The sequence below is a fragment of the Ipomoea nil genome, unplaced genomic scaffold (assembly GCF_001879475.1).
Source record: "Ipomoea nil cultivar Tokyo-kokei standard unplaced genomic scaffold, Asagao_1.1 scaffold1834, whole genome shotgun sequence".
Taxonomy (NCBI): domain Eukaryota; kingdom Viridiplantae; phylum Streptophyta; class Magnoliopsida; order Solanales; family Convolvulaceae; genus Ipomoea; species Ipomoea nil.
Genome location: NW_017618262.1, coordinates 858,629 through 994,663, shown reverse-complemented (window position 1 = coordinate 994,663; position 136,035 = coordinate 858,629). Strand labels below are relative to the sequence as shown.

The following is a 136,035-nucleotide window of genomic DNA, read 5'->3' as shown; positions in this document are numbered from 1 at the left end:
GTCTGCCGACCTGTCACCGGCGGTCCGCTCCGATCCACTTGATCCCTATACGGCGAGTTCACTACTCTCTAGTGAACTCAGATCCGACACTAGGGTCGCCAGCTCGCGCCCCCACGGCCTAGGCAACCTGCTCCTCCCCACCGCTCATTTTCATGGATTCTAATCCATACCGCACTGCCAAAGGCGCCCTTAGCCCATTTCCTAAGTTTTACGCTATGAGTTTTTTCATTTAACCCTACCACACTTCCTAAGTCTTTGCGTTCTGACCTCTTTTATTTTATGCATTACCATACTTTAGGCCTCCAACTTTATTTCTCGACCCAATTTATGCTTGGATTTTCTCTCTCTAGCCCAATTGATATTGGACCCAGGTCACCATCTATCAATAGTAATATAGCATCTTTTATGATAAAAATTTTTTGTATTGTTTATAAAATTAATCTCACACGTGAAATTGGGAAAACTTATAGTCGAACCATACCATTTATGGCCAAACAGGATTTCGTCATCACCAAGAATACATGATCAACATAAATTCATCATGTGACATTGGACCGGAGAAGGCCGGCCGTGGCAATATTAGACCTTTCCACCATGGAAAATTTGTATAGGAAAAGTGGATAATAATTCACATAAAGTCCAAATAAATTGAAATCTAAAATTTGAACCAACCAAATGGATAGTCCAATACAGGGATGGATATATATCGGCATCATATCATTTGGTTGGCTCAGATCTGTTCATTCACGCAAGCATTTTGGATAGCTACGTTTGTCATTTTGTCAAGATTTTTTTGTTTCATGCAGCGTTTGCAAAAATAGCGGCTTAGAGTAAAACGTTGTTTCAAATCGCAATATTACCAAATATTTCTTTGGGAAAATTGTAAAAAATGCCCCTCTATAATATGTCAATTATCAATGTCACCCCTGAATTATGACTGGTGTAAATGTTGCCCTTCAATTATTAAAACGGTGCACATATAGCCCCTCCCGTAACGGACATATGGTTCCCCGTTAGTGTACGACACCGTTAAGTAGGAGTAAATATGTAATTTAGTTGTTTTCCCCTCCCTCGATTCGAAGTACCAGCAATGGACAGCGGTGGGAAACCACAGATCCGTTACGGGAGGGGCTATATGTGCACGATTTTGATAAATGAGGGCAACATTTACACCACTCATAATTCAGGGGTGACATTGATAATTAGCATATTATATAAGGACATTTTTTACAATTTTCCCTATTTTCTTTGGCGTTTTGACAAATGGCGGATCCATCATTTATAAAAGAAGGCCTCAATTAAATTTGGGATAGTATGTTTTGACCATTAACATGGCGTTTGGTTGGAGATGGGGAATTACATGGGAAAGGAATTGCAATTCCATGGGAGATGAGTTACTGGGAATAAAGTAGGAATTTAAATTCCAGTGTTTGGTTTACAGGAATAGAATTACTGAGAATTTCAATTCCAATGTTTGGTATACATGAGAATTGAAAGGGAATAAGTAGTATAAAGTCAAAAATGTCCATTGTTGTTATTAGACATAAATTTTAGGTTAAAAAAGGAATGGGTAATTTTGACTCATCACTATCTTTTTTTCTTCTTAAAATTCCAAGAATTAAAATCACAGAGGGACATGGAATTTTAATTCCATGAAAATGGAGGAATTACAATTCCATGGAATTGCAATTCCTTTCAACCAAACAAGGGAATATTGTGACTTTTGGAATTAGGTGGGAATTAAGTGGGAATGAAATTTAAATTCCCTTCAACCAAACGCCCTGTAATATGTGAATATCTTGAGGTGTTGGAATCAATAGATGGACTTAACTAAAAAAGTATAATAGATTTGGAGATAATGAATTATTGGATTAGATTTATCAAGTGAAGTAGGTTTTATGGGTGCGATGAGCCATGGCACAAGAGCCTATTAGGCGGAGAAAGTTGGTTCAGGCATTTCAAGATCTGTTCAAAAAATATAGTTATATTTTCACTGTTTAAAATGTCAAACTCATAAACTTGCTTTAAACCATATATTAAAAAAAAAAAAAAATTCCAATTGAATATTGAACTTGACAACTTTGTATTATATAAATTCCCAAATTAACTTAGACGCTACTCAACCCCAATGACATTAACATTCATAAATAAATAATATGCACTTTTAAGTTATTACTTAAAATAACAAAATCATGTCCTTTTTTAAATTATTTTGTATAAAAAAATTATTAATTTATCATCAAATACTTGCAATTTGATTAGCTAGCTTTTCAGTTATAATTTTTAACTAACTTCTAACAACTAACTACTGCAGATCTAGTCAATTATTAGATTCGTTGAATCAAACAAAATATTAGAGAGCGTTTGATACTTAATACTTTCCAATCAATTAAATTTCTGGTAAAATGTTTCCAAGTAATATGTTTGATAGAAATAACTTTACAAAGAAAATTAATTAACATGTTTGGTGTTACCTGGGAAACATAACAACTAAATTATTTAAAAAATTAATTAATATGTTTGGTTCGTCTAATTTCTCTAAAAAAAAAAAAAAAAAAAAAAAAGAGAAGTGTCAAATACGCCCATGTACTATTGTCATGTGCTCAATTCCCACCATGAACTAAATTAAAGGCTAATTAACCACACTTACCTACTAAATTTGTTCAATTAGCTTTTTTTTTTTTTTTTTTTTTTTTGCAGGTAATTGACTTTTTTTTACAGGTTACCAATTCAATTATTAAAAAAATAATTTAAAAATTATTATAAAAAAAAAAAAAAAAGAATACAACCACCGGTTGTCCTCGCTGTGTAACGTATATTTAATTTTTTAAATAGGGCCAGGCCCGATAGGCCCGCTATTTCGCGGGCCAGCAATTATACTGTGGACCGCAGTCCATAAAGCTTTTTGGACCATGGTCCAAAACGACATGGACTATAGTGTATCTAAGCTGACACTTTCTCACGTATTATTTTTATTATATTATCAAATGAAACTGCAATTGGATTAAAATGAAACTGTAGTTGTGTTGAAATGAAACTGAATAACAATTTCACATATTTGAGTGGATATTGTCCAGCGAAACTATTGTTATATCAAAATGATATTGTAGTTGTGTTGAAATGAAACTGCAGTGCATATTTGATGCATGGACCACAATGCATTGTGGACCGCTGTCCACAGTATAATTTGCCTTCGCGGGCCATCTTTTTTGTGGCTCTAACCTGTCCCACCGCTGGGCGGGGGTGGGCTAGTCCGCGGGCTTCGGCCCACTTTGCCAGCCCTACGTGTGTGTGTGTGTGTGTGTGTGTGTGTGTGTGTGTGTTTGTGTGTGTACACACACACACGTACGGCGTCGTTATGTAATGAATCATATTGCAAATTAGATTACGAAAAACTTTAACTACGTACTTGGATGAATTTTTTTTTTTTTGATGAATAATGTGTAATGGTGGGAGAGACATTTTTTATATTTATAAGAGACTTTTAATCAGACGTCCAAAAACATAAATACGTAATTGAATAAATTCGAGAAAAAGAATCATATCTCCCTTAGGTGGGATTTACTTTCTTTGATATCATATAATGTAATTCCCATTGACCAGAACTTTCCTAAGTCAAATATTACACCAAACATGAGAATAATTTTTTCACATTTTAAATTCCTAGAAAGTTAGAACTTTCCTGACTACCAAATACCTTCTTAATCTACCCATCTTTAATAAACCAATACTGCGTGCAGTGTTTAAACATCGGTATCATATATTGTTAATTTGGAATTCAAATGATAGAATAATCACAGTCAAATTGGTCGGACAATTAGTTTGGTAATTACAAGATTTTAAGTTCAACTCTTAGGGGGGTGTATTTAATCATGACTTTTGTAGAGTTTTAAAGACTTTTAAAATGATAGATTTTAATAAACTTTGATTGACTTTCACAGAGTCGTTCAAAACTTTTTAAAACTTTATAAGGCTTCATGAAAGTCTATATAAAAAACATTCATAGACTTTTATTAACTTTTTATTTTAAAAAGTCTACAAAAGTCATTGAAATTCTAAATTAAATACATCCTTACAAACTTTCAATGATTTTGATTCTTAACATTTACAATTTTGTTACAAAACGTTTATAATACATTATAAAATTCGTCTTATTACGTAGTTTTTCACCCACATCATCATTTTCAACATTATTATTTTTATCCATGGTATGCTGAGACTTATATGCTAATTAATCATATAATATATATTATTAATAAACATCAACAAAAAAAAAAAAAACTATTTCATTAGAAATTCATAACAATATTGATGAACAATAAAATTTATAATAAAAGACTTTCTCAAATAAAATATTTAAAAATATAATTACAAGTTGCATCAAATAAAATAAAAATAAAAATCTAATATTAATAATATATATTATTTGTAATAGCAATTTGAGACTGCAAAAAATAATAAGGTGCTACTATTTGCAACCCCAAATTGTTGTTGCGAACAGTAATTTGTTAATCGTAATAACCTGTTGTTAAAAAAAAAAAGGAATAATATATATTATGAATATAAACATAAAAAGAATAAAAATTAAAATATATAAGTATTTATATGAATATTATGAAATATATATACTCAAATTTGACGATGAAAATTTTGCTTTGTTCATGTATTTAGGGAGAATTAGAGGAAGTTAGGGATAAAAAATTTATAGAAAAGTTTAGGAGAGAGTGAAAAATTGGTAGAGTTTAGGTATGAGGAAAATATAGGATAATGAAGAAAAAAATATTTTTATTGAATTTAGATAGGTCTATAGAGTTTAAATAGGGAGAAAAAATGTTTTGTGGAGTTGATCTCTCAAGGACTAAATTCACCATCAATACGCGTTTCTTGGAATGAGAATATGAGTATTCCGACCGGAACCAGCCCTGAGTTGGCCTCACCGGCGGCGACCAATCGGTCGCTGGAGGACCAGGACCTACTGGAAAGAAGTACGAAGAAGACAAAAAGAAGGCGAGAACTACCAGTCAGCATCGCATCGCAACCAGGCACAGAGACGGTGGCGGAGACTCCAATGGGGGACGAGCTAATGTCGCCGGACAAGTGGACAATGCCGGCTGTGACTCCGAGCAATGCATGGCATAGGAAAGAGGTAACTCCTCAAACTGATCTTGAAATTGTCTCTGATGACGACGAGATGGACGAGGATGGCTTCGTCTCGGAACACCCAATTATCCGGGTAACCAAGGAAGAAAAAGAGAGGTTGCGCCGGCCATGGCGCCGGTCACTCATAATCAAAATCTTGGGTAGAACTGTTAGCTACCCGTATCTTCTTCAACGTTTAAGGAAAATGTGGAGATCGGAGGCCCACTTCGACTTGATTGCTCTCAGCCATGATTATTACATAGCGAAATTTGAATCGCTCAGAGACTATGAATATGCGAAATATGAGGGACCATGGATGATTATGGACCACTATGTGGTAGTTCAGGAATGGCAACCTAACTTCAGTCCACGGAAGAATAAGACCAGAAAAGTTCTGGTGTGGGTGCGATTTCCAGACATACCTATTGAGTACTTCGATGATGAATTCCTCAAGAAAATTGGAAAAACAGTGGGACGACCGGTTAAAATTGATACTGCTACGAGCCTTGCATCTAAGGGGAAGTTCGCAAGGATTTGTCTAGAGATCGATATATCCAAGCCTTTAGAATCGAAATTTGTCCTAAACTTTGAGGAATGGCCTATAGAATATGAAGGAATACACTCAATATGCTTTTCTTGTGGACGGTATGGCCATCGAACGGAGCAGTGCAGCCCGGAGATACAGGCAGAAAATGAACCGGGTGAAGGAAATGCTTTACCTGAGAAAAGGCAAATCAACAACCAAGTACCAAAAGAGAAATATGGTACTTGGATGTTAGTTACCCGAAAAGCGAGAAGATACCCAAAAAGGGACAACACATCAGGAGCAGGAGTACAAAGGGGAAGATATCAGTCTTCGCCCAAGCCTAACCAAGCTGCAGATAATAGTATAGGAGTGCAATCTAGTTTTGCCTCTTTGGATGGACTGGAGGATACTGGAATGGAGCATGATCAAAGAGAGCAAGGAAGGAGCCCGACAGCACAACAGACTGGACCTACACTGCCCAGAATTAGAACCAGACGAAACAAGACACCAGACCAAAATGAACAGAGAGGGGTGGCGAATGAGATGCCAAACAATGGGACACAAAGGGACATACCAAGGCAACCTGTAGCAGCCACTCGTGGAGGATTCAGAGGCCAATCGAGCCAAAGACCGATGCCTAACCGAGCCGCTGCTGAGGACAGCCACACAGTAGTAAGAGGATCAAACAAAGGAAAGAACATAACTACTACCCAGGTCCACCATACTGAGGACCACCCAGAATCTTCATACATGGCTGGACTAGAGAAGGCATACATGGATGATCCACCAGATACTGCCCACACCAACCGAAATGTTGATCTTGACGAACCACCGGATGTGGCCTTGCAGGAGCAAGAGGATTTTATGAATCAGGATGGTGATGTGGCACTAAGCCACATGCGCTCTTGAGCGCTCTTTTGTCCTCTGTTTTTATGATATTTATTGTTTGGAATTGTCAGGGTGCAGCTTCTAGTTCTTTTAAGCGCACCCTTCGTCAGTTTTGTAGGGATTCTAATCCCTCGTTGATATGTCTACTCGAGCCTAAGGTTTCAGGCAATCAAGCCAATAAGCTATGCAATAGCTTTGGCTTTGATGAGTGGATTAGGGTAGAAGCAGTGGGCTTTTCGGGAGGCATTTGGATCCTCTGGAAAAACTATATCAGCATTGAAATAATTAGGACTAATCCTCAATATATTTCTGTTCAGGTGAACGATTGCGAGATGGGTCCTTGGGTGTTATCCTTAGTATATGGAAGCCCTTGCCAAAGTCTTAAAAGGAAGATGTTTGCTGAGCTTTCACATCAGAATCTTGATCCACAACCTTCCTGGTTAGCTGTTGGAGATTTTAACGCAGTGACAGGACATGAGGAAGTGAGCAATCCAGCAAGCTTTTCATCTACCAGATGCAGCGATTTTAATGATTGGATATTTAGGCAAGGCTTAATCGATTTAGGATATGAAGGATCGAAGTACACTTGGAAGAGGGGGACCAATACAGAAACGTTCAAAGGAGCTCGGCTTGATAGAGCTCTAGGAAATTTGGACTGGAAAATTAAATTCCCGGACGCAGCAGTAGTTCATTTACCAATGCTTTGCTCAGATCACTGCCTGTTGCTTGTCAATACCAGGAAAACCCGGACAATACCCGCAAGCAGAAGTTTTAGATTTAATATGGCATGGACTACTCATGCTACCTTTCATGCTTTGGTATATGGAACTTGGAGCACCAATGATGAGTTGAAGCCAAATTTGAAGAGGATGGCAGAAGCACTCAAAGATTGGAATATTAGCACATTCGGCAACATTTTTCATAGGAAAAAGAGACTGCTAGCAAGGCTAAACGGGATTCAGCAATGCATGACAGTCCAACCAAGAAGAGATCTCCTAAAATTAGAAACAAAATTAAGGCATGAATTTGAAGAAACTCTTTACCAAGAAGAGTTGCTATGGTTCCAACGCTCTAAAGAAGAATGGATTGTGTCAGGAGACCGCAATACAAGATTCTATCACGCGGCAACATCAGCAAAAAACAAACACGATAGGATTAAAGTTCTGAAGGATGAAAACGGGCACATACTTACTGATGAAAGTGAAATAAGAGAACACGTTCAAAGATACTTCATGGCCTTATTCTCAAAGGAACCAAATGCCTGCTCACAGCCACTATTGCAAGGGGCTTTCCCGAGACTATCTACCACTGATTGGGCAGAGATTAACAAACCTTTTGGCGCCAACGAAGTTAAGGAAGCATTATTTGAAATGGCCCCATGCAAATCACCAGGGCCAGATGGGTATACAGCAGGATTCTATCAAAAAGCTTGGAGCTTAGTAGGAGATAGCTTGATTAAGTTCACAGAAGAATTTTTTAGAGACGGCAAGCTGTTTCAAGGATGTAATGATACCTTCATATCCCTGATCCCCAAAGTGGGCAACCCGGAATCAATAAAACAGTTTCGACCAATCGGGCTTTGTAACGTCGCATATAAGCTCATAACAAAAATGATGGCAGTAAGGTTAAGAACCATCCTCAGCAAGTTGATCGGCCCATTTCAAGCTAGCTTTGTGCCGGGCAAACAAATCACAGACAATATCCTAGTTTATCAAGAGGCCTTGAACTCAATGAAGACTAAAAAAGGAAAGGTAGGATGGATGGTGATGAAAATAGACCTTGAAAAAGCTTATGATAGACTCTCTTGGAGTACAATCGAAGACACATTGGTAGAGATTGGCTTCAACCAAACATGGACAAGGAATATCATGCATTGCATCTCCTCACCTAGGATGGCAATACTTTGGAACGGGCAGCAAACAGATTGGTTTCACTCGGGAAGGGGAATTAGACAGGGAGACCCTCTATCCCCTCTACTTTTCGTTTTATGCATTGAAAGATTCAGTCACATTATTCTTAACTCCGTTAGACAAGGTAGATGGAAAGGGATAAAAATATCTAGACTTGGCCCTTATGTTTCTCACCTTTTGTTTGCAGACGACATGACCTTATTTGGGGAAGCAACAGTAGAACAAGCAGTTGAAATGAAGAGGTGTATTGATCTATTTTGCATGAGTTCGGGGCAGAGAGTAAACTACCATAAATCGTCAGTGTTTTTCTCCAAAAATACTAATGAAGAGGTGCAAAAAAGAATCGTTGACACCCTCGGCATCCCTAAAGTTACCAACTTAGGAAAGTACCTGGGAGTCCAGTCCATTCATGGGAGGCTCAAACAAGATTCATTTGAAGGTATCATCGATAGAATCCGGTCCAAATTGACTGGTTGGAAAGCAAAATCACTTTCACTTGCAGGAAGACATGTGTTGGCACAGTCAGTCCTATCTACGGTCCCATTTTATGCCATGCAGACCACCCTCTTACCGAATGGAGTGATATCAGCCATAGAAAAATTAATCCGGAGCTTTATATGGGGAGGTGACAGTGATGGCAGAAAAGCTCACCTGGTTAATTGGGATACGGTAACCAAAAGTAAAGCTCATGGTGGGCTGGGAATCAAGAGGTTAGAAAAGATGAATCATTCTTTCATGGCTAAGTTGGGATGGAGAATCCTACAAGGGGAAGATAGCCTATGGATCAGAATTTTTAAGGCAAAATACCATCTTTCTGATGTTGATTGTCGATTGTGGCAAGCTAGGAGTAACATGTCCAATGCGATGAAAGAAATCCTAAAAGCCATCCCAATTCTGGAGAAAGGAATCAAAAGGCATGTGAGAAATGGACGCAACACTCTATTCTGGACACAGGAATGGCTAGAAGAAGCCCCACTACTAGAGCATGCAACCAGAACAATACCATCTTCTGATCAGGATCGACTGGTGGCCAGCTACTGGAAGGCAGATCTAGGTTGGCAGTGGGATGAGCTTACTCAGTTCTTACCGGCGGAAACACTAAACAAACTGGCTCTGTATCTCATTCATGAGGAAGAGGAAAGTAATGACAATGTATGCTGGAAAATGGAAGACTCCGGAGGATTCTCGGTTGCTTCGGCATACGACATTGCCACAGGAATGTTGGAACCAGTGGAAGCTGCAAAATGGAAGTTGAAGGTACCCAACCGTATTCGAACATTTCTTTGGCTTGTTAAGCATGGCAGGATAATGTGCAACAGTAACAGAGCTAGGCGAAGACTAACTGATTGCGACAAGTGTGATTTATGCAACACCAAGACCGAAGACATTGAGCATGTCCTTAGGCGGTGCCCGGCAGCAGAGGAAGTATGGAAATCAATATCCCGACTTGATTATGAAAGAATGAAGGAGGCCCCCTTTCAAGAATGGTTGGAAGATGGCCTATCTGATAAAAGGAAAGGAAGAGAACCAGCAAGTAAAAGCACGCTGTTTTCCACAACCCTCTGGTGGATTTGGAAATGGAGGAACGAAAGAGTATTCAATGGATCATCGAGACCCTTACAGTATAAGATATCATGGATCAAGATGCAAGCCAAGGAGACAACAACAGCCTTTGATAGAGCCTTGGGTCGAGTTACGGCAGATGAGTCCAGCATTTGGAAGATGCTCTCATGGTCAAAACCGAAAGAGGACTTCGTTAAAATAAACATTGATGGCTCGGTGGATCTATTGACAAACAGGGCTTCTTGTGGAGGAATCATCAGAGACAATAGTGGAAGCTGGAAAAAAGGATTCATGTTTAATATGGGAAACTGCACCCCATTTGAAGCGGAATCTTGGGCACTTTTAAAGGGCATTCAGCTTGCCATTCAAATGGGAGTTAAAAAAGCTATGTTTGAATCAGATTCCTCTCTGTTGGTGAACTATATGACGGATTCAAGACAACCAACGACGGCCGCCCACAACATACTGGAAGGGTGCAAGAAGGAATTGCAAAGGTTAGAAGCCTGGGAGGTGACTAATATATCCCGTGAGCAAAACCAAGCAGCAGACAAACTGGCCAAGCTTGCGAGGAATTTTCCCAAAGGTGTCCATATACTAGATGATCCTCCTGTAGCAATAATGGGCATAGTAGAAGATGACATTATGGGATTGCCCTCTTGGCGCCATGTGTGTAATACAGTGTAAACTCTAATTGTTTGTTATGGGGTCTCCCCCCACCAAGATTTAAAAAAAAAAATAAAAAAAAAATAGGGAGAAAAAATAGAGTTTAAATAGACCGAGAAAACATTCAAAGTTGTTAGAAAGAAAATTTGAAATCTTGGGGTTGATGGTTGGATTTCAACTATTTATATTTGAGAAGGAAAAGTCTACAAAAGTCTTAAAATTAAAAAGTCTACAAAAGTTCATAACTTTTTGAATACCACATTACTTTTAAAAACTCTTTAAAAGTCTTAATCGAATACCACACGACTTTTAAAGACTCTTTAAAAATCATGATTGAATACCGCCTGACTTTTAAAGACTCTCTAAAAGTTTGAATTGAATACATCCAAACTTTTAAAGTTCATAAAAGTCTTTAAAACTCTATGAAAGTCGTGATTGAATACACCCCCCTTAGTTATTTGTTGACTTTTTTAATTTGAATTGGTCAATTATAAACAATCTAGGTTAATTTATCCGACCCATTTGATTATTTGCCTGTTAAATTTATAATGTGAATTTCATCTAATGTACATATTTCTGTAATAATTGCGGACTATTTTGTAACAATATCTGTAAAATAATTTTAAAAATGTGGGCAAAATAATTAAAAATTTCTCCTCTTTCAACCCCTTTATATCTCACCTTCCCCAACTAGCACAGCCAAACCTTAACTTACACTCCACCGACGCTTGTAATTTAATTTTGTCAGATTTTGTTTCGTTTTTTTTTTTTTTTTTTTTTTTTTTTTTTTTTTTTTTTCTAATTGTAGTTTGATCTTTTACCCACCAAGTTTTAAGGTTCACAATCTTGTATTCTCCCACTATGTTGGTTACGTTCAATAGAGAAATGTTATATTTTCATGTACGAAAAAGTATTGTAATTTAGATAACTAATAATATAATTATAAGGTTGAGTGTTTAAATCTTATAAAGATCAGATGACATGATTTAAAGAGTTTTTCACTACTGGAAATTATGAAATTTCCGACCACCTGAAAGTGATCTTAAATCAAGTCAAAAGTCTTATTTCGATCACTTTTGGTATCTGGAAAAATCTTTATTGCTATTTCCGATTACTTTTTGCTTTCAACTTGATTTAAGATCACTTTCAGGTGGTCGGAAATTCTATAATTTCCAGCAGTGTTTTGTCAGATTTGTTCTCAAGAGTCAGACCATTATGAGCGCGATTCGATTTGAATTTGCATTAGTCTTACATTGGTGAAGATATCGGGAGTGTTTGGTAAATAGTTGTTAGTTGATTGAGTTAGTGAGTTTGACATTTTGACTAGTTGATAACATTAGCGGATTGTAGAAAAGTGTTTGGTAAATTAACTATTAGCTGATTACATGCAAAATAACTATGACTTTCTCAAAAAACTGATCAAAAAAATTGCTTTGAGCAGCTTTTTTAATTTTGGAATTTTGTAGTAATAAGTTGTTACAATGAACTAATTAATCAAACATTCATATTAAGCAACGTGATTGGCGTGGTGGTTCAGCACCTTGTCCCTTATGCATGAGGTTGGGGGTTTGATCCCACCCAGGTGAATGAAGCAAATCATTTGGCCAGTCTCTTACCACTTAGTGTTAGTGTGTTGATTATTTAACCAAGCCAAATAAGTCAAAATTGACTGAAAAGCTAACTATGTAACCAAACAAGGCCATTATATGCTAAAATAATATATCTTTTTAAACATTAATGATTTTTTACAAAGTAGTATTTATTCAATCTATACTTTCTCAATCTTTTTCAGCCCAAAGAATTAATGCCTCACCACCGAAGTTCGAACTAGTGACCACCCATTTGGAATAGTAACAAAGGTGCCATCAGAGTATAATTCAAAAATAAAAGGTAGTGTATGCATGTATAACTATTTGCACCATTTTTTTTATAAAAAAAAAATGTAAATCTATCTAGCTTGCCACATTTTATTTTTTAAGAATATAATATTTTTACATATGGTATTGTACAATATTTTAAATTAAATATTGGATAAACATCATGTTCCTACAGTTCGGATATGATATTATTTAAAAGAAAAGACCATCCTAGCTTACAGTATGTGGATGTGGATGAATTAAATATAATTTTAATACCAAATTAATGTAATATTTCATTTTAATACTCAATTATAAGATGGACTGATTAGAAGTGACTAGGGAAGATTCTCTAGTTGACTACAAAACATTGCACTTCCTAATAATTGAGCAACATTATTGTACTAAAAGAAAAAAGATTTCTCAAGTATTGTAAATGCAACAAAACAACAATCATATATTCATTTTCCATTCATGAAATATATTGGATTAATTAATTATATTTCGCTCTATCAATTTCAAAATTGATTATACTTGATAGTATAATTTAAAATTTTATCATTTTTAGTCATAGTGGTGAACAAAAAGTGGCGAGCTTTCAAAACTCAAGTACCAATTAAATTCGATTGATTTTAAAATAGATAACTAAAAGTAGAAAAGCGCAATAATTCGAGGCTAGAACTAGACATATTCTAATTTCTTCGATGAGTAGGAATGACAATGAGTCAATGAGACAACGGTTGTAGAGGTATATTCTTTGTCTCCGCCTCCTAAACTGGGCCACTGTACTCCATTTCTCGTTTCTACCAGGAGAAATAATTCTTTTCCATCTCTATTCCACGTGAAAATCAACTGCTAATATATGTAGTATATTTTACACAATGCAAGTACTAATTAATATGGTGTTATATATATATATATATCCACATGTACTAACATCTTAGTTACAAGTACATACTATTGGTCGGAAAACATATCTCTCAGCTACACAAACTTCACAGTTATTAGCTAGCAAATTAAATTGGATTTACAGAGGTTGCTTCATGGCTTTACAAATGATATATAGAAAATAATATATAAATAGCGAGATCAGATCGAGACAGTGTAAGGAAGTTCCAATGAGAAATAAAAAGTTTTTGTTCTTATCTCTGTTAAGAATGAAAATTATTTTGTCGAGTTAGAATTGAGTGTAATTATCATTCTTATTGATAAACTTTAATTTGTTTCTTTAAAAGCATATATATATTTAACGAATTCCAATAACAACTTGTTGGAGAAGCAGTCACAAATCACAACCCTCGTACCCTCGCAGTGTTTTGTCTGATTGTGTAAGAAGGACAAAATAGCTCCAACCACTCTTACTGATCATTTTCAGACTTAATTGGGAACTCAAATAACATTATTATTCTGTACTATATTGGAGTTATAAAAACTGAAATCAATTCATCTTGAAATTAAATTAAATTAAAAAAAAAAAAAAAAAAAACAAGAAGAAATATGAGAGCTTATAGAGCTGAGTGCTAGTACTTTTGCTCCCTCCTCAATCCTCAATCGAGAACGGTTTAAACTATGTTTCATTTGCACGGCATGTGTAGTACATGTTAGTTAATATATAGACAAAACTATTATTTACAATTTTAAACCACTAAAATCTACTTGAACATATTGATGAATTAAAACCATGAAATTAAAACAGTCATATGCTAAAAACAAATTAAATCTCAAAAGACCAACTACCCATAATAAAGCCCCACCAATACATATAACTCAAGTAGTAAACCAATCAACATTTAGTCTTGCTTTCAGCGTCAAAGTAAGATTCGAATGTCACTAGGAACCTAAGGATTCATTGTGAGCTTTGACCAATCAATAGTGGTGAAAACCTCTTGTAAAACAAAAGTGTATAGTGACAGAAACTGAAATCATTTGGGCAACCTGAAATTTACCTCCTTCACATAATGCAAATTCATAATTCGGTGAATGTAACCGAGAAACCTGAGTTATCAAAAATATAAAAAAAAAAATATACACATATTTACAAAAATAAAAAATAAAAAATCTACACATAGTGAAGCCCCGTTGGTGTAGTTAGAGTGGTCAACAATCAACATTCAATCTTATTTTCCATGATATGATAGAGTTCGAAGTAATTGAGAGATTTTGACCGGTAAGTGATAGTAAAAAGTAAAAACAATACAAAAATGTATAGATGGGTAGCGAGGAACCTAAAATCATTTGGATAACTAATAATTTACCATCATGAGCTTTGGAATGGATTCATTAGGATCTAGGTTATACATAGTCTGACTAAATCAGAAAATTTTGATTAAAAAAAAATAATATTCATAGTGGAGATGAGAGTGGAGAGTGAGCAGAGCAAAGCAGTAGCAAGTACTGTAAGGGATTAATTACTTATTTTACCGTTTTGATCATAGGAGTTAGGGGACAGAATTACTTTAGTCTACTGAGATCACAGTTAACACCTTGACTGTCAGTTTGACTGATAATAGAGCAGAGCAGGTCCCACACCTCAGCTAAATGGTCATACACTGTGATGATGATGAACTCTGAAGCCATGCTTAAAGAACAAATTTGTCCATCCTACGCTGACCACACCCCATGTGTGCTTCTGCTCACTCGCACGCAACAATACACCCTTTTTGATGCCTCCAATTTTGTCACTGCTCCCTTCTACTTTACCCACAAACATAATTTATGATGAGTCCCCCACCATTCCTTTCAAGCTCCACTCTTTCAATCTTAGGCATAATTACCATAATTAATGTTCAATTTTCTTTCTTCTTAAAGGTTGAAACTCAATCCCAAGGGCCCCACCACCCCAGTCTGAGAGAACATTTGGAAAGATGTAAATCACGGTAACTTAATAAGACATAGTCAAATGCGGTGTGTACAACGAATCTGTTCATTTTAGACATAATGACATAATCACTACACTACTACTGTCGCCGAGGTTCGAACTTTGGTCTCTTCTCTCAAATATTGTCTATGAACCATTGAGCTAAGCTCGTGGGGACTTGATGTTCAATTTTCTACATGCTATGTGATGGATTCATAGTAGGCGAATCCAATCGGTGTGACCATGCAGGTAGTCGAACGGGGGAAGTCAGACGTACAACTAGGCAATCAAGGACATATTTCGGGAATGCCAAGCACGAAAGATATTTGAAAGATACCCCGGCCCAAGATTCATTATTAGATTCTCTCCGACTTTCCTTTTCTGTTTTAGAAAGGAGATCTTGTATTTTAGGAGAGAAATCTGCACCTGATTAGCAAGAGTTAATGAGAGATTCCTAATCTAAATTTGTAAACAATTTCTTTTCCTTTCTCGGAGCCAACCGCCTATTTATAAATACCTTTTAAATGGCACATTATAAGGGGTTCAATTATTACTTTTTGACAATAAAATACTTATATTCTTTAAAGGGAAAATGGTCAAATAGGCCTTCGAACTTTAGCTTAAAAGTCAATTAGGTCCCTAAACTTTTTAAATGTGCAATTACACCCTTCAACAATTAATTTAAGTGCAATGAAGCTCAAAAACAAATTAATGACCTGCTATCACGGGTCATTAGGGTTCAGGCCACATTCCGGCGAATTTTCCGGCAAAAAAAAAAAAAAAAAAGTAACCGGCGAAATTTCCGACAAAAAAGTGACCGGCGAAATTTCCGGCAAATCTGGGTCGGTTGCTGGCCATTTTTTTTTTTGCCGGAAAAATTCACCGGAAGGTGGCATGAATCCTAATTACATGTGATAGCAGGTCATTAACTTGTTTTTGGGCTTCATTGCACCTAAATGAATTATTGATGGGTGTAATTGCACATTTAAAAAGTTTAAGGACCTAATTAACTTTTAATTTAAAGTTGAAGGGCCTATTTGACCATTTTCCCTTTTTTAAATATTGTTGTGTTGGCCACCGACTAGCTACCTCGTAGTCATAAAACAACAGTATGACTTAGATATATGTAATTTGTTCTTCCATCCTTTCCATTAAAAAGTGAAATAAAAAAAACTTGATAGTGTAAAAATCATAAATGTATCTTTAAAAAGAGACTACTAATGGGGATCCATAATATAAAGATATCAACAACCGAAATTAAATATTGCAGGAGGAAAGTGGTCTAAGTGTATCCTACCTAGCTACCTAGTTGTCTAGCTAGGATCTACAAGGAATCTTGTGGTTTAGAAAGGGAAATTAATTAATTAGTGCTCCATAGTCCATACTATTTTTACAGGATAATGCATGCATGTTACATACAAATTTAGTGTAAAGTTTATATTAATAATTTGTAATTTTAAATTTGATTCCCTTTCAACTAGATCTAATTTTTGAATTTTATGAGTAAAATAATAATCTTTAAAAAGCATATAATTCAATGGTGATTAGTTTATGATAACTTGATCAGATTAAATAGAGTTTATTATGATTATTATTTAATACTAGAAAGTTATGTTGTTGGAGGCTGAAAAAGACTGCACACATATATTTTGAAATGAAAGAATTCACACTTATATGAACGTCACAATTCAAAACTTTATAATCTAGTGACATTGACATATGTCTTTAGATTAGACTATCATTAGTATGTAGGATCAATTTTAAATTTTCAAATAAAAATGTAACAAATAATTGTTTTTTAAAATGATGAGAAATTAGATTATTCGTCTCTAAGTTATAATGAAATTGTAAAATTCGGTCTTATTTATTGGTTGTGCTCACTTTTCGTCTCTAAACTATAATTAACGTTGTAAATTTCATCATTTCAATAACAGGTTGTGCTCACTTTTCATCTCTAAACTATATTAACATTCAAAATTCGTGCATAATGTTTTGTTAATAAAAAAACCGAAATTTACAACATCAATTATATCTTAGAGATGAAAAATGCACACGATCAATAATAAAGGACGAATTTTACTATTATTCTATAATTTAAAAACGAAAAGTGTAATTTTTTCCTTAAAAGTGAAAATATCATTAAAGGAAAACCTTACAAAAAGCAAACACACCAAGCCAGTTACTATGCATATCAAGAAAATCTAAAATAATACATTGTTTTCAGTAATACTAATCATATAGGCTATATAGCTTGCAGTTTCTAAATTCTGTATGATAACTGCTAATTACAGACCAAAAAGCTGAAAATTTAAAACCAAAAAAAATAAAATAAAATAAAATTGACAGTATAGTAAAAAAAGAAAAAAGAAAAAGAAGAAAAGCAGTGATCTTTTTCTCTCCGATTCAATCTTTCCATGCATGCACGAACCGGGGTTGTGTTTTTAGCCGGCGTGGCTGGCATTGTTGAAGAGAGAGCACTGGGAAGGAGGCCTGGAAAGCTGCTCGCCGGCGCTGGCCGGACACGTCATGGACCCCGCCGGCAACTGCGGCACCGCGCAGTTGTACGACAGGCACAACGTGACGGAATCCGGCAGCGGAATCGGGCTGCCCCGCTCCTCCACCGCCGGGAACCCGGTGATGAAGTTGTGCTGCAAGTACAGGGTCTTGGTGACGCCGCCGTAGACGCTCCGGAAGTACTCCGGCGGCACGGTCCCGACGAAGCGGTTGTTGTTGAGGAAGACGCTCTCCGCCCCGGCCAGCGCGGCGGGGATTTCGCCGGTGAGGGAGTTGTGGCTGAGGTCCAGTACGGATCCGGCGGCGTAGGGGAGGGGGGACTGGGGTTGGGTGTGGACCCCACCGGAGAAATTGTTCCGTTGGAGGAACACGGACGCGAGAGAAGTGCGGAAGAGGTTAGGAGGGATGGGCCCACCGAAACGGTTCATGCTGAGGTCGAGGTACACTAATTCTGAGAGCGACGAGGATTCGAGTCCGTTGAGTGGGCCCCACATCTGGTTCACGGAAACCGACAGGTAACGGAGCGACGGCGGCAAGTGATACGGCAGCTCCCCCGACAACTCGTTCTCGCTCAAATCCAAATGGAGCAATCCCCCCGGCAGCTCCGCCGGGAACTCGCCGGAAAGCTGGTTCCCGGCCAGAATCATAACCCTCAGCTCCGTCAACCGGGTTACTCCGGGCACCGGCCCCGTCAGCTCGTTACGGCTCAGATCGAGGGTGTGAAGATTCGGGAGACCGAAAATCGCCGCCGGAATCGACCCCGTCAAGCGGTTATTAGTCAGGCTGAGAACCCGGAGGTTCGTTAACGACCCGAGTTGCTCCGGGATGGGGCCGGTGACAATGCCGGAGAACAAAACCAGCTGGGTCAACTCAGAGAGATTCCCAATCGACGGAGAAAGAGTTCCAGCCAGCCGCGGCGACTCCGACAGCCCGGACCCAAGCATCAGAGTAACAACTCTCCGCGGACTCCCGGAGCAAGTAACTCCGGCGAAGGAGACACAAGGGTCGACAGCCGGCGAAGCAAAATCCCAGGTGGTGAAAAACTCGGCGGCAGGAATTTCAGTCAAGCAGTTCTTGATATCACGCAAAGCCGCCAAATCAATGGAGCTGAGCCTCTGCGCTGATACTGGGCTGAGGAAGAAGAAGAAGAAGAAGAAGAAAAAGGGGAAAGAAAGGGAAAATTTGGAGGTCATTTGTGGTCGGAACTGAAAGGGAAAGGGAAAAGAATTTTCAGAAAAATGGAAGACAGTGACAAAAGAGTAGAAGAGTGAAGACTGGTATAGTATCTACAGAGTACTGAGAGAGCTGGGCGACTGCCTCTCGTTAGTTAGTAACAACCCTATCTCATCTGTAAACCTTTGAAACCCCGACATTTATTTAAGTTCGATTCATTTTGTACACTACACTAAAACTAGTCCGTAAAATTAGTTATTCCGTAGCTTAATTTAATTTTAAAAATACAATTTTGGTTGTGTCCGCTTCTCGTCTTTTAAACTATAACTGATGTTCTACTAAATTTCATTACTTTTAGTACTACTGACTCTGTTACAATATAATAATATATTGGAGCACAAAGAGTCAATATTATCCTCAGTAACGTATGACCTCCTGTTTGAGAGGGTCAGTTTGTGCCACTAAACCACAATGTTATTAGCTGGTAATATTTGTTATATTTATCATTATAATGAAAGTTAGTAGTTTATATATATAGAAAATAGAAAATAGAAAATAACATTTAGAAGAAATGCATAAACACAACAGAGTTGTGATCATATGAGATTTCAGAGTGCAATACAATCATTTTACCTTGGATCATGATTCACATTGCAAGGTAGACCATTGACGCACATGTTCATCTTTAATATACTAAAAATTTTAATTTTAATGTATTAAATGATAATTTTAAATAAATATATTAATATTTAGTAAATTAAAAATGGATATTAATACCGACTATGGACCACAATATAATTTGTAGGTGGGCCAATGACATGAGTGACATTTGGGGGGACCCCCTACAAGCATTTGCCTCGAACAATTTCGTGAGTGTTAACTGTTAAGGCCCACCTGCTTAAACCCAAAACTTTTAGTACCTTCTATAAATCAATTTCACTTGACTTTTTTTAGGGAAGTTGAGCCCAACAGGACGTTTTAAAAAAAAAAAAAAAAAAAAAAAAGCGGCAAATTATGCTGCGGAACCGTAAAGGCGGACACAGTTCTAAAACTGTTATAATTATGAACAGAGTTCAAAAATTATAAATATAAAGTTCTATAATTATAAACATAGAGTTATGAACATAGAATTCTGTAATTGTGAATATAAAGTTTAAAAATTGTGAATATAAAGTTCAAAAATTATGAATATAAAGTTCAAAAATTATGGACATAGAGTTTTATAATTATGAATGCAGAGTTCTATGATTGTGAATATAGAGTTCAATAATTGTAAATATGAAGTTCAAAATTTATGAACATAGGGTTCAGTAATTATGAACATAGAACTGTGTCCACTTTGTAAGGTGGACACGGTTCCACGGCATAACAATTGATAAAAAAGTGCCCGACACTGTAGGGTTTCAACACCAAATTATGTTAGAGGATATTTATATGTTCATGCTCGCATGAGTTTAGCTCAATGGTTCAATAGGCAATATCTAGGAGAAGAGACTAAGGTTCAAATCCCAACAATGACAGTGTGGGAATTATGTCTAAATAAATGCTCTAAGGTTGTAACTTTGTAATACCTAAAAATTAACCTATAGCACATTGTATCTATGTCAATCTTACAAGATGGGTCCCGAGATCCATGATAATAGACACTAATACAAGTAAACCCTAATTTTAGAGGGGACAATTGATAAAGAAATCGAGAAAAGTTCACAGTGATAAATCAAACTTCAATACCTTGAAAAAAAAAAAAAAAAAAAAAAAAAACTTTGGACATTTTTTTTGAACACATTTTCTTACTATGATTCCCGACATAATCAGAGCTCCACGACCCCATTTCTAACACTACATTCTTGTACTAAGAGCTATCATTAAACGTATTTAATCCCATTTCTCTATACATTATTCTCAAAAACTAACGTATTTTCTCAAAAAAAAAAAAAAACCCTAAGTAACGTATAGCTCTTAGGCTATTAACATTATCAAGATAATACTATTTCGTTGATAATTTTAACCATACATTATACATAGAACCTATTATATATAAAATTATTTTCTTAAATAAAATCTTAACAATCGTAATTTTTTCTATTAATTTAACAATTTAATTAATTTCCCACTAATTATGAAACACAATAAATTTTATGATTAGTTTAATATACCATTAAGGAAACATCATGGACCAACACGTTTATTATACATTAAAAAGAGTTATGAATATGTCGGCAGCATGCATACTACGAAATTGTCGGTATAAACCAATTTATACTTATCACAAGTCAAAAAGAAAAGTCCTAAGAGAGATTTATAAAAGTAGAGCTATTTTAAAAAAAAAATTAAAAATTTATAGGATCAGAAACTTTTACAGTCTAATATAACAATAAAATTATTGGAATAAAAAAACACAATCTTCCATATTGACAAATTAATAAGTTTTAGTCTCAAATCAATTCAGTGTACCGATCATTACAGTGCACATAGCTGTATGGACCACGTTTCAAAAACAATGTCATCCCCTCATTGGAGGAGACTGGGCCATTAGGCCGCACACTTTTTTTTCTCACTCGACCTATATTTTCACTCCACTGCTGCAACATACATTTTTATAACACATAAATTACAATATCCTATATTATTCTAACTCATAAAACACATTATCTTACCCCAAAAGGTTCATTATTCACATAAAGTACATTATTCTGACTCAAAATACATTATTCTAACTCATAAAATACATTATCTTACCCTATAAGGTTTATTATTCTAACACATGAAGTACATTATTCTAAAGCATAAAGTATATTATTCTAACTCATAAATTACATATCTTATCCAGAAGGTTCATTATTCTAACACATAAACGGCTGAGCAGATCACAGCGTTATTGAGTAACGAAATTTTGTTTACGTCAAAACGACTTCATTTTGGATCGTGGTCAGCCGTGTGGACCAATTTGCCGAGTACTACAGTACATGTGTGCAGTCTGTTTGTGTCATGAACAATTATATTAAAAGCAATCAGATTAACTTACCACATGACTTATTATTCATATACCTACATTTCGTTTATTTAAGGAAGACCAAACTCTTGTTTACGAGTTATAACTAATCATGAAGAGCAACCAAACATATAGATAAAAATGCATAAAGAAAATAGAGACACTAAGATTTTAACGTGGTCGAATACATGAGGCCCTAGCCCAGAAAGAAGCTCAATTCACATGCATTTTTAATTACATAAGATACAAAAACTTATACAAGCAAATACGAAACTTGAACACTTGTCCCTAATCTTTATGTAATGCCCTTAGAATTGAGAACACGATTCTCTTGTGCTGCCAGATCCCTCTTGCCTTCAGATGCAACTCCCGTTGCAGAGGTGAACTCCCGATTGCAAATGATAGTAACCAATTTCCTCAAGGTCAGACAGTAGTCTCCGTTGTAGTACGTAAAACAATCTCTTGAGTGACCTACGGTTTAATCCTCAGTCAAAATGATAGAATTGATCCCCCATCATTCTCAAGCACCTCTAGGAATATATAGTATTCATTTAAACACCAATGAACTATTTTCTTGTATAAGAAACTTCGCAAGTGTAAAAGAAAACATAGATGGAAACTTGGTAGATTCTCTAGTCTGACTTCAACAGAATTTTCAAGCACTATACCATTCAAATCTGAGAATGGTTTCTTCTAGAAAGATGTAGTCATGTGAGTTACCTTAGCTTTCCAATGAAATCTTAACCAACTCAATCAGATCTATATAGAGAGAGACATATATGCCTAAAATATCACACAATATTTAAACTTGCGTGAAAGAAAAACTTTACAGGTTTTCTTTCCTTTCCAATATAATGAAGGTCATAATAAGAGACATATTAAGATATTCTCCTTCAAGAGTGAATAGGAAACCTTCATGATCTTCTTGGATTTAAATCACCAATCTTCTTTGTTTTCCATACTTGTTGAATCTCCTTGATTTTGGCAATACTCTTTACCTTCCAAGATTAGGAAACTAACAAAATAACATACCAACAACATTTCCTAATCTAAGTTAGTTTTGAATAAAAATACGTCAATGCAAATATTATACCAATTTTTATTTATTAGATACTGTGAATTGGCCGACTTCACCTCATGTTTAAAAAAGAAATCTTCTTATTAATCAAATATAAATCATATATATTTTAAGTCGAGTTAATTCCATTTTTGGTCCTAGATTTATAAGTGGCAGTCCACTTTTAGTCATTTTTTATTAGAACATCCTCTTTGGGTCCTACTATTATTGTGTCATGACCAATTTTGGTCCTCTATCAAAAAAATCACTGAAATTTTATTAAATACAAGGACATTTTACTCTTCAATTACGAATCTTTTTTAAAAAATATAACGGGTCAACGAGCTTTTTATAAAAAAAGATCAAATGGCTTTCTATTTAACGAAATTTCAAGGATTTTGTTGATAGATGATCAAAATTGGTCATGTCACAATAATACTAGGACCAAAATGGGATGTTCTGATAAAAAAGGACTAAAAGTGGACTGCCACCTATAAATCTATGACCAAAAATGAAATTAACTCTTTTAAGTCAAATAGTAAAAAATTCTGGTCTTTGTAGTTTGATACTTAAAAAAAATTGGGTTTGTTAGCTAAATATGTCATTTTTTCCTTCTTGTTTTTGTGATAGGAGATCTTGAAAATGGTCCAAGAATGAGGACTAGGAGCCTGAGAGCCAAAGCTTGGGGCGCAAGAAGGCCTGGTAGCCTAAGACAAGGGACCCGGATGAGACTCGCAAATTATGCCGTGCAACCGAATGCACCTAGCAAGGTGCATACGGTTGCAAAACGGCGCCGTTTTACTAAAAAAACGACACGGCGCGCACAAAATCAAAAAAAAAAAAAAATTGGATGGCCGTTAGCGGCGTTATTCATATCATATTTGGTAGTTTTGCGATTTTTTGGTAGTTTGGCGTTTTGATTGCAGTATACGTAAAATCGCAATCGCAATAGCGATCGCAGTCGTTTTCCTGATTTATTGTATGGATCTCATGATGGATGATGCAGTAGACCAGAGAGACGAGGCATTAGATCAGAGAGATGAAGCAGGCGATGAATTGCATACGGTTCCAGGTTATTTTGCAGTTTGATTTTTATGGATTTGTGGTCGTTTGCGATTTTTGCAGTGTGATATATTGTGTAGGTGTTTATATTTAGTGTGATGTTTATTGTGTATGTGATTCTAGTCTGAGATCATTCGTAACTCTTGGTGTTTATGTGTTTATGGTTTTCTGAATGAACGAAATATATATCCATAATCTTTGAACTATAAAACCAGAAGTTGTGAGCTATATATCCAGAATTATAGTAGTTTATATCAAGGATTTTGTGAATGGATACTCTGTTCTGGATTGTATATCCATAATTATTGAACTTTTATGTCCAGAAACTGTGAGCTTTATATCCAGAATTCTATCACTATACATCCAGAATTATAATACCATACATCCACAAATTTCTAAACTGATACTCTGTTCTGGCTTTTAACACTATGCAGTCAGTGATGATGTTGTTGTTGATTCACCAAGTTCAGATCCAATAGAGTTAGACATTGATGGTTCTTCTTCTAATCCAGGTCTATATGTAGTTTTATATGATCATAATTCACAGTGTTCAGCATTGTTATATGTTCATTCTTTTTCCATGGAAAATGTTATTCCTTTTGTAGAGCATGGCTGGATTTATTCGGCATTCCCCGCACCCCCTCTACATAGGAATTATATTTTCAATGGAACGTGTATTATTTAGTATACTTGAGGTTATATATTGCATTTGCAGTTGATGAAGATTTGGTTGGTGTTGTTGTAAGTAACGGGGTTGAAGCGTATGAGTTGTATAACAATTATGCATATAGAGTTGGTTTTAGTGTGAGGAAGGGTAATCAACGGTGCAAGGTATATAGCAAAACAGTCCAAATGAAGATGTTTATGTGTTCTAAAGCTGGTTTTAAGGTTAAGGCAAATGCTGGTGTTAGGGCATATTCAAAAATTGACACAAGGTCAGGGTGTGATGCATGTGTTCAGTTTGACGTCGGTGAGGATGGGTTGTGGACGGTTACAAAACATGTAAAAGTGCACAATCACGAGTTATGTGCTGTAGACAAGAGTCATCTTCTGCGTTCACATAGAAATGTGGGTGATAATCAACTGTTATATTTAAAAGATTTGAAGAAGAGTGGTGTTGCAATGGCAGATGGTATTAGGTTCTTGAAACATCAAGCAGGGGGGTCTCCATTAGTTGGCTTCACTAATCGAGATGCTTATAATTCAATTGCTTCTGATACATCAAAGTGTTTGGATGGAACCGATTCGAACTCATTAATTGAAATATTTAGGAAGAGGCAGTCAACTGAGTCTGATTTTTTCTTTGATTTTGAAGTTGATTGTGATTCAAGACTATGCAGTTTTTTTTGGAGGGATGGTCGGATGAGACAAGACTATGAGTTGTTTGGGGATTTATTAGTGCACGATACAACTTATCGCACTAATAAATATGATATGATTTGTGGCCCTTTTGTAGGGATGAACCACCATTGCATGAATGTAATGTTTGGATGTGGTTTTCTGATGAATGAGAGGATAGAATCATTTGTGTGGCTGTTTAGAGCATTTTTAAGGTCTATGAATCGGAAATGTCTACAGACTATCATGACAGATCAATGTGCATCCATGGCTGCTGCTATTTGTCAGGTGTTTCCAACATCACGTCACCGTCTTTGCATATGGCATATTGGCGAGAATTCGAAGAAGCATATCAAGGCGTTAAGGAATAACAAGGATTTCTTAGATATGTTTAACTGTGTGTTGAAATACACAGAGACTGAAGCTGAGTTTGAATTTTATTGGACAAGGTATGTCCACTACTTTTTTTTTTTTTCCTTTTTTCGATTCCAGTAATTGAATTATGGATGTTTAGTATTAGAATTATGGTCATATAGTATTAGAATTATGAATATATAGTATTAGAATTATGTGAACATGTTGTAGTATAGAATGGAACTTCTTGATTGTTCCTGAGTTACATGCATTTAATTTATGGATTTATAGTTTTGGGATTGTGAATATACAGTGTTAGAATTATGGACATATAGTATTAGTTGTCTGAACATGTATTAGTGAAGCAGTGAGCTTCCTGTTTGTCTCTAAATTATATGCATGCAATTTATGGATTTATAGTATTGGAATTGTGGATATATAATATTACAATTATGGATATATAGTATTAGTTGTCTGAACATGTAGTAGTGAAGCAGTGAGCTTTCTGTTTGTATTATATGCATTCAATTTGTGGTTTTATTATATTGGAACTGTGGATATATAGCATTAGAGTTCTGAACATATGTCTTATCATTTCAGGTTGGTGACTGACTACAAGTGCCACAAGAATAGTTGGATACAAAAGTTGTATGACTGTAGGGAGAAGTGGTGTCCAGCATTCAATAAGGACTATTTTTCAGGGGGCATTTTATCATCGCAAAGGAGTGAAACTACTAACCATTCGATTTCAAGAAGGCTGTCCAAGACTGCAGGTCTATGTGATTTTTATTCATCGTTTGTTAGTGTAACTTCTGAATGGAGGAGCAAAGAGAATGGTGAAGACTTTCGTTGTACTCAAGGGGTACCCAACATGATGATGGAGCACGTGAAACTTCTGTTACACGCTAGAGAGGTATATACGATTGAGATATATTTTTTGTTTGAGGAACAATTCATGAAAGGCAATGCCTGTCATCAAGAAATGGTGTTGAATGAAGGTTGTCAGTTCAAGTATCACGTATGGCGTCCAGATATAGATATTATAAGGCATGAAGTCAGTTTTAAGTTGTCAACCTTAGACATTTCGTGTAGTTGCAAGTTGATTTCGGAGTTAGGAATTTTATGCTGCCATTGTTTACGCATTCTTCATATACACTGTGTTTCAAGTATTCCTAACAAATATATCATGAAAAGGTGGACTAAAAAGGTTGCTGATGGTAGGGATGTGAATACTGGTTCAATGTTTTGTAGAGCTGGTGTCCCTCCTTCAATTTGGGTTGTGGAGATTTGCAGAAAGTTTCAAAGACTGATTTCATCTAGTCAAGATAACAGTGTAACTAGGCAGTTCTGTGATGAAGCAGTTGAGGAAGCAAAGAAAAAGGTTGAAGCTGAGATTGGCTATGTGCATATTGAAGAGTGCGGTGTTTCATCTTCAAGTGGTGTTATTCAAAATCCTTCAAACCGGAGATCAAAAGGTGAGCGTAACGTAAGGAGGAGTAGTGTTATTGAAAAGAAGTACAGTGCTGCAAGGGGGAGGAGGAGTGCTGCAAATAAAGTTGCTTCGAGTACAAAGGGTGCTGTTCAGTCGTTGGTTTTGGAAAGTCTATCTGAGATTGCCGGGGATGGGTACCTTGTACATCCAAGTTCTGGGAGTTCGGAGTTTTGTCAGTATAGTAATGATGTAGATGATAATGCAGTTGTAGATTGAGAGTGGGGTTAATACCAGTTGGTAGCTAGCTGTTTTGAGGATATCAATTTACAAGTTGTTTGATCTGTGTATTCAAAATTTTAGTACTTGTTGATTTGCAGGTTTGAAGCTATATATCCATAATATTAAAGCTACATATCCATAATACTAAAGCTATATATCCATAATATTAGAGCTATACATACATATTCTGAGAACTATATGACCACAAAATATTGGAATTGTGTGTCAAATTAGTAAAAGTGTTCATAATGTTATATCATTATATCCACAATATTAAAGCTATATATCAATATGTAAACTGGTGAACTTGATGTTTACACTTATGTAAAATGTAAGTTCACAGTTGAACGAATATTCATAACTTTATATCAATATGTCCACAATCTTAAACCTATATGTCCATAATTCTGAGAACTATATGACCACAAAATATTGGAATTGTGTGTCAAATTAGTAAAAGTGTTCATAATGTTATATCATTATATCCACAATATTAAAGCTATATATCAATATGTAAACTGGTGAACTTGATGTTTACACTTATGTAAAATGTAAGTTCACAGTTGAACGAATATTCATAACTTTATATCAATATGTCCACAATCTTAAACCTATATGTCCATAATTCTGAGAACTATATGACCACAAAATATTGGAATTGTGTGTCAAATTAGTAAAAGTGTTCATAATGTTATATCATTATATCCACAATATTAAAGCTATATATCAATATGTAAACTGGTGAACTTGATGTTTACACTTATGTAAAATGTAAGTTCACAGTTGAACGAATATTCATAACTTTATATCAATATGTCCACAATCTTAAACCTATATGTCCATAATTCTGAGAACTATATGACCACAAAATATTGGAATTGTGTGTCAAATTAGTAAAAGTGTTCATAATGTTATATCATTATATCCACAATATTAAAGCTATATATCAATATGTAAACTGGTGAACTTGATGTTTACATTTATGTAAAATGTAAGTTCACAGTTGAACGAATATTCATAACTTTATATCAATATGTCCACAATCTTAAACCTATATGTCCATAATTCTTGAAATATGAATATATGAATATTTGAACGGTATGTTTATACTTATTTAAGATGTTCATAATTTTATATCCATACATCCACAATCTTAAACCTACATGTCCATAATATGAGAACTATATATTCAGTGAATTTCATAGATCGAATTTCAAAAATTGTGATAGAGTTGTTACAAAACGACCATAAGAACAGAAAATATTAAAATATTCATCCACAAAAACATTCATTGATCTTTCCAGTTTTACTTCTTCTTGTCTTCAATCTTTGCAGCTTTCATGACCTCGCCTTTGACGCTGTTCAGCTTTGACGTGATGATACAAGCAGCATACTTTGCCCTCAACTCAAAAATGAAGCTAGCCTGTAAAATAAGAAAAATAAATAACTAGTTCATTGTAATTTTTTCATCACTTTCTGATGTAGTTGGAATGTAATATATTTATGTTACTCTTACATTCGTGCGCATATGTTTCTTGAACCCAGGATCCCAGTTCTCGAAAGCTCCACCCATGTAAGTCTCCATATGCCGCATTACATATATGCCACAGTCGGTGACATTCTCTGCATTTTTCCAGTGCATGGCAAGGAACTCTACTGGCATGCTGTTCAGTTTGAGAGTCAAGGTGGATTGTCCTGCTGCCAGGTACGCCTTGAATGCTTCAATCTGGTAAAAAATTAGCTCAATGTTCATAATGTTTTAAATTCAATATATAGGTGACAATAAGGAGATTTTTTAATATAATATAAGCTACCAGTTTGTATGGACAGTCCCCATATTTATCAAGCTCTGAAACACCAGCAGGCAATTCCTTGTTGTCTATCACCTGAACCTTGGATTCCTTGACATTTATGCACACAACAAAGTAGTGTGCATGGCGATGCACTGGGAAAAATATCTAATTCCAAAACAAAAGGTTATTATTTGAAACAACTGCATACCCAGGTACTGTTAACTGCATGGGTATACATTCATATTTGACAGAGTACTATATATCCATAATTATAAAACTATATATCCACAATCTTAAAACTATATATCCACAAAATTCAGAAATTTATAAAGATCCTAATAAGCCGAGTATATTCCAAGCTTCAAGCATATAAATCCACAAATTAATAACTATACATCCAAAAACTACATTACCATATATCCAGAATTCTTAACAGTCTGTCCACAGAGTAATACATTCATATATTAACAGAGTACTACATATCCATAATCACATAACTATATATCCACAATTTTAAGACTATATATCCACAAATTCAGAACTTTATAAAGGATCTTATTAAACTTTGTATATTCCAAGCTTCATGCATATATATCAATAATAAAATCTTAAATTATTAAATTAAGTGTGTGTAATAGATCTTACAAGGTCTGCATCACTGATTTCCAGGTTTCCAAAACTTGATATTTCATAATTCAATCTATCATTGAAATTTTCCATCCTTTTCTCAGCTGGGAGACTTTTCATCCAATCATCAGATGGATCAAGCTGGAGCTGTTTTTGAATACACAGAAATGCAAAAAATGAGTATTCAAAAGGCTTAGAGTACTAGATTTTTAAAAATGCGCATCTGCATGTCAAAAATAACTCTTACATGTGGCAGTGTGGTGAAGAATACGCGTTTTGGTATCCCAACAGCACGTTCTGTGTTCTTCAAAGTTAGGCGCAAAGACCAAATATTCAAGAAGTCTATATCCAACTCGCCATTGCTCAAAGTTGAGAAGTGACGCCTTGTTAGGTAGTAGTCACCATAGCTGAACAGCAACTCACTACAGCACCAAAATAACAATAATAATAATAACACCAATAGTTATAATAATATGAACTATCTAAGTAATTTAAAGGTTATTATAAATATATGTGTTCAAACATACTCTTCTGGGTGTTCGGTAGACACACTCAAGAATGCATAGTTTGAAATGATTTTTTCCCGTGGAGTTGCAGTTCGTATAAAACCTGCATTCTGTGTCCAGTATGGTGACCTCAAACAAAGAGGCTTGTTCCTGAATCGTCGCTGGGGTCTCATCCTAACAGTCACGTCCTCAACATCAGACTCACTTTCTTGCATGGCACTGTTGTTTATATATCCACAGTATTAGAACTTTATATCCATAATATTAAACATATATGTACATAATCATAGAACTATATATTCACAGATTTAAAATGTTCATAATTTTATATCTATATATCCACAATTTTAAAGCTATATGTCCACAGTTGTAAAAATGTTCATAAGTTTATATTCATAATTTTAGCACTATAAATTCATAACGTTAAAGCCAAATGCAAATAACAAACTGTAAATTTACCAATCAAAGTCATCAACATCAGCATCAGTAGCAGCGGCATGACGAACATATCTCTGAAATGGGACCCTAACAAGTGGAGGAGTTACTTGTGCTCCCAAGGTCGTTGACAGTCCTGCATCCTCTCCAATTTGTTGAACCAAAGCATCCAATGGTAGGTCCTCTTCAACTACTTGCTCTGTGTGTTGCTCACATGGCTGCGGTTGCGATTCATTGCAGTGTATTCCCAAATCAAATGATGGAGCTTCAAATTCCATGGTTCTTGTTGTCTTCTGAAATGCTTCCACCAATGAATCCACTGCAGCGGTGAAGGTTTCACTCCCAAAGAATATGTCATCCAACTGAGATTCAGTTGGAATGGAAGTTGATTCAATTGCGCTTGCAGCACCTAGCATGTTTGATATCCCTGAGAACGCTTTCTTCATGACTTCAATAGGTGCGCCCTGCTTTCCAATTTCAGACATAGCTTCACCAAACTCCAGGACATCTGATGCTAGCTTTTGGAGCACACGGGTCACCCGATCAACACTTGAGAGTGGCTCACTTGTAGTTGGTGTCGGTGTTGCAGTAGCAGGAGTAGAAGAAGTAGTAGCAGCAGCAGTAAATGCAGGTTGTGGTAGTGAGGTTGTAGCAGCAGCAGTGCTTGCAGGTTGTTGCAGTGAGGTGGTAGCATCAGTCCTTGGCTTCTTAACTCTAGGGATAACCCTTCCTTTTCCAAACCCACCAGCCCTTTTTTCAGCCTTGACTCTCTTTCTTACAAGCGTGGTTGTCCAAGCAAGTATGCTAGGGTATGTTCTGTTGATCTTCATTCCTTTGAATTCTACTCGATCAAAGTAGAACAGCTACAAATTACAGAAGATTATGTTAAAGATGAATTTAGAACAATTTATCCATGTATTCTTAATTGCATGGTCACAGTGTAATGCATAACTATATGTCCATAATCACATAACTATATATCCATAACTTTAAAACTATATATCCACAAAATTCAGAAATAAAAAATGATATTAATAAAATGAGTATATTCCAAGTTTGATGCATATATGTCCATAAACCCATAAATATACATCTAAAAACACATTAATATATATCCAGAATTATTACCAGTATGTCCACAGAGTAATACATACATATATTCACAGAGTACTACACATCCATAATCACATAACTATATATCCACAATTTTAAAATTATATATCCACAAATTAAACTGCATAAAGGACCTCATTAAACTGAGTGTATTCCAAGTGTCATGCATATATATCCATAAACCCATAACTATACATCCAAAAACACATTAGTATATATCCAGAATTATTAACAGTATGTCCACAGAGTAATACATTCATATATTCACAGAGTACTATATATCCATAATCACATAACTATATATCCACAATTTTAAAACTATATATCCACAAATTAAACTACATAAAGGATCTTATTAAACTGAGTATATTCCAAGTTTCATGCATATATATCCATAATAAATTGTTAGTTATACACCTACAACTACATAAAATTCATGCAACTACATTAAAGACAATAAGAACTGACCAATATCAATGTCATTGGCCCCCAAAAGCTTCTCTTTCTATCTTCATTGTAACTATCTATCGAGTCAATGAGAGATTGGTATGTGTAGGCGCACCAATTGTACTCTTTAATCATATCAACATCAATCAATGAGTTTAAGATCCTGTACTTGGAGTAGCGTGTTGTGTTTCCTCGAAGCATGGAGGAAACGGCAAAGACTACGAAATCCCTCTTGAACTCATCACCATGATCAGCTCTCCTAACAATCTCATCTGGCATCTGTGTAGTTATTGGCGAGCCTGCTGTAATACCCCACCTCCTTCTCCATGAAGTCAGCAGCAGTTTGTATTCACGGGTTGAGGTGTCTTCCATCTTTGTCCCCTCATTGACCTTTAGAGGCCCTCGCGGGATTCCCAACGTGTATTCGACATCTTCCTCTTCAATGTGGAGACTATCATCCTCTAATACAAAATCACACCTGCAAACATTAAAGTTGTCCAGCAGGTATTGCACCAACTTTGATTCATTGGTGCAGAGTTGGAGATGAAGAAGTCCACCAAATCCAGTTTCTACGACAGCTTGTTTCTGTCGTGGTGAGAGCCTCTGGACAAGATCAAACATCAGCTTTGGCCCCATCCTCGTATTGAAGTAATCTCTCCTGTGTTCTCTAGTTCGTCGGCGCCGTCTCGTTGAAGTCTCTGCAACAGTTGTTTCCTTAGCAGGGCGTGAGCGCTGAGCTGCTTGTGAATTTAGGGCTGCTGCTGGTTGTTCACTAGTTGGATTAGAGCTCTGAGCTGCTTGTGAATCTAGAATTGCTGCTGTCCGGTACTCTCTTCTTCTTCTTTTTGTTTCTCTAAGATCCTCAGCCAGTGTAGGTTCACGAGCCATTTCTGTAAATAAGAATTATTAAACTATACATCCATAATATCACAACTATTTGTCCACAAACATTTCAGAAACACACTAATTGAAGACAGGAATGATATTTTCATACATGCATAAGTATTAAACTATAAAACCACAATTATAAAGATATATATCCACAATATCACAACTATTTGTCCACAAACATTTCAGAAAACACACTAATTGAAGACAGGAATGATATTTTCATACATGCATAAGTATTAAACTATAAAACCACAATTATAAAGCTATATATCCACAATATCACAACTATTTGTCCACAAACATTTCAGAAAACACACTAATTGAAGACAGGAATGATATTTTCATACATGCATAAGTATTAAACTATAAAACCACAATTATAAAGCTATATATCCACAATATCACAACTATTTGTCCACAAACATTTCAGAAAACACACTAATTAAAGACAGGAATGATATTTTCATACATGCATAAGTATTAAACTATAAAACCACAATTATAAAGTTATATATCCACAATATCACAACTATTTGTCCACAAACATTTCAGAAAACACACTAATTGAAGACAGGAATGATATTTTCATACATGCATAAGTATTAAACTATAAAACCACAATTATAAAGATATATATCCACAATATCACAACTATTTGTCCACAAACATTTCAGAAAACACACTAATTGAAGACGGGAATGATATTTTCATACATGCATAAGTATTAAACTATAAAACCACAAGTATAAAGCTATATATCCACAATATCACAACTATTTGTCCACAAACATTTCAGAAACACAATAATTGAAGAGAGGAATGATATTTTCAGACATGCATAAGTATTAAACTATAAAACCACAAGTATAAAGCTATATATCCACAATATCACAACTATTTGTCCAAAAACATTTCAGAAAACACCAAAAAACAATCAAAGAAACAGAAAAAGAACAGAGTATTGATCTGTTTGAGAAAAATGCAAAATCGTGTTGCAAAACCCTAGTAAAAAATAACAAGAATATATAGCGAATATGAATGTTAACAGTCAAAAAACACAACGTTAACAGTAAAAAATCACAAAAATACATTATACCTGATGGAGAATGCGATGATAACGGGCGACAATGCTAGAATGAAAATGGCGAAAATGGCGACAATGGTGAACAAAACACGCTCCGGCGACAATGAGATGAAGACGGCGAAAATCGCGACTCCGAGTAGACAGAGAGAGAGATGAAGACTGCTACAGTCCGAAGGAAGTGTGTAGCTTGTTGGAGACGAAATGTTGGAAATGGCGGAAAAAGGAGTGTAGTGGCGTTTTATGGCAATAATAATAATATTTTTTTTAAATATCGGGATGAGTGAAACGGTGCCACTAACGGCACCGTTACTTCCCTGGCACTTTACGGTGCCGTTTTCAACCGTGTGTACCAAGAACGGTACACACGGTTGCACGGCATAACAATTGGATGAGACTACCCGAACCAGTGGTTGGACCTGGGGCGAGAGTCTTAGATCTAGGGCTTGGTCTTTGTGACCGGCCCCGGGCGATCACTGTTCCGCCTCGGAGCCCGTCTCCGAGGCCAAGGAAGCCGGATTTGGCCCAGCCCCGCAGCCCACTATACGGGCTTTGACTCAATCTTGCGGCCCACCATGGAATTAGCTAAGTTAAGTGAAACCTCCTTGTATATATTAATCTTGTTTAGTTATTACAACATCATATCTCATTCTTACACAACATACTTTGTAATGCTCTTGCATCAATCCACTTATTATTACTACAATTCTTCCCGTTTACCCTCTTACCCTTTATATTTTACGCGAGCTTATAGATCCATGCATATCACAGGTTAATTAGTTCCATCATTGGTGCTTTTATTGAGAGCTCGATGTCCAAACTCAAGCGTACTTTCCACTTTCGGTCCATGACTACCTGATCAACAATGGAGGGGTCCACCTCTAGCAATTCTCACAACTCTTGCCACACCAACATCACCTCGGGCGAACATAACCTGACTGAAGCCGCAAACTGACGGGGGAGATCTAAAGGATCACTTAAACAACAATTGATAGTGAATGGAGTTATCACAATGGAGTTTGTGAAATCTGATAGGAACCTAGTTGACCCTTTCACTAAAGGACTCAACAAAAAACTAGTATATGAAACATCAAAGGCAATGGGTTTAAAGCCATGGAAACTAGGTGAGGAATTCATAGTGGATCTCACTCTTGTGGTCAAAAGAAACCATGGAAATAATCAAATAGTTACACCACTATTCATTCCTATGACTTGGTGTAATCAAGGTTGAGATAATATCTTAATGAGTTCATAGCCCTAAGAAATGGGCTTGATGAGCTCATAGCGAGTACCTACGTGAGGTTGAAGCCTCTCTTGGCTAGCTCTTAATGATTTCATGGCTCATAGAAGCAGGTTACTATACAACACATGAAATCACCTACTTAAGTGTGAAGGATTAGTCCTCTTCCATGAAAAAACTTATGGCGTTCTTTCTAGAGCAATCATGAGCATCCTAAGATCATTTTTGGCTAAGTTTAACTTTTTTGCGAGCATTCGCACAACTTGGAGGAGTTAATAAACATGATTAAGAGTGAAATTATTAAAATCATAGCATATAGAAATGTTCATATTGGGTATAAATTACTGTCACAATGGAAGAATTGAATAACAATTATCCCTAATAAAACCAGGGAGATGAATTCATATTGTAGAATACCCTCTTGATTCTATACTGACTTCCCCTTTCACTGCTTCTGTCGTCACCCCAAATCCAAACGGAAACAGAGGATCATAATGCGGGTCGCCGACGTTCATCGGAAGTTGATCAACCGACTTGAACCAATTCCGGGCAAGCTTGCCGGTGAAGCCATAGTCGCCGAACAAAGCGTCGGCCACACCCTGGCCTTCACTTCCGGGAAGCCAAGCGGCAACCAGGGCATCTATTCTTGAAATGTATTGTTCCAGGGCGACTGGCCTGCCGGAGATGACAACCACCACGCATTTGACGGCGGCGCAGACATTGTTGATGATGCCGCCGCCGGGTTCGAGAATCGTGAGGTTTGCGCTGTCTCCCAACATCTCTGTGTATGGGGTCTCACCCACCGCAACGATGGCGTAGGAGAAGTGGTTGGAGTTGAGGATGTCCGGTCCTGGATTTTCTTGGTAAACAACTTGTGTGGATGGATCAACAGTGTTTTTCACAGCAGTTAAAATGGTGGTTCCTGCATTTATTTATATAGTCATTGCATTGCTACACAAAACCTTAATTGCCATTTTCATTGAATCAAGAAAGCTGGAAAAGGGCAATCCCAGTCAAGTTGATTAGACTATTGGCTTGGTTATCATAAAGTTACAAATTTGACTTCCAATGAGAGCGACCTATTAATCTAGCTTCTTGGTTTGAATCGGGGCAATCTAAACTGGTCATTTATCGTCTAGGTCACAATGCAAGGTGAGATTTTTCTAGTGCACACCTTTGAGTAACAGTTGCGGGCTTCACACGTCTTAGTTTGAACTGATCAGCTATAGGCAACCTACTTACTGGTCATTTGTCGACTAGGTCACAAGGTGGGATTTTCCTAGTGCCCACCTTCGAGTAACCGTTGCGGGCTTCACACGTCTTGGTTTGAACTGGTCAGCTATGGACAACCTACTGGTCATTTGTCGACTAGGTCACAAAGTGAGATTTTCCTAGTGCGCACCTTTGAGTAACAGTTGCGGGCTTCACACGTCTTGGTTTGAACTGATCATCTATGGACAACCTACTGGTCATTTGTCGACTAGGTCATAAGGTGGGATTTTCCTAGTGTGCATCTTCGAGTAACAATTGTGGGCTTCACACGTCTTGGTTTGAACTGATCATCTATGGGCAACCTACTGGTCATTTGCCCACTAGGTCACAATTTGAGATTTTCCTAGTGTGCACTTTTGAGTAACAATTGCGGGCTTCATATGTCTTGGTTTGAACTGATCAGCTATGGGCAACCTACTGGTCATTTGCCCATTAGGTCACAATTTGAGATTTTCCTAGTATGCACTTTTGAGTAACAGTTGTGGGCTCGTCGTTGATAAAAAGAAAAAAAAAATGGAAAACATACCAAGTGTAAGATCATTGCCACCAGCACCCTGCCACTCAATGGTCCAGCCTCCACATTGGTAGCCCAAATTGTGTGCATGAGTTCCTGCCACAAGTATCTTTGCTGCTTTCTTGGGAAGTGGCAGTAATGGCTGATTATCACTTTTCCCATTCTTTAGAAGAACAAGTGATTTCCTCACTGCTTCCCTTGCCAATTCTCTATGTTCCTATATAATTGTGCCATATATATATGTATAGATTATAGTAGATTATGAAAGGAATGGGAGTTATAGTGTTATATTTACCGGGCTACCAAGTTGGCTTGCCAAGCTCATGTCTGCCATTGGGTTCTCAAAAAGACCCATCATAAACTTGACCCTCAATATTCTCTTCACTGCATCATCAATCCTACTCATTGGGATAATCTTTTTCTTCACCAAAGAAGTTAAATCACCAATAAAATCTGTATAGTTTATTGGCACCATTACCTGCATTTTACACATTAAACCAGCCAGCCATTCAAAAACCTAATTGCACTCCATGCCTATGGGAAAGTCAGATGTGTTTAATAATGGGAAAAATTCTTCATTTTTCTTGCCATTGCTCATGTATAATTTGGACTCACTCACTTCAGGGCGTCGGCCGGATTGGTCAAGTTCAGCCCCTGCTCGATTTGAGACGTGACGTTGTGGCTTACCATGGAGAGATATAGTTAAATGGTTAATGTTCATTTACTTATAACCAATTGGTTTTAAAAGGATATGACAACCAGATAACCAAAGAACTCTGTGGTTAAGCGTGTTTGACTTAAAGCAGTCACAAGATGGGGTGGCCCACTAGGAAGTAAGCATTGTGCAGTGCTGAGATCCAACACTCACCATGTCAATTCCTGCAAGAACTCCAGCTTGAACTGAGTAAGTGTAATTGGCATGAGGTGGGTCAGTAATCCTGTCAATGCCCTCCCAATCTGAAATGACAAATCCCTGAAACATAAGACAATGCATCATTTGATTACAGATTGAACTCAGAACAACAGAGGGATTATATATCTGTCACATATTCTGTCAATCCACCTTGAACTTGAGCTTGCCCTTAAGGAATCCGGTAAGGAGTTCGTGGTGAGCGTGCATCTTCTTGCCATTCCAGCTCGAGTAGGAAACCATAACAGTTGCTACACCTTTCCTGATCGAATCATAGTATGCAGGACATCTGATGCTAGCTTTTGGAGCACACGGGTCACCCGATCAACACTTGAGAGTGGCTCACTTGTAGTTGGTGTCGGTGTTGCAGTAGCAGGAGTAGAAGAAGTAGTAGCAGCAGCAGTAAATGCAGGTTGTGGTAGTGAGGTTGTAGCAGCAGCAGTGCTTGCAGGTTGTTGCAGTGAGGTGGTAGCATCAGTCCTTGGCTTCTTAACTCTAGGGATAACCCTTCCTTTTCCAAACCCACCAGCCCTTTTTTCAGCCTTGACTCTCTTTCTTACAAGCGTGGTTGTCCAAGCAAGTATGCTAGGGTATGTTCTGTTGATCTTCATTCCTTTGAATTCTACTCGATCAAAGTAGAACAGCTACAAATTACAGAAGATTATGTTAAAGATGAATTTAGAACAATTTATCCATGTATTCTTAATTGCATGGTCACAGTGTAATGCATAACTATATGTCCATAATCACATAACTATATATCCATAACTTTAAAACTATATATCCACAAAATTCAGAAATAAAAAATGATATTAATAAAATGAGTATATTCCAAGTTTGATGCATATATGTCCATAAACCCATAAATATACATCTAAAAACACATTAATATATATCCAGAATTATTACCAGTATGTCCACAGAGTAATACATACATATATTCACAGAGTACTACACATCCATAATCACATAACTATATATCCACAATTTTAAAATTATATATCCACAAATTAAACTGCATAAAGGACCTCATTAAACTGAGTGTATTCCAAGTGTCATGCATATATATCCATAAACCCATAACTATACATCCAAAAACACATTAGTATATATCCAGAATTATTAACAGTATGTCCACAGAGTAATACATTCATATATTCACAGAGTACTATATATCCATAATCACATAACTATATATCCACAATTTTAAAACTATATATCCACAAATTAAACTACATAAAGGATCTTATTAAACTGAGTATATTCCAAGTTTCATGCATATATATCCATAATAAATTGTTAGTTATACACCTACAACTACATAAAATTCATGCAACTACATTAAAGACAATAAGAACTGACCAATATCAATGTCATTGGCCCCCAAAAGCTTCTCTTTCTATCTTCATTGTAACTATCTATCGAGTCAATGAGAGATTGGTATGTGTAGGCGCACCAATTGTACTCTTTAATCATATCAACATCAATCAATGAGTTTAAGATCCTGTACTTGGAGTAGCGTGTTGTGTTTCCTCGAAGCATGGAGGAAACGGCAAAGACTACGAAATCCCTCTTGAACTCATCACCATGATCAGCTCTCCTAACAATCTCATCTGGCATCTGTGTAGTTATTGGCGAGCCTGCTGTAATACCCCACCTCCTTCTCCATGAAGTCAGCAGCAGTTTGTATTCACGGGTTGAGGTGTCTTCCATCTTTGTCCCCTCATTGACCTTTAGAGGCCCTCGCGGGATTCCCAACGTGTATTCGACATCTTCCTCTTCAATGTGGAGACTATCATCCTCTAATACAAAATCACACCTGCAAACATTAAAGTTGTCCAGCAGGTATTGCACCAACTTTGATTCATTGGTGCAGAGTTGGAGATGAAGAAGTCCACCAAATCCAGTTTCTACGACAGCTTGTTTCTGTCGTGGTGAGAGCCTCTGGACAAGATCAAACATCAGCTTTGGCCCCATCCTCGTATTGAAGTAATCTCTCCTGTGTTCTCTAGTTCGTCGGCGCCGTCTCGTTGAAGTCTCTGCAACAGTTGTTTCCTTAGCAGGGCGTGAGCGCTGAGCTGCTTGTGAATTTAGGGCTGCTGCTGGTTGTTCACTAGTTGGATTAGAGCTCTGAGCTGCTTGTGAATCTAGAATTGCTGCTGTCCGGTACTCTCTTCTTCTTCTTTTTGTTTCTCTAAGATCCTCAGCCAGTGTAGGTTCACGAGCCATTTCTGTAAATAAGAATTATTAAACTATACATCCATAATATCACAACTATTTGTCCACAAACATTTCAGAAACACACTAATTGAAGACAGGAATGATATTTTCATACATGCATAAGTATTAAACTATAAAACCACAATTATAAAGATATATATCCACAATATCACAACTATTTGTCCACAAACATTTCAGAAAACACACTAATTGAAGACAGGAATGATATTTTCATACATGCATAAGTATTAAACTATAAAACCACAATTATAAAGCTATATATCCACAATATCACAACTATTTGTCCACAAACATTTCAGAAAACACACTAATTGAAGACAGGAATGATATTTTCATACATGCATAAGTATTAAACTATAAAACCACAATTATAAAGCTATATATCCACAATATCACAACTATTTGTCCACAAACATTTCAGAAAACACACTAATTAAAGACAGGAATGATATTTTCATACATGCATAAGTATTAAACTATAAAACCACAATTATAAAGTTATATATCCACAATATCACAACTATTTGTCCACAAACATTTCAGAAAACACACTAATTGAAGACAGGAATGATATTTTCATACATGCATAAGTATTAAACTATAAAACCACAATTATAAAGATATATATCCACAATATCACAACTATTTGTCCACAAACATTTCAGAAAACACACTAATTGAAGACGGGAATGATATTTTCATACATGCATAAGTATTAAACTATAAAACCACAAGTATAAAGCTATATATCCACAATATCACAACTATTTGTCCACAAACATTTCAGAAACACAATAATTGAAGAGAGGAATGATATTTTCAGACATGCATAAGTATTAAACTATAAAACCACAAGTATAAAGCTATATATCCACAATATCACAACTATTTGTCCAAAAACATTTCAGAAAACACCAAAAAACAATCAAAGAAACAGAAAAAGAACAGAGTATTGATCTGTTTGAGAAAAATGCAAAATCGTGTTGCAAAACCCTAGTAAAAAATAACAAGAATATATAGCGAATATGAATGTTAACAGTCAAAAAACACAACGTTAACAGTAAAAAATCACAAAAATACATTATACCTGATGGAGAATGCGATGATAACGGGCGACAATGCTAGAATGAAAATGGCGAAAATGGCGACAATGGTGAACAAAACACGCTCCGGCGACAATGAGATGAAGACGGCGAAAATCGCGACTCCGAGTAGACAGAGAGAGAGATGAAGACTGCTACAGTCCGAAGGAAGTGTGTAGCTTGTTGGAGACGAAATGTTGGAAATGGCGGAAAAAGGAGTGTAGTGGCGTTTTATGGCAATAATAATAATATTTTTTTTAAATATCGGGATGAGTGAAACGGTGCCACTAACGGCACCGTTACTTCCCTGGCACTTTACGGTGCCGTTTTCAACCGTGTGTACCAAGAACGGTACACACGGTTGCACGGCATAACAATTGGATGAGACTACCCGAACCAGTGGTTGGACCTGGGGCGAGAGTCTTAGATCTAGGGCTTGGTCTTTGTGACCGGCCCCGGGCGATCACTGTTCCGCCTCGGAGCCCGTCTCCGAGGCCAAGGAAGCCGGATTTGGCCCAGCCCCGCAGCCCACTATACGGGCTTTGACTCAATCTTGCGGCCCACCATGGAATTAGCTAAGTTAAGTGAAACCTCCTTGTATATATTAATCTTGTTTAGTTATTACAACATCATATCTCATTCTTACACAACATACTTTGTAATGCTCTTGCATCAATCCACTTATTATTACTACAATTCTTCCCGTTTACCCTCTTACCCTTTATATTTTACGCGAGCTTATAGATCCATGCATATCACAGGTTAATTAGTTCCATCATTGGTGCTTTTATTGAGAGCTCGATGTCCAAACTCAAGCGTACTTTCCACTTTCGGTCCATGACTACCTGATCAACAATGGAGGGGTCCACCTCTAGCAATTCTCACAACTCTTGCCACACCAACATCACCTCGGGCGAACATAACCTGACTGAAGCCGCAAACTGACGGGGGAGATCTAAAGGATCACTTAAACAACAATTGATAGTGAATGGAGTTATCACAATGGAGTTTGTGAAATCTGATAGGAACCTAGTTGACCCTTTCACTAAAGGACTCAACAAAAAACTAGTATATGAAACATCAAAGGCAATGGGTTTAAAGCCATGGAAACTAGGTGAGGAATTCATAGTGGATCTCACTCTTGTGGTCAAAAGAAACCATGGAAATAATCAAATAGTTACACCACTATTCATTCCTATGACTTGGTGTAATCAAGGTTGAGATAATATCTTAATGAGTTCATAGCCCTAAGAAATGGGCTTGATGAGCTCATAGCGAGTACCTACGTGAGGTTGAAGCCTCTCTTGGCTAGCTCTTAATGATTTCATGGCTCATAGAAGCAGGTTACTATACAACACATGAAATCACCTACTTAAGTGTGAAGGATTAGTCCTCTTCCATGAAAAAACTTATGGCGTTCTTTCTAGAGCAATCATGAGCATCCTAAGATCATTTTTGGCTAAGTTTAACTTTTTTGCGAGCATTCGCACAACTTGGAGGAGTTAATAAACATGATTAAGAGTGAAATTATTAAAATCATAGCATATAGAAATGTTCATATTGGGTATAAATTACTGTCACAATGGAAGAATTGAATAACAATTATCCCTAATAAAACCAGGGAGATGAATTCATATTGTAGAATACCCTCTTGATTCTATACTGACTTCCCCTTTCACTGCTTCTGTCGTCACCCCAAATCCAAACGGAAACAGAGGATCATAATGCGGGTCGCCGACGTTCATCGGAAGTTGATCAACCGACTTGAACCAATTCCGGGCAAGCTTGCCGGTGAAGCCATAGTCGCCGAACAAAGCGTCGGCCACACCCTGGCCTTCACTTCCGGGAAGCCAAGCGGCAACCAGGGCATCTATTCTTGAAATGTATTGTTCCAGGGCGACTGGCCTGCCGGAGATGACAACCACCACGCATTTGACGGCGGCGCAGACATTGTTGATGATGCCGCCGCCGGGTTCGAGAATCGTGAGGTTTGCGCTGTCTCCCAACATCTCTGTGTATGGGGTCTCACCCACCGCAACGATGGCGTAGGAGAAGTGGTTGGAGTTGAGGATGTCCGGTCCTGGATTTTCTTGGTAAACAACTTGTGTGGATGGATCAACAGTGTTTTTCACAGCAGTTAAAATGGTGGTTCCTGCATTTATTTATATAGTCATTGCATTGCTACACAAAACCTTAATTGCCATTTTCATTGAATCAAGAAAGCTGGAAAAGGGCAATCCCAGTCAAGTTGATTAGACTATTGGCTTGGTTATCATAAAGTTACAAATTTGACTTCCAATGAGAGCGACCTATTAATCTAGCTTCTTGGTTTGAATCGGGGCAATCTAAACTGGTCATTTATCGTCTAGGTCACAATGCAAGGTGAGATTTTTCTAGTGCACACCTTTGAGTAACAGTTGCGGGCTTCACACGTCTTAGTTTGAACTGATCAGCTATAGGCAACCTACTTACTGGTCATTTGTCGACTAGGTCACAAGGTGGGATTTTCCTAGTGCCCACCTTCGAGTAACCGTTGCGGGCTTCACACGTCTTGGTTTGAACTGGTCAGCTATGGACAACCTACTGGTCATTTGTCGACTAGGTCACAAAGTGAGATTTTCCTAGTGCGCACCTTTGAGTAACAGTTGCGGGCTTCACACGTCTTGGTTTGAACTGATCATCTATGGACAACCTACTGGTCATTTGTCGACTAGGTCATAAGGTGGGATTTTCCTAGTGTGCATCTTCGAGTAACAATTGTGGGCTTCACACGTCTTGGTTTGAACTGATCATCTATGGGCAACCTACTGGTCATTTGCCCACTAGGTCACAATTTGAGATTTTCCTAGTGTGCACTTTTGAGTAACAATTGCGGGCTTCATATGTCTTGGTTTGAACTGATCAGCTATGGGCAACCTACTGGTCATTTGCCCATTAGGTCACAATTTGAGATTTTCCTAGTATGCACTTTTGAGTAACAGTTGTGGGCTCGTCGTTGATAAAAAGAAAAAAAAAATGGAAAACATACCAAGTGTAAGATCATTGCCACCAGCACCCTGCCACTCAATGGTCCAGCCTCCACATTGGTAGCCCAAATTGTGTGCATGAGTTCCTGCCACAAGTATCTTTGCTGCTTTCTTGGGAAGTGGCAGTAATGGCTGATTATCACTTTTCCCATTCTTTAGAAGAACAAGTGATTTCCTCACTGCTTCCCTTGCCAATTCTCTATGTTCCTATATAATTGTGCCATATATATATGTATAGATTATAGTAGATTATGAAAGGAATGGGAGTTATAGTGTTATATTTACCGGGCTACCAAGTTGGCTTGCCAAGCTCATGTCTGCCATTGGGTTCTCAAAAAGACCCATCATAAACTTGACCCTCAATATTCTCTTCACTGCATCATCAATCCTACTCATTGGGATAATCTTTTTCTTCACCAAAGAAGTTAAATCACCAATAAAATCTGTATAGTTTATTGGCACCATTACCTGCATTTTACACATTAAACCAGCCAGCCATTCAAAAACCTAATTGCACTCCATGCCTATGGGAAAGTCAGATGTGTTTAATAATGGGAAAAATTCTTCATTTTTCTTGCCATTGCTCATGTATAATTTGGACTCACTCACTTCAGGGCGTCGGCCGGATTGGTCAAGTTCAGCCCCTGCTCGATTTGAGACGTGACGTTGTGGCTTACCATGGAGAGATATAGTTAAATGGTTAATGTTCATTTACTTATAACCAATTGGTTTTAAAAGGATATGACAACCAGATAACCAAAGAACTCTGTGGTTAAGCGTGTTTGACTTAAAGCAGTCACAAGATGGGGTGGCCCACTAGGAAGTAAGCATTGTGCAGTGCTGAGATCCAACACTCACCATGTCAATTCCTGCAAGAACTCCAGCTTGAACTGAGTAAGTGTAATTGGCATGAGGTGGGTCAGTAATCCTGTCAATGCCCTCCCAATCTGAAATGACAAATCCCTGAAACATAAGACAATGCATCATTTGATTACAGATTGAACTCAGAACAACAGAGGGATTATATATCTGTCACATATTCTGTCAATCCACCTTGAACTTGAGCTTGCCCTTAAGGAATCCGGTAAGGAGTTCGTGGTGAGCGTGCATCTTCTTGCCATTCCAGCTCGAGTAGGAAACCATAACAGTTGCTACACCTTTCCTGATCGAATCATAGTATGCAGGCATGTGAATGCTGAGCAGACCATTTATGTCGATTATGGTGTTGCTCTCGTCCGTGCCATTAACCGTGCCACCATCCCCGACGAAATGCTTGGCACATCCCACAACTTTTGTCCTTCAAAAACACATCACATTTGAACCTACAGTCCATAGATTCACACATCCAATCCAACCCGTAAAAGACAAGATCGAGGTCCATACTTATCTGCAGCAACAAAGGGAACACCCACAGAATTTGCTGGGGGGTCTCCTTGTAAACCAGGTATGATCTCGGTCATCATTTGCACAATTTTGTGATCTTCGCTATAGCTTTCGTAACATCGCCCCCATCTCGGATCTCTACACACCTGTTGAGCATATAATCATTAATGTGCAATTCAACTATTAACTTAGACTTTTAGTTGAGATGGAGCACATGCTTCAATTTGGTATTAGAGCTAGATTGAGTGTGCACGTACGGGCTAAACCCTGTCAAAGGACCAAAGGACCAGAACAGGTAAACCAGCTTAGGTTGGCCATAACTGATCTGATCGGCTGAAACTCAGATAAATGCTAACATAGAAGCAAGAAAGTAAAACATTCAAAACTTACTGCAATGCAGGGAGCAAAAGCATAATTTACTCCTGTAGCTCTAACTTCTAGTGCAGTTGCAGCTCCAATCCTTTTCACAAGCTCTGGATCCCTGTCCATATATACATACAAAGATATATAGAGTTGGGAATATGTATATATTCTTAGCTTTAACCATGCATATATATATATGGTACCTGGTGACACCAAGCCCAACATTGTGGGGGAAGATGGTAGCCTTATAAACATTATTGTTGCCATGAACTGCATCGATTCCATAAATGATGGGAATCCCGAGGCGGGTCGAAAGAGCACCTCTCTGATACTCATTAAACATGTTAACCCAATCCTCAACTGAGGCCTTAGGTGCTGGCCAACTCCCTCCACCACTCACTACACTCCCTGCACCACCATTCCATCATCATCCATCAAACATTTAATATTGCTTCTGTTTCTGCTGCTACGAGGTTACGGTTTCTAGCTCGTAATTAAGTTTTTATTCAATTATCTTGAAAATGCATGTATAAAAGCTATAAACACATATCACATTCAAATGTGTTTGGCAGACACGGCTGAAAATTATGGAATTTCCGACCACCTGAAAATGATCTTAAATCAAGTCGAATGCCAAAAATGGTCGGAAATAGCAACGAAGGTTTTTCCAGATCCCAAAAGCGATCGGAACAGGACTCTCGACTTGATTTAAATCACTTTCAGGTGGTCGGAAATTCCATAATTTCCAGTAGTGAGAGACCGGTAAAAAACCAAGTTCAACGCTTTAGCTCTCAAAAATGCTCTCGAAAATGTGACAGTATAAAGAAATAAAGTTGTGCCAACACTCGCTACGAACTATAGTTTTTGGCACAGTGATAAACGCTTACAGAACGCGTACCAATGAAGTATTGGTTAATAACATGAGGTGTTGAAACTTTCCTCTCAATCTGAGTCATCTGCCCAATCTTCTCCTCAAGGGTCATCCTCTTCATCAAGTCCTTGATTCTTTGACCCACAGGCTGCCGGGGATCCTTGTACTTGATATACTCCACCCCTGCCGCCGCCATAACACCAGACATGAAGCACAACAACAATAGTAACACAAAACCCATCGCAGGTTTGGAGATGTTAGCCACTCCCATTGGGCTCCTGTTCTGCATCATATCCCCACCCTGCAAAACAATGAAACATAAACTCCGTATTACATAAGTGATAAAATAACTAAATAAGAGAAATGGCTAGAAATGAACATTATTATTGGAGGTGTACTGTACCCCTTCCTGTAGAGATATGTCTATACACATCCATACCCCCTTTTATAGATAATATAATGTAGTCTGTGAAAGTTGGCCAAGCGGGAAAGTGCAATACTGCAAGTTGGTAGTTGATCTTGGATTTTTTTTTTTTTTTTTTTTTTTGGGAGAAGTATTTAATTATTTTTATTCTACTATTTTCCATACCATTTATCATCTACAAGATCTAATTTACAATTTAATTACTGTACTCGTCGAACCTTTTGAATTTTTAGTCTAACGACCATTACTGCGGTGTGTTGGATGTCATTGTTTATGAGTTTGTTGATAATGTTTTGTAATTATATTTTCTGACATGAGATATCTTCTACGGTGTTGGATTGGGCATGGCCTGTGGGAGTGTGGGAGTGTGGCCGTGTGGGGCCATCATTCTAATAATGGTGTATCCCTTCTCAAAAAAATATTGATTTTTTATCAGAAAAGGAAAAAGATTTTAATTTGCTTTCCCATCAAATGAATCACAAGATACCACTGTTCTTGTATAAAATATCAAGAATATGTTAACTTCGAAGGAGTAATGTAATATTTTTACAAACTTCACTAACGTAATACATCGAGAAAATATAATTTTTATGAATATTATCACAAATAAAATTCAAAAATTAGTCAGCAAATCATGTGGCTTATGTACTAGCTTGGACAACGGGTTCTTTCTCTGTTCTTAGGTCATGGGTTTCCGCTCCACCGACTTGTTTTTCAACATAAGTATTACATTTTTATATTGACCAACTCGACCTGACTCGTTTCACCATAGACACTAATCCGTGAGACGGTTTCACAATAGTGTGATCCTAAGAATATTAGTTTAAAGAATAATGTATATAAAAACTAATAGGTCCTACACAATACTAATTAACAAAGATGTATAAGGGTATTATTTTCTCTCCAAGTTGAACATTTCTTCCCAATGGCTTTAGAATTGGAATTGGCTTTGGTATTATTAGAATTGAGATACCAAAGGGGGGCAAAGAATTTATTTTCCATAGATTTGAGAAATTCAACTTTCATTGAAAAACATTTCTTCTATAAACCAAACATCATATTACTAATTTTTCCTCAAATTTCAACCAAAGACTCCATAGTAGGAGACACCAAAACCTTCCCCGTATACACACTATGGGGATGAAAATATGTTGTTCTAACTCATACTCAGCCTTGAAATATTATATTTTACTACTAACTTATATTCAAATTCATAATCTGTCACTTTTTGTAAGCTACTAAGCTTATAATGCAATATTGTAGACTAGTCAGGCTTTAAATGTCCTTAGAAAGTAATAGTTTGAGTTACTACTCTCCGTAAACGACAGATAATAATAAAAACACTAAGGAATAAAAGGTCAAATAGGCTATCGAACCGCACACGATAATGCAATTAGGTCACTGAATTCAAAAAAGTTATAATTGAATCCCTAAACTAACCCGTTTCAAGCAATTTGTCCAATATGCATGTTTTCCCATATCTAACAGGTCACCAAAATATTTTTAAAAAATAATTAATTAAAATAAATTAAAATTCAAAAAAAAATCGTCGGGACCTTCGTCTCCATTGCCGGAGACGAAGATACCTTCTTCGTCTCCGGTGGAGACGATGTTTTTTTTTTTTATATATATAGTTTATTTTAATTAATTATTTTTTTTTTAATATTTTAAATTTGGGTGACCTGTTAGAAATAGGGAAAATCTGCAAATTGAACAAATTGCTTGAAATGGGTTAGTTTAAGGACTGAATTGTAGCTTTTTTGAGTTCAGTAGCCTAATAATAGTTCGATGACCTATTTAATCCTTATTCCAAATACTAAATGGTTCAAATTACACAAATTGTCACCGACGCAATTTCTCATATATGTATAAAATCTTGTCTGAGTTATTTTCACTTTTGATCCCACGAGTATCGAACTATTTCCACATTTGGTCCCTGACTATTAAAATTTCTAGATTTAGTCCCACGACTTTTAAATCCTTGCCACATTTGGTCCTTGACTATCAAAATTTTCATATTTAGTCCCATGACTTTTAAATCCTTCCACATTTGGTTTCACGACTTTTAAATTCTTACTACATTTGATTCCCGACTATTAAAATTTCCACTTTTGATCCCACGAATTTTAAATCTTTGCCACATTTAATCCATAACTATTAAAATTTTCAGATCTGGTCGGGTAATTCTCTAATCCCAAAATTAACAACTAATCTCCCTTCTAATTAAATAAATTGTACTTTTTGTACCAAACATTTCATGTTTTGTAAATTTAAATTTGTAATATAATTTTAATTTATTTAACTTAGTCGGGAACCAAATGTGGTAATAATTTAAAAGTCGTGGGATCAAATTTAAAAATTTTAATAGTCGGCGGTCAAATGTAGCAAGAATTTAAAAGTCGTAGGACCAAATATAAAAATTTTAACAGGGCGTTTGGTTGGAGGGGGGAATTATGTGGGAAAGGAATTAGAATTCCATGAGAGTTTAATTACTGGGAATACAGTGTGAATTTAAATTCCAGTATTACTGGAAATTTTAATTCCAATGTTTGGTATACATGGGAATTGAAAGGGAATAAGTAGTATAAAGTCAAAAATGTCCATTATTGTTGTTAGACATTAATTTTAGGTTAAAAAATGAATGGGTAATTTTGACTCATCACTATCTTTTTTTCCCAGGAATTAAAATACCGAGGGGGGGAGGGGGGACATGGGATTTTAATTCCATGAAAATGGGGGAATTGCAATTCCCTCCAACCAAACTACGAAATTTAATGGCCTTTGGAATTAGGTGGGAATTAAGTGAGAAGGGAATTTAAAATCCCTCCAACCAAACGCCCTGTAATAGTCGAGGACCAAATATGGTAATAATTTAAAAGTCCTAAGACCAAATATAACAATTTTAATAGTCGAGAACCAAATGTGAAAATGATTTCATACTCGTAGGACTAAAAGTAGAAATAACTCAATCTAGTCTTGACTTTATAATAAAAGTAGAAACGTTTATACACCGTATTTATTAATTAATACCTCAATAACGGAGTGCAATTAATTATATAGATAGACATCATTTTACAATAAATTCAAAATACATTATAATTAGTATTATTTTCTTTGCCAAATTAAATAGAACCAGAGGTTATGAGGCCAAACCCAAAGGGAAACAAGGGATCATAATGAGCGTCGCCGACGTTCATCGGCAGCTGATCAACCGACTTGAACCAAGTGCGAGCAAGCTTGCCGGAGAAGCCATAATCGCCGAACAAAACATCAGCCACCCCCTGCCCTTCGCTTCCCGGCAGCCACGCAGCAACCAGTGCATCCATCTCCGCTACGTAAGGCTCTAACACCACTGGCCGGCCGGAGATCACAACCACCGCGCATCTGACTGCGCCGCACACTTTTCCGATGGTGCTGCCTCCCGGCTCTTTTATCGTGAGGTTGGAGCTGTCGCCCCACATCTCGGCGTATGGGACCTCGCCCACCACAACAATGGCGTAGGAGAAGTTGTTGGAGTTGACGAAGCTTGCGTCTGGATCGGATTCGTAGACAACTTGGGTGGAAGGGTCGACTGTGTTCTTCACGGCTGTTAAAATAGTGGTTCCTGCATAGATGCATTGCCAAGAAATTAAAGACTATGATATTACTATTAATAATTATAAAAAATGAAGCTACTTATTGAAAAATTTCAATAATTATAACATTGGCCATATTTTATTTTATTTTTTATCAAAACTCTCAATGAATTTAGATGGACACTTGTTTCAGGAAAACCTTGTTCTCATTTAATCATGTCTTGATATATACATTTGTTTTAGACGGAGATTGCACGACTAATTTGATGTTTAATATTTGTATTTAAATAAGTAATTCAAAGTATATCCATACAAGATTATATATCAAAAGTTCATTAAAATTAATGTTAAACGTACAGTTTTCTAAAAACAATTATCTAAATACTTATTATTGTAGTTAATTCGCTTTTGGATAGATTTTGTCATTTTCTTCGTTTTTATTGCTTGTTAATTAGTTTCTTTTTTGTTGGTAGTGTCTCATATTCAATTGAGTTATTGGTGCTACTTCGCAAAAAGAACATTTTTTGTCTAATTAGTTTTGTTACATTAAAGAAATAGATCCATGGAATCCCTAAGTTAATTCCTTTATACTAATATTTATAAAATTGACCCGTCATTTTTTAACCATTAATCATCTTATAGATAGATGGATCAAATTAGTCCACACCTATCACGAAAAACCTAATTCACATTTGATTATATATATAGGGGATGGTTCACGTGTAAAGAATCTCCAAAGTGAAAGATGCATGAGATCAGAGTCGTTGATCTAGTCTAGATCAACGACTCAAATCAAGGAAAATTTAAAATAAAATAAAAAAACCTGGGAACTAGATGCATTCCCCTTCCACCATTGCTTAACTAACGCACCTTAAGTATTGAATTAGCGCACCTTAAGTGTTAAAATGACGAACCTTAAGTGTTAAAATGGCTCACCTTAAATGTCAAAATGGCTCACCTAAGTATTAAAATGGCATACCTTAAGTGTAAAACTTATGCACCTTAAGTGTTAAAATGACGCACCTTAAGCTTTGAAAATACACACCATAAACTTTACAATTCGAAAGGTCAGCTCTCGTAACCTTTTGGGTACCTTTCAAAAGGTACCATTAGTAGTAGTTACCTCTCTAATTACTCACGTTTTGAACCATTCGAGCCACTCTTCGGAGCTTTGAAAATACGCACCTTAAGTGTTAAAATGATGCACCTTAAATGTTAAAATAGGACTCTTTAAGTGTTAAAATGACGCACCTTAAGTGTTAAAATGACGCACCTTAAGTGTTAAAACGACACACCTTAAGCTTTGAAAATACGCACCATAAGCTTTTAACAATGTGCAAAATTATCACAATACCACCGTGTCTTTTTTTAAAATTTATCTTCATTCCAGACTATTGAAGAATGCGACGCCAGCAGTTGCCTACTCCAATAGAGAAGACGACCAATCTGGTCGCCTTCTCCACCGTGGAGAAGATGACCGGTCCTGTCGTCTTCTCTAGTTGAAAAAGTACTGGAAGTTGCTTTTTTTTTTTTAATGGTGGTGAACAGTGGTTAACGGCGGTCAACATTGATAATTTACTGGGTTACCAGTAAATCGGACTTATTTGATTCATTTTGATAAGTTCGAGTGTTTAATTCCACTTTTTTAAAGTTCAAAGGCCTAATTGCACTTTAAATAAAGTTCAACAGTCTATTGAATACTCACAAAATAGAGCATACCAGTTGTAAGATCATTGCCCGCAACACCCTGCCATTGAATGGTCCAGCCTCCACATTGGTAGCCCAGATTGTGTGCATGGCTTCCAGCCACAAGAATCTTTGCTGCTTTCTTGGGAAGAGGCAGTAATGGCTGATTATCACTTTTCCCATTCTTCAGAAGCACAGCTGATTTCCTCACTGCTTCTCTTGCCAACTCTCTATGCTCCTACAAATTCAAATCAAGAACAACATACAGCTTAATAAGAACTAGCTATCTAGATTTGAAGGAATCCCAGTAATAGCTGATGATATGATATGATATTCACCTGACTCCCCAGTTGGTTTGCCAAGCTGAAATCAGCCATGGGGTTCTCGAAAAGACCCATCACAAACTTAACCTTCAGTATACGCTCCACAGCATCATCGATCCTACTCATTGGGATAACCTTGTTTTTCACTAGGGAACTCAAATCGTTAATGAATTCCGTATAATTCTCGGGGACCATAACCTGCAAAGTACACACCAGGCAGGCTAGAAACATTTTTGGAAGTTATCGTTTCTTATTGCAAATATATAAGTCGGGCTAACCATGTCAATTCCCGCTAGAACTGCAGCTTGAACCGAGTAAGAATAGTTAGAATGAGGGGGATCAGTGATCTTGTCAATGCCCTGCCAATCTGAAATCACGAATCCCTGAAATACATACATGCCAACGAAAATGGCGTTATACATACATCCCAGCTCGATAGAACATTTTGGGAGGATGTAAATCACGGTGACTCAATGACTCAGCAGACAGGATCAGAATGGCGTTATACATACATCCCAGCTCGATAGAACATTTTGGGAGGGTGTAAATCACGGTGACTCAATGGCTTAGCAGACAGGGCCAAAATGACGTTATACATACATCCCAGCTCGATAGAACATTTTGGGAGGATGTAAATCACGGTGACTGAATGGCTCAGCAGACAGGGCCAGAATGGCGTTATTCTTGGCAAGGCAGAAAGAATGCATAATTCCATTTCAACTCGAAATATTCAGTCCTTGTCACTTTTACCTCAAACTCGAGCTTGTCTTTGAGGAACCCGGTTACAAGATCACGGTTAGCGTGCATCTTGTGGCCGTTCCAGCTGGAGTATGATACCATAACAGTTGCAACGCCCTTCCTAATCGAATCATAATATGCAGGCATGTGAATGCTAAGTAGCTCGTTTAAGTCAATTACAGTGTTGCTCTCATCAATGCCCTTCACCGTGCCACCGTCTCCAACAAAATGCTTAGCACAGGCCGCAACTTTCGTCCTTAACAAAATAAAACGATCTATTATGTAATCGCCATAAAATGGTCTAGAAATGATGCCACTTCCACATTAACATGTCAACCTGTTTTTCCCATTTTTCTAAGTTTATATAGACGATTTGAACAACAGAATCAACCCAAATTTAAGTGATGTAAAAGACGAGAGTTTCATACTTTCCTGCAACGAAGGGAACGCCCATAGAGTTAGCTGGGGGGTCTCCTTGTAAACCAGGTATGATCTCGGTCATCATTTGAACAATCTTGTGATCTTCGCTGTAGCTTTCATAACAACGGCCCCATCTAGGATCTCTACAGACCTGGAATGGAATAATATAGTTAGGCATCAAAACGATACTAATATTAACGCAACGAGATAAGTTTAGCTTATAAACTCACAGCTATACAGGGAGCAAAAGCATATGGGATCCCTGTAGCTCGGACTTCAAGTGCAGTTGCAGCTCCAATTCTTTTCACAAGTTCTGCATCCCTGTCATCATAAGGATCCACAAATCGAACAAGAAACAAGTTTCCATATGCCTACCTACCTAAATCTCTAAGACTGCCTAATCTATAGAGATTCCATATATTATATATACACTCCATAACAGTAAGAATAGAGTTACCTGGTGACACCAAGCCCAATATTGTGAGGAAAAATGGTGGCATTGTAGGCATTGTTGTGGCCATGGATTGCATCAATTCCATATATCATAGGGATTCCAAGGCGGGTGGAAAGAGCACCCTTTTGAATCTCATTCACCATCTTTACCCAATCCTCAGCAGAGGCCTTAGGACATGGTACGCTCCCTCCTCCACTCAATACACTTCCTGCCATTACCAAAATCCTTCAATTCTTATCACATCCCACAATCAAGAAACATAAAATTTTCCCTACTAAGCTCCAATTTTTAGCTAATCTGCATTGCAACACTTTGGTAAAATAGTTAGCTTATCAGCAAATTTTGGCTTATTTGACCACTATTAGCTGTTTGACAATCAATATAAATGTTTGGTTAATCAGATTTTATAACTCCAAATGCGAAAATTCAAAGTTGCGCAAAGCAACTTTTTCAACTAGCTTTTCGAGAAAAGAAATTATACTAAACAACTATCAGCTAACAGCTAATTTACCAAACACATTTCTACAATCAGCTAATGTAATCAACTAGTCATACCCAGACCCAAACCCAATCAGCTAACAGTCATTTACCGAACAGGGCCTTCATCTCCTTTTCTTGATCAAGAAAATGATAAAAATTATGGACCCATCACCAAAAAAAATGAATCTTTAAAATGCAATTGATTGTACCCAAGGGCTTTACCAATGAAGTATTGCTTCATAACATCAAAAGTTGCAACTTTCCTCTCAATCTGAGTCATCTGCCCAATCTTCTCCTCAAGTGTCATCCTATCCATCAAGTCCTTAATTCTTGCATCAACCTCCTGCTTAGGGTCCTTGTACGCCATGTACTCTGCTCCTGCAACACCTGACATGAACCACAACAACAATACCACAAAACCCATCTTGGGCTCTGCAAATCTCCCCATTGCCATCCCTATCATCAAAAGCGTAGCAGCTTAACTAGTCATTGCATGATCAGAGAATAAAAAAGAACAGTTTGTTTTAAAGACAGGTGATTATTGAAAGAAAAACTGAAAATAAAAGACAAGTCTTTGAACTGTACCTGTAATCTGTAGAGTTTCCAAAAGTTGCACCCTGTATATGGTGGAACTGAGTCTGGGTACACACCCATTGATTCATATATATCATGTTGGCGTAGGGGAGAGGTAGAAGACGAGCTGAGGTTAACCTGTATCCAGGCCCGGTCGCCTGGTAAGTAGCAACAAAAATTAACATATATTTTCATACAAAAGGGAAAATTGAAAAAATGTCCATATATCAATTATCAATGTCACTCCTAAATTATGAGTGGTGTAAATATTGCCCCTCAATTATTAAAATGGTGCACATATAGCCTCTTCCGTAACAGATCTATGGTTCCCCACCGCTGCCCATCGTTGGTACTTTGAATCGAGGGAGGGAAAAAACAACTAAATTACATATTTACTCCGACTTAACGATGTCGTACACTAATGGGGAACCACATGTCCGTTACGGGAGGGTCTATATGTACACCGTTTTGATAATTGAGGGGCAACATTTACACCACTCATAATTCATGGGTAACATTGATAATTGGCATATTATAGAGGGGCATTTTTTACAATTTTCACAATTTAAATTACATTGGAAAAAAATACTAATGTTAAATAATACGGGTATATTTATAAGTTTTTAACAATTTTACTACACAATAATAATTATAAAAGAATTTGAATATTCTTTTTTTAAAACAAATATTCTTTTAAATGTATATTATCATTTAATGTGATGACATTTCAGTTACTATTCCAAATGAGTGATTGAACTCCGGTGGTGAGGATTAGGAGTCTTAAAACATATACTACTTATGTACAAAACCTAAGTATTTCAAAAATAAAAAATAAAATTTGAGGACAAAAAATATTTTTAAAATATAAAAATAATCAATAATTGTAGCAATGCATTCATAAATAAACAAGAAAAAAAGTGTCAAATTACCCTCCTAAGCCAAGTGGATAATGCAATTAGATCCCCTAAAAAAAAAAAAAAAAAAAAAAAAAAAAAAAAAAAACTACATTCAAGTCCCCTAAAGAGTAAAATTGTTCAATTAAGTCCAAATTGACTTGTTTATCAGGTTAAATCAATGCGGTGTTGATACGTGAAATTTTTTTATTTATTAATTATAAATTAATTAATTAAACAACAACAACAACAATGGTTGCCACCCTTGTTCCCGTCCATCTCCATAGATCTGGAACGAGGGCGGCGGTCATGGCCGTCTTCTTTAGGCGGTTATGGTCGTCTTCTGGCCGTCCTGCCGTACAGCCAGTGGCTGTTTTATTTATTTTTTAATTAATTAATTTATTTATAATAAATAATATTTTTTATTTTTAATAAATAAAAAATATTTGTTTTAAAAAATAAAATAAAAAGGACACGTATCAACACCATATTAATTTAACCTGATAAACAAGTCAATTTGGACTTAATTGAACAATTTTACCGATTTAGGAGACTTGAATAGAGCTTTTTTTTTTTTTTTTTTACTTAGAGGACCCAATTGCACTATCCACTTGACTTAGGGAGACAATTTGACACTTTTTCTAATAAACAATTATATATAGTTTATAAAAATGAATAAACAATTTAAGATCAAATAACAAAGAGTATGAAGAAAAAATCATAAAGTTTCAAATTAAAAATATAATTAGAATTAAGAATCTCTCAAATCACAATTTCTATTTTTATACTATATAATAATATCTCATCTCCTCTCAGTTAAACTCTTGTTGCATATATTATCTCGTAAAGACGGAAAAAAAATTAATAGAATTATATTTATGAAGTCTTGACCTCTTAACTTCTAAAATATGAGTTATTCATAAATCTTGCCCACAAACGAAAAATCTCCCGCGCCCAAGTGCCCCTATACCGCGTGCCAATTGAATTGTGGACTGATAAATAATAGTGATTTAGCGCCTGCTCACAAGGAGTCATCCCCACAAGAGGATGCAACTTTCACACTGCGGTTGTTAAGGCTCAGTCATGCGTTCTTGTCCATAATCTGTCACCTAAAATTCAACTGAGCTACTCATAAATCTATACTATAAATCAGGAGGCACCCCCTTAAAGCATGAATCAGGTCTGCTTGTATCTTTTGATTTACGAAAAGGTTCACAGTTATTATTCAAAAATGTGAAGTAAGTATTTCACTCAAGACCAATAAATAAACTTTCACAAGGAGTCAAACTTAAAACTTTATAGTTACCAAGTCAAATTTCTAGCCAATTTGAGTCAAACTGCACAAAGTTAATTTGTATCCTACCATTGTGGTCTCACTATTATGTCATTTATTTAAAAGTGACTTTAAACATCCTAATCACACTTGCCTTGAATCATATCTATACTTGTGTAGTTGAGCTTCACAATACTTACAAAAACTTTAAATTAATCAAATTTCAAAATGTGGGTAAATTTTTTCATTAGAATCAAATAAAATAAAAAGTAACAACAAAACAAAAGATTGAAGTTGGGTACGACTCGAGTAATCTTGAATCTGGTCTTGTAGCAATCACAGTATAATTTTTGGATGGTTTTTTTTTTTTTTTAGGTGAAGGGAAGAGAAGTGAAAAGATAGGAGAAAAATGGATTTGTAAGAATTAGGTTTTGAGGGGTTCAAATGGCCACAAAAAAAAAAAAAAAAAAAAAAAAAAAAAAAAAAAAACATGGTTAAGAGATCAATGAACCTGATTACCCACACGTTAGTCAGGATGGCAGGCTCTCAACAACTTTTTTCGATCAGTTTTTTTTTTTTTTTTTTTTTTTAAAGAATTATAAGCTAACAGTTAATTTATCAAATATCTTTCTACAATCAGCTAATGTTATCAACTAGTCAAACTCACTAACTCATTCAGCTAACAATTATTTACCAAACACTCAAAAAAAAAAAAAAAAAAAAAAAAAAAAAAAAAAAAAAAAAACATGCCACATATAGAGTATAGTACAGGCAAATCCGTGTGGGCATGGGGCACCGAAGGCACGTCCCCATCCTACGTTGTAACCATCTTTGAAGACCATATCGTGTTTTTTGTCTGCGTTTGCCAAAGCTACTAACTTAATCATCTAAAAAAAATAAAATAAAATGAAAACCGTCGCTGAATATATACACGTATAATTTACACACTGTCGAATTCTAACTAGTACAATCAAGTAGGGAATAGGGATTCCTAATATACACGCAACAACAAACAAACTGTATCTACTTACAAAGGAAATTACTACATCAGGGCCCACATGAAGAAAATAACCCATCAGAATCCGTCACATCATGGAGTAAATTTGAAGGAGTAAAATTTGGAAGTACATGTAGAACTCACTTACAAATACACTCACTTTTTGAAACTGCACTCTGTAACATGCCTTGAGAAAAATTCTCCCTGAAAAAGAAAAATGATAGTAATCTTTTACTTTAGATCAACCGAATTTATATTTTTGAAAAAAAAAAAAAAAACATAACATCTTCTATGACTTAACCACCTTAAATGAACCAATAATTTCGTACAGGACTATAAATGGTGTGGGCTATTTGCACAAGGCCACAAGGGCAGATGCATCCATAATTGGTACATAAGGGGACTCCAAAGTTGAAAGGACCCACCCACCCACCCTGACCCTGGGTGCACATGTCTTCATGATTTATAGCAACCATCAAAGCTCCTGCCTCATCAACACACCCATCGCTTTAGACAACAAACCAATCTCATGTGATATTTTCCGGCATGCTGTGCACATTCAAAGTTTCAGATAGGGAAACTCCCGAGGCCGAGTGGTTGGCCAATAACATCGCTGTAATATTCGTTGTAATTGATATAACCCCATAGATGTGAAAGACCAAAGTCATCGTGTTTAGGGGACTTGAGATAACATTCATACAAATCTTTGACGCTCTTCATCAATGTATTTCTTATGGAAAGCACCTGCACCCTCACCAACAGATTTTACCAGTTAGTTTATCATCTTCAAAAAGATATTACTACATTGCATATCACTATCATCCAAATATTTTCTATCTACAATTCATCTCACATTTAAGTACGATGTTTCCAAATACGTTTGCTTTAATTCTCCAGTTTTTTTATCTTGTTTTCCATTTTCCATTTAAGTATGATCGCACATTTTTTTATATAGGAAGTAATGTCCAAAATGAACAGATGTTCAACAGTTGAGCACAATAGATAGCATTTAGCCATCTTTAAGCCATTCAATGACAGTGATAATAAAGATACTAATTTTGTACAAAAAAAAACAAAAAAAAAAAAAAAACAAAAATCCATAGATGTAAGGCAAACTCATACCTGGGATATGTCTATCTGATGAAGATCAATCCGACCTTTTTCATTTAGTCCAGATTTGAAAATGTTACCAGACAGAGAAGACCGGAAGTCTACTGCTGACTGCAAAATCTGTTGTATGTTGTGGGCAATTGGTTGGGTTTCCTCAGATAAGAAACATCTGCAACATACTTCGAAAATCAATCAAATTCACATAATGATATTCAGTACATAATTCTAAAGAGTGTTTGACAAACTAAAATGTTTCTGTTAGAAGCTTGACAAACCAAGGAAAAGTCCAAGAAGGTTGGCATATAACAAAAGAAACACAGGTATATTTTAGGTACAACCCCTCTCTTGGCTTCCTTTAGCCCTAGAAGCTCTTGCCTTTCAGATTTACTCCATTTTCTCTTCTTATCTAATCTTGTTCATGCTAAACGTTGTTGATTATCCTCATTTCTGCATTCTTATCTCAGGTTTTCAACCACTCCAGCAGCAGTTATTAGGCCTAAAACTAGTCTGCTGCAAAATCTATATGCATCTAGTAAGCACATTCAATCTCCAGTTCTTGTTTGTAGGGTTAATCAACTTAGTAAAGGAAGCTTGTCAGATCAAATTATAGCAGTGGTGTGCAGATTATTCATATATCTTCTGAAATATGCCTTTACAGCCATAAGTCATTTTAGAGGGATAAGAGAGAGACAGATATATGAACAAGCAAGCTAAGCTTACATATGTCGTGATTCATTAAGATATGCCATATGCACCAGCTCAAAGTCCATCATGTCTCTGACCTAAAAAGGACAGATGTAAGAAAGAGATTAAGACGTCGTCCAGTTTAGTAACAAATCTAGCAGGAATTGATAGTATTTGAGTATGCACAAAAAATTTCATTAGAAACTCACCACATGGCTCGATACTGAGAATTCAACTATATATAAGTTTGTACTGTTACGAAAGTAAAGAGAAGATTTCTGAATATGTTGTTCATTGAAAAGAGAATACACAATCCTATAAATACATGCTAGAAGACTTCTGATAATGAAATAAGTTTCCAAATGACTACCTATTCAAATCCCTATAAATCTTTAGGCTGCCAGCGGCCTAATATATATAGATCACATATTACTTATATATTCCATAAAACTCCCCCTCAAGTTGGAGCATAGATATTAATCATGTCCAACTTGTTACACAAATAACTAACTCAAAAAATAACTAACTCAAAAAATAACTAACTCAAATTCCATTTAGGATACTCCCCTTAACAAAAGCTTTGGACGCCACCAATACCATGGACAACCGGGTGAACTCAAAGTGGACCGAACAAGCCTAGGATTGGACACTCCCCCTGAAACGGAAGCTTGGCCACCACCAATACCACGGGCAAACACCAGGTGAACACAAAGTGGACCGAATAAGCTATGACTCACAAAGTGATCGAAGAAGACAAACTCCGAACCGGAAGACACAACTTCTTTACCAACGGAAGGGAAGCATGCCCCAAACGATAATGAGCATCAAAAGGGTGACAACACCGGATTAAGCAACGGACTCCAACTTAGCAAACTCAGATCGAGATTAAGACTGACTTAGAAGATGTATCAAACTTATTTGCAGCCATCCCAGGAGGAAAAAAAAAAAAAAGCAGATCACTAAGTACACAAAATTCAAGCTTGAATGTGTACTAGAGAAAAAGTGACTGTGGAGCAAAAAATCGGTGACAGCGCAATGGTCCAAACCAAGTCCAGATCCGAGGCAAACGGACTTAGGAACTTTTGTAATGGGTTGAAAGAAATTTGACTGCCTGAGTTTAATTCAGATCACAACATTTTACAATGAATATTGGAACCTTGTTGGTAGAATATTTTCAGACATCACTACATCAGATGTCCAGAGAAGAAGCAAAACAACAGAATTTGTTTTATTCCTTCAAATAATAGATAAAAGAATATCTTTGTGGAAAGCGATCAAATGAAAACATCAAGTAATGAATTAATTAATTAGAGACTTAAATTACAATATTTATAAGAGCACATTTGCTAGCTACCAGAGAACAGACATGATTCATCACCTCAGCCACTAAAGTGGAAATGTCTTGAATAAATGGCAAACAATTAATTCATTCATTGAACACCAATAGTACCGCCCATAGAGCAATGGCATGTTCAATACAACAAAAGTTGTTCAAATTCAGAACTTTTGAACAAAAATAAATGGGAATAAGTGAATCCAATATAGACTGGGATAGGAACTGTGGCAAACCTTGTGCTTAAGGGAGTGCATGAACCTGCACCAGGAAACATGGGATAATTGAGATTGTACATATTGCTGCACTGCAGATACAAAATGATTAAGCTGGTGCCTGAAATTTAACAAGGAAAACACATTGGAACATAGAACTTCCCTTGAAAATCATAAATTTAGTAAGAATGTGATATACAAACATCTCATCGCAGAGATAATTTCAGGTTGGGCAGTAGATTATAAGATCAACTTAGTTTTATGTATTCTCTAATGCTGCATCTTTAACACAAACACCATGCTCAAGATCAAAGTGGTGCATTGAAGGACATAGGCCAAAGGGCATCTTAAGCCCCTGTTACAAAGTTACTGAACAACATAAGTGATGGTTCCTTAGGTACAAGAAATCCTCTTAATACTCCTAAGTTCAATTTTCTGACAGATCATGGTGATCTCTTAAATCAGAAAAGAATGAGCTATTAGAATGAGGTAAGAAAATGTTATTCCTGAGTTAGCACTTGCAAGAAGGAATGAGTCGTAACATTAATCAATAGAAAACATTATGAAACCTTAACAAACAAAAAAAAAAAAAAAAAAAAAAAAAAAAACAAACAAACAAAAGAACAAAAAAAAAAAAAAAAAAAAACAAAAAACAAAAAACAAAAGGCAGAGCAGTCTATGATACATCTCTCTGTATGCAATTCTAGATAACACAAGCAATAATGATAGGAAACATACAAGGGACAAGACTCCTGAAATACCTGGTCTTAGTTAAGATAGATATCTGATCTGATTTCATATCTTGTGCCTCAAAATGACAATTCTTCTTGCACAATTCAGTGTGATTCTGACAACCCAGAAAAGAGAATTCACCAAAACTATAAGTGTCCAAGAAAAAAGTTTCCATGAACCCAGAAACAAAGGCAGACTAAGCAAGCAAGACTAGAAAGAAGAAATGTCTTGCAATGAATAGATTAAACATCATTATAAATATACTAAACTATAAATGTTCCAATTTGTGTCTTGTACTTTTCAATAAGTATGTGCAGCACCACAGGTTTCTGTCAGTGCCAATATAACAGACATGTCCATGCTCATGCAACTCAGTAATTTGGTTCACCAAGTCAAGCCCAAACTTGGTAGAGTTCAGTTTTTTGGTAGCATCAAGCACAGAAGCATATTGAAGCTCAAATATACAGAGAGGGAATATAGATCATTGAGCCAAGTCAATTTGAAGTCCTCACCTTTAGTGAGCTCCATGCATCACTTAAAGAAATAAGTGCAAGCTTGACTTGTATCAGAAAACTAAATATCTCTGAGTATATTTTCAATGCACCAGGGGTTAAAATGATACTGATTGGCCAATCCACTCGGTAACCCAAGCCAAGAAAATCAAAGGAGTGTATCCCTGCCACATATGATGAAAGTTACAAGCAGAGTTTAAAAAAACACACACACACACACACACACAAAGAAGTTGGCATTGCAGATACACGGAAAGAGTGAAAGTCACGAGTCATGACTAATATTTGAAAATGCATTGTACCATGAAATGGGCCTGTAGCCATAGCATCTTTCATGTACACATATAATCGATCTCTATTCAGGTCTCCTTCACACGAAGATCTCTGGACTGACAACTCAAGAACACCTTGAATATCTGATATCCTCTTTTCAGCCTCTAAGACATACCATTTCTGGGTTGAGAGAAAGAATCAGACAGAAAAGCATTAGAAGAGATGCAACAGAAGAAATGTAATGCTTAGAAAAGACAGTATGAATGATACAACATACATGACGCAGAAGAGATGTGATGAACAAATCTGCCCAGTCTGCTACTTCCATTAAATGGTACCTCCTTAGTGATAACAGATGTTCTTGCAATTCAAATCCTTTTTCAAACAACTTTATGGTCAACTTGCTCAGATACTTATATCTACTAATGTCAAGGAATCAACACATCAAGAGTTATAACTAAACAAGCAACAAAGGTAAAGTTAAATTGACTGGGGAAATTGAGATCACACAGAAATGTTGATACATTTTTTTTTTTGCTAGGGCCAAATAATATCATTTTATAGAATAAAGAATCAAAAAGGTAATAAAACCAACAAGAAAAAGTAAAGGCTGATTTACAGACAGAATTTGAATCTGCAGCTGTGAGCAAAGAATAGACAAGGATACTGAAGCAAAATCTCATCCAATAAGCACTTCTTGAGAATATAATCCAATGGAATCTCATTAACAGTCACCAAACTAGACCCATGATATCTAGCAGCTGCATTTGTTGTTATGTTAGAGCAACCAAGCAGACTGGCCCACTCACTCCCACCATTGGCATTTGCAAGTGATGAGACTTCTCTAGCATTAGTTTTTGAACTTACAGGTGAAGCATAAGAAAGCTTCCCCTTTTTCTCTGAGTTTTGGTGATCATGGCTTTCTCGATCAAGCAGATCACTTGTAGAAATGGCAGTAGTACCAGTACTATCAGTCAGAACTGGAAGTTCAGCTCCAAAATGTTGTGTTGTTCTATTATCCAACTTCTCTGTGTATAACTTACAAGGATCTCTTACAGATGTAAAGTCAAAACAGGATAAAGGTTCTTTTTGGTGCCATCTTTCTCCTGGACTGGACTTTGGCTTAAAAAGAGAACTTTTGGTCAAACTTGGGTTCATATTGAAAAAATTAGAATGGTACAGTCTCCACGAAGAAAAACTACTTGAATTTTGAAAAGTATCATCTTGGTACTGATGCTTGCTATCAGCCTTCTGTACTGAAGCACTTTTGTGTAGAATGGACTCACCACAATCCAACATTTCGGTCATCTGACTATCACCACTTACCTTCAATTTGTGAATAATTGTAAGGAATGAAAAATTTTCATTGTTCCTTTGGTCAATGTTAAAGGGATTTTTAAGAATGTGATCAGACAGCTGGCATCCAATTTCTGTACCTTTGGCCTCAGGAGCAAGTAATAAACTCTTCTCTTCTACAGTAGGGTCCAAAGCATGTTCACTCACAACCTTTCCAATGTGATAAATACCAGCAGCATAGCCAGAGTTATCTTTTCTTTCACATTTTTCACCCAGAAAAGGTTTTGAATTGCATGAAATCTCATCTTGGCGCAGCTTTTGCAATGAATCATTTGTAAAGAAACTCAAAGCAGAAAGATAACTTGGCTCCAGTCGCTTATCAGTAATATGAGTCAAATCCTCAGGCTCAGATTGCTCTTCAAAATTTTCTAAAGATGAGGATTCAGATAATTCCATGACATCTTCAGCATAGGAAAACTCATCATCTGTGGTAGATACTTCAGAAGCACCATCAGGCCTAAGAAACACATGTGCCAATGTGTTAACAGCAGTGAAATGACTCAATACATAAAAGTGAATAGTTAAAGAACATGGAAAATGTAAAACAGACTTAACAGTGACACAAAGGTTGTGAGACCTCATGCTGCCATACATGAACCCAGAACTGCAACTATAACTATGGTCAAAGTCACAAACCAGAAGGGATAGAGAACATCGATAAGCCCATTGGATCCTTAATTATACTTTGGTGTCCTTTGCCTTGTCCCATATTGGTGGGGCAGTCAATGAGGTGTGACAACTATTCAAGTTTGCAAGTTCAAAAGATTCAATCCTTGGTCACCTTTTGACAGCTCTCAAGAGACAAGGATTGAATGTCAAGAGAATGTAAATGCATTCATAATATATAGAGAGATGAAAAGTTAGATAAAAGCATGACAGATGTGCAGATAGGATATAAACAGATCCTCATGGTCCTGCGGCAGAGAGTCGTGTATCCTAAAGTGAAAAGTAAAAGCATTCACAACTTAGTGACTTACAATTCCTGAGTTTTTATTTCACTTGGAGGCATAATCAAGTTATCATCCAGTGCAATTAGTTCAGAAGACTTTAGACTCCTTCCACAGTTTGCATGTATTGCTTGAACTCCATATAGCAAAATCTGAGGAATAAAAAATTTTCCATACAATTAACCAAGAGGTGACTACACTAGTCCTCACTTTCAATAAATCTTTTATAATAGTGGTAGACTGGTATTACATGTAAAGAATAAAGTTAAAAGATGGCATTCAGCACTAACAATCTAGTTCTGTCAACAAGAAGGCACATAGAAAATAAAAGTACAAATTGCAGTATATGTCTGCACAAAGCTGGCATCCTCAAGATAATTGCAATTGGTTTGAGAAACAAAAAATCTACTGTACCTTACAACCATTGAAAAATGTTAAATGACACTTCCATCAAAGGTGTGCAACAGCAAACTCTCTCTTATTAAAGTATATATGATGAAAAGAGAACTGATAAGAAGTGCATAAGCAGAACTTTAAAACCTAAAATGCATGAGTGCAAAAAGAGGAGAACTGTTTTCTAGATTACTGAGCACACCGTGAAGACAAGAGTCTGAAAATTGAAAAGAGAAGACAAACTTTACAATATCAGTGGATCTGGTGCCCCTTTATTCTTTGGTAAGCACCAATGTCCTTTCAATACATTAAGATTTTATATGTTATCATAATTTTCAGAGAACTGCTCTTTTTTCTCTATTGATATCCCCTGGAGTGAAAGGTCAGAGACATGGATTCATTTAGAGTTTTAGACAAGTTGCATTCTTGTTATTGTGCATGTAATCATAGTATGTCTACACATCTTAATAATATATGCACAAATATTCAAAACTTTTTGCTTCTCTGTAGTAATTAGTAAATAGAAATTACCCCTTGAGATCTAAATTCAAATTTGGAAAAAATATTATCAATTTTTTCCAGTAACTGTAGGTAAAAACTGTTTCTTGCCAGCACGATTGCTTCAATTGTTCCTTTGTCAAATGTCAGTGATGAAGAAAAGCTAGGATATTTGCTTGAAAACCCATTACAACCAGGAAGAAACTCTTCGTAAGAACCATTTATTGCTCCAATATTATTGGATAACTCAAGCAACTTCATAATCACTTGAAGCTGTTGGCCTGCTCTGAAGAGCGGAATCAGAAAATCCTCTAAGAAGATAGGGACTGCAACTCCATCTCGTACCTGAGATATTGATTTGTTAATCAAAGGACTGATTTTAAAGGAACAAAGAAATATGGTAACACTGAAATTCGTAATCTAAAGCTTCTATGGAACAAGTGATAGCATTACCTTGACACTAGCTATTGGGAACTCATTACATGTTCCAGTGACATCCACAGCATGATCAGGTAGATCAACAAAAAGTTCCACTACAAACTCTTTGAAAGGATCATTGATCCTGCCTTCATAAATCCACGATCTAATAAATCCACAATATGGTTCCCAAGACCGGAGAAAGAGGAACTTGAGGAGAGCACAATGAGCAGGATCAGCAGCCTAGAGAGAAGTTTACATTGAAAAACTATTAGGTGGCAGACCCAAATAACAAGTGAAAGAATCTTGGAAATCATTCCCCACTAAAAATAAAAATAAAAAAGGTTTCTCTTATAGCATCTATCAAGGTATGACACCAACCTGTCAAGTTATTGTGACAACTTAAACTAGCAATTGTACCCTATGAAAAGATGTATGAGTAAGTACCACTATTCTGTCTCTGGTTAAAAACATTAAATTTATATATTTTGTCAAAGAAGCAATAGATTTGCCATTTGATCAAATCTTAACCCTCAACTTGCAATCCATAAGTGACAACAGAAGACAGGTGGTTTTTGTAGCAGGATACAACACAAATCATACACAATATACCCCTTTTGCTAAAAAGAAATAAATAAATAAATCTGTTAGGACAGATCTTGAAATCTGTTAGGACAGATCTTGATTTGTGCTTGACTATACCACTTGCAGTGTTATTTTTATTAGACAGAAAATACTCTTCTTTCCCTGCTTTAATGATGTTTGCAGACCTAGAAAGAAAACTAACATGTATCGCGTGCATATGTATAGAAGAAGGAAATTATGAGAAAAAGAAAATCTTTAGGGACAGGAGCAAGAGCACATAGATGGAGGACATAGCAGTTATGAAGAAGGATCATAATAAGGAAAAATAAACAAATTATGCCCTTGTTCATGTTCTGGTAGGTTATGGATAAAGCTCATTCCTTACACATAGATTACAAAAGTAATTAAAATTATTTTTTTTTAAATGTGTCCTGTTGATTTTAAAAAATTCTAGTATTATACTCTAGCAAAATTGGATCCTGGTATCCAAAATGCATGCACAAGCACTTCAAAGGTGTTTATTCATACTAAATAGATAAAATTGAACTACCGCACAACTCTAAGTCTCTAACCTTTAGCTGTAAGTATAAAAATGTTATCAGTGCACCACTTCTTGGGAAATTATGAATTTCTAGGTCAGCTTTAGCCATTAAGTCTTTCAAAGGCAATTGTGGAAAACAAAGAGCTAAATCACACAGATTGCAGATATTTCCAAGTGCTTCCATTTGAGCTCTTAAGCCCGTAGTGTGCAGATAAACCTCCAACACTGTGATCTCAGAATTACCAACACTTGTAAGGCAGCCTCCATCAGTAGCCTTGGAGCTGCGTCTTAAGCTCACAGATGAAAGCAAACTATTGAGTGCAGAGATGTAACCTTCTAAAACCTTTCCCACAGCAACTGCAAAAGCCTGATTAACAAGTGTATGATTTTTCAACTGGCAGCTGCCAGCTACATTTGAATTGTTGCCTAGAATTTCATCAGGTCCTGATCTACAATCTGCACTTGAACTTGTAAAATAGCAAACAAACTTGTGGATGAGAAAAATAATGCAACCAAAGCGCCCTATGGACTTCAGTAGATTTCCTAATGCCAAAGTGCTAGAACTCCTGGTCCACAAACTTGGAATGCAGTGAAACGATCTATCAGCTGACTCAGAGCAAAATAAATAGGAGAGTTCCCCAATTGATATTAAAGCTGATTCAACACCTTGCAAAGCATTCAATGCAAGCCTCACCAAGCTAGACTCCTGTAACATTCAGGAAAAAATAATTTTAAAAACCCAAAAAAAAAAAAAAAAAAAAAAAAGTCAGAAAAACTTGATTCAACAAAATTATGTAAGTATAGTTCAATTTTCAATTACAATGAAACACAAGGAAGGACTATGGCAATGTGAAGTTCAACTCAAAGCTTTGTTATCATAGACCTTATAATTCATTAGATGCAGATTTCAGATAGAGATTTAACCCTTCTTTTTAGTAGGTAATTTAAAAGAAAAGCAAGAGTCTTTATTGATTGTTACTTACCAGTACATTTACAATAGGAGAGAGTGGAATTCTTGGATCTCTTGGATCTCTTTTTGTGCTAGGAAAACAGAATTTTTTCTAATGTGGCAGTCACAAATATCCTGTAGTTTCGGGAATCTTTGTTCAGAGAAATACTCACTAGTCTTTTATTTCTGTGTTGGATTGTTGGTATCTGATGTTTATAGAAGACAAGAAATCCCTATAATATAATTTCATTATTTCATTCCTCTTCATCAACAAATCATGTTCTAGAAAATATGAAGAGCATTGGGCAAACAATAAAGTGAACCCCCACTCTTCGTAAGTTTTGTGTTGTTTTGTTAGTATCATGATAAATGGTTGCAGATAGTTTAATTTTTCAAATCTCCGTGTTTGAATATATGATTACTGAGTTCTTTTAGGTTTCCAGTCAAAATAATGATGGAAACATTCTTAGATATACATCTCATGTGGTGTTGTTTAATGTTTAGTGTGTTTGACTTGAAAGCAATGCAAGAATTCTTAAGGGGATACACATGCCTCCAGATGGACCAGACTAATGGTAGTAAAGCCGTTCCTTTTGCCTTCTACAGGGTAATGCAACAGTTTTTGAACAGCCATCTCATTAACAATGCTTGATAGCTATTAATCATTTTTTAAGACAAAGCATCATTAAGAATTGCTATTTCGTGTTCATCAATAAAATTTGTGTTCAACTCCAGAATTACCCCACAAAATCCAGTCAGCATTTCACTGGTTTCCCTGTCCACCTTCTTTTCAAGTTAAGGGAATAAAATTCTACTCTTTCATTACACCAAATGGACTGTTATGCGAAATGCATTGCTCATCAAGAGCTACACGCTCTATCATGCACTCCATACGCATCAATTTAGCATTGAAACAACTATAAAATAAAATGAATTTTAAAAAAAAAATGTGCAGTACTACTTACAGAGACTCCGGAGGTGGAGAAGATGTAACTTGAAGAATGTTCAGAGTGAAGCGACGACTGAGAAGGAAGGCCGCTTTCAGAAGGAATGGACTCCCAAGGTCTGGGCGGAAAGTAAGGATCTTCTACTTTGAGCTTCTCTAACAGCGACGCGATGCTAGCGTCCACCGCCATTTAATTCCGCCGTGAATTCCGTTTCGGCTCCTCCGATGGATCTTCCGGCGAACTCTGACCGCTTTTTGTGGGGAGTGAAAATTTTAACAGAAATTTTATAATTGCTTAATTTGCATTCTGGCAAGCATGATATTTTCGAAATGCGTATACGCCTCCTACCTGAGGGAACTCGAGGTACAGAAAGAATAGGGTTTTTACTGTAAGTACATACATTCATTCATAAATTCATCACTACAAGTGCATAAATTCAATACTCATTTTATATGTATATATAATATCTTTAATTCATCACTTACAGTATTTATATATGCAATTGACAATATAATTTGCAATTCAATCACAACAATTTGAACTTAGGCTATCCTCATCTCAACAATTTCTCTCACTTTCTAAAATGGATTCCATTTCCATATCATCAAATTTACAAATTATCTTCTTTTTTTGAAAGCAGGAATCGAATATTATTAATGAATATGCGTAACAATAAAATCATGAGGGACATTTTCCCACAGCATAGTAAAATCCTGAGCCGTATGTATGAGCAATAATATTTAAACGTCTAGGAATAAAGCATAAACAACAAGAAATAAACTGAGCCATAATGGCTTGACACTCACGAACAATAATACCGACATACGATCTAGGATGTAAATCAACTCTGGAGAGATAAGACTTAGTACCGAACAATCCGTGGATAGAGTTACCGTTGTAACTTGCCGATCCCTTAGTCAAGACAAAGCCTCTTTACAAGCGAGTGCTTCAGCCGTGATAGCATTCTCACACCATGGCAACCGCCCATTCATAGCCGCTACAAAAGCCTCCTTGGCCGTCCAAAAGAACCGCACCAAATGCCGCAGTCGATGTCGACGAACACCATGCCGCATTTACCTGACACTGCAGGCCAGTGGGCGCCGACTCCTGATGCTGCTGCTGATCTGTTACACACGGTCGAGAAGCCCTCCAAGCCGAGAGGGCTGCTTTGGCGCTCAACCACAAATGCTTGGGTGTCCTCATATACGCCTCCCATACCGCAGAGTTTCGTGCATTCCATAAGTGGTACAGAACTGCAACAACTTGAATAAGAACATCCGTGGTTAGCACAGTCATCGCATTCTGAAACCATTCAACAAATGATCCACCATGCACAGAAGAAATAATAAGGCAAGATTCATTCCAGACATGGCAAACATATTGACATTCTATCAAACAGTGCATAACGTCCTCATTAAAAACAAGACACATGGGACAGGCAAGATTCACATCAACTCTCCTACTAGCAAGAGCTGTTGTGGTTGGCAACACACCACTCAACGCTCTCCATAGGAACGTTTCCCACCTGGGGGGCACATCCAACTTCCATAATGCTGGCCATTTATCAAAAGCCGTATTATTTTGTATCTCCCCCACAATCAAGCGATATGCACTTTTAACATAATACAATCCATTATGCTCCTTATACCAATACCAAATATCCTCATAGTCCGGGCAGGCTGGCACCCTACGGATACGGTTCACACCCTGTGGGTCAAAAATATCATTTAAGATGTCCAGATCCCAAGTACGAGTATTCTGATCCATCAAACCTGTCACTTTCGACTCACAAATATTAGGTGGTAAATTAGTATGAATCTTATAATCCGAATCCAGAAGCCAGGGATCTTTACCAATTATAGTAGTCTCCCCATTCCCAATCCTCCTCCTTATTCCACCACACACTAGATCATGCGCAGCCATTATACTTCTCCAACAATAGCTAGGATTATTTCCTATGACAGCACTTCTAAAATTAGTTTTAGGGAAATACCTTGCCTTGTATACTTTTGCAACCAATGATTCTGGTTTGGTGAGAAAGCGCCAACCTTGTTTACCCAACATTGCAAGATTAAATGCTTTCAGATCCTTAAAGCTCAGACCCCCAACTGTTTTTGGCTTACTGAGTCGATCCCAAGCGATCCAATGTATTCCACCTGCACCACCCTTATTCCAATAATACCTATTCATAGTTCTCTGTATTGTCATGCAAAGGGAATCAGTTAACAAAAAGACACTCATTGAAAAAGTAGGCATATATTGGGCTACCGTTTTCAATAGGATCTCTTTGCCTGCCTGGGATAGTAATTTCTTATTCCATGAGCCTATCCGTTGTTGGATTTTTTTCCTCAATATATGCGAAAACCTGTCTCTTGTTCCTTCCAATAAAAGAAGGCAATCCCAAATATCTCCCAAAATCCACAGCCTGGGCAACCCCCAAAAACGCACTCACCTCCTCCCTTACATCCACACCTGAATTTTTGCTGAAACAAATACTGGACTTATGATAATTAATAGACTGACCAAACAGTTTCTCATAATGCTCCAAACATTGTTTCACTGCACTCACTTCCTGCACATTCGCCTTAAAGAATAAGAGGCTATCATCTGCAAAAAATAGATGAGAAATAGGCGGGGCACCGCGTGCTACTCTACACCCATGGATAGCTCCCATTCTAGTTGTTCTACATTCTTACAATATTTTTTCACTTTCTAAAATGGTATCATTTTCATATTATATTATAAATATAATAAAATAATAATAAAATAGCTCCCATTCTAGTTGTTCTACATTCTTACAATATTTTTTCACTTTCTAAAATGGTATCATTTTCATATTATATTATAAATATAATAAAATAATAATAAAATAACAAAAAGTCAAAAGGCTGCCAAAGCTTGCTATTTTAAGCCAGCTTTCAAACCATGTAGGATTAAAAATTAAAGCAAAATAAAAATAAAAACTTCATATCATCTTACACATCATTTTGCAATTGATCCACTTTCTGGGATAAGGACACTCTTATCACCCCAACTCATTACTAAACTAATTATTAATCCCTCAAGTTTTATCATTATTATTATACTCTAAGCAAGTAACATTAAAATTATCATTTTAAAGATAAATTTAACTAGGAAATGACAAATAAAAAGTCACATTTTTTTGTTAGATTAATCTCATATATGAAAGGAGATAAGAAATTCTGTAAGTAGCTCTCTTATATTTTTGGACATAACGAATTAAGAAATGATCAATGAATGCGTCGTTTGAAACCATATTATATATTATTTTAATAATAATTACTCCGTATATCCAAACGCACGAGCTTTCATTTTTTTTTTTTTTTCTCAAAATCCATGCAAAAATTAAGTCTTTAAACCAAAGATAGGCATGTTTCTTAGCATTATCCCCAAAAACAACATCAAATATAAATGCTGCATAAACAGCTTAGACATACAAACAAACATCAAACATTGTTCATTATTGTCTGCTGAAGCTTCATGGTAGGAATCAAGAAATAGCATAAGTTGTTAAGTGCATAAGTTGTTAAATGGAATCGAAGTTTCATATGGTTCAAGAAGGATTTGTGTCATCACTTTTGGTTGGGGAATTCCAAGCTTGCAACCACCCACTCACCATCCCTGATAGGAAGCAGAACAGTCCCTTTGGGCAAGGTCATATCTGGAATGTGATTATACACCTTGAACCTATTGCAGAGCAGATAGGTTTTCATTTCTGCTCTATGATCCACAACCGAATCGCTTTCTTTAGGCGAAAGATCATTGGAGTTTTCTTCCTTTACAGCAATAGTGGTCGCATTCAAGAGAGCAGCAAGTTCAACAACTTTGTTCTTATTATCTGAGGATCCTGGGGAATTGCCACTGGTCTGATGAGGTTTTCCTGAAATTAAGCACCAAGAATTGAAGCAATGTTAGTTAAAAACATCCTGGAAATATATATAGGTAGTGGGAAAACATGAATCTTAATTACCTTCCATTATCAAAGACATGTAAGCAACCTTTGCAGCATTATTCTCCGCCTGTTTCTTGGACTTTGCTGCAGTCCCATGGAAAACATCCCCATCAATTTCCACACTCGATAAAAATGTGAGATTATGATGATGTTTGCCAGACATTGTTGTCCTATATGCAGGCATGGCAAGTCCTTCGCTTTGTCCCAGTTCTTGCAAGAGGCTTTTGTAAGAACTCGTCGTGACGCTCTTGTTAAAGAAGAAATCCCAAAACACAACAAATTAAAGCAGTTAGATTGATATAAAGTCCTCTTGAATAAAGATCAAATATGTGAGATGCCAGGGTAAACCCAAGATGGCTTATACAAACTTGTAACCACAAGATTATGAGTTCAAATTTTAACCTTCTTAGTTTGAGCCAGCCAGTTATGAGCAACCTAGGCTGGTTTAACCTCTAGTGATCCTTTGCCGACGGCTATGGGACAATCTAGGCTGGTTTAACCCCTTGTATGTGTCCTTTGCCAACGGCTATGGGCAACCTAGGTTAGTTTAACCCTTTGCCGACGGCTAGGGGGCAATCTAGGCTGGTTTAACCCATTGTGATTCTTTGCTGACGGCTATGGGCAACCTATGCTGGTTTAAACCCTTGTGATCCTTTTCTGACGACTATGGGCAACCTAAGCTGGTTTAACCCCTTGTGATCCTTTGCCAGCTAGCCTTATAAGGCGGGTTTTATCCGGTGCACACCCTTGGTTTCTGGTCACTCCAAAATATGTGAGATGGTAAGGAGTATTTACCTTTTGAAAAGCAGCTGAGATGAGTGACATTAACGCGAAGCGAGCAGCATCTTCTTCTGCTTCCTTTGCAGTCTTATAACCCCCTAGACTTTTGAAGGATTCACCACTAAGTGAAACTGTAGCCTTGAAGCAAAGATCCTCCCTTTGAACACAATATGTTGGTAAACCCAGTTTCATTCTTTTCGCATAGGTCTGTAGCTTTTTTTTTGAATTGCTGTTCAGAATCTGCCACCACCAAGAAACTATTGATAATCAAGAAGCTAAGAGGATCACATGGAAAATGAAATTCACTAAGCACAGACGACATTAACAAATGATGGCATTTAATTTCAAGAACAGAAATGAAAGAAAGGGAGAAAATTAAACAGAAAGAGAAAAACACAGCCAAATGTTGATCGAATTGAAGTAATCTCAGAATTCATGAATTCTTTACCAGGATTAATGCCAACATCATCATCAGGTTTCTTGTGTGTTTCAGTAGTCTTTTGTTCTCCACTACCTACATACAATAATCATGTGAAAAGGACAACGTTAGACGACAAGGCTAATTAAGAATCAAAGACAAAAATGAACAGACCTGAAGAGAAGTAAAGGAAGGCAAGCTTGGCAGCTTGATTGTCAGCTTCTTTGCGGGATTTGCAGGGGGCGAGGGTGTCGAAATTGAGGCCATTGACAAGAACAGAAGCCTTGAACTGAGGGATATGGTCTGCTCCATCCTTCATGGATGTGTACCTCGGTGGTGCCCATTTCTTCCTATGACAAAACTCTTGCAGCTTCGACTTGTATATGTTGTTCTTCATCTCCTTTGGAAATTCAGGACTTGTCTGCTCCATCGATCTCCTGCAAATTAAAGGTTTGTGTGTTTGTGTGAATATATGAAGACAGACTGAAAGAGAAGTGATCGAATGGAAACTAGGTAGAAACAATAACAATGCATGGTAGCACAACATTCTTGTGTTCCAACTTTCCGTACTTCTGCAAACATTCTAGTAATGACAATATTCCATTTACAGCTGTAAATCTTGTTAGCAGAAATTAGAAAACGGCTCCATATATGGGGATAACGGAACACTTTTTAATCATAATTTTCAGGTCCATTGGAACCCAACGGTTAGGTTTTGATTTATTATTAAAAATTGATTAATTTTGTATTTTATAAATCAAATGGTTTCGATTTATATATATATATTGACCACTCAATTATATTCAATTATGACTGTATCTATTTTTTACCCCTTAATTATAAATGAAGTGACGAGTTTAGTCGTTGACATTAGAGTTGCGTTGACAAGTTAAATTCTAGGGGCAAATAAGTAAAATCCTAAATACCACCACCCTGCGTTCTAACTTCTAACCGCTATTCAACAATTTAGTCAAAATCATTTCCCCACAAAGTGAAGGTTTCAAAAATTCCTAAACCTGCAATGTAGTTTGGCGAAGACTTCCATGTCCATGCATGGCTTGTTTGGAAAAGAGAACAATGACTTCAAGAACATTTGATTTATATACGCAATTATGTGTGATGATTTGTTGGTTGATTGATTATCGGAATCGTTAGCCATGCCGGTGTCAGGTGCTAATCGTTCTCATTTACATACTATTCTTTTTTTTTTTTTTTTTTTTGAAAGTTACTGGCTCTATTACATTGTAGTATCTGTTCATATACTTTCTCAACCTACTGAAACACAAAGAACCAATAACGCCTCCACTGAGGCTTGAACTCATAATCTTCCAATTGGAAGTCCAACCCGGATACCATTAGACCACATAGTCCTGGTCATTTACATACTATTCTGTTAACTTAGTTTTATGCATTCCAAAATTTTAATATGAATATTAGTGAGACAACATTCAAAATATATGACATTCTGAATTTCTGAGGTCTCATTCAATGATAAAACAATGTAGAATTATCTAATGTTCTCTCTCCCTTGTATTGGAAGAGATTATAATATTATATACTTGAAAGCAATCCATATTGTTTTGTAGAAATTATGTGTAATGTAAGAGTAGCTCTATTACTTAGTTGATGTAAGATTCTTATTTTTCTTTTCTTAGTTGCATGGATTTCATATGAAAATCTAATAATGATAGTGTTAGGGTATAAATGGTTGTGTGTTTATAAGAGTCTTGTGTAGTTAGGCTTCGTTGATTATCAGTTGTCGGAGAAATAATGTTGTATTATAGGCGATAATGTTTCCCTTTTGGTCTTAATGTTTCTAGAAGAGTGGAAAGTTTGAACAATTATCCAGTCACCCTATTAGAGAGATTATTGTGGCTCCCTTTTTTGATATGCAATGTGTAGTGTAAATATCTATAATCGCCTACTTTGTAGAACTAGCATGTGGTGCAAGTATTATACTTCAGAACAAATTTACTTGCTTTTTTGAAAGAGGGAGTTCGTTGAACTATTTATGCCAAGCTTTGCATTCACAATTCTTTTTTCCTTATTTATTCTACGAAGTTTCAATGTGTATATTGCTTATAGAAAATTTTTGCAAATAACTTGTGTCTAATCAAAGTTTAAAAGCTATCTTTCAGATTTGTAAATTGTTGAATTTCTGTTTTTTAACAAAGAAATGGGTTTTGAAGATTTTTTGTTTAAAATTGATGTAGATGGAATGATTTTGGGCTCACTTTATTATTGGATTTGATGATTGTTCTGATGAAAAGTTGAAATATGTGGGTGCCTGCAGAAAGTTTGGATTGATAAGATGCTTCTGCTTCGAACACGGCACTATAAGAGAACCCTTGACACCAGTTACCAATTGTCCCCGCAACCTGCCTTGAAAACAGATTGTAAAAAAAAATAAAAAAATCCTTAAAAAAATCAGAATAAATAGCGAAAACACACAATAGACAAAACAACTACATAAAAATAAAGAGGCACAAATATATTGAAACACAACCTAAAAGAGTAAATTAACTACACAAGAACATTATTTCAAAATGCTCAATTCAACTAAAATTATGCCAAACAAAAGACACAAAAATAACGAAAAGTCAGAATAATTATTATAGACAAACAAAACACACACTTAAAAATGCTAAATTAAGAATAAAAAATAGACAACAACAAAAACATAAAACGCAACAGACAAAAATATAACACTTGAAAAATGTTAAATTAAGGAAAACAGCTAGCAATGTCAAAAATAATAAAACATACAGACTGCAATGTCCAAAATAATAAAAAAAATATGCAAAAAGAACGCTAACAAAACAATGAACCGGTAAAATGGAAATTAGTGCATGGGAAAAAAACACACAAACAAAACAAAACAAAATCATCTAGGAATACATTCAAAAGAAAAGGAACGAACAAAATCATCAAAAGCGAGAATAACTCATAAATGCATGAAAAACATTTAAAAAACCAAATTCAAGAAACAAAAAGTCAGAACAAAAATAGACAACATCGAAAACACATGAAACACATGTAAAACGCAACATACAAAAATATAACACTTGAAAAATAATTAAGGAAAACAGGTAGCAATGTCAAAAATAATAAAACATATGCGCAAAAAGAACGCTAAAACAATAAACCGAAAAAGAAAAAATTAAGGAAAACAGACTGCAATATCAAAAATAATAAAAAATATGCAAAAAGAACGCTAACAAAACAAACAAAACAAAACGAAATCATCCAGGAACACATTCAAAGAAAAACAGAACGAGCATAACAAAAGCAATATTTCAAAATGAAGCGAGAATAACCCGTAAATGCATGAAAAACATTTAAAAAACCAAATTCAAAAATACTCCTTAGAAAATAAACGAAATGAAAAATGCTATTAAGAATAAAATAGACAACAACGAAAACACATGTAAAACGAAAAATGCAATTAAGGAAAACAACTAGCCAAATGTCAAAAATAATAAAAAATATGTAAAAAGAACGCTAAAACAATAAACCGTTTCGTGCATGGGAAAAAAATACACAAACAAAACGAAACGAAAGAACTCCAAATCATCCAGGAACACATTCAAAGAAAAACAGAACGAACAAAATCAAAAGCACAAATATAATGAAGCGAGAATAACCCTAAAAATGCATGAAAAACATTGCAAAAACCAAATATTTCAAAAATACTCCTTAGAAAATAAACGAAACGAAAAGTCAGAACAAAAATAGACAACATCGAAAACACATGCAAAAAGAACGCTAAAACAATAAACCGGTAAAGAAAAAATAAAAACAGACTAGCAATGTCAAAAATAATATAAAATATGCAAAAAGAACGCTAACAAAAATAATGAACCGCAAACGGTAAAAATGGAAAATTAGTGCATGGGAAAAAAACAAAAGAACTTCAAATCATCCAGGAACACATTCAAAAAAATCAAAAGCACATTTATGTGATAATAATCCATAAATACATGAAAAACATTGAAAAAACCAAATATTTCAAAAATACTCCTCAGAAAACAAACGAAACGAAAAGTCAGAGTAATGCTAAATTAAGAAAAACAAAAACAGCTAGCAATGTCAAAAAATAATAATAATAAAAATATACAAAAAGAATGCTAAAACAATGAACCAGTAAAAAGGGAAAATTAGTGCTTGGAAAAAAACACACAAACAAAACAAAACGAAAAGAGAACTCCAAATCAAACAGACTAGCAATGTCAAAAATAATAAAAAAATAAAAAATATGTAAAAAGAACGCTAACAAAAACAATGAACCGGTAGAAATGGAAAATTAGTGGATGGGAAAAAAACACAAACCAAACAAAACGAAAAGAAACTCCAAATCATCCAGGAACACATTCAAAGAAAAATAGAACGAACAAAATCAAAAGCACAAATATAATGAAGCGAGAATACATAAAATGCATGAAAGACATTGGAAAAACCAAATATTTCAAAATACTCCTTAGAAAATAAACGAAACGAAAAGTCAAGAATAAAAATAGACAACATCGAAAACACAACGAAACGAAAAGTCAAGAATAAAAATAGACAACATCGAAAACACATGTAAAGAAAAACGCAACAGACAAATATACACTTGAAAAATGCTAAATTAAGAATTAAGAATAAAAAATAGACAACATCGAAAACACATGTAAAGAAAAACGCATAACACTTGAAAAATTCTAAATTAAGGAAAACAACTAGCAATGTCAAAAATAATAAAAAATATGCAAATGAACGCTAGCAAAAACAATGAACCGGTAAAAAGAGAAAATTAGTGCATGGAAAAAGACACACAAACAAAACAAAACAAAACGAAAAGAGAAACTACAAATCATCCAAGAACACATTAAAAGCACAAAATCAGAAGCGAGAATAAACACATTGAAAAATGTGTACAAAAGGCACAAATATATGCAAGGAACTATACAAGAAGGAAAACTAATGCATGGAAAAAAACAATAAGAACTTCAAGACATTTAGAAACACATTCAAAGCAAAAATATCACCTAAATGAACAGTACGAAAATAACCCTAAAGAAAAATGCTATAAATAAATACGTCATAACAAAAAACAAAATGAACAGTAAAAAGTGGGAAAAACCAAAAAACACACAGATATAACAAAACGAAATAACTCCAAGATAATTCAGAAACACATTCAAAGAAAAACGCAATGGATAAATATAACAAAGCAAAAATAGCAGCACAAAAATGCAGGGAAAACATAAAGAGAAAGAACCAAAAACTACACAAGAACACTTGAAAAATGTTATAAATAGAGAAACAACTAAATACATCATAAATACTTGTTAGTAAACAAATGAAAAATGCTATAAATAGGGAAACATACATCATAAATACTTGGTAGTAAAAAAATATAAGTGCTAAAATTATAAAATGATCAATGGAAATACACTATTCAAACTAAAAATATGCTAACGAACAAAATGAACAGTAAAAAGAGAAAATTTATGCATATGGACAAACAAAAAAAAAAACATGCAAAAATATAACGAAGCAACAAGACATAAACGCAATAGACAAATATAACAAAGCAAAAATAACCCAAAACTACACAAAATTATAAAATGATCTATAAAACTACACAATTCAAACAAAAAATACGCCGAAAGAAGCTAACAAAAACAAAATAAATAGTAAAAGGTGAAAATTACTGCATGGGAATAAAACAAAAAATACACAAATATAACAAAACGAAAAGAACTCCAAGACATTCAGGAACACAAAGAAAAACGCAAAGAACAAAAACAAAAGTCACAAACATAACAAAGCAAAAATAGCACAAAAATTCAGGAAAAACATAAAGTTAAAAAATCAAAAAACTACCCAAGAACACTTAAAAAATGCTATAGATTATGAAAAACAACCAAATACATCACAAACACTCCTTAGTATATATAAGTACTAAAATTATAAAATGATCATAGAAAATACACAATTCAAACTAAAAATATGTCAAAAGAACACTAACGAACAAAGTGAACGGTAAAAAGAGAAAATTTATGCATGGAAAAAACAAAAAATGCAAAAATATAACGAAACGAAAAGAACTACAAAACATTCGGGATTTAGGAACACATTCAAAGCAAAATGTAATGGACAAATATAACAAAGCAAAAATAACACAAAACTACACAAAATTATAAAGCGAACTATATAACTACACAATTCAAACAAAAAAAAATACATAAATGAACAGTAAAAGGAGAAAATTAATGCATGGGAAAAAAAAAAAAAAACACACAAATGTAACGAAACGAAAAGAACTCGAAGACATTTAAGAACACATTCAAACAAAAATGCAATGGACAAAAACAAAAATCACAAATATAACAAAGCAAAAATAGCACAAAAATGCAAGGAAAACATATGTATGTAATTTGTAAAGCATACCATCATATACAAATACACAATCATATGTATTCCCCTCCCCTTTCTTCCCAGTCCAAAACAAAACAAACACAGAAAAAATAAAAACTTAGAAAGGGAGATAAGAAACCGAAAAATTTACCTGCTCACTGCAATCCTTCTCAACCTTCCCTTATTCCTAGCAATGCTTGATGTGAATATTCTCGAGCTATAAATTCTGTTCTAGTCGAAAAATTGTTAGATAAATGCAATTGAAATCCGTAATAAGGTACTGGATAATCTATTTATATTGGAAGAGTTGGGAGCAACATGTTGAAAAGCACTTACAAAGCCGATGTGATACCTTGTGGTTAGGTGCTTAGGTCAGCCCTGTTACGTGGTGGTTGCTAATGTGATGGTTGATGGCGGATCCTCCTTGCGTAGATATTAAGCCTCTGTGAAAAGAATGATCGAGAACAAACCTACAATACTTGAATTTTCAGGTTAGTAAAACTGAAGTGCATTATAACTCCATCACGGATTAAGAGAATACAAATATAGAAGAAACTAATCATGATGAGGAACAGTGTATAGACATTCTCTTGGGGCAATTCAATCAATTATTTTACCTGTCAGAAGGTGGGTAATTTCTTTCTTTACACTGCAATTTATGGCTTCATCTTTCAATCAGCCCACTTTAACTTTCACTTTTCCTCTTTGTTGAGCTTTATTTTTTTGCAGCAAATGCATTCATTCGTCTCTGAAATGGAAAAAATATTTACAGTGCATTCAATTATAGATTCATGGCTGCAACATTTTTACCCTCCAAATTCAATGTCCTAGGATTGGCGCGGGAAAGTGTTTGATATGGAGAGAACGCCAAAAAAATATAGAAATAGTAAACATAAACTGCAAGGGAATAGGAAACCAACCCTAATAATGAATGAAAACTCATTCGATAATTAAGGAAAACAGACTAAATACGTCGAAAATACTCATCAGAAAATTTAAAAAAAAAATCACTATTCCTAATAAAAATACCTTCAAAATTTACAAGTACTAAATTATAAAATGATCTTTGGCAAAAGACAACTCAAACTAAAAATATGCAAAAAGAAAGCTAACAAAAAAAAAATGAACGGTAAAAAGGAGTAATTAATGCATGGGAGAAAATAAAAAATACACATAACAAAAAGAACTCCAAGATATTCAAGAACACATTAAAAGAAAAACGCTACGGACAACTAAAACTACACAAGTACACTTGAAAAGTGCTATAAATTAAGGAAAACAGACTAACAACATCGAAATTAATTCATCTTTAGCAAATAAATAAAAGAATTCACTATTCCTATTGGAAATACCTTTAAAATTTATGTACTGAATTTCAAAACAATACTTAGAACTACCCAATTCAAACAAAAAATATATGACAAAAAGAACGCTAACAAAAACAATGCACGGTAAAAAGGTAAATTAATACATGGAGAAAAAACACACAAATATAACAGAACGAAAAGAATCCAAGATGTTCAGGAATGCATTCAAAGAAAACAAAACGAACAAAATCAAAAGCACAAATATAATGAATTGAGAATAACCCATAAATGCATGAAAAACATAAAGAGAAATCTAAAAACTACACAACAATACTCGAAAAATGCTATAAATTTGAAAATACTCCCTGGAAAATAAAAATACATATATAACAAAACAAAAAGAACTCCCAAAACATAACACAAAACAAAAATAAAAAATAAAAAACATTCAGGAACACATTCAAAGCAAAAATGTCACCCAAAATTACACAAGAACACTTGAAAAATGCAATAAACAAAGGAAAACGCACTAAATACATCCTAACAAAAACAAAATGACCAACAATAAAAGGGGAAAATTAATGCATGGAAAAAACAAAAAACTCACAAATATAACAAAACGAAAAGAACTCCAAGAAATTCAAGTATTGAATTATAAAACAATCTTTGTAAATACACAATTCAAACAAAAAAATGCCGAAATAACGCTAACAAAAAAAAGTAGTAAAAGGAGGAAATTAATGAATAAAAAAAAAAAAAACAAAAAACACACAAATATAACGAAATGAAAAGAACTCCAAAACATTCTAAGAAACACATTCAAAGAAAAACGAAATGGACAAAAACAAAAGTCACTAATAAAATAAAGCAAAAATAGCACATAAATGCAAAGAAAACATAAAAAGAAAGAACAAAAAAACTACACAAAACACTTGAAAATGATATAAATTATGAAGAACAACTAAATACATCATCAATACTCAGTAAATAAATGAATTTACTAAAATTATAAAGTGATCATTCGGTTTACACAATTCAAACAAAATTAACTAAACCCTGAAATTATAAAATTATAAAATATTTACACAATTCAAACAAAAAATACGCGAAAAGAACACAAACAAAAACAAAATGAACAGTAAAATGGGTAAATTAATGCATGGGAAAAAACAAAAAACACACAAATATAACAAAATGAAAAGAACTACTAAACATTCATGAACACATTCAAAGAAAAACACAGTGGACAAAAACAAAAATCACAAATATAACAAAGCAAAAATAGCACAAAAATACAATAAAAACACATGTATGTAAAGCATAACATCATATATGTAAAGCATAACATCATATACAAATACACAATCAATTGGATTGAAGAAAACACCTTTTTAAGTCACTACCCCTTATTCCCAGTCCAAAACAAAACAAACACAGAAAAAATAAAAACTTAGAAAGGGCGATAAGAAATCGAAAAATTTACCTGCTTACTCCCATCCTTCTTAACCTTCCTTATTCCAAACAATGCTTGATGTGAATATCCTCGAGCTACGGATACTCTGTTCTAGTCGGTAAATTGTTAGATAAATGAAATTAAAATCCCTAATAAAATAGTGAAGTATTCTATTAATATTGAAAGAGTGGAGAGAAACATGTCGAAAAGCATTTACAAAGCAGATGTGGTACCTTGTGGTTAGGTTTTCAGCCCAGTCCTGTTACGTGGTGGTTGCTAATGTGATGGTTGATAGCGGATCTAACTTCTTACACTGACACTAACAGTGTTCAACCTGAGAAAAGACCTGCAATACTTGAATTTTGAGGTTAGTAAAACTGTAAATTTGCACTATAACCCCATCACGGAGTATTTAAGAGAATACAAATATAAAAGAAACTAATCATGAAGAGGAACCACTATAGGCATTCTCAATTATTTTACCTGTCAGAACGTGGGAAATTTCTTTCTTTACACTGCAATTATGGCTTCATCTTTCAATGAGTCCACTTTACCTTTCACTTTTCCTCTTTGTTGAGCTTTATTTTCAGCAAATACATTCATTTGTCTCTGAAATGGAAAAAAAATTACAGTGTACTCAATTAAAAGATAACCACACAAGCGAGAGAGCAACTCACAACGGAATAAAAACTAGCGACTGTTCTCCCCCAATCATAGAGATTCATGGCTGCAACATTTTTACCCTCCAAATCATACTTTAGGATGCCGGCAATAACCGGACAAAAACAACGAAAAGAAAATAAATCAGAATTACACAAGAACACTTAAAAAGTGCTATAAATTAAGGAAAGCAGACTAACAACATCGAAATTAATCCTTAGTAAATAAAAGAATTCAATATTCCTAATGAAAATACCTTTAAAAGTTATTTACTGAATTTCAAAACAATATTTGGAACTACCCAATTCAAACAAAAAATATGCCGAAAGAACGCTAACAAAAACAATGAACAATGTTGAAATTAATCCTTAGAAAATAAAAGAATTTACTATTCCTAATGAAAACACCTTTAAAACATATTTACTGAATTTCAAAACGATATTTGCCCAATTCAAACAAAAAATATGCCAAAAGAACGCTAACAAAAACAATGAATGGTAAAAGGAAAAATTAATACATGAGGAAAAACACACAAATATAACAAAACGAAAAGAACTCCAAGACATCCAGGAACACATTCAAAGAAAAACAGAACGAACAAAAACAAAAGCACAAATATAATTAAGCGAGAATAACACATAAATGCATAAAAGAAATAAAGAGAAAATAAAAAACTACACAATCACACTCGAAAAATGCTATAAATTAAGAGAAACAAACTAAATATTTCAAAAGTACTCCTTAGAAAATAAACACATTGGAAAAAAAACACAAATATAATGAAACGAAAAGAACTCCAAGACATCCAGGAACACATTCAAAAATACACACAAATATAACCAACAAACAAAGAGAACTCCAAGACATCCAGGAACACATTCAAAGAAAACTAGAACGAACAAAATCAAAAGCACAAATATAATGAAGCGAGAATAACCCATAAATGCATGAAGGACATAAAGAGAAAATCAAAAGCTACACAATAACACTCGAACAATGCTATAAATTAAGAGAAACTAAATATTTCAAAAATATCCCTTAGAAAATAAACACATTGGAAAAAAAAACACAAATATAATGAAACGAAAAGAACTCCAAGACATCCAGGAACACATTCAAAGAAAAACAGAACGAATAAAATCAAGAAAAAAAAAAACACAAATATAATGAAACGAAAAGAACTCCAAGACATCCAGGAACACATTCAAAAAATACACACAAATAAAAGAGAAATCCAAGGCATCCAGGAACACATTCAAAAAATACACACAAATATAACCAAACAAAGAGAACTCCAAGGCATCCAGGAATACATTAGAAGAAAAACAGAACGAACAAAATCAAAAGCAGAAATATAATGAAGCGAGAATAACCCATAAATGCATGAAGGACATAAAGAGAAAATCAAAAGCTACACAATAACACTCGAAAAATGCTATAAATTAAGAGAAATTAAATATTTCAAAAATATTCCTTAGAAAATAAATACATTGGAAAAAAAAAAAAACACAAATATAATGAAACGAAAAGAACTCCAAGACATCCAGGAACACATTCAAAAAATACACACAAGTATAACCAAACAAAGAGAACTCCAAGACTTCCAAGAACACATTCAAAGAAAAACAGAACGAAAAAAATCATAAGCACAAATATAATGAAGCGAAAATAACCCATAAATGCATGCAAGACATAAAGAGAATATCAAAAACTACACAATAACACTCAAAAAATGCTATAAATAAAGAGAAACAAACTAAATATTTCAAAAATACCCCTTAGAAAAATAAACACAAATATAATGAAACGAAAAGAACTCCAAGACATCCAGGAACACATTCAAAAAATACACACAAGTATAACCAAACAAAGAGAACTCCAAGACATTCAGGAACACATTCAAAGAAAAACAGAACGAACAAAATCAAGAAAAAAAACACAAATATAATGAAATGAAAAGAACTCCAAGACATCCAGGAACACATTCAAAAAATACACACAAATATAACCAACAAACAAAGAGAACTCCAAGACATCCAGGAACACATTCAAAGAAAACTAGAACGAACAAAATCAAAAGCACAAATATAATGAAGCGAGAATAACCCATAAATGCATGAAAGACATACAGAGAAAATCAAAAGCTACACAATAACACTCGAAAAATGCTATAAATTAAGAGAAACTAAATATTTCAAAAATATTCCTTAGAAAATAAACACATTGGAAAAAAACACAAATATAATGAAACGAAAAGAACTCCAAGACATCCAGGAACACATTCAAAAAACACACAAATATAACCAAACAAAGAGAACTCCAAGACTTCCAGGAACACATTCAAAGAAAAACAGAACGAACAAAATCATAAGCACAAATATAAGGAAGCGAGAATAACCCATAAATGCATACAAGACATAAAGAGAATATAAAAAACTACACAATAACACTCAAAAAATGCTATAAATAAAGAAAAACAAACTAAATATTTAAAAAATACTCCTTAGAAAATAAACACATTGGAAAAAAAAAAAACACACAAATATAATGAAACGAAAAGAACTCCAAGACATCCAAGAACACATTCAAAAAATACACACAAATTTTAACAAAACAAAGAGAACTCCCAAGAAATTTAAGAACACATTGAATGAAAAACACAACAGACGAAAAATGCAAGGAACCAAAATCTAAACAAGAACACTTAAAAAATGCTATAAATTAAAGAAAACATACTAAATACATCAAAAATACTGCTTATAAAATAAAAGAATTCACTATTCCTAATAAAAATGATCTTTAGAAATGCACAACTCAAACTAAAAAAATACGTCAAAAGAATGCTAACAACAAAAAATATGAACGCTAACAACAAAAAATATGAACGGTAAAAAAAAAGAAAATTAATGCATGAAAAAAAAAATAAAAAATACACAAACATAACAAAGCAAAAATAACTTCCACGGAACACATTCAAAGCAAAACGTCATAGACAAAGATAACGAAGTAAAAATATCACCCAAAACTACACAAGAACACTTGAAAAAGACTATAAATAAAGGAAAACGCACTAAATACGTCATAACAAAAACAAAATGAAATGAACAGTAAAAGGAGGAAATTAATGCAAACAAAAAACACACAAATATAACGAAACGAAAAGAACTCTCAAGACATTCAGAAACACATTCTAAGAAAAGCCCAATGGACAAAAACAAGTCACAAATATAACAAAGCAAAAACAGCACAAAAATGCAAGGAAAACATAAAGAAAAAGAACCAAAAACTACACAAGAACACTAGAAAAATGCTACAAACTAAGGAAAATAACTAAATACATCATAGAAACTTTTAGTAAAATGATCATTGAAAATAGACATTTCAAACTAAAAATATACTAAAAGAACGCAAACGAACAAAATGAGCGGTGAAAAGAGGAAATTTATGCATGGGAAAAAATAAGAAATGCAAAAATATAACAAAGCTAAAAGAACTCCAAAACATTCAAGAACACATTCAAAGCAAAACGCAACAGACAAATATAACAAAGTAAAAATAACCCAAAACTACACGAACACTTAAAAATGCTATAAATTAAAGAAAACATATAATATAAATATTTTATTATAAAGCGATTTATAGAACTACACAATTCAAACAAAAAATACGCCGAAAGAACGCTAAAAATATGAACAGTAAAGGAGGGAAATTAATGCATGGTAAAAAACAAGACATTCAAGAACACATTCAAAAAAAAAACACAATGGACAAAACAAGTTACAAACATAACAAATCGAAAATAGCACAGAAATGCATAGAAAACATAAAACAGTAAAAGGGGGAAAGTAATGCATGGTAAAAAACAAGACATTCAGGAACACATTCAAAGAAAAACACAATGGACAAAACAAGTCACAAACATAACAAATCGAAAATAGCACAGAAATGCAAACATAAAGTAAAAAAACCAAAAACTACACAAGAACACTTGAAAACATACTAAATACGTCGAAAACACTACATTGAAAATAAAAAGTATTTAAAAAATATAAGTGTATAGAATGTTCATGTTGATGATATTATTATTTTCAATAACAACCAATGGCAATTAGCCCTATAAAACAAACAACAAAGATTACTACCATTAAAAGATAACCACACAAGAGAGAGCAACTCACAAAATAGAACAAACGAGTGATTCTATCTCCCCCAATCATAGATTCATGGCCGCAACATTTTTACCCTCCAAATCCTACTTTAGGGTGCCGCGGCATTAACCTGAAATTCTATTGTCTGGAATGTTCAAGTTGATTTTTATTTTCAATAACCATAAATCATAGAGAATTAATGGGAGAAGGTCATTTACCAGTTAAATTCTTATCAGTTTGTAGTTCCTCAAGCTCTCTATTTTTACCTACCAACCTTCACTTCAACCTGATCAATTATGTATGTAAAGCATAACATCATATACAAATACACAATCAATTGGATTGAACAAAACACCTCTTAAGTGAGACCTATTCCACTACCCCATCTTCCCGGTCGAAAACGAAAACAAAAACAAACACACACAAAATAATAACTTATAAAGGGAGATAAGAAAACGAAAAATTTACCTGCTTACTCCAATCCTTCTCAACCTTCCCTAATTCCAAACAATACTTGACGTGAATATCCTCAAGCTAGGGATATACTCTGTTCTAGTCGGTAAATTGTTAGATAAATGAAATTGAAATCCCTCATAAGCTAATGGAGTACTCTATTTCTATTGGAAGAGTGAGGACCAACATGTTCAAAAGCATTTAAAAAGCCAATGTGATACCTTGTGGTTAGGTGCTCAGGTCAGCCCTGTTACGTGGTGGTTGCCAGTGTGATGGGTGATGGTTGATGGCAGATCTAACTTCTTACACTAACAGTGTTCAACCTCCATGTAGATATTAAACCTCTGTGAAAAGAGTGATCGAGAACAGACCTACACAATACTTGAATTTTCAGGCTAGTAAAACTGTAAAAGTGCACTATAACCCCATCACGGAGTATTAATAGAATACAAATATAGAAGAAAATAATCATGATGAGGAACAGTGTATAGGCATTCTCATGGGGCAATTAATCAATTATTTTACCTGTCAGAAGGTGGGTAATTTCTTTCTTTACACTGCAGTTTATGGCTTCATCTTTCAATGAGTCCACTTTTTTCACTTAACCACACGAGAGAGCAACTCACAATGGAACAAACCAGTGACTCTGCCTCCCCCAACCATAGAGCTTCATGGCTGCAACATTTTTACCCTCCAAATCCAACTTTAGCCTTTAATACAACCTGATCAATTATATAAAGCAGAATATCATATACAAATATGCAATAAACTGGATTTAAGAAAACACCTATTTAAGTGACCTATTCCACTGCCCCTTCTTTCCCAGCCCAAAACAAAACAAAAACAAAAATTATAACTTATAAACCAGGATAAGAAACCACAACATTTAACTGCTTACCGCAATCCTTCTCAACCTCAAGCTAGGGATTCTCTGTTGTAGTTGGTCAGTACAGTTTAGTGCTGGGAAAAAACAAAAGACACACAAATATAACGAAATGAGAAGAACTACAAAACATTCATGAACACATTAAAAGAAAAACACAGTGGACAAAAACAAAAATCACAAATATAACAAAGTAAAAATAGCACAAAAATACAAGGAAAACATATGTATGTAAAGCATAACATCATATACAAATACACAATCAATTGGATTGAAGAAAACACCTCTTAAGTGACCTATTCCACTACCCCTTCTTCCCAGTCCAAAACAAAACAAACACAGAAAAAAATAAAAACTTAGGGCGATAAGAAATCGAAAAATTTACCTGCTTACTCCCATCCTTCTCAACCTTTCCTTTATTCCAAACAATGCTTAATGTGATTATCCTCGAGCTACGGATACTCTGTTCTAGTCGGTAAATTGTTAGATAAATGATATTGAAATCCCTAATAAGCTAGTGAAGTATTCTATTTATATTGGAAGAGTGGAGAGAAACATGTTGAAAAGCATATACAAAGCCGATGTGGTACCTTGTGGTTAGGTGCTCAGCCCAGTCCTGTTACTTGGTGGTTGCTAATGTGATGGTTGATAGCGGATCTAACTTCTTACACTAACAGTGTTCAACCTCTGAGAAAAGACCAACAATACTTGAATTTTCAGGTTAGTAGAACTGTAAAATTGCACTATAACCCCATCACGGAGTATTAAGAGAATACAAATATAGAAGAAACTAATCATGAAGAGGAACCACTATAGGCATTCACAATTATTTTACCTGTCAGAAGGTGGGTAATTTCTTTCTTTACACTGCAATTATGGCTTCATCTTTCAATGGGAGTCCACTTTACCTTTCGCTTTTCCTCTTTGTTGAGCTTTATTTTCAGCAAATGCATTCATTTGTCTCTGAAATGGAAAAAAAATTCCAGTGTACTGAAAATTAAAAGATAACCACACAAGAGAGAGTAACTAACAACGGAATAAAAACCAGCGACTGTTCTCCCCCAATTATAGATTCATGGCTGCAACATTTTTACGCTCCATATCCTACTTTAGGGTGCCGGCATTAACCGGACAAAAACAACGAAAAGAAAATAAACAAGAATTAAACAAGACACTTGAAAACAGACTAACATCTAAATTAATCCTTAGTAAATAAAAGAATTCACTATTCCTAATGGAAATACCTTTAAAAGTTATTTACTGAATTGCAAAACAATATTTGGAACTACCCAATCCAAGACATCCAGGAACACATTCAAATTCAAAAAATACACACAAATTTTAACAAAACAAAGAGAACTCCCAAGAAATTCAAGAACACATTGAATGAAAAACACAACAGACAAAAGCTAAAGGCTTCAAATATATCAAAACGAAAAACACCCAAAAAGTGCAAGGAACCAAAAACTACACAAGAACACTTGAAAAATGCTATAAATTAAAGAAAACACACAAAATATGTCAAAAATAATACTTATAAAATAAAAGAATTCACTATTCCTAAAAAAAAAATGATCTTTAGAAATGCACAATTCAAACTAAAAATGCGCCAGAAGAACGCTAACAACAAAAAATATGAACGGTAAAAAAGGGAAATTAATGCATGGAAAAAAGAAACAAAAAATACACAAACATAACGAAGCGAAAATAACTTACAAGGAACACATTCAAAGCAAAACGTCATGTACAAAGATAACAAAGCAAAAATATCACCCAAAACTACACAAGAACACTTGAAAAATGCTATAAATAAAGGAAAACGCACTAAATACATCATAACAAAAACAAAATGAACAGTAGAAGGGGTAAATTAATGCAAACAAAAAACACACAAATATAACGAAACGAAAAGAATTCCCAAGACATTCAGAAACACATTCTAAGAAAAGCACAATGGATAAAAAACAAGTCACAAATATAACAAAGCAAAATTAGCACAAAAATGCAAGGAAAACATAAAGAGAAAACCAAAAACTACACAAGAACAATTGAAAAATGCTGTAAACTAAGGAAAACAACTAAATACATCATAAATACTCTTAGTAAAATGATCATTGGAAATACACATTTCAAACTACAAATATGCCAAAAGAACGCAAACGAACAAAATGAGCGGTAAAAAGAGGAAATTTATGCATGGGAAAAAACAAAAAATGCAAAAATATAACAAAGTGAAAAGAACTCCAAGACATTCAAGAACACATTCAAAGCAAAACGCAACAGACAAATATAACAAAGTAAAAATAACCCAAAACTACACAAGAACACTTGAAAATGCTATAAAAATTAAAGAAAACATATAATATAAATATTTAATTATAAAACGATTTATAGAACTACACAATTCAAACAAAAAATACGCAGAAAGAACACTAAAAAAATGAACAGTAAAGGGGGGAAATTAATGCATGGTAAAAAACAAGACATTCAGGAACAAAATTCAAAGAAAAACGCAATGGACAAAAAAACAAAACAAGTCACAAACATAACAAACCGAAAATAACACAAAAATGCAGGGACATAAAGAGAAAGAAACAAAAACTACACAATAACACTTGAAAACATACTAAATACGTCGAAAATACTACATTGAAAATTAAAAGGATTTAAAAAATATAAGTGTTTGGAATGTTCATGTTGATGATTATTATTATTATCAATAACCAATGAGTAAATAATAGAATCTAGCCCTATACAACAAACATCAAAGATTACGACCATGATCCGAATAGAAGTTCAAATTCATTAATCATATAGAATTAATGAGAGAAGGTCATTTACCTGTTGTATTCTATATCAGATTGTAATTCCTCAAGCTCCCTATTGTTACCTCCCACTTAACCTTCACTTCAACCTGATCAATTATGTATGTAAAGCATAACATCATATACAAATACACAATCAATTGGATTGAACAAAACACCTCTTAAGTGACCTATTCCACTACCCCTTCTTCCAGGTCCCAAAACAAAACAAACACAGAAAAAATAATAACTTATAAAGGGAGATAAGAAACCGAAAAATTTACCAGCATACTCCAATCCATCTCAACCTTCCCTTATTCCAAACAATGCTTGATGTGAATATCATCGAGCTAGGGATATACTCTGTTCTAGTCGGTAAATTGTTAGATAAATGAAATTGAAATCCCTAATAAGCTAATGGAGTATTTTATTTATATTGGAAGACTGCGGAGCAATATGTTCAAATGAATTTTAAAATCCGATGTGATACCTTGTGGTTAGGTGCTCAGGTCAGCCCTGTTACGAGGTGGTTGATGGCATATCTAACTTCTTACACAAACAGTGTTCAACCTCCATGTAGATATTAAACCTCTGTGAAAAGAGTGATCGAGAACAGACTTACACAATACTTGAATTTTCAGATTAGTAAAACTGTAAAAGTGCACTATAACCCGATCACGGAGTATTAAGAGAATACAAATATAGAAGAAACTAATCATTTTTACCCTCCAAATGCTACTTTAGCCTTTAATACAACCTGATCAATTATCATATACAAATATGCAATCAACTGGATTTAAGAAAACACCTATTTAAGTGGCCTATTCCACTGCCCCTTCTTTTTCAGCCCAAAACAAAACAAACACAGAAAAATAAAAACTTAAAAAGCAGGATAATAAACCACAACATTTAACTGCTTACCCCAATCCTTCTCAACCGGAAGCTAGGGATTCTCTGTTGTAGTTGGCCAGTACAGTTTAGTGCTGGTTGCAAATGTGATGGTTGGTTGAATGATGGCCGATCTAACTTCTTACACTAACAACGTTCAATCTCCTTGTATAGATATTAAACATCTGTGACAAGAAGTGATCGAGAACAGACCTACAATACTTGAATTTTAAGGTTAGTAAAAGTGCACAATGCACTATAGCCCCATCACGAAGTATTATGAAAAAATAAATAAATTTGTAAGAGAATACAAATAGAGAAGTTAATCATGAAGAGGAACAGTGTATAGGCAATTCTCTTGGGCCAATTAATCAATAACTTTACCAGTCAGAAGGTGGGTAATTTCTTTCTTTACATTGTAGTTTATCGCTTTATCTCTTCATGAGTCCACTTTGCCTTTCACGTTTCCTCTTTGTTGAGCTTTATTTTCAGCAAATGCATTCTCATTAGTCTCTGAAATGGGGAAAAAAAAATTACAGTGTACTCAATTAAAAGATAACCACACAACTACACAAGAGAGAGCAACTCACAAAATGGAACAAACTAATGACTCTATCTCCCCCCAATCATAGATTCATGGCCGCAACATTTTTACCCTCCAAATCCTACTTTAGGGTGCCGCGGCATTAACCTGAAATTCCATTGTCTGGAATGTTCAAGTTGATTTTTATTTTCAATAACCATTAATCATAGAGAATTAATGACAGAAGGTCATTTACCTGTTATATTCTTATCAGTTTGTAATTCCTCAAGCTCTCTATTTTTACCTACCACTTAAACCTTCACTTCAACCTGATCAATTATGTATGTAAAGCATAACATCATATACAAATACACAATCAATTGGATTGAACAAAACACCTCTTAAGTGACCAATTCCACTACCACTTCTTCCCGGTCCAAAACAAAAACAAACACAACAAAAATAATAACTTATAAAGGGAGATAAGAAACCGAAAAATTTACCTGCTTACTCCAATCCTTCTTAACCTTCCCTTATTCCAAACAATGCTTGATGTGAATATCCTCCAGCTAGGGATATACTCTGTTCTAGTCGGTAAATTGTTAGATAAATGAAATTGAAATCCCTAATAAGCTAATGGAGTATTCTATTTATATTGGAAGAGTGCGGAGCAACATGTTGAAAAGCATTTAAAAAGCCGATGTGATACCTTGTTGTTAGATGCTCAGGTCAGCCTTGTTACGTGGTGGTAGTTAGTGTGATGGTTGATGGCAGATCTAACTTCTTACACTAACAGTGTTCAACCTCCATGTAGATATTAAACCTCTGTGAAAAGAGTGATCGAGAACAGACCTACACAATACTTGAATTTTCAGGTTAGTAAAACTGTAAAAGTACACTATAACCCCATCACGGAGTATTAAGAGAATACAAATATAGAAGAAACTAATCATTTTTACCCTCCAAATGCTACTTTAGCCATTAATACAACCTTATCAATCATATAAAGCAGAACATCATATACAAATATGCAATCAACTGGATTTACGAAAACACCTATTTAAGTGACCTATTCCACTGCCCCTTCTTTCCCAGCCCAAAACAAAACAAACACAGAAAAATAATAACTTATAAAGAAGGATAAGAAACCACGACATTTAACTGCATACCCCAATCCTTCTCAACCTCAAGCTAGGGATTCTCTGTTGTAGTTGGTCAGTACAGTTTAGTGCTGGTTCCGAATGTGATGGTTGGTTGAATGATGGCCGATCTAACTTCTTACACTAACAACGTTCAACCTCCTTGTCTAGATATTAAACCTTTGTGACAAGAAGGGATCGAGAATAGACCTACAATACTTGAATTTTAAGGCTAGTAAAAGTGCACAATACACTATAACCCCCATCACGAAGTATTATGACAAAATAAACAAATTTGTAAGAGAATACAAATAGAGAAGTTAATCATGATGAGGAACAGTGTAAAGGCAATTCTCTTGGGGCAATTAATCAATTACTTTACCAGTCAGAAGGTGGGTAATTTCTTTCCTTACATTGTAGTTTATAGCTTTATCTCTTCATGAGTCCACTTTGCCTTTCACTTTTCCTCTTTGTAGAGCTTCATTTTCAGCAAATGCATGCATTCGTCTCTGAAATGGGGAGAAAAAAAATTGCAGTGTACTCAATTAAAAGATAACCACACAAGAGAGAGCGCAACTCTCAAAATTGAACAAACTAGTCACCCTATCTCCCCCCAATCATAGATTCATGGCCGTAACATTTTTACCCTCCAAATCCTAATTTAGGAGGCCGCGGCATTAACCTGAACTTCCATTATCTGGAATGCTCAAGTTGATTTTTATTTTCAATAACCATTAATCATAGAGAATTAATGAGAGAAGGTCATTTACCTGTTATATTCTTATCAGTTTCTATTTTTACCTACCACTTAAACCTTCACCTCAACCTGATCAATTATGTTTGTAAAGCATAACATCATATACAAATCCACAATCAATTGGATTGAACAAAACACCTCTTAAGTGACCAATTCCACAACCCCTTCTTCCCGGTCCAAAAGAAAAACAAACACAGAAAAAATAATAACTTATAAAGGGAGATAAGAAACCAAAAAATTTACCTGCTTACTCCAATCCTTCTCAACCTTCCCTTATTCCAAACAATGCTTGATGTGAATATCCTCAAGCAAGGGATATACTCTGTTCTAGTCGGTAAATTGTTAGATAAATGAAATTGAAATCCCTAATAAAGCTAATGGAGTATTCTATTTATATAGGAAGAGTGCGGAGCAACATGTTCAAAAGCATTTAAAAAGCCCATGTGATACCATGTGGTTAGGTGCTCAGGTCAGCCCTGTTACGTGGTGGTTGCCAGTGTGATGGGTGATGGTTGATGGCAGATCTAACTTCTTACACTAACAGTGTTCAACCTCCATGTAGATATTAAACCTCTGTGAAAAGAGTGATCGAGAACAAACCTACACAATACTTGAATTTTCAGGCTAGTAAAACTGAAAAAGTGCACTATAACCCCATCACGGAGTATTAAGAGAATACAAATATAGAAGAAACTAATCATGATGAGGAACAGTGTATAGGCGTTCTCTTGGGCAATTAATCAATTATTTTACCTGTCAGAAGGTGGGTAATTTCTTTCTTTACCACTGCAGTTTATGGCTTCATCTTTCAATGAGTCCACTTTATCTTTCACTTGACCACACGAGAGAGCAACTCACAATAGAACAAACCAGTGACTCTGCCTCCCCCAACCATAGATAGCTTATTGGCCGCAACATTTTTACCCTCCAAATCCAACTTTAGCCTTTAATACAACCTGATCAATTATATAAAGCAGAATATCATATACAAATATACAATCAACTGGATTTAAGAAAACACTTATTTAAGTGACCTATTCCACTGCCCCTTCTTTCCCAGCCCAAAATAAAACAAACACATAAAAATCATAACTTATAAAGCAGGATAAGAAACCACAACATTTTAACTGCTCACCCCAATCCTTCTCAACCTCAAGCTAGAGATTCTCTGTTGTAGTTGGTCAGTACAGTTTAGTGCTGGTTCCTAATGGGGTTGAATAATGGCCGATCTAACTTCTTACACTAACAACGTTCAACCTCCTTGTCTAGATATTAAATCTCTGCGACAAGAAGTGATCGAGAACAGACCTACAATACTTGAATTTTCAGGTTAGTAAAAGTGCATAATGCACTATAACCCCCATCACGAAGTATTATGCCAAAATAAATAAATTTGTAAGAGAATACAAATAGAGAAGTTAATCATGAAGAGGAACAGTGTATAGGCAATTCTCTTGGGCCAATTAATCAATTACTTTACCAGTCAGAAAGGTGGGTAATTTCTTTCTTTACATTGTAGTTTATTGCTTTATCCCTTCATGAGTCCACTTTACCTTTCACTTTTCCTCTTTGTTGAGCTTTATTTTCAGAATATGCATTCATTCGTCTCTGAAATGGGGAAAAAAAATTACAGTGTACTCAATTAAAAGATAACCACACAAGAGAGAGCAACTCACAAAATGGAACAAACTAGTGACTCTATCTCCCCCAATCATAGATTCATGGCTGCAACATTTTTACCCTCCAAATCCTACTTTAGTGTGCCATGGCATTAACCTGAAATTCTATTGTCTGGAATGTTCAAGTTGATTTTTATTTTCAATAACCATTAATCATAGAGAATTAATGAGAGAAGTTCATTTACCTGTTATATTCTTATCAGTTTGTAGTTCCTCAAGCTCTCTATTTTTACCTACCACTAAAACCCTCACCTCAACCTGATCAATAATGTATGTAAAGCATAACATCATATACAAATACACAATCAATTGGATTGAACAAAACACCTCTTAAGTGACCTATTCCACTACCACTTCTTCCCGGTCCTAAACGAAAACAAACACATAAAAAATAATAACTTAAAGGGAGATAAGAAACCGAAAAATTTACCTGCTTACTCCAATCCTTCTCAACCTTCCCTTATTCGAAACAATGCTTGATGTGAATATCTTCGAGAGAAAGGGATATACTCTGTTCTAGTCGGTAAATTGTTAGATAAATGAAATTGAAATCCCTAATAAAGCTAATGGAGTATTCTATTTATATTGGAAGAGTGCGGAGCAACATGTTCAAAAGCATTTAAAAAGCCGATGTGATACCTTGTGGTTAGGTGCTCAGGTCAGCCCTGTTACGTGGTGGTTGCCAGTGTGATGGTTGATGGCAGATCTAACTTCTTACACTAACAGTGTTCAACCTCCATGTAGATATTAAACCTCTGTGAAAAGAGTGATCGAGAACAGACCTACACAATACTTGAATTTTCAGACTAGTAAAACTGTAAAAGTGCACTATAACCCCATCACGGAGTATTAAGAGAATACAAATATAGAAGAAACTAATCATTTTTACCCTCCAAATGCTACTTGAGCCTTTAATACAACCTGATCAATTATATAAAGCAGAACATCATATACAAATATGCAATCAACTGGATTTAAGAAAACACCTATTTAAGTGACCTATTCAACTGCCCATTCTTTTCCCAGCCCAAAACAAAACAAAAACAGAAAAATAATAACTTATAAAGCAGGATAAGAAACCACAACATTTAACTGCTTACCCCAATCCTTCTCAACCTCAAGCTAGGGATTCTCTGTTGTAGTTGGTCAGTACAGTTCAGTGCTGGTTCCTAATGTAATGGTTGGTTGAATGATGGCCGATCTAACTTCTTACACTAACAACGTTCAACCTCCTTGTCTAGATATTAAACCTCTGTGACAAGAAGTGATCGAGAACAGACCTACAATACTTGAATTTTCAGGTTAGAAAAAGTGCACAATGCACTATAACGCCCATCACGAAGTATTATGAAAAAATAAATAAATTTGTAAGAGAATAAAAATAGAGAAGTTAATCATGAAGAGGAACAGTGTATAGGCAATTCTCTTGGGCCAATTAATCAATAACTTTACCAGTCAGAAGGTGGGTAATTTCTTTCTTTACATTGTAGTTTATTGCTTTATCTCTTCATGAGTCCACTTTGCCTTTCACGTTTCCTCTTTGTTGAGCTTTATTTTCAGCAAATTCATTCATTGGTCTCTGAAATGGGGGAAAAAAAATTACAGTGTACTCGATTAAAAGATAACCACACAAGAGAGAGCAACTCACAAAATGGAACAAACTAGTGACTTTATCTCCCCCAATCATAGATTCATGGCTGCAACATTTTTATTTTTTACCCTCCAAATCCTACTTTAGGGTGCCGCGGCATTAACCTGAAATTCTATTGTCTGGAATGTTCAAGTTGATTTTTATTTTCAATAACCATTGAACATAGAGAACTAATGAGAGAAGGTCATTTATCTGTTATATTCTTATCAGTTTGTAGTTCCTCAAGCTCTCTATTTTTACCTACCACTTAAACCTTCACTTCAACCTGATCAATTATGTATGTAAAGCATAACATCATATACAAATACACAATCAATTGGATTGAACAAAACGCCCTCTTAAGTGACCTATTCCACTACCACTTCTTCCCGGTCCAAAACGAAAACAAACACATAAAAAATAATAACTTATAAAGGGAGATGAGAAACCGAAAAATTTACCTGCTTACTCCAATCCTTCTCAACCTTCCCTTATTCCAAACAATGCTTGATGTTGAATATCCTCGAGCTAGGGATTTACTCTGTTCTAGTCGGTAAATTGTTAGATAAATGAAATCGAAATCCCTAATAAAGCTAACGGAGTATTCAATTTATATTGGAAGAGTGCGGAGCAACATGTTCAAAAGCATTTAAAAAGCTAATGTGATACCTTGTGGTTAGGTACCCAGGTCAGCCCTGTTACGTGGTGGTTGCCACTGTGATGGTTGATGGCAGATCTAATTTCTTACACTAACAGTGTTCAACCTCCATGTAGATATTAAACCTCTGTGAAAAGAGTGATCGAGAACAGACCTACACAATACTTGAATTTTCAGGCTAGTAAAACTGTAAAAGTGCACTATAACCCCATCACGGAGTATTAAGAGAATACAAATATAGAAGAAACTAATCATGACGAGGAACAGTGTATAGGCATTCTCTTGGGGCAATTAATCAATTATTTTACCTGTCAGAAAGTGGGTAAGTTCTTTCTTTACCACTGCAGTTTATGGCTTCATCTTTAAATGAGTCCACTTTATCTTTCACTTAACCAAAACGATAGAGCAACTCACAATCGAACAAGCCAGTGACTCTGCCTCCCCCAACCATAGATAGCTTCATGGCAGAAACATTTTTACCCTCCAAATCCAACTTTAGCCTTTAATACAACCTGATCAATTATATAAAGCAGAATATCATATACAAATACGTAATCAACTGGATTTAAGAAAACACCTATTTAAGTGACCTATTCCACTGCCCCTTCTTTCCCAGCCCAAAACAAAACAAACATAGAAAAATAATAACCTATAAAGCAGGATAAGAAACCACAACATTTAACTGTTTACCCCAATCCTTCTCAACCTCAAACAAGGGATTCTCTGTTGTAGTTGGTCAGTACAGTTTAGTGCTGTTTCCTAATGTGATGGTTGGTTGAATGATGGCCGATCTAACTTCTTACACTAACAACGTTCAACCTCCTTGTCTAGATATTAAACCTCTGTGACAAGAAGTGAGAGAACAGACCTACAATACTTGAATTTTCAGGTTAGAAAAAGTGCACAATGCACTATAACCCCCATCACGAAGTATTATGACAAAATAAATAAATTTGTAAGAGAATAAAAATAGAGAAGTTATTCATGAAGAGGAACAGTGTATAGGCAATTCTCTTGGGCCAATTAATCAATAACTTTACCAGTCAGAAGGTGGGTAATTTCTTTCTTTACATTGTAGTTTATCGCTTTATCTCTTCATGAGTCCACTTTGCCTTTCACGTTTCCTCTTTGTTGAGCTTTATTTTCAGCAAATGCATTCTCATTAGTCTCTGAAATGGGGAAAAAAAAATTACAGTGTACTCAATTAAAAGATAACCACACAAGAGAGAGCAACTCACAAAATGGAACAAACTAGTGACTCTGTCTCCCCCAATCATAGATTCATGGCTGCAACATTTTTACCCTCCAAATCCTACTTTAGGGTGCCGCGGCATTAACCTGAAATTCTATTGTCTGGAATGTTCAAGTTGATTTTTATTTTCAATAACCATTAATCATAGAGAATTAATGAGAGAAGTTCATTTACCTGTTATATTCTTATCAGTTTGTAGTTCCTCAAGCTCTCTATTTTTACCTACCACTTAAACCTTCACCTCAACCTGATCAATAATGTATGTAAAGCATAACATCATATACAAATACACAATCAATTGGATTGAACAAAACACCTCTTAAGTGACCAATTCCACTACCACTTCTTCCCGGTCCAAAACTAAAACAAACACAGAAAAAACAATAACTTATAAAGGGAGATAAGAAACCGAAAAATTTACCTGCTTACTCCAATCCTTCTCAACCCTTCCTTATTCCAAACAATGCTTGATGTCAATATCTTCGAGCTAGGGATTTACTCTGTTCTAGTCGGTAAATTGTTAGATAAATGAAATTGAAATCCCTAATAAAGCTAATGGAGTATTCTATTTATATTGGAAGAGTGCGGAGCAACATGTTCAAAAGCATTTAAAAAGCCAATGTGATACCTTGTGGTTAGGTGCCCAGGTAAGCCCTGTTACGTGGTGGTTGCCACTGTGATGGTTGATGGCAGATCTAATTTCTTACACTAACAGTGTTCAACCTTCATGTAGATATTAAACCTCTGTGAAAAGAGTGATCGAGAACAGACCTACACAATACTTGAATTTTCAGGTTAGTAAAACTGTAAAGTGCACTATAACCCCATCACGGAGTATTAAGAGAATACAAATATAGAAGAAACTAATCATGATGAGGAACAGTGTATAGGCATTCTATTGGGGCAATTAATCAATTATTTTACCTGTCAGAAGGTGGGTAAGTTCTTTATTTACACTGCAGTTTATGGCTTCATCTTTCAATGAGTCCACTTTATCTTTCACTTAACCACACGATAGAGCAACTCACAATGGAACAAACCAGTTACTCTGCCTCCCTCAACCATAGATAGCTTCATGGCTGCAACATTTTTACCCTCAAAATCCAACTTTAGCCTTTATAATACAACCTGATCAATTATATAAAGCAGAATATCATATACAAATATGCAATCAACTGGATTTAAGAAAACACCTATTTAAGTGACCTATTCCACTGCCCCTTCTTTCCCAGCCCAAAACAAAACAAACACAGAAAAATAATAGCCTATAAAGCAGGATAAGAAACCACAACATTTAACTGCTTACCCCAATCCTTCTCGACCTCAAGCTAGGGATTCTCTGTTGTAGTTGGTCAGTACAGTTTAGTGCTGTTTCCTAATGTGATGGTTGGTTGAATGATGGCCGATCTAACTTCTTACACTAACAACGTTCAACCTCCTTGTCTAGATATTAAACCTCTGTGACAAGAAGTGATCGAGAACAGACCTACAATACTTGAATTTTCAGGTTAGAAAAAGTGCACAATGCACTATAACCCCCATCACGAAGTATTATGAAAAAATAAATAAATTTGTAAGAGAATAAAAATAGAGAAGTTAATCATGAAGAGGAACAGTGTATAGGCAATTCTCTTGGGCCAATTAATCAATAACTTTACCAGTCAGAAGGTGGGTAATTTCTTTCTTTACATTGTAGTTTATTGCTTTATCTCTTCATGAGTCCACTTTGCCTTTCACGTTTCCTCTTTGTTGAGCTTTATTTTCAGCAAATGCACTCATTCGTCTCTGAAACGGGGAAAAAAAAAATTACAGTGTACTGAATTAAAAGATAACCACACAAGAGAGAGCAACTCACAAAATGGAACAAACTAGTGACTCTGTCTCCCCCAATCATAGATTCATGGCTGCAACAATTTTACCCTCCAAATCCTACTTTAGGGTGCCGGCATTAACCTTAAATTCCATTGTCTGGAATGCTCAAGTTGATTTTCATTTTCAATTACAACCAATGGTAATTAATAGAGCAACCGAACAAAGAATCTGGCACTCTGCAATAAACATCAAAGATTACTGCCATGATCCTACCGAAGAGAAGTTCAAATTCATTAATCAAAGAGCACCAATAAGAGAAGGTCATTTACCTGTTAATTTCCTATTAGTTTCACTGTTCAATTCTTCAAGTTCTTTATTTTCCACCTTCCACTTAGCCTTTAATACAACCTGATCAATTATATAAAGCATAACATCATTATACAAATACACAATCAACTGGATTTAAGAGAACACGTATTTAAACCTATTCCACTGCCCCTTCTTTCCCAGCCCAAAACAAAACAAACGCAGAAAAAATAATAACTTATAAAGAGGGATAAGAAACCACAACATTTACCTGCTTACTCCAATCCTTCTCAACCACGAGCTAGGGATACTCTGTTCTAGTTAGTACAATGTTAGATAAATGAAAACTAAAAATTTAAATAAATAAATAACCTGTACTGTTTCTGCTTAAACTTTTACTGTCACCAGAGTCAAAAAATCTTGCTGTCAATCTGCAAAAACACCAGTAAAACTAGAACAAATTATACAATCTCATAGGGACATATTTATACAAAGCATAACATCATATACAAATATACAATCAACTAGAATGAAGAAATAAACACAGGAAAATAATAAATTATGAAGGGAGATAAGAAACCACAAAATTTACCTGCTTACCCCAATCCTTCTCAACCTTTCCTTATTCCAGACAATGCTTGAATGATGGCAGATCTAACATCTTACACTGTGAAAATTTAAATAAATAAATAAACTGTACTGTTTCTGCTTAAACCTTTACTGTCACCAGAGTAAAAAAATCTTGCTGTCAATCTCCAAAAATCACCAGTAAAACTAGAACAAATTATACAATCTCATAGGGACATATTTATACAAAGCATAACATCATATACAAATATACAATCAACTAGAATGAAGAAATAAACACAGGAAAATAATAAATTATGAAGGGAGATAAGAAACCACAAAATTTACCTACTTACCCCAATCCTTCTCAACCTTTCCTTATTCCAGACAATGAATCAACTAGAATGAAGAAATAAACACAGGAAAATAATAAATTATGAAGGGAGATAAGAAACCACAAAATTTACCTACTTACCCCAATCCTTCTCAACCTTTCCTTATTCCAGACAATGCTTGAATGATGGCAGATCTAACATCTTACACTAACAGTGTTGAACCTCCTTGCCATGATATTAAACCACTGTGACAAGAAGTGATCGAGAACAAACCTATAATACTTGAACTATCATGTTAGTAAAACTGTAAAAGTGCCATATAACCTGTTACGAAGTATTATGACAAAATAAAATAAATTTGTAACAGAATACAAATAGAGAAGAAGTTAATCATGCCCAGGAACAGTGTATAGCCAATCTCTTGGGCCAATTCATCAATTATTTTACCCATCAGAAGGTGGGTAATTTCTTTCTTTACACTGTAGTTTTGGCCTTATCTTTTAATGAGTCTACTTTACCTTTTCCCTTCTCTTTTTTGATCTTTTTTTTTCCACAAACGCATTCATATGTCTCAGAAAGATAACCACACAAGAGAGAGCAACTTACAATGGAATAAATCAGTGACTTTGCCTCCCCAATCATAGCTTCATGGCTGCAACTTTTTTACCCTCCAAATCCTACTTTAGGGGCCGGCATTAACCTGAAATTCGACGTCCACCGGTCCCCGTTTCCGGCGGAAGGCGGATTGGCGCGGTATAGAGTGTTCGAGACGGAGAGAATTTTGAGGGGTGAGAGTGAACACCGAAAAAACAAAGAAATAGGAAATTTAAACTGCTTGGAAATAGGAAATCCAAGGGCAAACAAATTTTGCCGGCATTAACCTGAAATTCGACGTCTGGTGACCGTTTCCGGCGGAAGGGGGATTGACCGCAGGAGACTGCGAGAGAGTGTTTTTTTCTTTGAGTACGGAGACTGGGAGAGAGTGCTTGAGCCGGAGAGAACGCCGAAAAAACAACAAAGAAATTGAAACCAACTGCTTTAGAAATAGGAAACCATAAACTCCAACGGCAAAAAAATTACAACGGCAAAAAAAAAAAATTGTGCTATTTAAAAATTGAAATCTTAAAAATAAATAAAGTCGGTCAGTATTTTATTTTAATATTTTTATCTGTGTTATTTTCGCAAAGACATAAATCAAGTTTTTTTTTTAAAGTTTTTTTAAAATTAAAATAAGATAAATGGACTAACTCCCTCCCCGTTCAGGGAATTTAAAATTTATTTATTTTTAAATTTCTAATAGCCTAATTTTTCTTCTAAAACATAATTCCCTTTTTTTTCCAATGTCTTTCATTTATTTATTTATTATAATAGGAATATTTTGGGTCAAAAAAATATATACACACACAAATATAAATCATGTCTGACCCATAACCCAACAAGATTAATAAGTTGTTATGTTCATAGATTATTTAGTTCGGCCGGATCACACTATACCAAATAATAAGCATTTGAACTACTGCAGAGTGCTGACTCATAGTCTCTTTTTTAAGTTTTTTTTTTTTTTAATTGAACCAAACAATAATGGATTGTTTGGTAGACATGAACTGCATTGCAATTCCACCATAATTTTTGGTCATACCAATTACAATGTTTTGGTTGGAGGGAATTGCAATTCCACCAAATTGTATTTCATGACCCATTCTAATTCAGCAATGGAATGAGAGAAATATATTGTTGCGAAGATAATTTTACCCATTGTCTTTATTATTTTCATCCACTCGCTCATTTTTTCTCTTCCACAATACATCACCAGTACGCAATTGCAGGTTGTGCTCTTTCGTCTTATTATATCCTTCCATAGTTGCTTTCATGCTGCACTCAAGTTCTAAATCACAAACAGACCCATCATTATTAGTAGTAGTAGTTTCAGTCATTGTATCACTTCTACAATTTCAATTCACTGTAATCATATTCTTGCTGCATACCAAACACTGCAATTTGAATTCCAAATTTATTGTCATATTATTCTTTTCCCACTTAATTATAAATCATTTTCCCCATAATTATTTCATTCCAACCAAACGCTCAGGGGTGTTGTTTTTCATGAGCAGGCATATCCTTTTAAAATGAACAATTCTGATTTTGAGCATGAGTCGCTCCTGTGCCAAGATTGTTTGATCCATCTCTACCTTTAGTACCAACTTATGTGGAGGCAGAAACCACTTCTTTGGAACCAGTTCAGAGAAATGAAGTTGTAGACCAAGCTGGTGAAATGGCCAGAACCACATTGATAAATGATCACCCCACAGATGAACATGTTGATGAGCAACAGTATGATATCCCTTCCTCAGCTGGTCATGCTCAGCAGCCTAACCTTGACAGCCATATAGATGATTATGATAATATTGAATGTAGCCACAGTGAACAACCACAATTTGAAATTCATCTCAACAGTCCTGGTGATCATGATGAGCAGCAGCAGCCCAGGAGATCTATGAGAATGAGAAACATTCCTTCCAAGTTTCAAGATTATTTCTGCCAGTCTGTAGCATCCAGTCAGACAAGTGACAGAAGCTCACCTCACCCTATCAGTCAATTCATCTCTCTTCAAGGATTGTCACCTGCTCACAAATTTTGTGCAACCTCTATTTCTTCTTCTCATGAGCCTCAGTCCTACAAAGAGGCAGTGATGCATGAGGAATGGAGAAAAGCTATGGAAGTTGAAATAGAAGCTCTCATTCAAAACAACACATGGATCCTCATTGATTTACCCAAAGGAGAATCTCTTATTGTCTGTAGATGGGTATACAAAGTGAAGCATAAAACAGATGGTTCTATAGAAAGGTACAAGGCTAGACTTGTTGCCAAGGGGTATACTCAGCAGCTAGGTGTGAATTACATTGAGAATTTTTCTCCTGTAGCAAGAATGACCACTATCAAAACTTTTTTGGCTGTGGCTGCTGCCAAGGCTTAGAATGTTCAACAACTTGATATCAACAATGCTTTTTTGCATGGAGATTTAGAGGAGGAAGTGTATATGGTTCTACACCAGGTTTTCAAAATGCCAAGCCTTTAGATTACTCTCAGAATACGATTTTTAAAAAATTACCTGTCAAAGTAATCATTACTTTTTGAAAAAATACATCACCTTGATAAAAGTGTTAGCATTTCCCTTCTCACATGAACAATACTTAGATAATCACATTGTTTATACATGTTCAAATTTCATTTCAAAGAAAATTCAAAAACTACAAGAATGTAGACTTTAGATTCTTCTCAGAATATGTTCTAAAAAAAATTACCTGTCAAAGTTATCATTACTTTTAAAAAAAAAATACAACACCTTGATAAGAGTGTTAGCATTTCCCCGGTCACATGAACAATACTTAGATAATCACATACATTGTTTATACATGCTCAAATTTCATTTCCAAAGAAAATTCAAAAACTACAGAAATTTAGACTTTATATTCCTCTCAGAATAAGTTTTAAAAAAATTACCTGTCAAAGGTAATTACTATTTGAAAAAATACACCACCTTGATAAGAGTGTTAGCATTTCACTGGTCACATGAACAATACTTAGATAATCACATTGTTTATACATGCTCAAATTTTATTTTCAAAGAAAATTCAAAAACTACACGAATTAAGACATTATATTCCTCTCAGAATAAGTTTTTAAAAAATTTAACTGTCAAAGGTAATCATTACTTTTTGAAAAAATACACCACCTTGATAAGACTGTTAGCATTTCCCTGGTCACATTAACAATATTTAGACAATCACATTGTTTATAAATGTTCAAATTTCATTTTCAAAGAAAATTCTAAAACTACAGGAATTCAGACTTTAGACTCCTATCAGAATAAGTTTTTTAAAAAATTAGTTGTCAAAAGTAATCAATAATTTTTTAAAAAATACAGCACTTTGATAAGAGTGTTAGCATTTCCTTGTTCACATGAACAATATTTCATCACTAAGAAGTAACGCTTGATGTATAAAAGAATTTTACCAGAAGTTCCGCCGAATACGACGTGTTGCTATTATTAGTTAATTTAGTTTTAAAATAATTTCTTTACAACTAGTCAATAACGAAAACGTCACGTCAACAATATTATTCAAAAACAACAGGAATTTAGAATTTAGATTCCTCTCAGAATAATGTTTTTTAAAATAAATTGCTTGTCAAAGATAATCATTACGTTTTGAAAAAAATAAACCACCATGATAAGAGTGTTAGCATTTCCCTACATGAACAATACTTAGATAACCACATTGTTTATACATGCTCTAATTTCATTTTCAAAGAAAATTTAAAAACTACAGAATTTTCGACTTTATATTCCCCTCAGAATAAGTTTTTTTTTTTTTTTTTTTTTTTTAAAGTACCTGTCAAAGGTAATCATTACTTTTTGAAAAAATACACCATCTTATCAAAGTGTTAGCATTTCGCTGGACACATGAACAATATTTAGATAATCACATGCATTGTTTATACATGCTCAAATTTCATTTTCAAAAAAAATTCAAAAACTACAGAAATTTAGACTTTAAATTCCTCTCAGAATAAGCTTTTATAAAAATTACTTGTCAAAGATAATCATTATATTTTGAAAAATACACCACCTTGATAAAAGTGTTTGCATTTCCCTGGTCACATGACCAATACTTAGATAATCACATTGTTTATACATGCTCAAATTTCATTTCCAAAGAAAAAATCAAAAACTACAGGAATTTAACTTTATATTCCTCTCCGAATAAGTTTTTTAAAAATTACTTGTCAAAGGTAATCATTACTTTTTGAAAAAATACACCACCTTGATACGAGTGTTAGCATTTCCCAGGTCACATGAACAATACTTAGATAATCACTTTGTTTATAAATGTTCAAATTTCATTTTAAAAAAAAATTCAAAAACTACAGGAATTTAGACTTTAGATTTTCTCAAAGTTTTTAAAAAAAAAAAAAAAAATTAGCTGTAAGAGGTAATCATTACTTTTTGAAAAAATACACCACCTTGATAAGAATGTTAGTATTTCTCCGTAAACATGAACAATATTTCATCACTAAAAAGTAACGCTTAATGTATAAAAGAATTTTACTAGAAGTTCCGCCGAATACGACGTGTTGTTATTATTAGTTAAGTTAGTTTTAAAATAATTTCTTTACAACTAGTCAATAACAACACGTCACGTCAACAATATTACTCAAAAACTACAGAAATTTGGACTATAGATTCCTCTCAGAATAAGTTTTTTTAAAAAAAAAAATTACCTGTCAAAGGAAATCATTAATTTTTGAAAAATTACGCCACCATAATAAGAGTGTTAACATTTCCCTGGTCACATGAACAATATTTAAATAATCACATCGTTTATACATGCTCAAATTTAATTTTCAAAGAAAATTCAAAAACCACAGGAATTTAACTTTATATTCCTCTCAGAATAAGTTTTAAAAAAAATTACATGTCAACGGTAATCATTACTTTTTGAAAAAAATACACCACCTTGAAAAGAGTGTTAGCATTTCCCTGGTCACATGAACAATACTTACATACTCACATGCATTGTTTATACATGCTCAAATTCCATTTTCAAAGAAAATTCAAAAACTACAGGAATTTAGACTTTATAGTCCTCTCAGAATAAGTTTTTAAAAAAATTATCTGTCAAAAGTAATCATTACTTTTTGAAAAAAATACACCACCTTTGATCACATTGTTAGCATTTCCCAGGTCACATGAACAATACATAGATAATCACATTGTTTATACATGCTCAAATTTCATTTTCAAAGAAATTCAAAAACTACAGGAATTTAGACTTTTTATTCCTCTCAGAATAAGCTTTTAAAAAAATTACCTGTCAAAGGCAATCATTCCTTTTTGAAAAAATACACCACCTTGATAAAAGTGTTAGCATTTCCCTGATCACATGAAGAATACTTGGATAATCACATTGTTTATACATGCTCAAATTTCATTTTAAAAGAAAATTTTAAAACTACAGGAATTTATACTTTATATTCCTCTCAGAATAAGTTTTAAAAAAAAATTACCAGTCAAAGCTAATCATTAATTTTTGAAAAAATACACCACCATGCAAAGAGTGTTAGCATTTCCCTGGTTTCATGAACAATGATCACATTGTTTATACATGTTCAAATTTCATTTTCAAAGAAAATTCAAAAACTACAGGAATTCAGACTTTAGATTTCTCTCAGAATAAGTTTTGAAAAAAATTAGCTTTAAAAGGTAATCATTACATTTTTTAAAAAATACACCACCTTGATAAGAGTGTTAGCATTTCCCTGGTCACATGAATAATACTTGGATAATTACATTGTTTATATATGCTAAAATTTCATTTTCATAGAAAATTCAAAAACAACATGAATTTAGACTTTATATTCCTCTCAGAATAAGTTTTAAAAAAAATTACCTGTCAAAGGTAATCATTACATTTTGAAAAAAAAATACACCACCTTGAAAAGAGTGTTAGCATTTCCCTGGTCACATGAACAATACTTACATACTCACATGCATTGTTTATACATGCTCAAATTCCATTTTCAAAGAAAATTCAAAAACTACAGGAATTTAGACTTTATAGTCCTCTCAAAATAAGTTTTTAAAAAAATTAGCTGTCAAAGGTAATCATTACATTTTTTAAAAAATACACCACCATGATAAGAGAGTTAGCATTTCCCTGGTCACATGAACAATATTTCAACACTAAGAAATAATGCTTGATGTATAAAAGAATTTTACCAGAAGTTTCGCTGATTACGACGTGTTGCTATTATTAGTTAATGTAGTTTTAAAATAATTTCTTTACAACTAGTCAATAACGACACGTCACGTCAACAATAATATTCAAAAACTACTGAAATTTAGACTTTAGATTCATCTCAAAATAAGTTTTTTAAAAAATTAGCTGTCAAAAATAATCATTACTTTTGAAAAAATACATCACCATGATAAGAGTGTTAGCATTTCCCCGTTTACATGAACAATATTTCATCACTAAGAAATAACGCTTGATGTATAAAAGAATTTTACCAGAAGTTACGCCGAATACGACATGCTTCTATTATTAGTTAATTTAGTTTTTAAATAATTACTTTACAACTAGCTAGTAACGACACGTCACGTTAACAAAATTATTCAAAAACGACAGGAATTTAGACTATAGATTGCTCTCAGAATACGTTTTAAAAAAAATTACCTATCAATGATAATCATTACTTTTTGAAAAAAATACACCACCTTGGTAAGAGTGATAGCATTTTCCTGGTCACATTAAAAATACTTAGATAATCACATTGTTTATACATGCACAAATTTCATTTTCAAAGAAAATTCAAAAACTACAGGAATTTAGACTTTATATTCCTCACAGAATAAGTTTTTTTAAAAAATACCTGTCAAATGTAATCATTACTTTTTTAAAAAATACATCACCTTGATAAGAGTGTAAGCACTTCCCTAGTCATAGGAACAATACTTAGATAATCACATGCATTGTTTATACATGCTCAAATTTCATTTCCAAAGAAAATTCTAAAACTACAAGAATTTAGACTTTATATTCCTTTCAGAATAAGTTTTTTTAATTGTCAAAGGTACTCATTACTTTTTTGAAAAAATACACCACATTGATAAGAGTGTTAGCATATCCCCGTTCACTTGAACCATATTTCATCACTAACGACATGTCATGTCAAAAATATTATTCAATAACTGAAGGAAATTAGACTATAGATTGCACTCATAATATGTTTAAAAAAATTACCTGTCAAAGGTAATCATTACTTTTTGAAAAAAATACACCATCTTGATAAGAGTGTTAGCATTTTCCTAGTGATATGAACAATACTTAGATAAGCGAATACATTGTTTTGTACATGCTCAAATTTCATTTTCAAAGAAAATTCAAAAACTATAGGAATTTAGACATTATAGTCCTCTTAGAATAAGTTTTTTAAAAAATTACCTGTCAAAGGTAATCATTATTTTTAGAACAAATACACCACCTTAATAAGAGTGTTAGCATTTCCCTGATCACATGGACAATACTTAGATAATCACATGGATTGTTTATACATGCTCAAATTCCATTTTCAAAGAAAATTAAAAAATTACAGGAATTTAGACTTTATATTCCTCCCAGAATAAGCTTTTTAAAAAATTACATGTCAGAGATAATCATTACATTTTGAAAAAGTACACCACCTTGATAAGAGTGTTAGTATTTCCCTGACCACATGAAGAATACTTAGATAATCAAATTGTTTATACATGCTCAAATTTCATTTTCAAAAAAATTCAAAAACTACAAGAATTTAAACTTTATATTCCTCTCAGAATAAGCTTTTAAAATAATTACCTGTAAAAGGTAATCATTACATTTTTGAAAAAATACACCACCTTAATAAAAGTGTTCGCATTTTCCTAGTCACTTGAACAATACTTATATAATCACATTGTTTATACATACTCAAATTTCATTTTCAAAGAAAATTTTAAAACTACAGGAATTTATACTTTATATTCATCTCAGAATAAGTTTTTTAAAAAAATTATATGTCAGAGGTAATCATAACTCATTGAAAAAATACACCACCTTAATAAGAGTGTTAGCATTTCCCCGAACACATGAACGACACTTAGATAATCACATTGTTTATACATGTTCAAGTTTCATTTTCAAAGAAAATTCAAAAACTACAGGAATTCAAACTTTAGACTCCTCTTAGAATATTAAGTTTTTAAAAAAATTAGTTGTCAAAGGTAATCATTACATTTTGAAAAAATACACCACCTTAATAAGAGTATTAACATTTCTCTGGTCACATGAACAATACTTAGATATTCACATTGTTTATACATGCTCAATTTTCATTTTCAAAGAAAATTCAAAAATTACAGGAATTTAAACTTTCTATTATTGTCAGAATAAGTTTTTTAAAAAATTACCTGTTAAATGTAATCATTACATTTTGGAAAAATACACCACCTTGATAAGAGTGTTAGCATTTCCCTGGTCACATGAACAATACTAAGATAATCACATGCATTGTTTATACATGCTCAAATTTTATTTTCAAAGAAAATTCTAAAACTACAGGAATTTAGACATTATAGTCCTCTACCAATAAGTTTTTTAAAAAATTACATGTCAAAGGTAATCATTACTTTTTGAAAAAAATACACCTCCTTGATAAGAGTGTTAGCATTTCCCTGGTCACACGAACAATACTTAGATAGTCACATGCATTGTTTATACATGTTCAAATTTCATTTTCAAAGAAAATTTAAAAACTTCATGAATTTAGACTTTTTATTTCTCTCTGAATAAACTTTTAAAAAAATAACATCTCAAAGGTAATCATTACATTCTGAAAAAGTACACCACCTTGATAAGAGTGTTAGTATTTCCCTAGTCACATGAACAATACTTAGATAACCACATTGTTTATACATGCTCAAATTTCATTTTCAAAGAATATTCAAAAACTACAAAAATTTAGACTTTATATTCTTCTCAGAATAAGTTTTAAAAAAAATTACCTGTCTAAGGTAATCATTACATTTTGAAAAAATACACCACCTTGATAAGAGTGTTAGCATTTCCCTGGTCACATGAACAATACTTAGATAATCACATTGTTTATACATGTTCAAATTTCATATTCAAAAAAAATTCAAAAACTACAGGAATTTAGACGTAGATTCCTCTCAGAATAGTTTTTTTTTTAAAAAATTAGCTGTCAAAGGTAATCATTACTTTTTGAAAAAATACACCACCTTGATAAGAGTGTTAGTGATGTTATCACATCTGTGCTTGTTTTTATGATTATTTTGAATCATCACAGTAATTAAGCTCTTTAATTTTGCTTATTTAAGACATGTTTTCCTTGCTATTATCATTTAATTATGGTTCGCACTTGTTTTGAATATTTTACGGTGTTTGTTAGTATTTTTGAACCATTTTAGGTCAAAGATATGACCAAGGGGAGTTCAAGGATGAGTTTGGAGCAATTTTGGATGAGTTCGGGGCCCAGTGGACTCGACGCGTCGAGCCAAGGGCTCGACACGTCGAAATTTTCCAGTAGCTAACTAATTCGCGCACAGGAAGTCTCGACGCGTCGAATATGCGTCTGTTTCTGGGATAAAAACAGACGCTTAAAGTGGCGCAGCTGGGCAAAATTCAATACAAGCGCGAGATCTCTTTTCCTAATATCAATTGCGCGGATTTCAAGGCTCATATCTCCATATTAAAAGTTAGCAATTCAAGGAATCTTCCAAATTCTAAATATCATTAAAGACGACAATTTCTTTATTTAAATATAGGAATTAGAATTTGAGTCCAATTTGGTACAAGATTCCTATTTCATCTCAACTTTGTACCCACTATAAAATCTCTCCTTCCTCAACCCTAATAAGGGAGACCGGACACAGAGAGAATTCAGAGATTCTTGGAGACAAGAAGGAGAGAAATCAAGAGCCACAAGTTGTCTTGGAAAGCAAGAAGAATACTAGGGAGATTTGGGAAAATCGTAGCAATTCTTTAGAGATTCTTGGGTAAAAGTGTTTATGAACCTACGTGCCTGAGCTCTCAGTTTCTTTAAAATATTATTATTTGGGTTTAATACTTGTGTTGCAATCGTGATAATATTGTTTGATGCTTGTAATTAATGGCCATAGTTACTAGCTTCATAGCCATGTTTGTGTCACCAATGGGAGTTGGGGCATAAATTAGGGCACACACGATTGCACCTAATGGTTGGTCCTTGGGAAAGGGGAACTTATTAGAGGAAGTTTATTCTAGATTATTGCTCATCGGGAGATGGTAGTAATTAGGAATAATTGAATGCTGATCTTTGATCTTATTGGGTGTTTAAGCCATGGGAGTGGAAATTCACTAGGAATAGAGATTACGGGAGTAATTCGATTCCACTTTGCATTCCCACACAAATCTTAATTTCAAACTAAATATTGCAAACGATAATTGGCACTAGGTGATTAAATACTTGAATCCCGTGAATCTCAACTTCTCTCTAATTGTTTTCAAAATCCTGAACCTCTGTTTTATTTTATTTATTTTATGCCAATCAATCATCTAAGTAATTGTTAGGATTAGCTCTAATGAATAAGTTAGTAACTAGTGCTTGATACAACCACTTCCCTGTGGATCGATAACTCGTACTCCGAGAATTATTTGTTTGCAAATATACTACGCATCAGTTAGCATTTCCTCGTTCACATAAACAATATTTCATCACAAAGAAGTAACGCTTGATGTATAAATGAATTTTACCAGAAGTTTCGCCGAGTACGGCGTGTTGATATTATTAGTTAATTTAGTTTTAAAATAATTTCTTTACAACTAGTCAATAACGACACATCAAGTCAACAATATTATTCAAAAACTACAAGAATTTAGACTATAGATTCCTCTAAGAATAAGTTTTTTTTAAAATTATCTTTTAATGGTAAGCATTACTTTATTTTTAAAAAATACACCACCTTGATAAGAGTGTATGTTAGAATTTCCCAGGTCACATGAACAATACTTAGATAATCACATTGTTTATACATGCTCAAATTTCATTTTCAAAGAAAATTTAAAAACTACAAGAATTTAGACTTTAGATTAATCTCAGAATAAGTTTTAAAAAAATTACCTCTCAAAGGTAATCATTACTTTTTGAAAAAATACACCACCATGATAAGAGTGTTAACATTTCCCTTCTTACATAAACAATATTTAGATAATCACATTGTTTATACATTTTCAAATTTAATTTTCAAAGAAAATTCAAAAACTACAAGAATGTAGACTTTAGATTCTTCTAAGAATAAGTTCTAGAAAAAATTACCTGTCAAAGTTATCATTACTTTTTTTAAAAATACACCACCTTGATAAGAGTGTTAGCATTTCCCTGGTCACATGAACAATACTTAGATAATCACATGCATTGTTTATACATGCTCAAATTTCATTTTCAAAGAAAATTCAAAAACTACAGGAATTTAGACTTTATATTCCTCCCAGAATAAGTTTAAAAAAAAATTACCTGTCAAAGGTAATCATTACTATTTGAAAAAAAAAATACACCACCTTGATAAGAGTGTTAGCATTTCACTGTCACATGAACAATACTTAGATAATCACATTGTTTATACATGCTCAAATTTCATTTTCAAAGAAAATTCAAAAACTACAAGTATTTAGACTTTATATTCCTTTCAGAATAAGTTTTAAAAAAAGTACATGTCAAAGGTAATCATTACTTTTTGAAAAAAATACACCACCTTGATAAGAGTGTTAGCATTTTCCTCGTCACATGAACAATACTTAGATAATCACATTGTTTATACATGTTGAAATTTCATTTTCAAAGAAAATTTAAAAACTACAGGAATTCAGACTTTAGACTCCTCTCAGAATAAGTTTTTTAAAAAATTAGTTGTCAAAGGTAATCATTAATTTTTTTAAAAAATACACAACCTTGCTAAGAGTGTTAGCATTACCCGGTTTACATGAACAATATTTCATCACTAAGAAGTAACGCTTGATGTATAAAAAATTTTTACCAGAAGTTCCGCCAAATACGATGTGTTGCTATTATTAGTTAATTTAGTTTTAAAATAATTTCTTTGCAAGTAGTCAATAACCACACGTCACGTCAACATATTATTCAAAAACTACAGGAATTTAGAATTAAGATACCTCTCAGAATAAGTTAAAAAAAAAAAAAAGTACTAGTCAAAGGTAATCATTACTTTTTGAAAAAAAAAACCACCTTGATAAGAGTGTTAGCATTTCCCTAGTCACATGAACAATACTTAGATAATCACATTGTTTATACATGCTCTAACTTCATTTTTCAAGAAAATTCAAAAACTACAAGAATTTAGACTTTATATTCCTCTCAGAATAAGTTTTTTTAAAAAAAGTACATGTCAAAGGTAATCATTACTTTTTGAAAAAATACACCATCTTGATCAGAGTATTAACATTTCGCTGGTCACATGAACAATACTTGGATAATCACATGCATTGTTTATACATGCTCAAATTCAATTTTCAAAGAAAATTCAAAAACTACAGGAATTTAGGCTTTATTGTTTTCTCAGAATAAGTTTTAAAAAAAAAATTACATGTCCAAGGTAATCATTATTTTTTGAAAAAATACACCACCTTGATAAGAGTGTTAACATTTCCATGGTCACATGAACAATACTTAGAAAATCACATGCATTGTTTATACATGCTAAAATTTCATTTCCAAAGAAAATTAAAAAAACTACAGGAACTTAGACTTTATATTCTTCTCAGAATAAGTTTTTAAAAAAATTACCTGTCAAAGGTAATAATTACTTTTTAAAAATATACACCATCTCGATAAGAGTGTTAGCATTTCCCTGGTCACATGAACAATACTTAGATAAACACATGCATTGTTTATACATGCTTAAATTCCATTTTCAAAAAAAATTCAAAACCTACAGGAATTTAGACTTTATAGTCATCTCAGAATAAGTTTAAAAAATATAACCTGTCAAAGATAATCATTACTTTTTGAAAAGATACACCACCTTGATAAGAGTGTTAGCATTTCCCTTGTCACATGAACAATACTTAGATAATCACATTTTTTTATACATGTTCAAATTTCATTTTCAAAGAAAATTCAAAAACAACAGGAATTCAGACTTACTCCTCTCAGAATAAGTTTTAAAAAAAAAAAAAAATTAGCTGTCAAAGGTTATCATTACTTTTTTAAAAAATACACCACCTTGAAAAGAGTGTTAGAATTTCCCTGATCACATGAACAATACTTAGATAATCACATGCATTGTTTATACATGCTCAAATTCCATTTTCAAAGAAAATTCAAAAACTACAGGAATTTAGACTTCATAGTCCTCTCAGAATACGTTTAAAAAAAATTATCTGTCAAAGGTTATCATTACTTTTTGAAAACATACACCACCTTGATAAGAGTTTTAGCATTTCTCTGGTCACATGAACAATAATTAGAAAATCATATGCATTGTTTATACATGCTCAAATTTCATTCTCAAAGAAAATTCAAAAACTACACGAATTTAGACTTTTTATTTTCTCAGAATAAGCTTTTAAAAAAATTACCTATCAAAGGTAATCATTACATTTTGAAAAAATACACCACCTTGAAAAGAGTGTTAGCATTCCCTGGTCACATGAACATTACTTAGATAGTCGCATGCATTGTTTATACATTCTCAAATTCCATTCTCCAAGAAAATTCAAAAACTACAGGAATTTAGACTTTATAGTCCTCTTAGAATAAGTTTTTAAAAAAATTACATGTGAAAGGTAATCATTACTTTTTGAAAAAAAAATACACCACCTTGATCAAAGTGTTAGTATTTCCCTGGTCACATGAACAATACTTAGATTATCACATTGTTTATACATGCTCAAATTTCATTTTCAAAGAAAATTCAAAAACTACAGGAATTTAGACTTTATATTCCTCTGAGAATAAGCTTTTAAAAAAATGGTAATCATTATTTTTTGAAAAAATTCACCACCTTTATAAGAATGTTAGCATTTTCCTGATCACATTAACAATACTTAGATAATCACATTATTTATACATTCTCAAATTTCATTTTCAAAGAAAATTCAAAAACTACAGGAATTTAGACTTTATAGTCTTCTCAGAATAAGTTTTTAAAAAAATTACCTGTCAAAGGTTATCATTACTTTTTGAAAAAATACACCACCTTGATAAGAGTGTTAGTATTTCCCTGGTCACATGAACAATACTTAGATAATCACATTATTTATACATGTTCAAATTTCATTTTCAAAAAAAATTCAAAAACTACAGGAATTCAGACTTCATGTTTTTCTCACAATAAGTTTTTAAAAAAATTATTTGTCAAAGGTAATCATTACTTTTTGAAAAAAATACACCACCTTTAAAAGACTGTTTGCATTTCCCTGGTCACATGAACAATACTTAGGTAATCACATGCATTGTTTATACATGCTCAAATTCAATTTTCAAAGAAACTTAAAAAACTACAAGAATTTAGGCTTTATAGTTCTCTCAGAATAAGTTAAAAAAAAAAAAAAATACCTGTCAAAGGTAATCATTACTTTTTACAAAAATATACCACCTTGATAAGAGTGTTAGCATTTCTCGTGTCACATAAACAATACTTAGATAATCACATTGTTTAAAATACTTTCTTTACAACTAGTCAACAAGGACACGTCACGTCATTCATTCATCAAAGGGCACCCCCTCACATTCTAAACGAGATTTCATGCTTAAACAAGTGTTGGTTGGTTGGCTGCGCGATGGCATTACAAGAACACCACCTGGCTCTGCCTGCACGCACAGTCGCACATATACACACGAAGCATGCACGCATATATAGAGAGAGAGAGAGGAAAGAAAAACACAGCTTTTAGAGAGGGAGAGAGAGAGAAAGGGGAAAAAGGGGTCGTCTTTGTTGTTGTCCGGCGTGACCTCTCCATTGCCAGTCTGTCTTTCGTACCCCACCCTCCCAAGCAAGATATATAGCAGGCTTCCTCATATATAATTGAACTCAAGAAAATTACCCCAGCGCTCTGTGCTCTCAACCATGAGTCTCTTTGGCATTGGGAGCAGGTATATTCATATCTGGGGAGTACTAAAACTCTAAAAGAAATTATCTTTTTCCCTTTTGCCAGTTTGGGTTTCTATTGTTTGTGAAATTCCTAACAAGAATTCTTGCTTGTTAGTTATATATATGTATGTTTAGGGCAATGTTGATATAAAGTTGTTTTGCTGTATTTCTTATTGTGTTAGCAGAAACCAGAAGACATTTCGTCCCAAAAAGAGTGCCCCATCAGGAAGCAAGGTTGGTTGGCAATTGGTTTTGGAATTTATGTTCTGTCAATAAATATTTTTTATTTCTAGAAAAAAAAAGGTTGGTTATGGTTTTATGGCCTTTCATTCATCCATTCACTTTTTCTTTTTAGAAAGGATTAAGTATTCAAAGATGTCACTATAAGTCAAGTATCTTGTAGTTTTAATGGTCATCACTATCTTTCATTCATTAGCAGACAATTGAACGAAGAAAGGTAAGATGGAAATGTGAAGGGGGTAACTCCAAACCCCAACCATATTGTCGTGCTGTTGACTTGGTGACCAAAAGGTTACGAGCTCGACTCCAGAAGTGACTTATTGGTCTTCTTGATTTGAGCCAGTCAATTAGCCGGCTAAGATCACAAGGGCGTAGTTTATCTATCTCCGATAGTGGTTGCAGGTTTTCTTAATCACTCAAAAAAATAAGGTGGAAATGTGAAACCTTGTAGTGAGATTAGTCACTTCATGAATAACCAATGAATAAAAAATGGAGGTGGATGATCACGCGGTCAATGAAAATTATATAGAATCAATTGTATTTTTGGAATAATTAATCTTTTGATTTTTTAAGGCTAATAGTTTCAGGTTTAACTGATATATGTACTCAAGTGCTATATAAATCTTTAGCTTTAACTTGTTGACAAAAAGGTTCACCTACTATTGTACATTGATTAGACATTCCAACTGAACAGTTTTGTCATTGTTTTTTCCTTAGTTTCTGAGTTTAATCTCTGTATTTTTGTTTAATTTGTTTGAAATTCAGGGTGCAGAACTTCAGAAACATATTCATGAAACCTTGGGGAGTGGAAATTTGAGGGAAGTGGTGCGTCTTCCGCCCGGGGAAGATCTTAATGAATGGCTGGCTGTTAACAGTAATATGTTACTTACTTCCTATGAAACTTCTTGTCTATTGACTTATAGTGTCAATTTGCATATTGGAATGTGCATTTATCTCCTGTTGAGTCCCACGTTGAAAAATAAGAGAGAAACATATGGGTTTATAAGGCTATGAGTTAGACTAGCTAATTGATTGGATTCAGTTTTTTAGTGTGGTTTGGCCTTGTGCATTATAGCCACATTGTATCTGAATTCAGTCTTTTAGTGTGGTCCAGAAAAAGGGATATCGGTCCAATCTTAGACTATAACATCTCCCTCCGTGCACTTTTAGTGGAGCTTAATATATAGTCTGTTGTATTGTATGTATACAGCTGTGGATTTCTTTAACCAAGTGAGTATATTGTATGGCACTCTCACTGAATTCTGCACTCCAACAACGTGTCCAACGATGAATGCAGGGCCGTGGTATGCTTCTTAGCTTACACCGGTTCCATGATTATATTCCACTCTCGTGATACAATATAATGGCGTGTTCTCAAATTAATTTGTTTTTTGGGAAGGTATGAGTATCGATGGGCTGATGGAGTTGCTATAAAGAGACCCATCGAGGTTTCTGCTCCTAAATATGTTGATTATTTGATGGATTGGATTGAAAAACAGCTAGACGACGAGACAATCTTTCCTCAAAAGTTAGGTGTGTACACTCTATCTGTCGGGGCTGAAACGAGCTTTTTCCTGATTAGGGACAACGAGTTTATACTTTGTATTTGATTAACAGGTGCTCCGTTTCCAGCCAATTTCCAGGATGTTGTGAAGACGGTGCTTAAGAGGCTGTTTCGCGTATATGCTCATATCTACCATTCACATTTCAAGAAGATTGTGAGTCTGAAAGAAGAAGCTCACCTTAACACCTGCTTCAAGCATTTTGTTCTCTTCACATGGGTGAGTTTAATTTCCTTGAATAAAACGCCTCGAGTTTCTTCAATTCACGTGCTTTTCTCTCATCCTCACGCCTTGCCTACTCGGGTTGATCAAATGTAGGAGTTCCAGTTGATCGACGAGGGCGAGCTTGCACCTCTTTATGAGCTCGTCGAATCCATTTTGCAAGCTTAATTAGGATCATCTTGCAAACTGTTTGTCATTCCATTCATTAGTTTCTTTTAGCTGCACAATGATGATACAAGGAATTTTGGATTCAGTTCATTGTTTCGTTTGTGTTTTCAAGCAAATGTTGATTGTTTTCTGGGTTTTTTTTTTTTTTTTGAAGCTTTCAAAGATTTCTGTCTTGCATTGTGAATTGTATGTTAAGTATGAATCCCTAACCCATAACTGATTCTTCCCCAACAGTTAATCGAAGGATGCGTTTCGTTTCAACTAAAAGCTTAAACTGATAGTGAGACTGCACGTTTATTATTTATATATATTATACTCAACGCGGTTGCTATTGTGCAGAAAGTGAAGGGTACCTAAAAACCAACTTCCAGTACAGTTGCTAACTGTGCAGAATTGTTGGTTCTTTGTACATGTACAAGACTAAGTCTGCACCTGTACGTGAGCGGGATCGAGTTATTATGGATGTTAAAGAGTTTCAAGTTGAAAATATAAGAGAGAATATATGGGTTTATAAGGTCATTGGTTAGACTATTAAATTGATTGGATTCAGTCTTTTAGTGTGTATTATAGCCCAATTGAGTGACATTGACCTCGGTATAAAAAAATACTGACCACTGGCCTTGGCAGTCGTAATGACAAAGTGCAGCATATTGCTTGCAATGCCTTGTCTATGGGCCGATTTGGCTACACATAAGCTTGCAGAAGGAGAAATATGGGTGGAAAAGACTCACATTTTGTAATAAGATGCCGGAAGAATGTGGGTGTGTGTTCTAACACCATAGCTGGAAGGTGTCAAGAAACTGGATCTCTGCAAGGCCATTGTAGACATGACAGATTATGCTCTTTGATTGCCTGCCTGAAGAGCAGAGAGAGATGCAGGCTTTCATTGTTTTGTATGGTTTAGTCTTCTGGAGAGCACATGGGCAGCTTAAACAGAAGATTTTAGACCATTTCTACATCTGTAGTGGGTCATGGATTAAAGACAAAATCTGTTTTCAGCTACCATGATTCCCAGGTATCTTTTCACCTCTTCTGTTATTGGTTTCTGACAATGATTTGTCTCAATTTGTAGCTCTTCAGATACTAGTCCCCGTCTCCCCGTCAAATTATACCATGTATTAGGGTCTATCTTGCATTATAGTCTAAAAATAACTTTCAGATTCTGTATCTATAATTGACACATTCTGTACCTGCAATTGATAGTTTTGTATCATATTTGAAGGCAAGGAGGTGGCCCAATGTTTCGGGTTTTAAGGAGATAAGGTTAGAAGATTATATCTACAACTTAATTTTTTTTTTTCTCCATTTATTTATTTGTTGTATTTTAAACCTCTTGATTATTATTGTGTATTTGAGATATTTGCAAACAATGTGTGGTTCCACTCATTTTGGGGGTAGGATTATATATATATATATATATATATATAGAAGAGCGCTCATATGCGGCGGGGTCTTACGGTGCGGCGGTGCGGTCAAATTCCAGAATACACCAACAGTGTAATAAAAACACACCCCAATGAAATGTAATAAAACATCACAAAATACACCACAAACTCAAAAAAACACACCATATAATTCACCACCCCCAATGGTGTATTTCCGAACAGTGTATGGTGTTTTTACTAACACCTAATGGTGTATGTTTGGTGATGCAGGGCTCTGTTTACTCTGTTTTGTGTGGTGTATTTCCTAACGTTGATGGTGCATATTTAGTGAACTATTGGTGTTGCCGCACCGTAAGAAATAACCGCACCGTAAGACACTGCCGCACCTGAACCCGCCTCTATATATATATATATATATATATATATATATATATATATATATATATATATATATATGAGAACACTTGCTTAGGTGAGAACGTGAGAACAAATCGTGTGCATCCACACATTGGCAATTGCGCAAGTTATGTCTGGAAGAGTATTATGGCTACACATGATATGGTTGTTGCAGGGGTACGTAGACGGATTGGGGATGGTAAAACAACATTAATCTGGGGATATCCATGGTTGCCAGATCATCCTAGTTCTCTCATTCAAATAGATATGCCTGAGGAACTCATTAAAAAATTAATCCCTCGTGTTTAATCTAGTAAGGAGTCCACAATATCTTATTTATATAATCCAATTAACCACACCATATATAGCATTTTGGATATATGATCTATAGAGGGCCATTCACCCTCCTTGATAGATACTCTAGCCATCAACAAAGTCATCATCTTGTAAAAATGGACCGGAGTCAATTTGATCCTATTGTCTAAGGCACTCCGTTGAGTGTCACCAAGTTTTAGAGTTAAGATAGTCTATAATGCGTTTCCTATAAACCATAGGTAAACAAAAGAAAAAAATAAAAGCTTGGGAGCTCAACTAGTCAAATAAAGCATACAACACACCCTCACACCTCAAAGGCTCACAGGACAAGTAAAATATGGTAATAGCAATATATGAAGGGTACTCAACTCACAACATTACGAACACACCACTCGTATATCTGTTGGCAACAAATTAAATACTTTCACAAAACTTTTACCTTGAGTGATTGCCCTACTATCCATATAAATATTTAAACAAGTTCAAAACCATAAGAGGGAGATAGTAGTACTTCAATAGACTTAGCAACAAGCTTTCAAGCAACACATTGAACAACACCAAAAGATAGCAAGATGTTGTAAATTGTGATGCAAACAAGGACACTAGCTTAGGGTGCATGCAAGTAACTAACTACAATTAGAATCCAATAAACAATAATTGAAAGAATAGCAAGAAGACGAACAAAGACACATAAAACAAGAATACTAAAATGACATTAAGAAAAACTAAGGCCACCAGCATGAAATGAGAGAAATCAAATATAAAGCCTCTATTTCTCAAACAAAGAGAAATTTAAACAAAGTAGCAATTAAGATCACAAAAATTACCCAACCAACCTTCTCTAATTCAACCTTAATTTCCATTGAAAGTTCAAAGCATGATACTTGTTGAGCAATCTCTAAGCTTTCTAAAGAGCCCCGAACTACTTCAATTCGACTTTATATGAATATATGAGATATAACCAAACTACTAAAGTTGTGTCAATACGTTGTAATTCATCAAAACTTGACCGAAAGAGAATGTTACTGTCCATCATCTGAATTAACAAATTAACTCCGTGTCAAGAGTCGGTAGAAATTTATGATGAATCTTTCGCTTGCTTTTGTACTTAGTACTAATCTGCTTAGTATCGCTATAAGAGTATGATTGCTATAGCTAGCTAGCTAGCTAATTATTAGAATATCATATTGATAAGGGAGTGACCTGGTTACTTTAGCACAGTATTCCACAAATCACAACTAATATAATAAAAATGAACTAATATTCTAGCATAGGTAGCACATAATAGATAGTCACAAAAGTTCTAACAAGTTTTTTTTTTTTTTTTAATTTTTTTTTTTTAATTTTTGAGAGGGTTTTAACCATCTTTTCTTCATTTGATTTTCTTTCGATTAATTTACTTTGCTTGATTTCATCACTAATTTTGGTTTTGCATGTTAATTATCTACTTGCTTGTTATGATAATTGAGCTAAATTCATCAAAATAAGTTGATTTGATCTAGTGCTTAACACATTGAATTGGTACCTTATGGATCGAAAATTTTAGATAATCTCATTCTTTATACTATATGTTCAAATTTCACATTCAAAGAAAATTTAAAAACTACATGAATTTAGATTTTGGATTCCTCACAGGATAAGTTAAAAAAAAAAAAAAAAAAACCTGTAAAAGGTAATAAAAAATTTTTGAAAAAAAATACACCACCTTGATAACAATTTTAACATTTTCCCTTTCACATTAACAATACTTAGATAATCCCATTGTTTATACATGTTCAAATTTCATTTTCAAAGAAAATTCAAAAACTACATGAATTTAGACTTTAGATTCCTCTTAGAATTAATTTTTTTAAAAAAAATTACATGTCAAATGTAATCAATACATTTTGAAAGAAATACACAACCTTGATAAGAGTGTATGTTAGCATTTCCTTGGTCACATGAATACTTAGATAATCACATTGTTTATACATCTTCAAATTTCATTTTTAAAGAAAATTCAAAAACTACAAGAGTTTAGACTTTATATTACTCTCAGAATAAGTTTAAAAAAAAAAATTATCTGTCAAAGGTAATCATTACTTTTTGAAAAAATACACCACCTTGATAAGAGTGGTAGCATTTCCCTTCTCACATGAACAATACTTAGACAATCACATTGTTTATACATGTTCAAATTTCATTTTCAAAGAAAATTCAAAAACTACAAGAATATAGACATTAGATTCTTCTCAGAATAAGTTCTAAAAAAATTTATCTGTCAAAGTTATCATTACTTTTAAAAAAAATACACCACCTTGATAAGAGTGTTAGCATTTCCCTTGTCACATGAACAATATTTAGATAATCACATGGATTGTTTATACATGGTCAAATTTCATAGTCTAAGAAAATTCAAAAACTACATGAATTTAGACTTTATATTCCTCTCAGAATAACTTTAAAAAAAAATTACATGTCAAAGGTAATCATTACTATTTGAAAAAAATACACCACCTTGATAAGGGTGTTAGCATTTCAGTGGCCACATGAACAATACTTAGATAATTACATTGTTTATACATGCTCAAATTTCAATTTCAAAGAAAATTAAAAAACTACAGGAATTTAGACTTTATATTCCTCCCAGAATAAGTTTTAAAAAAAAATTACCTGTCAAAGGTAATAATTACTTTTTGAAAAAATACACCACCTTGATAAGAGTGTTAGCATTTCCCTCGTCACATGAACAATACTTAGATAATCACATTGTTTATACATGTTCAAATTTCATTTTCAAAAAAAAAAATTCAAAAACAACAGGAATTCATACTTTAGACTCCTCTCAGAATAAGTTTTTTAAAAAATTAGTTGTCAAAGGTAATCATTAATTTTTTTTTTAAAATACACCACCTTGATAAGAGTGTTAGCATTTCCCCGTTCACATGAACAATATTTCATCACTAAGAAGTAACGCTTGATGTATAAAAGAATTTTACCAGAAGTTCCGGCGAATACGACGTGTTGAAATTATTAGTTAATTTAGTTTTAAAATAATTTCTTTACAACTAGTCAATAACGACACGTCACGTCAACAATATTCTTAAAAAACTATAGGAATTTAGAATTTAGACTCTTCTCAGAATAAGTTTTAAAAAAAATTACTTGTCAAAGATAATTATTACTTTTTGAAAAAAAATAAACCACCTTGATAAGAGTGTTAGCATTCACCTAGTTACATGAACAATACTTAGATAATCACATTGTTTATACATGCTCTAATTTCATTTTCAAAGAAAATTCAAAAACTACAGGAATTTAGACATTCTATTCCTCTCAGAATAATTTTTTTTTTAAAAAAAAAAAAAAGTACATGTCAAAGGTAATCATTACTTTTTGAAAAAAATACACCATCTTGATCAGAGTGTTAGCATTACGCTTGTCACAAGAACAATACTTAGATAATCATATGCATTGTTTATACATGCTCAAATTTCATTTTCAAAAAAAATTAAAAAACTATAGGAATTTAGACTTTATATTCCTCTTAAAATAAGCTTTTAAAAAAGTTAGGGAAAATTGTAAAAAATGCCCCTCTATAATATGCCAATTATCAATGTCACCCATGAATTATGAGTGGTGTAAATGTTGCCCCTCAATTATCAAAATGGTGCACATATAGCCCCTCCCGTAACGGACTTGTGATTCCCCATCGCTGTCCATCGCTAGTACTTCGAATCGAGGAGGGAAAAAACAACTAAATTACATATTTACTCCGACTTAACGGTGTCGTACACTAACGGGGAACCACATGTCCGTTACGGGAGGGGCTATATGTGCACTGTTTTGATAATTGAGGGGCAACATTTACACCACTCATAATTCAGGGGTGACATTGATAATTGGCATATTATAGAGGGGCATTTTTTACAATTTTCCCAAAAAGTTACCTGTCAAATTAAAGTTAATCATTACATTTTGATAAAATGCACCACCTTGATAAAAGTGTTAGCATTTCCCTGGGGGTGTTGCTATTTGCACCCCCTTTGACTAAAATGGGGTAAAAAGTGCATTGAAAATATAAAAAGTTAAAAACTTACAATAAATACATAGGTGGTGCAAATAGCCTAATGGGTGGTCAAAATGCTATTTGCACCACCTTGTCAAACTTGCATTTAATACTTTGATAATTTAAAATTTAATTAATTAATAAAAAAAAAATACTCACCTTCTCCGGTGAGAAGGCAACTGGGTTGCCTTCTCCGGTGAGAAGGCAACCCACTGTGAGTTGCCATCTCACCGGAGAAGGCAACCCAGGTAGAAATCTGCCTGGGTCGCCTTCTCCGGTGAGAAGGCGACCCACTGGGCTGCCTTCTCACCAGAGAAGGCAGCCCCTGCCTTCTCACCGGAGAAGGTGACGGGACTTTTTGTTTTGTTTTTTTTTTTTTTTTGTTTTTTTTTTAATTAATAATTTGATTGTAAAATAAAAATAAATATAAAATAAATATTAGACTTTTGACCACATTAAATGATGGAGTGTAAATAGCATTTTTTAGTTAGCACCACCTATAAAGTGGTTTGACCTATTATATAGGTGGTGCAAATAATAAAAAGGGGAGTGTGAATAGAATTTCCCTTCCCTGGTCACATGAACAATACTTAGATAATCACATTGTTTATAAATGCTCAAATTTCGTTTCCAAAGAAAATTCAAAAAACTTCAGGAATTTAGACTTTATACACTTCTCAGAATAAGTTTTTTAAAAAATTACCTGTCAAAGATAATCATTACTTTTTGAAAAAATACACCACCTTGATAAGATTGTTAGCATTTCCCTGGTCGCATAAACAATACTTGGATAATCACATTGTTTATAAATGTTCAAATTTCATTTTCAAAAAAAATTCAAAAACTACAAGAATTTAGACTTCAGATTCCCTCAGAATAAGTTTTTTAAAAAAATTTGATGTCAGAGGTAATCACTACTTTTTGAAAAAGTACACCACCATGATAAGAATGTTAGCATTTCACCGTAAACATGCATGAACAATATTTCATCAGTAAGAAGTAACACTTGATGTATAAAAGAATTTTACCAGAAGTTCCGCCGAATACGACGTGTTGCTATTATTAGTTAAGTTAGTTTTAAAATAATTTCTTTACAATTAGTCAATAACAACACGTCAAATCAATAATATTATTCAAAAACTACAGGAATTTAGACTATAGATTCCTCTCAGAATAAGTTTTTTTTAAAAAAATTACCTGTCAAAGATAATCATTACTTTTTGAAAAAAAAAAAATACACCACCTTAATAAGAGTGTTAGCATTTACCTAGTCACATGAACAATATTTAGATAATCACATTGTTTATATAAGCTCAAATTTCATTTCATTTTCAAAAAAAATTCAAAAACTACAGGAATTTAAACCTTACGTTCCTCTCAGAATCAGTTTTAAAACAAATTATTGTGAAAGGTAATCATTACTTTTTTAAAAAATTACCTGTCAAAGGTAATCATTACTTTTTGAAAAAATACACCACCTTAATTAGAGTGTTAGCATTTCCCTAGTCACATGAACAATACATAGATAATCACATTGTTCATACATGCTCAAATTTTATTTTCAAAGAAAATTCAAAAACTACAGGAATTTAGACTTTATATTCTTCTCAGAATAAGTTTTAAAAATAAATTACCAGTCATAGGTAATCATTACTTTTTTTTAAAAAGGCAATCATTACTTTTTGAAAATATACACCACCTTGATAAGAGTGTTAGCATTTTCCTAGTCACATGAACAATACTTAGATAATTACATTGTTTATACATGTCCAAATTTCGTTTTCAAAGAAAGTTCTAAAACTACAGGAATTTAGACTTTATAAATTCTTCTCAGAATAAGTTTTAAAATAAATTACCTGTCAAAAGTAATCATTACTTTTATAAAAAATTACCTGTCAAAGGTAATCATTACTTTTTGAAAAAATACACCACCTTGATAAGATTGTTAGCATTTTCCTGATCACATGAACAGTACTTAGATAATCACATTGTTTATACATGCTCAAATTTCATTTTCAAAGAAAATTCTAAAACTACAGGAATTATATTCTTCTAGAATCTGTTTAAAAAAATTATCCGTTAAAGGTAATCATTACTTTTTTAAAAAATTACCTGTCAAAGGTAATCATTACTTTTTGAAAAAATACACCACCTTGATAAGAGTGTTAGCATTTTCCTAGTCACATGAACAATACTTAGATAATCACATTGTTTATACATGCTCAAATTTCATTTTCGAAGAAAATTCTAAAAACTACAGGAATTTAGACTTTATATATTCTTCTCAGAATAAGTTTTTAAAAAAATTACCAGTCCAAGGTAATCATTACTTTTTTAAAAAAATTACCTGTCAAAGGTAATCATTATTTTTTTAAAAAAAAATACACCACCTTGAAAAGATTGTTAGCATTTCCCTGGTCACATGAACAATACTTGGATAATCACATGCATTGTTTATACATGCTCAAATTCCATTTTCAAAGAAAATTCAAAAACTACAAGAATTTGGACTTTATAGTTCTCTCAGAATAAGTTTTTTAAAAAATTATCCGTCAAAGGTAATCATTACTTTTTTAAAAAATACACCACCTTGATAAGAGTGTTAGCATTTCCCTAATCACATGAACAATACTTCATCACTAAGAAGTAACGCTTAATGTATAAAAGTACTTTATCAGAAGTTCTGCGAGTATGACGTGTTGCTATTATTAGTTAATTTAGTTTTAAAATAATTTCTTTACAACTAGTCAATAACAACACGTCACATCATTCATTCATCAAAGGGCACCCCCCCCCTCACATTCTAAAAAAGGGCACCCCCCCCCCCCCCCCTCACATTCTAAACGAGATTTCATGCATAAACAAGTGTTGGTTGGTTGGCTGCGCGATGGCATTACAAGAACACCACCTGGCTCTGCCTGCACGCACAGTCGAACATATACACACGAAGCATGCACGCATATATATATAGAGAGATAGAGGAAAGAAAAACACAGCTTTTAGAGAGGGAGAGAGAGAGAAAGGGAGGGGAAAAAGGGGTCGTCTTTGTTGTTGTCCGGCGTGACCTCTCCATTGCCAGTCTGTCTTTCGTACCCCACCCTCCCAAACAAGATATATAGCAGGCTTCCTCATATATAATTGAACTCAAGAAATTACCCCAGCGCTCTGTGCTCTCAACCATGAGTCTCTTTGGCATTGGGAGCAGGTATATTCATATCTGGGGAGTACTAAAACTCTAAAAGAAATCATCTTTTTCCCTTTTGCCAGTTTGGGTTTCTATTGTTTGTGAAATTCCTAGCAAGAATTCTTGCTTGTTAGTTATATATATATATATATATATATATATATATATATATATATATATAGGGCAATGTTGATATAAAGCTTTTTTTTCTGTATTTCTTATTGTGTTTGCAGAAACCAGAAGACATTTCGTCCTAAAAAGAGTGCCCCATCAGGAAGCAAGGTTGGTTGGCAATTGGTTTTGGAATTTATGTTCTGTCAATAAATATTTTTTATTTCTAGAAAAAAAAAAAATGGTTGGTTATGGTTTCATGGCCTTTCATTCATTCATTCACTTTTTCTTTTTAGAAAGGATTAAGTTTTCAAAGATGTCACTATAAGTCAAGTATCTTGTAGTTTTAATGGTCATCACTATCTTTCATTAATTAGCAGACAATTGAACGAAGAAAGGTAAGATGGAAATGTGAAGGGGTAACTCCAAACCCCAACCATATTGTCGGGCTGTTGGCTTGGTAACCAAAAGGTTACGAGCTCGACTCCAGGAGTGACTTATTGGTCTTCTTGATTTGAGCCAGTCAATTAGCCGGCTATGATCACAAGGGCGTAGTTTATCTATCTCGGATAGTGGTTGCAAGTTTTCCTGATCACTCAAAAAAATAAGGTGAAAATGTGAAACCTTGTAGTGAGATTAGTCACTTCATGAATAACCAATGAATAAAAAATGGAGGTGAATGAAAATTATATAGAATCAATTGTATTTTTGGAATAACTAATCTTTTGTTTTTTTTTTTTAAAAAAGCTAATAGTTTCAGGTTTAACTGATATATGTACTGAAGTGATATATTAATCTTTAGCTTTAACTTGTTGACAAAAAGGTTCACCTACTATTGTACATTGATTAGACATTCCAACTGAACAGTTTTGTCATTGTTTTTTCCTTAGTTTCTGAGTTTAATCTCTGTATTTTTGTTTAATTTGTTTGAAATTCAGGGTGCAGAACTTCAGAAACATATTCATGAAACCTTGGGGAGTGGAAATTTGAGGGAAGTGGTGCGTCTTCCGCCCGGGGAAGATCTTAATGAATGGCTGGCTGTTAACAGTAATATGTTACTTACTTCCTATGAAACTTCTTGTCTATTGATTTATAGTGTCAATTTGCATATTGGAATGTGCATTTATCTCCTGTTGAGTCCCACGTTGAAAAATAAGAGAGAAACATATGGGTTTATAAGGCTATGAGTTAGACTAGCTAATTGATTGGATTCAGTTTTTTAGTGTGATTTGGCCTTGTGCATTATAGCCACATTGTATCTGAATTCAGTCTTTTAGTGTGGTCCAGAAAAAGGGATATCGGTCCAATCTTAGACTATAACATCTCCCTCCGTGCACTTTTAGTGGAGCTTAATATATAGTCTGTTGTATTGTATGTATACAGCTGTGGATTTCTTTAACCAAGTGAATATATTGTATGGCACTCTCACTGAATTCTGCACTCCAACAACGTGTCTAACTATGAATGCAGGGCCGAGGTATGCTTCTTAGCTTAAACTTGTTCCATGATTCCACTCTCGTGATACAATATAATGGCGTGTTCTCAAATTAATTTGTTTTTTGGGAAGGTATGAGTATCGATGGGCTGATGGAGTTGCTATAAAGAGACCCATCGAGGTTTCTGCTCCTAAATATGTTGATTATTTGATGGATTGGATTGAAAAACAGCTAGACGACGAGACAATCTTTCCTCAAAAGTTAGGTGTGTACACTCTATCTGTCGGGGCTGAAACGAGCTTTAGGGACAACGAGTTTTACTTTGTATTTGATTAACAGGTGCTCCGTTTCCAGCCAATTTCCAGAATGTTGTGAAGACAGTGCTTAAGAGGCTGTTTCGCGTATATGCTCATATCTACCATTCACATTTCAAGAAGATTGTGAGCCTGAAAGAAGAAGCTCACCTTAACACCTGCTTCAAGCATTTTGTTCTCTTCACATGGGTGAGTTTAATTAATTTCGTTGAATAAAACGCTTCGAGTTTCTTCACGTGCTTTTCTCTCATCCTCACGCCTTGCCTACTCGGGTTGATCAAATGTAGGAGTTCCAGTTGATCGACGAGGGCGAGCTTGCACCTCTCTATGAGCTCGTCGAATCCATTTTGCAAGCTTAGGATCATCTTGCAAACTGTTTAATTTGTCATTCCATTCATTAGTTTCTTTTAGCTGCAGAATGATGATACAAAGACTTTTGGGTTCAGTTCATTGTTTCGTTTGTGTTTTCGAGCAATTGTTGATTGTTTTCTGGCGTTTTAAGTATGAATATATGGGTTTATAAGGCCATTGGTTAGACTAACAAATTGATTGGATTCAGTCTTTTAATGTGTATTATAGCCTAATTGAGTGACATTGGTCTCGATATAAAAAATTCCTCACCACTGGCCTCGGCAGTCGTAATGGCAAAGTGCAGCATATTGCTTGCAATGCCCTGTTTACGGGCGATTTGGCTACACATAAGTTTGCAGAAGGAGAAATATGGGTGGAAAAGACTCACATTGTGTAAGATGCAGGAAGAATGTGGGTGTGTGTTCTAACACCATAGCTGGAAGGTGTCAAGAAACTGAATCTCTGCAAGGCCATTGTAGACATGACAGATTATGCTCTTTGATTGCCTGCCTGAAGAGCAGAGAGAGATGCAGGCTTTCATTGTTTTGTATGGTTTAATCTTCTGGAGAGCACATGGGCAACTTAAACAGAAGATTTTAGACCATTTCTACATCTGTAGTGGGCCATGGATAAAAGACAAAATCTGTTTTCAGCTATACCATAATTCCCAGGTATCTTTGAAATTCCAATCCTGGAATTATTTTCACCTCTTCTGTTATTGGTTTCCGACAAAGATTTGTCTCAATTTGTAGCTATTCATATACTAGTCCCCGTCTCCCCGTCAAATTATACCATGGACCAGGGTCTATCTTACATTGTAGTCTAAAAATAACCATAAGATTCTGTATCTAACACATTCTATTACCTGCCATATTTGAAGGCAAGGAGGTGGCCCAATGTTTCGGATTTTAAGTGTGTGCAAATGCGATTGATCTAGACCATTAAATAATATTAGATGGATGCACACGATTTGTTCTCACATTCTCACCTAAGTAAGTGTTCTCATTGGAACCCTTCTCTCTCTCTCTCTCTCTCTCTCTATATATATATATATATATATATATA

At 34.5% G+C, this 136,035-nt stretch overlaps 11 protein-coding genes and 2 long non-coding RNA genes across 21 annotated transcripts; 4 read left to right on the top strand and 9 right to left on the bottom strand.

Moving 5' to 3' along the window:
* The first annotated feature begins 4,897 nt into the window (after nt 1-4,897).
* LOC109192823 lies at nt 4,898-10,710 on the top strand. Its single transcript, XM_019343525.1, has 2 exons — nt 4,898-6,550; nt 6,625-10,710. Exons 1-2 carry the CDS (start codon nt 4,898-4,900, stop codon nt 10,708-10,710), a joined length of 5,739 nt encoding a protein of 1,912 aa, XP_019199070.1.
* Nucleotides 10,711-17,527: 6,817 nt separating this feature from the next.
* LOC109192793 (putative receptor-like protein kinase At3g47110) lies at nt 17,528-19,274 on the bottom strand. Its single transcript, XM_019343502.1, has one exon. It carries the CDS (start codon nt 19,107-19,109, stop codon nt 17,844-17,846), a length of 1,266 nt encoding a protein of 421 aa, XP_019199047.1. The 5' UTR covers nt 19,110-19,274; the 3' UTR covers nt 17,528-17,843.
* A 4,857-nt stretch (nt 19,275-24,131) lies between these two features.
* LOC109192822 (protein FAR1-RELATED SEQUENCE 5-like) lies at nt 24,132-25,519 on the top strand. The gene is made up of 4 exons (XM_019343524.1): nt 24,132-24,210; nt 24,635-24,712; nt 24,916-25,426; nt 25,516-25,519. Exons 1-4 carry the CDS (start codon nt 24,132-24,134, stop codon nt 25,517-25,519), a joined length of 672 nt encoding a protein of 223 aa, XP_019199069.1.
* Nucleotides 25,520-31,154: 5,635 nt separating this feature from the next.
* On the bottom strand, nt 31,155-34,632 carry LOC109192821. The gene is made up of 4 exons (XM_019343523.1): nt 34,512-34,632; nt 32,546-33,414; nt 31,273-31,827; nt 31,155-31,229 (listed from the first exon to the last, which is right to left on the bottom strand). Exons 2-4 carry the CDS (start codon nt 33,410-33,412, stop codon nt 31,155-31,157), a joined length of 1,497 nt encoding a protein of 498 aa, XP_019199068.1. The 5' UTR covers nt 33,413-33,414; nt 34,512-34,632.
* A 1,429-nt stretch (nt 34,633-36,061) lies between these two features.
* On the bottom strand, nt 36,062-41,881 carry LOC109192820 (probable beta-glucosidase F). The gene is made up of 8 exons (XM_019343522.1): nt 41,761-41,881; nt 39,795-40,663; nt 38,779-39,076; nt 38,586-38,731; nt 38,391-38,495; nt 37,818-38,000; nt 37,535-37,739; nt 36,062-36,658 (listed from the first exon to the last, which is right to left on the bottom strand). The coding sequence occupies exons 2-8, from the start codon at nt 40,659-40,661 to the stop codon at nt 36,138-36,140; spliced, it is 2,325 nt and encodes a 774-aa protein (XP_019199067.1). The 5' UTR covers nt 40,662-40,663; nt 41,761-41,881; the 3' UTR covers nt 36,062-36,137.
* Nucleotides 41,882-43,310: 1,429 nt separating this feature from the next.
* LOC109193075 (beta-glucosidase BoGH3B-like) lies at nt 43,311-47,689 on the bottom strand. Its single transcript, XM_019343876.1, has 9 exons — nt 47,426-47,689; nt 46,731-46,935; nt 46,555-46,645; nt 46,165-46,310; nt 45,835-46,078; nt 45,640-45,744; nt 45,067-45,249; nt 44,784-44,988; nt 43,311-43,907 (listed from the first exon to the last, which is right to left on the bottom strand). The coding sequence occupies exons 1-9, from the start codon at nt 47,685-47,687 to the stop codon at nt 43,387-43,389; spliced, it is 1,962 nt and encodes a 653-aa protein (XP_019199421.1). The 5' UTR covers nt 47,688-47,689; the 3' UTR covers nt 43,311-43,386.
* Nucleotides 47,690-50,859: 3,170 nt separating this feature from the next.
* Nucleotides 50,860-56,235, bottom strand: LOC109193076 (beta-glucosidase BoGH3B-like). Its single transcript, XM_019343877.1, has 10 exons — nt 56,084-56,235; nt 55,721-55,954; nt 55,022-55,226; nt 54,795-54,885; nt 54,573-54,715; nt 54,157-54,400; nt 53,685-53,789; nt 53,422-53,604; nt 53,117-53,321; nt 50,860-51,426 (listed from the first exon to the last, which is right to left on the bottom strand). Exons 2-10 carry the CDS (start codon nt 55,950-55,952, stop codon nt 50,945-50,947), a joined length of 1,890 nt encoding a protein of 629 aa, XP_019199422.1. The 5' UTR covers nt 55,953-55,954; nt 56,084-56,235; the 3' UTR covers nt 50,860-50,944.
* Nucleotides 56,236-59,516: 3,281 nt separating this feature from the next.
* On the bottom strand, nt 59,517-71,145 carry LOC109193073. Of its 2 annotated transcripts, XM_019343874.1 has the most exons (14): nt 70,745-71,142; nt 68,862-69,536; nt 67,741-67,947; nt 67,321-67,632; nt 66,427-66,548; nt 64,761-65,906; nt 64,371-64,512; nt 64,123-64,273; nt 63,821-63,984; nt 63,338-63,423; nt 62,598-62,697; nt 61,065-61,126; nt 60,357-60,513; nt 59,517-59,978 (listed from the first exon to the last, which is right to left on the bottom strand). In XM_019343874.1, exons 1-14 carry the CDS (start codon nt 70,913-70,915, stop codon nt 59,802-59,804), a joined length of 3,672 nt encoding a protein of 1,223 aa, XP_019199419.1. In that variant the 5' UTR covers nt 70,916-71,142; the 3' UTR covers nt 59,517-59,801. The 2 variants fall into 2 exon arrangements, with proteins under 2 accessions (XP_019199419.1, XP_019199420.1); XM_019343875.1 differs by lacking the exons at nt 59,517-59,978; nt 60,357-60,513; nt 61,065-61,126 and adding an exon at nt 61,215-61,280 and having other exon boundaries at nt 70,745-71,145.
* A 2,984-nt stretch (nt 71,146-74,129) lies between these two features.
* Nucleotides 74,130-102,111, bottom strand: LOC109193077 (double-stranded RNA-binding protein 6-like). Of its 3 annotated transcripts, XM_019343878.1 has the most exons (46): nt 101,972-102,111; nt 101,590-101,793; nt 101,293-101,435; nt 101,085-101,164; nt 100,446-100,572; nt 100,094-100,273; nt 99,883-99,914; nt 99,633-99,775; nt 99,424-99,504; nt 98,868-98,922; nt 98,450-98,622; nt 98,068-98,270; nt 97,765-97,914; nt 97,558-97,636; nt 96,971-97,066; nt 96,128-96,270; nt 95,922-96,000; nt 95,675-95,747; nt 95,486-95,586; nt 95,280-95,408; nt 94,929-95,108; nt 94,498-94,598; nt 94,292-94,370; nt 94,045-94,117; nt 92,039-92,166; nt 91,794-91,890; nt 91,589-91,666; nt 91,219-91,280; nt 90,846-91,042; nt 90,542-90,691; nt 90,336-90,414; nt 90,086-90,153; nt 89,898-90,005; nt 85,737-85,814; nt 85,543-85,668; nt 85,293-85,405; nt 85,090-85,165; nt 82,917-83,047; nt 82,652-82,769; nt 82,451-82,525; nt 78,132-78,279; nt 76,072-76,334; nt 75,928-75,993; nt 75,495-75,719; nt 74,718-74,946; nt 74,130-74,627 (listed from the first exon to the last, which is right to left on the bottom strand). In XM_019343878.1, the coding sequence occupies exons 42-46, from the start codon at nt 76,207-76,209 to the stop codon at nt 74,320-74,322; spliced, it is 966 nt and encodes a 321-aa protein (XP_019199423.1). In that variant the 5' UTR covers nt 76,210-76,334; nt 78,132-78,279; nt 82,451-82,525; nt 82,652-82,769; nt 82,917-83,047; nt 85,090-85,165; nt 85,293-85,405; nt 85,543-85,668; nt 85,737-85,814; nt 89,898-90,005; nt 90,086-90,153; nt 90,336-90,414; nt 90,542-90,691; nt 90,846-91,042; nt 91,219-91,280; nt 91,589-91,666; nt 91,794-91,890; nt 92,039-92,166; nt 94,045-94,117; nt 94,292-94,370; nt 94,498-94,598; nt 94,929-95,108; nt 95,280-95,408; nt 95,486-95,586; nt 95,675-95,747; nt 95,922-96,000; nt 96,128-96,270; nt 96,971-97,066; nt 97,558-97,636; nt 97,765-97,914; nt 98,068-98,270; nt 98,450-98,622; nt 98,868-98,922; nt 99,424-99,504; nt 99,633-99,775; nt 99,883-99,914; nt 100,094-100,273; nt 100,446-100,572; nt 101,085-101,164; nt 101,293-101,435; nt 101,590-101,793; nt 101,972-102,111; the 3' UTR covers nt 74,130-74,319. The 3 variants fall into 3 exon arrangements, with proteins under 3 accessions (XP_019199423.1, XP_019199424.1, XP_019199426.1); XM_019343879.1 differs by lacking the exons at nt 90,846-91,042; nt 91,219-91,280; nt 91,589-91,666; ... (23 more) ...; nt 101,590-101,793; nt 101,972-102,111 and having other exon boundaries at nt 92,039-92,052; XM_019343881.1 differs by lacking the exons at nt 85,737-85,814; nt 89,898-90,005; nt 90,086-90,153; ... (29 more) ...; nt 101,590-101,793; nt 101,972-102,111 and adding an exon at nt 92,235-92,259.
* Nucleotides 102,112-102,298: 187 nt separating this feature from the next.
* Nucleotides 102,299-103,221, bottom strand: LOC109193079. Its single transcript, XR_002056201.1, has 5 exons — nt 103,162-103,221; nt 102,955-103,033; nt 102,708-102,780; nt 102,520-102,627; nt 102,299-102,450 (listed from the first exon to the last, which is right to left on the bottom strand). It is a non-coding gene; the product is annotated as an uncharacterized LOC109193079 (long non-coding RNA).
* Nucleotides 103,222-104,492: 1,271 nt separating this feature from the next.
* Nucleotides 104,493-106,674, bottom strand: LOC109193078. Of its 5 annotated transcripts, none has more exons than XR_002056197.1 (5): nt 105,567-105,610; nt 105,244-105,318; nt 104,923-105,082; nt 104,675-104,753; nt 104,493-104,581 (listed from the first exon to the last, which is right to left on the bottom strand). It is a non-coding gene; the product is annotated as an uncharacterized LOC109193078 (long non-coding RNA). The 5 variants fall into 5 exon arrangements; XR_002056200.1 differs by lacking the exon at nt 105,567-105,610 and adding exons at nt 105,686-105,826; nt 106,160-106,674 and having other exon boundaries at nt 104,564-104,753; XR_002056199.1 differs by lacking the exon at nt 105,567-105,610 and adding an exon at nt 105,686-106,032 and having other exon boundaries at nt 104,564-104,753.
* A 14,363-nt stretch (nt 106,675-121,037) lies between these two features.
* Nucleotides 121,038-123,657, top strand: LOC109192794 (MOB kinase activator-like 1A). Of its 2 annotated transcripts, XM_019343504.1 has the most exons (7): nt 121,038-121,240; nt 121,424-121,472; nt 122,244-122,352; nt 122,689-122,782; nt 122,878-123,011; nt 123,096-123,259; nt 123,359-123,657. In XM_019343504.1, the coding sequence occupies exons 1-7, from the start codon at nt 121,215-121,217 to the stop codon at nt 123,428-123,430; spliced, it is 648 nt and encodes a 215-aa protein (XP_019199049.1). In that variant the 5' UTR covers nt 121,038-121,214; the 3' UTR covers nt 123,431-123,657. The 2 variants fall into 2 exon arrangements, with proteins under 2 accessions (XP_019199049.1, XP_019199048.1); XM_019343503.1 differs by having other exon boundaries at nt 123,096-123,383.
* Nucleotides 123,658-132,725: 9,068 nt separating this feature from the next.
* LOC109192795 (MOB kinase activator-like 1A) lies at nt 132,726-135,145 on the top strand. Its single transcript, XM_019343505.1, has 7 exons — nt 132,726-132,779; nt 132,992-133,040; nt 133,808-133,916; nt 134,253-134,346; nt 134,437-134,570; nt 134,645-134,808; nt 134,907-135,145. Exons 1-7 carry the CDS (start codon nt 132,754-132,756, stop codon nt 134,976-134,978), a joined length of 648 nt encoding a protein of 215 aa, XP_019199050.1. The 5' UTR covers nt 132,726-132,753; the 3' UTR covers nt 134,979-135,145.
* Nucleotides 135,146-136,035: the final 890 nt, after the last annotated feature.

Excerpts from the sequence above, each read along its gene's own strand:
- LOC109192823 (XM_019343525.1), top strand. The coding sequence starts at position 4,898 with ATGAGTATTCCGACCGGAACCAGCCCTGAGTTGGCCTCACCGGCGGCG. Across the intron at positions 6,551-6,624 it reads TGAATCAGGATGGTGATGTG|GGTGCAGCTTCTAGTTCTTT; the intron begins GCACTAAGCCAC and ends TGGAATTGTCAG.
- LOC109192793 (XM_019343502.1), bottom strand. The coding sequence starts at position 19,109 with ATGACCTCCAAATTTTCCCTTTCTTTCCCCTTTTTCTTCTTCTTCTTC.
- LOC109192822 (XM_019343524.1), top strand. The coding sequence starts at position 24,132 with ATGGATGATGCAGTAGACCAGAGAGACGAGGCATTAGATCAGAGAGAT. Across the intron at positions 24,211-24,634 it reads TGAATTGCATACGGTTCCAG|TCAGTGATGATGTTGTTGTT; the intron begins GTTATTTTGCAG and ends AACACTATGCAG. Across the intron at positions 24,713-24,915 it reads TGGTTCTTCTTCTAATCCAG|TTGATGAAGATTTGGTTGGT; the intron begins GTCTATATGTAG and ends TTGCATTTGCAG.
- LOC109192821 (XM_019343523.1), bottom strand. The coding sequence starts at position 33,412 with ATGGCTCGTGAACCTACACTGGCTGAGGATCTTAGAGAAACAAAAAGA. Across the intron at positions 31,828-32,545 it reads GGCCAATGACATTGATATTG|CTGTTCTACTTTGATCGAGT; the intron begins GTCAGTTCTTAT and ends TGTAATTTGTAG. Across the intron at positions 31,230-31,272 it reads CCGCTGCAGTGGATTCATTG|CTCCATCATTTGATTTGGGA; the intron begins GTGGAAGCATTT and ends TGGAATTTGAAG.
- LOC109192820 (XM_019343522.1), bottom strand. The coding sequence starts at position 40,661 with ATGGCTCGTGAACCTACACTGGCTGAGGATCTTAGAGAAACAAAAAGA. Across the intron at positions 38,732-38,778 it reads AACACCGACACCAACTACAA|CTAGCATCAGATGTCCTGCA; the intron begins GTGAGCCACTCT and ends GTGCTCCAAAAG. Across the intron at positions 38,496-38,585 it reads AGGGCAAGCTCAAGTTCAAG|GGATTTGTCATTTCAGATTG; the intron begins GTGGATTGACAG and ends CTTATGTTTCAG.
- LOC109193075 (XM_019343876.1), bottom strand. The coding sequence starts at position 47,687 with ATGCAGAACAGGAGCCCAATGGGAGTGGCTAACATCTCCAAACCTGCG. Across the intron at positions 46,646-46,730 it reads GTTGGGCTTGGTGTCACCAG|GGATCCAGAGCTTGTGAAAA; the intron begins GTACCATATATA and ends ATATATGGACAG. Across the intron at positions 43,908-44,783 it reads TGGCAATGATCTTACACTTG|GAACCACCATTTTAACTGCT; the intron begins GTATGTTTTCCA and ends AAATAAATGCAG.
- LOC109193076 (XM_019343877.1), bottom strand. The coding sequence starts at position 55,952 with ATGGCAATGGGGAGATTTGCAGAGCCCAAGATGGGTTTTGTGGTATTG. Across the intron at positions 54,716-54,794 it reads CTTTTGCTCCCTGTATAGCT|GTCTGTAGAGATCCTAGATG; the intron begins GTGAGTTTATAA and ends ATTCCATTCCAG. Across the intron at positions 53,605-53,684 it reads TTCTAGCGGGAATTGACATG|GTTATGGTCCCCGAGAATTA; the intron begins GTTAGCCCGACT and ends TGTACTTTGCAG.
- LOC109193073 (XM_019343874.1), bottom strand. The coding sequence starts at position 70,915 with ATGGCGGTGGACGCTAGCATCGCGTCGCTGTTAGAGAAGCTCAAAGTA. Across the intron at positions 66,549-67,320 it reads TTGAATTTAGATCTCAAGGG|ATTTTGCTATATGGAGTTCA; the intron begins GTAATTTCTATT and ends TTTATTCCTCAG. Across the intron at positions 64,513-64,760 it reads TTGGATGAGATTTTGCTTCA|ATATAAGTATCTGAGCAAGT; the intron begins GTATCCTTGTCT and ends TGACATTAGTAG.
- LOC109193077 (XM_019343878.1), bottom strand. The coding sequence starts at position 76,209 with ATGGAGCAGACCATATCCCTCAGTTCAAGGCTTCTGTTCTTGTCAATG. Across the intron at positions 74,947-75,494 it reads TCTCAGCTGCTTTTCAAAAG|AGCGTCACGACGAGTTCTTA; the intron begins GTAAATACTCCT and ends TTCTTTAACAAG. Across the intron at positions 74,628-74,717 it reads CATGTCTTTGATAATGGAAG|GAAAACCTCATCAGACCAGT; the intron begins GTAATTAAGATT and ends GCTTAATTTCAG.
- LOC109192794 (XM_019343503.1), top strand. The coding sequence starts at position 121,215 with ATGAGTCTCTTTGGCATTGGGAGCAG. Across the intron at positions 121,473-122,243 it reads GTGCCCCATCAGGAAGCAAG|GGTGCAGAACTTCAGAAACA; the intron begins GTTGGTTGGCAA and ends TTTGAAATTCAG. Across the intron at positions 122,783-122,877 it reads ACGATGAATGCAGGGCCGTG|GTATGAGTATCGATGGGCTG; the intron begins GTATGCTTCTTA and ends TTTTTTGGGAAG.
- LOC109192795 (XM_019343505.1), top strand. The coding sequence starts at position 132,754 with ATGAGTCTCTTTGGCATTGGGAGCAG. Across the intron at positions 133,041-133,807 it reads GTGCCCCATCAGGAAGCAAG|GGTGCAGAACTTCAGAAACA; the intron begins GTTGGTTGGCAA and ends TTTGAAATTCAG. Across the intron at positions 134,347-134,436 it reads ACTATGAATGCAGGGCCGAG|GTATGAGTATCGATGGGCTG; the intron begins GTATGCTTCTTA and ends TTTTTTGGGAAG.